Here is a 144,179-nt window from a genome sequence, read left to right on the forward strand (position 1 = left end):
ATCCTCGAGTGTCAGAATATTTTCTACCAGAACTTTCAAAGTGTAGGTTTTCATTTTTTAAATCATAGAAAATTTTAGTTATTAAATTAAGACCTATACAACACTATATTGCAGTAGGCTAAAGAGAAAAGAATAGAGACAATTAATATGTAAATAAAGCATTCATTTAAAAAACATCAGGGTATGTGTACTGATGAATGTTTTACAATAGGTATAAAAGTGGAACGTGGTAGGAGGTTTGTGTCATAAAACACACAGTGGTTTAGCAACACCTATCTCAAAACCACCTGCCTTCAGTCCCCGAGCAGAGCATTGTGCCATATTCGTGTTCATGTTTCAAATGGCAATTTAGTTTCAACAAAACACAGTCATTCACCTTCTTAAATTAATTGGGGTTAATTTGAGTTTTATTAGATTTGTATTCCTGTTTATGTAAGATTTGTAGATTTCTGGGTTTTTTTCAGTCAAGAACTGTCAATGTATGAAATTCATATTTAGTTTTGCATTTATTCTTATACACAATTAACTAGCATAATAATGCAAAAAATTTGTTAATAGCTGAAGACTTTTAGACATGTTTTACTTTAAGGAAGTAGAGATGTTCCAAAGAAATATTGGGAAATCTTCCTCTACTTGCCAAGAAGTCATTCAATGGGCTGATACGTTTTGGCAGCTATCAGTCATCGTAGCATAGTTTCTTACTAATATAATTTTTGTAAACAAGTCATGATTTTTCAGGCATCCTGGTTTTGTATGTGCTGCTTCCTTTTTCTAGAATTTCCGTCTTTCCACTAATTTCTCTATCCCTCCATTCACTTACAGACTTCTACTTAAACTTTAAAACAACTAGGTAGTTGCTTCCTGTAGCAACTCTTTCGATGAAGATGTTTGGGAGAATCAACTTATACAGGCCTTGGACACAGAATTAATTCAGGTTACATTTTCCAATGTGGTCCTCAACTGTCCTAAACCAAAACTACCATTAAACAAATCGGTCCTAAGCGCTGAAAATATGATACACCACTTGTATTAGTTAGGGTTCTCTAGAGAAACAGAACCAATAGGATATAGATAGATCTTACATGGAACTGACACATAAAATTAAATATTGCATTCCTTTGTATATAATTCAGAATAAAAATATTATGAACATAAAACATATTTGTGAGAAGATTCAATAATTATCTTATTGTCCTCATAATCAATTTGATCCTTAATTTTTTAAAAGACTTTTTTCATTTGAAAGAGAGAGAGAGAGAGAGAGCATGAGTAGGGGATGGGGAGGAGAGGGAGAAACAGACCCCCCACTGAGCAGGGAGCCTGGTGCAGGGCTCCATCCCAGGACCTGGAGATCATGACCTGAGCCGAAGGCAGACGCTTATCCATCTGAGCCACCCAGGCCCCCCTAATTTGATCCTTTAAAAATATCAAATAAAAAACCACTTTAAAACCTTTTCTTCATTTTTATACCCTTGTTTTACTGTGTTCTTAACATACACATAGTATAATTACTGGGAGTTCCAGCATTGAATATACATTCTCACCTTCAACTGACCTCCCAAAGGTGGATTCAGTAAGCTCTCAAGTACTTAATATTAAGTTGTGAACTGCATGTCAAATTTAGTTATTATTTCTTGAGATCTCTGAAATGAAACAGTAATGAGCACTGAACAGGCATAATTTCCTGAGAAAACCCTAAGCCAACTGAAATGGGATAAAGAAAAACAACAATGAAAATCTAATGTTCAATGAGATATAGTATATGGGCTTTCTAGTAAATGACTCTTATGTTATGACAGCATTCAGTAGAGTCTATCCATGGATATTTAAAAATGCAACAACATGCCGGGCCTCTTTTCGCTAGCTGAAGTGTGGGAGCTCTGATTTTACTTTGTGACATAACCCTCTATTCCCCTCCCCCAGGGTTCAGTAATGTTTTTCTGTTGGCAGAGATGAGAGCATTGTACGAATGAAAGGGGAATATTTCCAGGAACATTCGTTTTCTCAAGTGGTCATTTTAAAAAATTTTTAACCTTAGGAGCGGACTTGCAGGCACATATACATTGAGACATTTTTTAAAGGATAATTTGATCTTAAAAGAAATTAAAAGGACTATTTTTACTGAGTAGAAGTATTATTAAAACATGTGTATCTCTTAAACCTAAAGTATGTTTTATATTTTCAGAAGATTGTATTTTATACTGGATAGACTTATAAAATACAATCTAAAGTGCATGGTTATGTTATGTGTTATGTCTGGATTAAAGAATCTTTCATTAACTTTTCATTTTTATTTAAAGTGAGTCACATGTAAATTGCTCCAATGTGGGCTATTACCAAGATTTCTTCTTGTGGAATCCTAAAAGTTCAGGTGTGCTAAAAATACAAGAAATTTCTCACGGGAATTTTGCTCTTTCTGGATGAGAGTATAAGAGTATTTTACTTCCCTTCGAAAAACACAATGGAACAGGTATTAAGTTTCAGGATTTGGGGGAAATCAGAAATTAAATTGCTTTTTCCAGGTTAAATACTGTTATTTTTTAAAATAATGCTGACTTTGCCTATGAAAATTTAACTTAATCCTATGCCATTGTTTTATATAGGCATTTAAAGCTGTTTTCATGAGCTTTGAGAGAAAAGGAAACTAAGCACTTGCAATTCTTTTGCCTTGAATTTTCCCTCCCTTAGCATTATTTCTATTTATTTAAAAATAATTTTCTTCACCTCTGAGAAAAATTATGCGAAGCTCTTTCTCTGGAGTTATTTTTTTTAATAAAAAATAAAAGACGATTCCTTTTTCTTCTATTGTCTCTTAAGTGTTTTTACCCTTCCCCCTTTTCAATTCGAAGCAAGTCTTTCCAAGTTCTCACATTTGTCACCTCATTCATTTGTGATCCCCTTGTCATTTCCTGGCGTTCGGTTTCATGGGTTGCATATGTTGCACAAAGCTGAAATCGTGTATAATCAAGTGCTTAACATAGTGCTTTCACTGGAACACAGCTATAAATGATTTTGAGCATAATCTGAGAAAAGGTCAATTCATTATTTTAAGTCAGAAATAGTTGCGGTAGTGATCCATGTTTTTCTGAAATTTCAATAAAACAACATTCTTGTCTGCCTGTTGATTTGACTAAAAAAAAAAAAAACTCCATAGTTTTAACACCCATCTGAATTACATAACAAGACTCAATTATACCAGGTGGTATTGACGGATGTATTTAATAATGTAATAAAGATGCCAACCATGACAGAATTGGTTAGTTTGATATTAGGGCAAAATGCCACTTCCTCCCCAAAGTTGGCTAATAAAAAATATTGCTTACAATGTGATGAGACCTGTCAAGTAAATTTATGGTATGCAAAATTCATAAGCTCTCAAGTATTTCTTTGGAGTTTGGCAGTCTGGGCAGCCTGCGGTGTGCTCTCTGTTTGTGTAAGAAACAAACAAATTGAATGGGGGGTGAGCTGGCTAGTAAGCAGACCACATTACAATTGATTAATTGGAAATATTTCATGTTCTGTATCCATCTTTTATCTAGAATGTTCTTCTTTGGAGAGTTCTATATTTCACATTCAATTTTTATGTTCACTTGCAAGTTTCTCTGGTCCCACAATTCAAAGAGAGTCTGTTGAAGGGGGAAATTAGAGGCTGTGATTCAGAATTCAGTGAGTCTAGTCTCTGCAGAAACTTGGCAGAGGCTAGAATCAGTTCTTGGGATGCCAAATTTAGTGGCCCTGGGCCAGACGCTAATTTTGAATGCATGGCACACATCACTTTGTGTCTCGATTAAGCCATGTCTGTGAATCCCATGCAAGCCCGGCAACAGATTTTATGCAACGCATGTGTTAGCGTTCAGCGCATCATAGATTTCATTCTAGCTCTAAACATGTGACAGAAATTACTTCTCTTACATTATAAATTCCACCTCTTTGAAAAAAAAAGTAAGGAACGTTAATTGACTTTTTTTTTGGTCCATGATTGTTTAAAATTGAACAGTATCAAATTTGGTCATTTCTTAGAACGGTGGATTCGAAAGAACTCATCTTACATAAATGTAAAAATATGGTAATAATAACAGAAGATTATTTTCCCCCTCTACTTACTTGCTTCTTTACTATATATTAGATCATGAATTTGGATTTGTTCATTAAGCTAATGCAGAAGTCTTAGAGAAGACGAATAAAAATTACGGAGCAAAGAAAACTAAATGTCAAGGTATAAAACTGGATTAAAAGGTTTTATTTTATTGTAATATTTTCACCTTATTTGAATCACACTGCTATTTTATCACCTGGCTACCTTACCGGAATGTTTCCTTTTGTTTTCTGCACCAGGAAGTGAAAACTTTCAGTGTATGTGAACCTGCAGAAACAGCACCCTTTGCATAGGACCACGTCTGGCATTGTTCCCATTTGAATCATTTGTAAATATATATACAAATGTTTTTTTACATGTAAACATTTTTTTAAAGCTATAACGTAGATTTTTTTAATGGGGGTTGGAGCCACTGAAAGATAAGATGGATGTGCTGTCTTAATGTGCTGACCTTGAACTGTGCCAACTTGCTCTGTTTTCAGCCCAGATTAAAAAGACCAGGATGAATCAGATACAGCTGGCTCTGTGAGTGACAATGAAACATAAGATTCTTGTAAATCTATTGTGCGAGAGCCATGCACAAGAGTCTTCTATCTATACTAGTAATTGTTTTTTTTTTTTTAAATCACCCAATGTATGAGAAGTCCTGACCTTTTGTTCAGGGGAAAAAGTCCACTAGTTAAGTGATTGATTCTGTGCTTAATTTTTTTTCTCCTCAGAATTTTATTTTGTTTCCATGTCTCTTTTTAGTGTGTTTTATGCAACTCTGAGTCTTTAGTCACCATTGGATACTTAAAAGAGAAAGGAGAGGAAAAGGCAGGGACTAAATTAGAAACTCCTTTTGAATGGTTGGTTTTTATTCTAGCCATCTTCTTCCGAGTCAGAAATAAATGTTACTTTTTTTTTTTTTTTTTTGGAATTAAGAGGAAAAAGAGATTCCAATGTAAATTATATCGTTATTTTACAACATGCTTGCATTGGCCTAAGGGAAGCACAAATTGAAACAGAAGAAACTTTTGAAGCACAGTATGAAAATATCTTATTTTCATCCAACACTGGTTTGACTTTGAGTGGATCTGGTCTAAATTGTGGGTACCATGGTCATATATAATGGAGATGAGATTGGGGAGGCCTGACATCTCTTAATTTATTTATTCTACCAGTGTAATGCTAGCCACCTCCTGTTTTTATTATACCAATTTAATGCCAGCCATTTCCTGTTTTCATTAGACCATTGTAATGCTAGCCTCCCACTGTTCTCATTAGTGCAGGACTGTGTAATGGCAGCCACCTCATGTTTTCATTATAACAGAGCTGTATGGTGCCAGCTGCCACTTGTTTAACTTTACTGAGAAGCATTTGACCATGGACTACATACTTCTAAAAGCTAGTAGCAAACACGGTAAAGGAGTCCAGGGTTCTGGTGAAATAGTTGTAAGTGACTTATTTGCTATTAATGTGCAAGAAGTACAGTTGCCGGGAAACTACAATAAACTGAGTAAACCCTTGAACTGTCTTGTTAGTATTGCAGTTTTGTTGTGTTTTGTTTTATAATTTGACAAAGACCATCACCAAGATTTTCAGACTCTGTATTGTGGTTACGTGTGGATAGATTTACATTACCCAGAAGAGTCAGTTGCAAGAATGGATGGAATTCATTGAGAGTTTACTACGTGTCCAAAGTGCTTCTAAACTTTCTACGTAACATCTCATTTATTTCTTACAATTTCTTTACAATTACCTCATTTATTCCCATTTTACAGATGGAGAGATGAAATATACAAGACTTATATAATTCAGGGGCTGGCAAATTTCCTCTTTAAGAGCAGATAGTAAGGATTTTTCTGCTCTGTGGGGCATACAGTTTTGTCCTAACTACCCAACTCTGCTGTTGTGCTGGAAAACAGCAACAGACAATACAGAAGTGAGTTAGTATGCCTGGCTTTCAGTAAATCTTTATTTATGAAAATAAGCTGGAATGATGGACTTGGCCCAAAGGTTATGGTTTGCCCACTCCTGATATAAGGTCACATAGCTAGAGTGGTAGAAGACAGAGCTCGAATTGAGGCAGTTCAGCTGCTCACCCTATGACTTTAAACTACCATCCTCTATTCCTCTCCTTAACTTTGTAACTGGAAATACTTCCAATTCCATTCATGCGGGAACCTTTATTATGCAATGATTAAAGTTTTCAAACAGAAAAATGACTTTGCTCAATTACGTGCTTTAAAATATTTTTTTGTTTTATTCTTTATATGTTCATTGTTTTCTCCCTAATGCTTTTATTTACTAAGCACTTAAGAATTCTTTTGAATAATAACCTACATATGAAATGTATTATGGAAAATAAAAGTAGTCTTTTCCTACAGATTAAAAAAATAAGCTATCAAATGTATTTTGACCTACATTTTCTTTTCTTTATGTAAAAATGTTATGGAATAATTTCTTTTTTAAATCCAGCACTTTGTCACCCTCAGATTGCCCTATTATTAACATTACCAAATAGGGTAATTGACAGATGTGTATAGTTTATTGAAATGATTAAAAGCTGTGGAGAATTGTAACCTGTCAGTGTTCCCTGGGAAACAAAGTCCTATCCATCTGTTGGGGGACTCTCCAAATGACTGTAATGAGTCACCTTTAAAATGGCAGCTGTCACCCTAGGACATGAACCTTGAAGCATGAAAAAAAAAAAAAAAAGAATGTATTTATATATATAAAGATGCATGCGCTTTAACAAAAAAGGAAAATATATTCCCAAATTTCTTGCTCTTGATCACAGAAGGAGGTCAGCAAGCAGTGCTTTGTGATATTAGGCTGTGATGTGCAGTTTGCATCCCCCGTCTGTCTGAGGCCAATAAAAGTCAGGCAAGAAGGAGCGATGTCGAAGTTTGGTAAGACATTCGACGTCTGCTTGTAACTCCTCACATGTCTTTAACATTTCTCAAAATGAATATACCCTCACAATGAACTCTGTGTGGCTCAGCGTCACCTGTGGAAATTACCTTTATTGAACTGCAACAGCAAAGAAACAGAGAGAAGATTGAAACAGAAAGCCAGTACACTAGTTATGAGGGTGGAAAATACCAGGATTCGTCATGTCCTCTCCCGGCTGCTGGGTCCAGTGTTGCCACGTCAGGATGGAGGAGTGAGACCCTTCTTATATTCATTCTCTTCTTTAACTGTTCGGATTTTCTCTCTTAGTTTTGGTGTTTTATCTAAAATAGGGCAGGTGGAGTTGTAACATTTGCTGTGAAATAAAATGCAAATTCCACTATGCAAATAGACCATTAGGAAGTAAATTAGCTTGAACAGTAGTGGTATTTCAGCAATTATATTGCTTTTTAATATGGAGAGATTCCAGCGTAAATAAAACCCAGCAAGTTTGTATATGAGCTGGGTCGGTGACTGAGTCTCCACCGGAAGGAGGCCCCCTGAGGCGGGAGGCTGTGGTTTTCTCTTCTGCCTCTCCAGTGGTTTTCAACATCTTCCTGGGCCGTTGGTAACACCAGCACTCACTACAATGTATAGTAACTTTATTTTTTAACATGCTTAATGCATATCTAGCCAAGTTATACCAAATAAAATCTCAAATGTGGATTGGCTATGGTAATTACTATTTATATTAATTGGCCTGTCAATGTGCAGACTTTCAACTTTGCCACTGGAGTTCCTGTCACCCTTTTAACACATTATCATTATTATTTTTAAACCAGAGTCATTTCAAGTTCAAATTCATAAAATGTGCATTGGAACCGCCCACCTTGCATTACAGATGGGTAAAACAGAATGTGTCAAGAGAAATAAAACTTTTAAGGAACCATTTGCACTAACCTTCCCCTCACCTCATTTAGAAAGTCAATCTGACATTTTTTGGCATTCCACATATTACTTTGAAAGAATTAAAATCAGTATTTATGGTAGGAAGATGCCTAAGAGATCAACAGAGGCAGTCATTCTACAGCATCCGGGCATATTTATGGTCACCTAGTTTCTGCTTGAACATTGCCATTCCTTGACCCACCTCCCACCATCATCACCTTTTCTAGTATCTGGCTCCCCCAAACTCCCAGTGTCATGGTAGAGACAGATTCTATATACACGTTAAGGACAGATGACTTGAGGTTGGAGTCCGAGTTGATCATGCCAATTGACCTATAAGGCACCAGTAGACTAGACCTCCAAGATGGTCCCAGAAGCAGATTCTTTTCCCTCCCTTTACAGCTGGGGGATTTTGTTTTATCTGCCTTTCTTACGAAATTGGTTTCAGACTGCTTCAGGAGGAGTAAAGCACACGGCCATTGCAAGCAACACCTTTTCTTTTCATTCCATGGAGATTCCTCCAATTAACTGTGTTGTTGGTATTGGTCAGAGTCTGATATTTGCAGCTGCAGGAAGACACTGGCCCTGCCCACCTCCCGACCAGACTGTACTTGCAAGAAGTTGAACATAAGCCCTATGCTAAGTAACTTAGAAGACTTTCCAGGATTTTTTGCAAAACTATGGAAGAAGACATGTCAATCCACTTAGTATTCAATGCCCATTATTCGAAGCCCAGTTTTGTTTACTCTTCTTTTCTTAACTCCAACCTTTCTCTCCAAGGCAGGATTTCTCAACCCGGGCATTTTGGACATTTTTGATGGGGCAAATCTTTGTTGCAGAGGTCCGTACTGTGAATTACAAGACTTTTAGTAGCTTGGTAGGTGCCAGTAGCAAACCAACTCCCTTACCTCTTAACAATCAAAACTGTCTCTAGATACTGCCAAGTAACTCTGGGAGGCAAAACTGCCCCCCCCAGGTGGAAATCACTAATCTAAGTCATTATTCTCTATTTCAGTGTCTAAATAATCAATAACTATAAGCTCCTTTACTGATATACATGGGACATTATGGAAACAATAAGACAGGATCCCTCTATCAGTCTGGGGGTTCCTGAGACAGCAGTCATAGGCAAAAATTCTTAGGAACAGAATTATTCTGCCTAGAAGAATTCACACCGCAGATAACCAGGAGATGCTTGGAGAATCTGGAAATGTTAAAAAACCACTTTTCCAGGGATGAAATTATCCATGCTCTTGAACTTTGTCTTTCTCTGCTGTCTCTCTTAGTCTCCCAAATCTTCCAACATGATTACAGATTTCAAAGGAAGAATTATTTCTGGGAAGTTGGAAATATACACAAATACTCTGCTGAGGGCTTGAAGCTGAGAATTGCAAGATTCAGCAAAGTTGGCATTGCCTCCAGATAGTTGGATCTGCCCCAAGAACAAGGTGCTATTAGGCAGCATCTTATAAAGAATGGATCACCAGGCAGCAGCAAGCTGTCCCAGTGTTATTTTCCTAAATTCGCCTTCCACTTGGCAAACCTTTCACAGAGCTCTCCCAGCTTGTGAACCTAATTCAGGTGTCCTCGAGGCTCCCCTTCCTTGGACTGGGCATTCAAGTGATATCTCCTAACCTCAACGTTCACTACAGTTCCCAGCTTGACCTAACCCACCTTTCTAACCCTTTCTAACTTTCTAATCAGAAAATATTCTGACTTCATTTAAATGTTTTTCTGTCTTCCTCCAGAATGCATTTCCTGTACATCCCCACTGCCAAAATCCTGTCCCACATGCTCCATCCAAATGCTGCCTTCTCCTAGAAGCTGCAACACTTCCCTCCCCCCTCTCTCTTTTCCTCAGCTGAAAGTACTTGTTCTCTCTCTCCCTCTCTCTCTTTTTTTGTCCACTGCAACTTGCACTTCTCTCATAGTACCAACTACAATCTGTATTTGGGTAAATATCTTCATTTCCCAGTATATTTTAAATTCTACGGAGACAGAGGCTGTACTTTATTAATATCTGTATGCTCCATTGTATTCGAAAACACGATACATGCTCCACAAATTAGTGTTGAATTGAACTGGGATGTCACATTCTAAGGAGGAAAATCACCAGAGAAGCCACATTTGACCCATTCATTTATTTCCTTTCCTCCTCTGGACTATGAACAGAAAGTAAATTTTAGTAGTTATCCAAAATGAAAGAAATAATGAAATATGTATAGTAGTTGAATTTCAGAGGTGTTTGGGGAATAAATGCAGATTGAGAAATCATAAGCACATAATCTCAGAGGTAAGGGTCTTTTCTTATCTTCAATCAAAGCCAACCATTTCACATGAGATATTAAAATGAGGACTTCTTAGCATATAGGAATTAGTAATAATAGAGCGGGATGATTCACTTTCTATCTCTTTTTCAACCTTTCAATGAAATAGATAGTCAGTCTCACATGAAGATTTTTAGCTAAAATCCTGCATCCTAACCTATTTACTACTTTACATATTTCTGCTATATTTTACTATGCATTTTGTCCATTTTAACACTCCATGTAAGTTATATCTTTAAAAATATTATCAGTTTTCTCATAGATTAATAAAAGCAGCTTGGACATTTTCCACATTGATGTAATTATTAGGAAACACATCACTATCTCCATAATTGATCCATAACCATAAAGACATATATATATGAACATTTTAATGGGAAAATGGATGATAAAGACTAAATAATAGATGATTTTGAGAGAAAATTATGAAATAAGGATGAAAATAAGAGAATAGCCATATATAAGACAGCTATTTGATACTAAAATGTTTGATACTACAAATATAAACAAAAATCAAATTTTAAAAAGGAAAGGATAACAGTTTAAAAATCTTATCTCAAAGCAAATTACTATATTGAAGACAGTCTTTCAACTGCAATGTAAGCAAGAATAATTTCAAAATATGACTTAATATTGAGATATTCAGCAGATCAATAAAACGAATGACTATTACATCCCACCTATCTGAATTTAGATTTTCAAAATATAAAATAGCTTATTCATGTTAAAGGGTTATTAAAATTTATTTCTGGACCTCTTGAAAATAAAGTTGGTTTTCTGTAAATAGTAGAGAAATATTAAACATTATAGTAAGTTAAATCCAGGCAGAATCAGAATAACTTCATTTGTGATTTACCAGCCGAAAATGACTCTGATAGCAACTGCAATCTTTTTCATCTGATCATTGAAGAAGCCAATGATAGAACATTTTATCCAATGTGGATGTGAGGATGTGGCAAGTCACAGATTAAAAAAAAATGTGTTGTTCATCACTTAGCCACATTGCTACTGCTCAAATTCCCACTCACCTTTATTTTGTGATACTGACTTTTGAAAGCAGTCAACTCTCATGCCTTTACATGTGTATATTAATCCATATATATAGGTGTAGTATTTTAAATGTCTCCTTAGTATTACCAGAGTTTATTAAAAGAACCAATTATTTATCTTATTAGTTTAGTATGTGCCAAATTCATGATTAAAGGGATTCAATATCGTCTGTATCATTGTTTCTGTATTCCAAGTTCACAGAAAACTAATATCCCACAATATTCATTTAGAATATTTTGGAGAACATACCACCAATGTGGTGAAACATTTTTATAGATAGCAACAAAAACTTGAGAGTAATCTTAAGAGAGTATGATTCTTATGATGTCTTTTCATTTTCTTGGAGACTACAATCCCTATTCTCTGCTTCTCAAATCACTTAATACTGTTATGAACTATTAACATTGAGACTATCTAAATTATATGCCTGCCAACTTACAGGGGAAGGTATATTACTGGAATAGTTTAGTTTTTTTCAGATAATAAATTGAAGATACTAAAGAGGAAAGATATTAAATAGGGCAAGACTGCAGAATTCACAAAATCTGGAACAAGCAGAAACACTGAACTTTTAGTTCAAGTGTGGGTTTAAAGCTTCCTAGCTAATTGCCCTTGGGTAAGTCCTTTTACCATCTGAGTTTCAGAACCCTTAATATTTTAACGTCTTGTAAATTTGTGAAAGTGCTCTGTGAGTTGGAAAGTTCTCTACAAACAGAACTTACCAGTATTAATTTAGGTTTGTGTAATTGTTCTTTTATTTGGTTGGCCTGATCTTGTAAACCCTGAGGGAAGAAAGCACAATTTTCATATAATTAGTGCTGAATACCAATATTTTAAAAAATATAATGATAATTTGTATAAGATAAACAAAGACTTCCAAATTTGGTTTTGTTTGTTATTAGTGATCTTTGAAAATATTATGAGATAATTTGACTGAGTAATGTAACTTCAGGACAGTAGATTTTAAAATATAACTCATAATCAAAATTTAGTTTATAAAAATGCTACAGATAATGTGATATGTATAAGGACAAATAAGTGGTCCTCTCGAAGTGAAATGTTTCACTTGTAAGACAAACCAGAATACCTATCTTGACCTAATGGGTGATAAGTCAACCACTGCGATACAAAATTTGTAGAAGCTCACCGAAATCTTCCCTCTCTCAGGCAGTCCTTGCAAGATACCCATTACCGTTTAAAGTAGTTTGAAAAAATAAAGGTATTTTTTGGTAACTCTTTCTGAAATATTTGATAACTCTTTCTGAAACAGTAACAGAACTGCACCCTCTTTCTAGAATACTGAGAATGTAATCCCTAGTGTACAGTGGGTTGTTCACTACTATTAGTGTCTAAAATGAACAGAAAATGATATATTTCCTTGGTGAACCATGTGCAACCATCTCCAAAAGCACGCAACGAAGAGTTTGAGGATGGTCCATTAACTTGCTGATCAATTTCTGTGTGCTGTATTGATGCTACAGTGACCTTTAAGGATTCATTCTCTTCATATCCTACAAAGAATTGTTCTGTACAGTTGTCAAATAATTGTATTTTGTGGGCATATCTACTTTAAAAAGTGTAATTTGAGGGAGTTAATAGCTTATTGACGTGGTTTAAGCCTGTAATATATGTTCCATTCATGACTTCCTTCTAATTGCAGCATTACCGGATAGGGTTCCTCATTTGAATGACTCAGTGTTCCCTCAACCCTGGTCAGGTGGTTCAGGCGAGCCAATTAACAGCTTGCTCTACCCTCACCCTTGAAAGCGATGAATGGCATGGTAGGCATATGGTTTTTGCTATTCGTAAAAGAGAAATTATTTTGTTATGAAAAGGTAATAATGTCAAGGCAAAATAAAATCCATTCCTATGTTAGTGTATATCACCTGGACACAAACTACAGGTACTCCGAGGGCAACATAATTATAATCGGCTTAGTTCTTTGTAACTTAGGATCCTTGTATAGCACTTAAGTGGTGTTCAATAAAAACGAAACAGAGAATTCAACAAATGAGCAAAAGAATGAATATATAAGCCATTTAGTCTATCCCAATAAGCCTAAACTGTGAAGATCTTCTGAAATGTGGAAAAGCCATGCACACTTCTTGATATTATGCTGTCAGAAGAAAATTAAAATAAAAATCCAAACTCCAACTGGGCAGATTGTTGTTTTTTTTTTTTTTTTTAATTAAGGAGATGTCATTCACTGAAAATGAGATAGTAGAAGTAAGGGATATATGGAGAAACTAAGGAAAGATGCAAACACCCCAATCCAATTTATATGTATAAAGAGCAAGGTGTAGTGGAACTTACCTATTTGTTTCTCCCACAAGACTGTGACCTGGGGACCACTTCTTTGTTTACTGTCTACCTCCGGGGCATAGTAGTCAAGGGCAAACACACACTAGTAATTCAGTAGAATTTGAATGAGTAGAAAGAGAGGCTTATTATTTTAAGATGCCATGATAAATATATATTTACTTTAAAATGTTATGCATAAATACGTGTTTTCATCAATCATGTATGAGAAAGCTTTAAAAAAGGATTTTCTGAAGTCTTTTCGATTCTTATACCAAATTATTTTCCAACCAACTGTAGCTATTAAAAGTCTCAAGTGTCTAGGTCATGACTCCATGGTAATTATTTGACTAGCCGACTTATTGAAGCTATCTGAAAGATTGTTAACCCATTCTTGTTGAGAATGTCTAGTGACATTACTGTTAAATAAATTTTTAATCTTATTTTACTGGTAAACAACTAGCAAAACGGTCGGGATGCCACAGTTGCTTTCCAAAATAATTATGATGAGGGTCCCTGTGGTACACAGTGTATAACACACCACTTCTGTGTTAATGAATTCAAGGGAAGGCAACGCCACTATTAGTAATAGCTTTTTATTCGGAGTCCTCATTTTCCAGATAGGTCACATTAAACACAGCCATTAAACAATAGCGTTGAGATAAATCCATACAATGTATGCTGCTTTTGTTGTTGTTGTCCTTGTTCACCAATTGCTTGGTGCAGCTAAGAACCTTATGGAGTGATGGGGCTGATACATGGGAATAGCCAACCTGCAAAACACTGGGGCCAGGAAAGTCAGACTTTAATCAGGTCTCATTCAATTATGTTTCAAATCAACACATCTTGATAGCCAAAACTCTCATTTGAATTAATGCTGTGATAAATTCTGTCTGTTGTCAAAAGAATATAATTAGACAATAATGAGTGGGCATATATTATGCCAGACCTCAGTCTACTTGTTGACCTCAGCAACTTCTACTCCATTAGGCAAGAAACAGCTTTTAACCTAGTTCTAATAAAGCATACTGCTCTATTACTACATGACTTTTTTTTTTTATGGTGTCATTCTTTAAATTGAGCACTGCCTAGATCCTTTAAAGGGAAGTCATGTTTTACAAGATCTCAGGAAAATGAAACAAAGTCAATTTCCCAACCAGGAATTCAATTAATTCATGGAGTAGTGAGCCAATCCTTGTGTATTGCCTGCAATAAGGGTAAGTATGTAAGGTTAAGAAATAGTATGAAAGCATTCTTTAAAATCGCATGATATGTCTCTTTAATGTTTACTTTGGTATAGGTATAACTAACACTGATTCTCACTACTTTTAACTTCCATGAAAAGATCTTTCAATAACATTTAATGAAAAGATTGTTATGTTTCTGATTATTTTTAGTTCACCAGTAAACAATTTTTAGAACTTTTTGACTTTCTTACAAAAATTTCTATAAATTCTTATTCTGTGCTTGACTTCAGTTATTGAAGGACCTAAAAGACAAAGTATTATCAAATTATTCTTTTTTGAATGTGTGGGATTTTTTTAGGGGTTAGTATTTGGAGGATGCGAATTAAGACAATTTTTCCACATTCTGAATTATGCTGAAACCCCTTGAAATATCACTGTTTGATCATGCATCACCCCCCAGAGCAAGTTGCTCCTCAGAGGGGAGATTTTGGCATCTCATAGACTTCCTCGGAAGCCAAGCACCAGAGGTCTGTGATAAAGGCAGTCGCCAGCCAAATGATTAAAGGCGAGATTCCCTCAACTCAACTATAAAAGCTCAGAGTCCTGACTGCTGAATTACCACCAACTTGTAAATAAATAATTACTACTAAATACAGATAATGTGTTAAACAGCTAACACTAGTAAATCACCGGTGACAGAGAGCCTAAAGGTAAATCCCTCGCACATTGGCACAATCAATTCTTAAAATCTTAGAGTGTTTTAATGTCTTCAGACACGTATAATAAATTGAACAACTGGTTACTCAGCGTTAAGAATGTTTTAAAAATAAAGCCTGCTCTCTTTGTTGATTTCATTTACATACTGCCTTAGATTGTACTATGTGGGTATCTGTCTAGTCAGAGAGAGGCAACACTTGCTAAGACTAAGTGGAAATTAGTTTTCCATCAAATTTCAGCTATCAAGCTAAATCAACCTGTAGTCTCCTGGCAAAAAAATAACATCATATAACAGAGACAACACATTTCAGATACATAAATTGTCCAAAATATAGAGAGTCAGTTAGGTTTCACGTGTACAAGATCCCTTCTTTTCTCATTTAAACATTTATGAGTAATAAAAACCAAGAGTAGAGCTTTGGAAAGGCTGTTACTAGGAACCAAATAGAGTTCTCGAGAGAATAAGGCTGATGGGAGTTGTCCACTCTTCCCTTTCAAAGCAGTTTGCAAACGAGGTACAGTCTAAAATCTTGACGGCATTTGACAGAAATATTGTTAGCTGAATTTTTTGAGGTTTAAAATTACAAAACTTAATTCAGTTCAATGTTTGTTTTGCTTTTGCTTTTGTTTTTAATATAATGATTTTATGACATTTATGCTGTTTCTACACTGGCTTGGTGGCCAGAAAAGAAGGCACAGAATTCTCCACCAGTTTGCAAATAACGCATTTTTCCGCTCCAATGCACAAACAGCCTTTATTTAACTCAGCACCACATTTTCTAAGGTATGGGCTGGAAACTGTTTGTCATGAAGCTGTAAAATGCCAAAAATTTTAAACACTGAAGGAAAATGTCAATCAAGGCATTTTCCCATCTGCTGCTACTTCTGCAAGTGCTAATTTTGTTTTTCCCAATTCCTGAAATTTGAGGTTTCCTAGCTTCATGTGGAAGTAAGTTTGAAACTTGCTAAATGTCACAAGAAAAGGTGTAACCAAATGAAAGAAGCGAAGATGTATTGTTCTCAAAGGACACCAATAAAAAGAGGCAGAAGAGTATTGAGAAAAAGAAAAAACATTTTGTTAAGACCCAGACCTCTTGAAACACACTACACAATGCAAGGAACCAGTGCTGGTACCACACATGCATTAAAGCATTTCTCATGGTTTTGAAATACAATGGGAACACACATCTTGAACCACCTAAGGTACTTTTGAGAAAGCAATCAATGGTATGATATCTACATAGGCAGAAGTTGGATGTTACCGAAAAAACGTAAACAAGTTTCACGTATCAGTACAAATGTAACTCTTGTGATTTAGCGTGACTTTAATAAAAGCTTCTACAAGGACTTGCACAGAACCATGACTGACGGATGTCTTTTTTGACCTTTTCAGTTAGCTCCATCAGCTCACTCAAACACATTTTGAACAGATTATGTACTGTAGTACTTGGTAGACTATACATTAAACAAGAGACTCTGCTCTGAGGCACTGCTTCCCACACTCCATGGGGAAAAGGAAGCAGGAAAAAACAAAACTCATAGAGTTCGACAGCTACCGAGGCAACACTTGCCATTTACAATATAAGCCCAAATATTTTTGCAACACAACTATATATTAATTTAATAAAATACACAATATAGCTCTTATACACTCAACAATTTGGCTCATATGCACTGAATCTGCAATAAATCAATAAAAATATGTCATTTGATGTAAACACATTGAATCTTCTTACATTTGCACATTTAAATGGTCACGTGATTGGAGTATGTCTAAGACATTTTCACTTTCCTGAGCTATTTTAGTGTCCACAAATGAATAAAACATATTAATCACGTTAATTTCCTCCGCATATTATCATTCAATGGTAACTATTTCTCAGGTCAAATTTAAAACATATCCATCATTATTTATATGTTTGCTGGACACTAAAACGCTGAAGAGGCATTTTAAACTTTCTAAAATTTCTTCTCCTTTAATGAAGTGAATTAGTCTATGTGTGTGCAGGACAAAATGGACTATATCTTTTTACACTTAACTTTTATACGACATGAAGTGTCTTACAAATGACCAAGTTTTTTTTTTTTTTCACTTTTTTTTCGACTAATGATATGGAATGTTCTTTATGTTTATATGTGTGGCAGGTAACTTTATACAGAAATGTTTACCACAAATATGTGTTAATGTTTGGTGTGGCTTGGACTACTGCAAGGTCTTTTCGGGACTTTAAGTAGAAGCCTGTGATGACTGCTAGAAATCCACCACAGATCACAAATTATGACCCTGCTTTGTATGGGGTTTATAGGTAAACAGTTAAGTCAGCATAAATCACGGAGGACAGTCTTAGAGTGATCAGAAATACTTCAATTCTCACACTGCATACCTTCCTAACAGATTGTCAAAAGGTAACTCGCCTCCTCATTCTCCTTTTTCTTCTTTCTTTTCTCTTCTCTCTTTTTCTTTTCTCTTTCAGCATCGTTAATTCTGTCCTAATATAAGTTTGGTCAAAACAAAACCATTGTTATCTCTGAAAAAGAAACAGCAGTGAAAAGAACATACTTGTGGGCACTTCAGATGTTCACTAAAAGCCTTAAAGCAGCATTGGTCTTTCTTCATCCCTGCAAAATGGGTTGTCACCAGGAGGGATCAGTTTTAAATCAACAGAAGAGACAAGAAAATGCCAATGCTTTCTTTCTTTCTTTTTTCTTTTTTTCTTTTTTTTTTTTTTCACTTTCTCACAGCCACAGGGTCATTTCCCCGGCAGTCCTGCAAAAGCTTATCAATTTCTCTCACGACTTCCTCTGCATCCACCGATTCTCGGCCCAGATCCCTGGTGGGGTGGTCAAGCTGCTCAAGAACTGCACCCATCTCGCTGGAATCCCGGCGGGCTCTAGAATGCACATCTGCAAAGACCCTTGCCATCTGATCGGAAGCCATGAATGGAGGGTCTCTTGGTTGCTTACTGGGTGACAGATACTGACTGTCAGTGGGCAAGTATTGGCTGCTTGCTTCGGCCAGGGCTCCTGGTTTTGCTTCACAACCATCCAGAGAGCCTTTTGTTGAGGTGCAAGGCTCGATGCATGCCTTGGTTGGGCTGCTTGATGCTGAGGGAACCTCTTGGAGGAGAGGGCTCAGGGCACGTTTGGCTTTTAAATAAGGTTTAACATTGGCAATGAGAATAGTGTGCTCTCGCTTGTCTTTTCCAAATGTACAAAAAGTCTTTTTCCCAGTGGGATTCACAGTTTCGTAAGTCTCAGTCTCAACATTAGCTTCAACTGTGGGTACAAAGAGATTTGTGCGGTAATCTGCATTTTCAGCCTGATTGGCTGCAGGGAACTGTGGCATCCAACACCTATCAGAATGACCAAGCACTCGGCATTCATCTGTGCAATTAACGCACTCTTCTGGTTCTGCAAAACAAAAAAGAAAACAGCAAATCCAATCATTAGGGTTGCTTTTAAATTTCTACTGAGGCTGTGATCAGCTCTCAGTGGGCTTGTTTGACCTCTGGTCTCTTAATTAAAAAGGAAAAGAAAACAATAATTAAAACATTTCAGGATGGTTGCATAAACCTGCTGGTTGAGACAATGGTTTTATTTAAGTCTATTCTCTAGATATTAATGAATTCCCATAGCCTGGGAAGAAGTAAAAAGTGGCCATTGGAGAATCATTCTCAGTAGAATAGACCATCACTGTAAACTAATCTCCTGGGGGTATCAGTTAGTCTTTGTTCTGTATAACTGATCCTGGAAACAGTGAACTTCAAAAAGGATTACCAGGATTAATTTTTCAAATCAAATAACGGGTTAAAAACTAGATCGCATACTTCCATAACAAGTCCTAAGCTGTTGCTTTTTTTTTCTTTCATGTTTTATCCCTATTTTGCTTGTAATTGCTATTTTGGTGACAGTCATGAAATAGAAGGTTTCCTTTGAAAGCCTACTTTTCCTACTGAGAGGAGCAAATGGAATTTTCTATCAGAATGTGTTATGAATAAACTTGTCAAAAAGTGCACATTCTTATTTTATTAGATATGGGTATGGATCATGTAATCAGTTTTCTTCACTCCAGCTTTTTGTTTTTGGTGTAAGTAGGTGAAAATGGATTTAGTCAACAGATACAGTTCAGATGAATGACAACTCATGATTTCCTATTTTAAATGATAATGTTTTCTGTGAGAATGTTTGCTTCTCTCTTTTGTCAATGGGCATACAGAGAATCTAAATAAAGCATTCTTTAATGATCCCTATTTCAAAGATGCTGAACAGAAAATATGAAAGAAAATTCCTTCATTATGACAACAGCTGCATAATTCCACCATCCCAATATTTTAAACTATAACTTTGAACTACATCTTCCCACTTGTCCCTTTCATCTACATATGATTGTTTCCCTTTATGTTTAATGGTTCTTTTTAAATCAGGGACTTTTTTTTTTTTTTTCCAGGAGAGGATATTTACAATTTACCTCTGTGTGATGGGAACAGAATTCCCTACACATTCAGGAACCCTTGGGATAGCCATTTAATTGATGTGAGAGGATCCCTGCAAATTCATAGTGTCCTGTGCGAACCCCCCCCCAAAAAAATACACGAGAGATCTTTAAAATAGAAAGCACCAAATTTAACAGCACTGGTAAATTTATACAGTTACTTTGTAAAGTCGTATATAAAATCTGAGTTCATATTTGAAACACATAAATAATTCCTTATCCAAAAAAGGAAAAAAAATAAACCACAACTTGATTTATCTCAAAAGGTTTTAGGATAAAAGAATTTCTTATGAGATTAAATATTTTTTTAGAAAGAAATCAGAATAGTGTCTTGACAGAACAAAAATACTGTGGTATTTCATACCATGTGTCATTCATATTTGTGAAATGTTAAAAATATATTGAGGTAGCTTGCCTCTATTTTAATTTTGTCATGTTTTCAAAAAATATATTTACAGACGAATGAATGAAATACGTTAAGTTTATTATGTAATACAGGTAATGGTGAAAGGCTGTCTCAAACTGAACTCAAATACTCGCACCCAGAGATTCAAATACTACCTGTGCCTTGGAAGATCATTAGGCAGATGGACATAAAAAGCAGCAGAAAAATCTAGACATAGAAATTTTCTAGGAAGTATTAAAGTCAACCAGATGTTTAAAAAACAAACGGATATCAGAAAAACTTAATATCAGGTATTGTTTTCTCTACCTATTCTGAATGGGAATCATAAATATAACCTCTACATCTGTGTCAGTGTTAGAAAAGAAATATGCATCATTTCATTCAACCAATTTTATCCTCCAAAACTACAGTAAAAAAACTTTACTATTTCATTTGATAATACTTCTGTGTTTTTTAGAGTCACAACTTTTAAAATTTTTATTTATAACCCGTACACTCTCTTTGAAATATGCTAACATAGTTTTATATTCCAATATTGACTGGCCTTCAATTTCAGCAATTTGGGTAGCCTGGCACTGCGTGAGTTCAACAGGAATTTAAGGAGAGTAAAAGAGATAGAATAATGCAGATGTATGAGAGTATAAATCGACCTTGAATTTGAAACCGTCAACATGAAATGATTGTTTGCATTTCATAGCTGAAAATCTACAGCTTTTTACTTGACTCCTTTATGTCACAACCTAGGGAGCAAATTCTAGGTATTGATTATGATACATTATAAGCTGTTCACCTTCTGATTAGACTGTAATTTCGACGGTAGCAGTTCCCAGACAGTGAAGACAATCCAATGGATACTCTGTACAAGTAGCAGAAACTATGAGCAAAAAGCGAACTATTACTGTCAAGGGTCAAATAAGAATTTATGAGAAAGTGAAATTATTTCTGAAGGAACATAAATAAATAGATGAATAGGTAGGTACAAAAAAGGGACATAAGTAGTATATAATGAATGACTATCCAGACATAAAAATAGACAAAATGAAAAACATAGAAGTAAAAAGAGGGAAAAAGAAAAGCGAAGTGAAGGAAGGGACGGAGAAGGGAGGGGCAGTTGTGCAGGAGGATTTCTGTCATGTGTACCTTCTATTTTATATTTTTAAGATCCCCTCAATAAACTAAGTATGTATCATAAAAATAATAGTGTGGAGTATTTTCTCAAGACCTAGAGCTACAAGCTAAATTATCAAACTTCTTCCTGTACCTTAGCGACAATGGATCTCAGAATAGATATGTTGAATTATATGCCACAGAAATGAAAAAGAAGAAAATTATATAGACAGCCACTATTAGCATAGATTAGATATTTGTATCAGAAAACAAGTTCAGAAGACCCTGGATAGAAGAAATCAAGGTAAACATAATTGATTCAAGATTCACTTTTTTCTTCAGAACCAATCTGCGATTACAAAGAAATTACTTATGCTCATTTTCACCCTTTCCTCAATATAACATGATTACCCTTTCACAGAACGGACCCTTTGTCAAAAAAGATGGCATAATCCAAATGGTATGCAGATGAGAAACTGAGGGATAAGCATGCTTATACTTCAAAGAGAAAACCATTCTGAAGGTCAACAGCTGGGACTCTGGACAGTTCTGCCTATAGGGAAAGTTTACGGTGTCTCGTTTTTAAAATGTATGATTCCTTGAAGGATCATGTGACAATCTGATAAATTTAAATACTTGTTTAGTTTTAAGAATTTTCTATATTCCTATAGCCACATCTTACTATTACACAAGCTCTCGAAGAGAGGGATCTAAACACAGTCATCTTAATTATTTTAATTTGTCATCTTAATTTATATGATATTTTTGCAAAAGATATAAAGTCACTCAAACGACTATAATAGTTGCAATTCAGCTGTACAGTAAGCCACAAACACACAGACATACATGTATAGATCTTTGTGTGTGTGTGTGTGTGTGTGTGTGTGTGTGTGTGTGTGTGTGTGTGTGTATAATGGAGCTTTCGGGCGCCTGGTTGGCTCAGTAGGTTAAGCGTTTCCCTTCAGCTCAGGTCATGATCCAGGGTCCTGAGATGGAGCCCTGCATCCCGCTCCTTGCTCAGCAGGGAGCCTGCTACTCCCTCTGCCTGCAGCTCCCCCTACTTGTGCTCTCTTTCTCTCTTTGTCAAATAAATAAAATCTTAAAAAAAAAAAATTAAGCTTTCTCCAGGATATAGTCCAAACAAAATTTTAAAACTCAAATGTATAACCAATGCATTCCTGAAAATTTTCTATCAGTAATTGTCATAAGAAATGCAGATGAATCAGTAAAATGCACAGGAAAGTTCTATAGTCACAGTTTAGGAGATAACATAAATACATATAAAACACACATATATATATAGATTTTATACATAAAACATTATATATATAATGTACATATATAGGTATAAATCTTTTTTTTTCAAATCTCCAATGACATTTTAATCTTTCCTTTTGCCTACTGTAGGTATGAAATTCATGACTGAATCAACAACTTGACTACTCCTGATTTTAGAATTTTATGTAATTCAAATTGATTTAGACATAAAAATGTCTGAAATCTGCATATTCATATTTGCTGACATATCTGAAAGCTCTCTCTTTTTAACCTAGACTAAGCAGTTTAATAACTTAATCTTAGCGATATTAGGAAAGCAATCGTTTGGTGCCAAAATACACCTTCAAAGGAACTGTCATTGTGGAAGTTACATCTCTGTGAGGAAAGAAAATATTTAGGTAAAAAATCAAACTACCTGCCCTTACAATATTGGGTTTTAGCAATCTTCCACAGAGGCGTCCATAACTTAATGTTTACGATGTGATTTTCACATAATATCACTGTATCATTAGGGGTGCATCCCATCTCAACAATGGGTAAAGGATGCCAAAGATTACTATGTATAAGGTTAAAATTTGAAGCCAAAGCACTATTTAAACCAGCAAGGACTAACAGAGATTAAGGGAGCCTTAGCTCAACATGATTATTTGGGGAAAAGTTAGGGGAAACAATCCTTTGTGTGTTAAGACTTAGTGGTGTTCACTGCAAAGGGAACATGTCAAGGAGCCAGTCCCCATAAAATTTCTTAGTCTGGAGGAAGTCTCTCTATTTATTCTAGTCTCTTTCACTCTTGGGCAGGAATTTATCACAAATCAGAAATTAAGCTTATTTTCCCTGTCTTCAAAGCACTCTACCAACCTACCCAAAGAGAGATACTTGGCAACTAATTTGTTACTACTTAGGGAGCTATTAGAAAACATAAAAGGATTTCCTCCCCTTAGTTTCAACTTGCTTGCTGCCTCCAGAGCCCACATATTTGTACAAAAACATGCACATAGTTTCTAGCTTTGGAGTTTCACATATGCATCTGATTTAATTTTTTATAATGAAGAAATAAATGTCTATGTCATAGAAATCCGAAAACCAAAATCTACAAGTCAGGGCATCAAGGAGGAGGTTCTAAAAGGCTGTGGCCGTGGGGGAAGGGCATTTGAGAGAGAGAGTTTGCTCTGCTTTGTGACTGTCAACAAAGTGGTTTTATTTCTGCTTTGTAAACAGCTTTAAATAGGAATAGTTTTATTCTCTTAGTGTGGTGGTTGCTACTGTTTCTAACAGCATCTTAAAATTAGAGTTGTTTCCAAGTAGAAAACTCTATAAATGGAAGTCCATTTTTTATTTGTTCTCATTTTTCTTTTTTATTTCTAATTTACCTTCTTTCACCGACGTAAGCTTTCATAACACCTAATTAGCTGTCTGGAAAAGCAAAGAGCAGGCACCCATCTCTATTTATGGCTGGCACTGGTGTTTTGGAGATTAACTCTACAGAATCTAAACTAGCCACCTATCACAGACTATCTACCAGCAAACAGTGACAAGCCAAGACCTTCGACTGGCAGTTTCTGGGTACCAGTTTTCTACTGAAAGCTTTCACTGGTATAAGAACGGCTCGTTTTTGCTGTCTTTTTCTGTTCTTCAGCACACACACTCAGTTTCACACATGTACACACACTCCCTTACGATTGCAACAAATTGCAATTTCATCCAAATATATTCTAACATATCAGATAAAAAGTATCAATGCTAAAATAGCAATCTCATCAGAATACAGACCAACAGATCTCTAATAAAATTTTCCTTGCTGCGAGTTGACATAATTCGCAAGATCCTGTGAACTGACACTTTTCTAGCATAAACAGTTCTTTCTTTTTAGGCAGTTGATTATTATTCACTTACCTTCCTTTACCATCCTATAAACTCCTTACACTTGCTATGATGATAGGATGAATCATTCCATATAAATGGCACCTTAATCTATATTCATTCAAATTATTTCCATTTATGATTTCGATGTCCTATTTACTAGCCCATTAGTTAAAAATAAACTTTCTGATTTCGCTCTATCTGACTATGAGAGGGGTAAAAATTTCACTTTCAATATTATTTCTAGAGGCAGTGTTGGAAAGTTGTATCAAAACTTTTTTTCCCTGTGTCAGAATAAGAAAAGAAAGGAATATATTACAATTTTATCACATGCTTTTTTTTTTTTTCCTGCTAGTGTTCACATGACTGCCAGGCTTAATTTTAGCACAATTTTTAATAAGCTTGGTACATCCCTTGTGCAGGGAAGAAAAAGGAAAGGGCTAGGGAAAATGTGGCATCAGAGAACCAACCACTTTAGCCAAGTGATCTTTCGTCTATTGCATTGTATTTCCAGTGCTTCTTGTGCACAGGAACCTGTTCTTTTACTAATCTAGTAACTGACAAATACACACAAGTAGGATGTGTTTTTGCTTCTTTTATTTTTTTAACTAAGTAAGGGGGACCATGCACCTTGTTATAATATGCTGATGTGCTCATCTTATGAGGGTGCCTGTTTACATGGTGCAGCGATACAATGATTAAACACTAGGTATACAACTCCAGAAACCTAAAATTATTTCGTAATAATTGGCCGTAAGGAATCAGAATTTGGAAACTTAGTTCCCATAATATAAAACTCTGAAGCATATATATTTTTAGGTTGACCCACTGCCAATCAGGCTTCCAGATTTTACCTCAGTTGTGAAATACCATTCTGTCTGCTTTTGATAGGTGGAAAGCACATTTTGAAGAGGACGTTATTATAATACCATCAAATAGTCCAACCATGGCAGCTTCAAAGTAGCAATCCTCTAGCGTGCACCTGCATTGCACAATGCTTCCCAATGTACCGCCACGGCTGCATTCAGACACAGAAACCACTGGCCTATATCATATTCAACTGCATCCAAATGCAGCTGGGTATTTGGAGCACTTGGAGTGTTTGCACTTACTATTCAGTGCACCTGCACGCCTTCAGGGGATGGTTTGAAGTGTGTTTGACCCTTTGGACATAATAACATGTCTACCAGAGTGAATTTTCTGGCATATATATTGACAACACATAGATAAAGCTCCGAGATGAAGAAAACTTAAATTAAATGGAAACCTATGTCAAGGAATGAAAGCAAAAGGATATAAGGAGATTTGATATGCACGCATCAAGAATATTTTAAAAAATGAGAATCCAAACCACGCATTGGGAATCTATAGCACAAATATAATTGTGTCCCCTGGTATACTGCTCTGGAATTAACATTCAATTTTTAGCTGCCCCCTTCTCCCAGTCCCATACTGTAGGTGCAGCCATCACCTGGGGCAGCAGCAGATGCTTGGAAGTGAAGGCACAGTTAAACCAGGCCATCTCTTTCTTAACTGGTATGCTGAGGAGAACTGGCTCTGAAGCGCGATACTATACTAATGAAACAAACGTGGAATTTTTTTTTTTTTTTTTTTTTTTAGAAAAAGACTCCGACAGAACCTCTCAAGGAAAAACAATACAACTCAAATGTGCCACCAGAGGAAACACAGCTCAAATTCAGTGACAATATTAGATGTATACAGTCCAGTAATTAGTTTAAAGAAGTTATACTCAGGCATTCACAAGGTAAGAATGAATAAAACACCAACTTTGTGCTTCAGGTATTGGAAGTTTTCAAGCAAAGGCATCTTGAGTAGAATGTTATCATTGACTTATAATAATAAGTTTGTGCCAAGGAAAGTTTTGTAGTAAATAAACCTATGTCTATCCACTTCCAGAATTCTCCAGCCTGTAAGATTTTATCTCTTCACTAAGGCATTTACACTTTGACCAGAAATTAGAAAGTAGGTTTAAAACCATCGAGGGGAAATAATTCATGATCAATTACATTTCGAACTATGTCATATGAGTGTCAAACAAAATAAATACAAAGAAAAGTGTAGTGATAATATTGTGAAAAGCTCTGTATAAGAAGTAGTGCTTGATCTGCAACTCAAAGGATGAGCAGAGTTTCAATAAATAGTGGAGAGCAGGAAAAGGGTGATCCAGGTGAAGGGATTAGAAAGTGAAATAATAACCACACAGGATTGTGCATTTCACAGGGTAGTAAAAGACCAGCTTTATAAGTCAAAGGACATATGTTGCAATGCCAAATAATAAAATAATAATGTACAGAAAATTCACTAGGATTTAAAAGAAAATGGAAAAGCTCTGGGAAAAAATGTAATGAAGCAGGTCATGGAGCACTATTATAGGTATTTGAGCAGTGTATTGTTTGTCTCAGAGGATTCTTGAAATATTTAGGTGCTTGATTGAAAAGATATTAGATAACATTTATTAACATACAAAACTGAGATGAGCCACAGGGCAAGCAGCACTCAAATCAGCATTATTTCTGGAAACAGATATCTAGAGTTTTGGCCCCAGCCAGGATATCTCCAGTGGAGCACAATAGGACATGGCATGATTCACTGGCATAGTCATTCTGACCTCACTGTGACCCCCTTCTGTTCACATCTCATCCTACTCCTAAACTAAAGAAAGTCTTAATATATTCAACTGGTATTTTATATTAACTGTAAAAATCCTGTATTTTATAATTCTGCATTAGAAAAATATTTCTTCTTCCTACATCTATTTATCTGTCTTCACTCTAATTTGCTATTATTATTAACTAACCATAAAATTGCATGTGATCACATATTGGAAAGATTAAATGATTCTTTGAGAAGGCCAGAAGAGGAAAGGTATGAAAGAAAGAAGATCCTTTGGGTAACTAGGAGAGAGGTAATAAATACTCCTACAAGGCAAGGAGAAGAGCGGGAAATAAGGTAGATGTTGAATCTCAGAAACTTTTCAAGGTTGATTCCGGATTTCAGGAAGAATAAATTACTACAATTAATTCCTGAAAACGTTGTCCAAAATAAGCATTTCTATTTTGGAGGAAGATAATGCCACCATTTTCCCACTGAATTATGTATTCTAGCATTAGTTTCCTAACTCGTATTCTTTTTTAATCTGTCTGCCTCAATGAGCTCCTTATACCCTTAAGGACCAAGATACTGACCATGGTATATTCTTTTATGCTCCCTTCCTTGAGCACACGGAATACACTCATCATTCACACCTGAATGCTGTCATTGATGGAAAGGAAGACTACATTAAAAAGATATCAAATACTATTGATAATCTATAATAAGCAAGACCACTCCTTACAAATTACTTATTTCAAAACCACTGAAATTAGAATTTAAAGGAAAACTTTAAACCAAACGCCAAAACCAAACCAAACAATAGAAAGCCCTTTCATTTATGAAGCTGTGATGTCAGCTTTCAGAATGATCCCAGGACCTAAACAAAGGTAGGCACAGTGGCTCTCTTTCACTATGAGATATCACCACTCTGAGGCACATGGCTGGCTCAACTGCTAGAGCATGTGACTCTTGATCCTAGGGTCATGAGTTCAAGTCCCACATTGGGCCTCGAGCTTGCTTAAAAAAAAATAAAGTCACATCTCATCTGTCAAGTACCATGTTCACATAAAAATTCAAAGTTCTCTAGTTATTACTGAGAACTTATAAAGTTCTATATGTATTATTTATTTATTATAATTTTAATAAGATAAACATCTGCCTGGAATACATCCACTGAAGCACAGAGGTCAGAATATTTTCCCCTTGGGGACTTTTTAAAATCAGTGACACCTTTACTGAAATTAAAGTCTGTATTTAAATAATCGCCTCTTTATACTTTCAAATTACAGAAAACAGTGAATGTCCTAAAAACCTACACCTCAGCACCGATAGGGTTCTTTCTTCACTTCTGATTTTCTCCTTTTGTCCTTTTCTGATTCTACTGCGTTGTGTCAAATGTGCCAGTTTCTATCTTTTAGTTTAGGTTAGCTGCGTCTGTCTCTCATACTTTATCTGATAGCTATCATCGCATAGGAATTAATTAATAAGTCCTTGTAATTTCAGAGTCTTGAAAGGGTTAATACAGCTTCCAAAGGAACCTGATTTATATGCAGCGATAAACTTATGCTCTGGCATGCAAGACTTAGTAAGAGCTGTTTGGTTTACAAGGACAAATTAAAAATTATAGCAACTTAAAAAAATACTCTGAATTTCAGACCCAAGACTATTTAAATACACTACTATCCTTCATCTTTAAAGAGGATGTTTTCTTATGATTTTATTGCCTGTGTTCGCTAACCCCATCTCAGATAATGACACCATTTTTGATGACACGGATGAATACATCTAAAATTCAAGTCATCCTCCCAGCAAAGTGGTAATCCTGGAAGGAAGGTCAATGAAAACATGCCTATTAAGCCAAACTCTTTACAAGAAGCAAGCAAGATAGTCTTATTAGCGTTTTTCTCTCAGGCTTGCTATCTGATTCCTATTGGGATGTATAACTATTTACCAGTTTAAATCCCATTGTTCATCTTATTTCTAGCACTTGTTTGTTTTCAATTGCTAGAGACAAGTACACAGAATCGGGTGTCATTTTTAACATTCTCAGAAAATAGAGTTAATTCAGATGCAACTAATCCTCTCTTGCTTATTATTTAGTAATCAACACCTGCCAATAGGATTTGGGAGTCCCAAAAGATAGATTTTTCAGAAAGATTTTTATATTTTTACATTTTCAGTGACATTCTAATCTCCAAAAGCTTTTCATTAAATTCATAGAACTCCACTCTAGAGATAGATCTAAAGTTTCAATTCAGTTACCTTAAATTAGATAGACAAGGTTCCGAAAGAACAGAGGGGTACCTTGCTCAGATCAGTATTTTTAAAAACATAACGTTTTTAAAGAAAGAAGCAATACAAAATACATTTATGGAAGTGCATTATATGAGTGGGAAATATATATGAAACTATACTTCTCCATAAGTGATTCCCACAAAAATTACTTATATTACGATTTAAAAATTAACTAAAGCTCCATGTCCTTGATGTGCATACATATATACACAGAGATGACAATAAATATGTATTTTCACTAAAAATGCCTCTGTGAAATGAAGTTTGTCTGAAAGAACTATTAAAATTGATAGTGTCCCAAAGGTGACTTTAGAATGAAATACAGATAGTTTGAACCTAAACAATTTGGCCTTGATCTTACTAAGACACCTCCGACCATCAAGCTGATAATACAGCCACAATTATTGCTACTATTATTATGGATAGTTTTAAAATACATAAAGAGTAGGAAAGGAAAGATAACTGACATTTTAAATAAAGCCTGTTCTTGGAATTACTTCACTAAAACCATTCTGTTCTTATTACCTTTAGTGTAAGTTTGTTGGAAGCTGATGTTTTTTATTCCTTATGATTAGGTCATCCTAAGAATGAAAATTTAAGCAAAATCAATACACTCATACTATGTTCTAGAGTAAATATACAGAAGTGTTTCTTGTAATGGGTTTTACCGGCAGTGACAAGCCATTTTTTATGTAACAGTCTTAATATTTTTTAATCATTAAAGCGCACTGAAGCAATGGAGAAATTGGGAAAAGAGGTCAGGAAATTCATATATAGAAAGATAGGAGATGTGTCCCTCTGTATCACCCTGCTATGTAATCAAATTGAGAGTGAAAAAGCTATTGGAGAATGCAACCCTTGAATCAGAGCAAAGATAAAAATGTGTTTCTAAAGGATATTATGCTTATCCATACATAATGCAGTATAAACATCAAAAGGTGTCTACAGCAATGTTTTAAATACTTTCTTATCTTGGAGAGTACTTTCTGTGATTTAATTGATAATCACCCATACCTGGAGCAAAGAACAGATAATAAAAGTGAAGTGTATTCCCATGAGTAATATTAGCAGGGAAATAAATATATGAAAACTTATTTCATTTTCAGACTTGTAGTCTAAATCCAGTCTAAGAGGAAATTCATATTGACATCACAAGGAGAATACGTTGAGACAGTCTTTTTTAATTTCAGGCATGCTATATTTGAATTTTTCCCCCTAAAAATATGTATGCTCAATCTTAGAAGAAGTGATCCTTTGTACTGCCAACGCTATTTTTGAGTAGCTGCCTAACAGTTTCCATGGTCATTACTGAAAAAGATTCTACAGTTGTCCTCCCTTTTCTACAGGGAAACGTTCCAAGACCCCCAGTGGATGCCTGAAACCGCGGACAGCACCGAACCCTATATACTATACTCTGTGTTTTTTCCTATACATACATACCTACGATAAAGTTTATTTTAAAAAAAAAAAGCTTTTTTTTGTAAATTAGGTACACCAAGAGATTAACAACAATATCTGATAATAATATAATGCAATTATAACAATATACTGTAATAAAAATTATATGAAATGTGGTCTCTCTCTCAAAATATTTTATTGTATTGTACACACCCTACTTGCAATAATGTGAGACAATAAAACACCTATGTGATGAGATGAAGTGGGGCGAGGGACGTAGGCACTATGATGTAATGTAGGGCTACTACTGACCACCCGATGATATGTCAGAGGAGAATCATCTGCTTCCAGACCGTGTGGTTGACTTTAGGTAACCGAAACCGTGGAAAATCAAACTGTGGGTAAGGGGCACTGCTATAATCAGAACTACTCAGTTTGGTGTTCAAAACCCTCCATAATCTTACCCAAATAAATTATTTAGGCAGTTCTGGCATATAAAAAATAATAAATTTGAACAAGTAAAATTTGTACACTTTCTTTCCAAGTAAATCTCTTTGCAGTCTTTACGAAAATGGCAGCAACCTTCTAACTGAACCCTAAAATTCCTTTAGAATGATATTAATTACTTGAGTCCATTGGAGAATATGGAACCTGCTAGTTGGGATCACAACACGTCTGCCCAAAAGAGAGAACAACTTGAATCTGAGAGAGTGTCATCCTAACCTTAAATTTTTAGGTGACTTATTTTAATTTTACTGGCTCAGATGAGTATGTTCCTTCATCTAAAATTAACTAGCATTAAAGCCCAAGGTCCAATAAAAAATGGAATAAAATTTAGCTATTTGATTTAGCAAATTTCTAATAAAAGAGGTATTTTAGTGTTTATTCACTGAATTGATAGAAATGTACATGATCATAAAAGAAAATTACCTAGTTAATTATCATTGTAAATATAGTCATTGTAATAAGTATTATAGCAAAATAGAAAAATTATTAAGTTAAAAGTACTTGGCAAATAAAAACTTCTTATCTATTGGGAATGATGCTTTTACGATTAAAAACATATATATCTGCACATAATTTTACATAAAATTCCAAACATAAATTATCCATTGTAAGATTAATCATTTATTTTAAAATTTCATAGTCTAACATATAATAACTCATTGATCTACTGATTATCCATAAACATAAAGGTGGTATCTATGTGAACCGTGTATTTGAGAGATAACTGTGATTTAAACAAAAAATATAGTTAGTATTATTATTTTAAAACACACACATAAAATGATTATATTACCTATAATCATTCTCTTATGTTAAAAAGCAAAGAAATATATATGTGCAAAAATAGGAAAAGATTATATTCAGTGAACTCCAGAAACTGAGTTTTAAACTGAAGAGTTTTATTGTAGCATATATGTGGATGGAAAATACTCACAAGCTTCACTATCTTAATAATAAAAATATGAATCTTGAAATGATGAGATAATTCGTAATAGTCAGGTAACTATCAACAAAGAACTACAACTAAAAAGGCCAGCATATATATGCACCCTCTGTACCCATGATGAAAAAACACATTCCCATACCAAATGGAAATGAATGGAAGGAGGCTTACCTAAGGACCAAAATCTTCTGGAACTATTTAGTGGATGTAAAAATAAAGGCCTAATCCACCTTACAACAGCTTTTGGGTTTCCTGACACTCAGTCCTAGCTCCCAGATGACTCTGTTTCACGTTAGTAGACAGTCATGAAGTACAGGTGTGTGCACAGGTGTGTACATGCATGTGCACATGAGCAGAGAGTCCACGTCAGATTAAGAGAGAGAGATTTTTAAGAACACATAAAATAATGTGCAGAAATTTACATTCTAAAAGCCAAAATGTTTCTTTGATATAAATGTTATCCTTAAATTTAATTTTAATTTTCACAGAATTGAAAAATAAAACTTTTTCCCAATTGTTTTTAATTTAATGAATGTGAAATCACAACTATTTAAGGATAACAGGGATGATTTTATATACGTATTTTATATACGCATATGTACATGCACTCACTTTGTCAAACTTTCCCCCACCCTCCCCCAAATCAGAAATAAGTAAAACTCCCCTCACTGTGACATTATCTGTTTAAGGACTTTACTTGTATTTTCTCTCCAATTTCCATTCATTTCCATACAGAAATAATGCAACCTTTTCTCTTTTTCTGGCATGAGTAAAGCAACACAAATAAATATAACAGTAATTGTTAGATTGCTATAACATACATGTATATTTTTCAAGCACCACAAAAACCTGATATAACAATTTTCTCTACTGGCTTGTTTCCCTTGTGTAGAAATGAAACTGCTCAGAAACCAATCAAATATCTCAAAAGCATTCAAATGACTCGGGCTTGGACTATATACAACCCAGACATAGAAACATAAAACATGATGAACTAAAATTTCACCTGAGATAGATACTCCTTTCTGTCTTTCACTTAATCCATCCAGTTATTTCAAATTTCAATGTGTTTTCCCAGATTATCTGAGTCACATCCAGAGCATACTTCAAAATTAAAAGATATTGACAAAATTTATCAAGTTCAGGGGATTTTAATTTTGAGCTTCACTAGCTGTTACAATGGACAGGAACTGGGTTCTGCCCTGCCTTTAGAAATCTGTATTAGGGTGATGTGTACAGATTTTACAAAGTCATGTGTAAAGAACTCTTTGATATATTTCCATAAAACAACACTTCTAATATGGAGAGTAATTGCTGTCCAAAGTGAAAGAAGAATTTGTGGGCCCAGTTTCTCAGGTGAAACACAGTTTCCTCTTTGGGCTGCAACAGTCATATAGCTTGCTCTGTACCCACAACCAACATCCAAGGAAAATAATCAATCCCCTTTCTTATACCAGCTTTCTCTCCAGTCCACCAATTTCTTCCCTCGCATTTCCTACACTCATGCCAAAGTGAAATTTGTATAAGCTGTGATTCTTTTTTACGTTAAATAATTAAGAATTGGACCACTTAAACTCATGGAAGAACAATAAATGTGAAAAACCTCGATATAAATGAATATTTAGATTCTCTCTTCAACCCTTAATGTTACACAGCTCTTCCTGAAATACTAATAGTACTGACGTACAGGTAATAGAATAAATTCCTTATTTGCTATGCTACTTTCCTTTAAAGAAATAAAGTCTACAAGTTCTGCATTTATGTGTGTCTAGTCTTACGAGTGCCATCATCTAACAAGTAAAATTCGGATCACAGAGAAGAAAGCTAGCAGATGAAGAAATTGCTCACCTGGAGGAAGCAGATCAACAGACTGAAGTCTGGTTGTGATGGTGTGTAGGGTGAGGATAGCAAAGGAAAGCAAAGTCGGGAATGCTTGAAAAATAAAATATTTTTAGTTAACAAATAGAAAAACCAAGTGGGAAAAAAGGGCCAATTGAATCACGAATCCTTCTCTATTGATTGCAATTTTTATAATAAAATCCGTTAGATTGATCAATCCCTAAAAGAAACAGTCATTGGTATTTCCCCAGATATGTAAAACTTAGTGTTATTGGAAGAAAATCACTTTGGGGGAGTATTTCAGTTTAGACAAGAGAGAAACAATGCAAAGTAACTATATAAATGCGTACGTCAATGGGAGAGATACTCTTGTGATGATGGATTTATTTATCCCACATAAAATAAAAACTCTTCTGTAATAGTGGGTAGAAGATGTAAATAAGCAGGCCACCCAATCAGTTGCAGACTGTCTGTTCTTTAATATCTCTAGAGAACAAGGCTTTAATAAAAATGTTCACTGGTAGTGAAATTTCAACGTGTACTGTCTGGAACTTGAAACGACAGACTATTTGAAATTTAGCTCTTCAGTCAGTCACTGAGAAACCCTCAATTTTTAAAAGCGTATTGACTTTAGTAATGAGAAATATATATATTTCTGTAACAATTTCAACTCTTTTTTTACCCAACGTATGTTATTTTTATAAAATTAAAAGAAATGCTGCATTTTGTTTTTGTTTTGCTTTTTAAGCACCTTTAACTTAGGCAGATATGGATGTATAATTGATCGGTTTCTTAGACAAAAAAAGAGAACACTTTGTTTGCATCTAAATGCAAAGTGAATATATGAAATCGATTGCTATCTAAAAGTCCTACCAAAAAAAAAAAAAAAAGGATGTTGGTGAGCAAAGTAGCTTTATTTTTTAAATAGTCTCATTTTCTTATTTTCAACCTTAATTCAACATCTGTTGTTTGCCCCTCCCCTGGAATGTAATTATGCAGGATTCCAATGTAAAACAGGTTGAGCAGTTAATAACAGGCAGCTCAAACATTTTTCCACACTGTTGCCTTGCAGATGTTTTCTTTCATTTTTTTCTTTTCTCCCCTGGCTTTGTGTTTAATTTGTGTATGTTTCTCTCCTATTCTTAAAGTATATTCCCACAACAGATGGAAACACCTGAAAATAAGTCTGCCTCATGCACATGTTTAAATGATGCCTATTGTGATATTTAACACAGAAAAGAGAATACAGAATATATAGAATATTGGTTTACAGAAAAAAATAATTAATCTGTAAGTCACCTTGTTACTATATTCAATTTAAAATTCTTTTTTTTTTTTTTAAGATTTTATTTATTTAACAGAGAGAGAGAGACAGCCAGCAAGAGAGGGAACACAGGCAGGGGCAGTGGGAGAGGAAGAAGCAGGCTCCCAGCGGAGGAGCCTGATGTGGGGCTCGATCCCAGGACTCCGGGACCATGCCCTGAGCCGAAGGCAGATGCTTAACAACTAAGCCACCCAGGTGCCCCCAATTTAAAATTCTGAAGAAACAATCTAGTTTTTGCCAAAGACATATAAGGAAAATTTATAGTCTACAACCTTCATTTATTCTTATTTTGTTACCATTTGTCTTTTTAGCGTTTGACATGATTCTCTCAAGTTTTCAGTCCTACCAGAAATTGGACTTTTTTTCTATCCACTGACTATTTTACTATGCAAAAGGCACTTTACATTCACTTGATAATAATCCAAACTCCGTAATCAATATCTAACATATTTTAGATATGTTCAAAGCATAGAATATATTTTTAAAATAATATAACAAGAACCATATAAGGTATAGAACTCTTTTGTTCAGAAAAATACATTTCATTGAAATTAAAGGGGGGAAAAACAGATATAGGCTGTGTACTGGGTTGGATATTGTCCCCCAGTAGTCATGTCCACCCGGAACATTAGAATATGACCTTATTTGGAAAGAGGGTCCTTGCAAATGTAATTACTTAAGATGAAGTCATACAGAATTAGAGTGGGCCCTAATCCAAAGTATGATGTTCTTAAAAGAAAACTGAGACACAGAGACAGCTATATAAAGAAAATGCCTTGTGAGGATAGAAGTAGAGATTGGAGTATTATGTCTAGCATTGCTGCAACCACCAGAAGTAGCTGGAGGCAAGGAAGGATCCTCCTTGAGAGCCATTAGAGAGCCTGGACCTGATGATACCTTGATTTTGGGCTTCTGGCCTCCAGAACTGGGAGAGAATAAATTTCTGTTATTTTAAGCCACCCAGTATATTATGTTGTCATGGCAGCTCTCCAATACTGATTTTGGGATCCGGAAGTGATGCACTGTTGGAACAAATACCTAAAAATGTGGAAGTGACTTTGGAACTGGGTAATGGTAACATGCTGGAAGACTTTTGAGATGCATGAGTTTTAAAAGGCTAGACTGCCTTGAGGAGACTATTGGAAGAAATACAGACATCAAAAAGCTTAACGATTCTGCTCAGAGCTCAGTAAGAAGTGAGATGAGCTAGAGAGAAAGTATCTATCATCTCTGAGGATATACTTGTGGCTTTATCATCAAGAACAGAAAGTACATAGAAATATGAATGTTAAAGGTGTTTCTCATAAGGTCTCAGATGGAAATGTTATTGGACAGTGGAAAGAGATCCTGGTTATAAAGGGGCAGGAAACTTGGCCAAATTGTTGGGTGAAAAGGAGAAATTGTAATTTGGATATTCAGCTAAAGAGCTTTCTGAGCAAAGTGTAGTAGATGCGGCTTGATTCCTCCTTTCTGGCTATAGTAAAACGTGAGAGCAAAGAGATCAATTAAGGAATGAACTTTCAAGCAAAAAGAAACTAAACCTGATTTGGAAAATTTTCTGCCTATCCAGATAAGAAGCTCTGGAAACAAGGACAAGGGTGTGGCTAGACAGCCGTTTTCTATAGAGATGAAGGTGTGATTTATGGATCTGATCAACCACCATAAGAGAAGTCAGGATTAGAGATGAGCTTACTGAGGAAAGATCTGTGGAGAACACGCTTTTCTAATGATGTGGATCCCCTCAACCTCCACAGAAGGCAAACGGTCATTGACAGTTTTATGTAACACTGCTAATGTGGACTGAAAAGGACAGAGATGAGACAAAATGAAGGAAAAGTAACTCTAAAGTACAGCCACAGCTACGGGGACCAGGAGGGGTGGGTTACTGCCCCAGAGGGTCATGAGGGCTTAGAGCACAGAGCATCAGGACACAGAGGAATTACTCTCGGGCCTTGAAACCTAATGGAATTTGTCCTGCTGTATTGCCAACTTCCTTTAGATTAGTAACCCCTTTATTCCTTCCATTTTCTCCCATTTAGAATGAGAATGTCTACCCTTTGCTTGTTCCACCGTTGTATTTTGGAAACAGGTCATTTCTTTTCCAGTTTGATAGGTCTGTGAAAGCAGAGGAATGTTGCCCAGAGGAATGTTGCCCAGAGTCTCACCTACACCTGATTTAGGTACTGAGATGTGAGACTTTTTTAGTTGCTATTTAGATGAGCTATGGGACTTAGAGTTATGCTAGAAAGAGTTAAGACATTTGGATGATATTGGGAGGGGGTAGATGGATTCTGTAAATGGGACAGCTGTGAATTTGGGGGTCCAGAGGGTAGACTGGGTTGAATACTGCTCCTGCAAAATTCATGTACACCTAGAAAATCAGAATGTGACCTTATTTAGAAATAGGGTCTTTGCAGAGAGAATTACTTAAGATGAAGTCAGTTAAGTTATTATTAGTGTGGGCCTAAATCCTACGACTGCCCTCCTTATAAGAAGAGAAACAAGAGACAGTCATATAAGAAGAACACCATATGACCATGGAAGTAGAAATGGGAGTGATTTGTCTACAATTGCTGGCAACCACAAAAAAGCTAGGGACAGGCAAAGTATCCTTGTCTAGAGCTGTGAGAGAGTTATAGCCCTGCTAATACTTTAATCTTGGACTTCTAGCCTGCAGGACTGCAAGAGAATAAATTTCTGTATGTTTTTTTTTTTAATCATTGAATTAGTAGTATTTTGTTACAGCAGCCCTAGGAAACTAATACGGATAGTCAAAAAAGAAAAAAGAAGAAAGAACAAACAACCTTCAAAATATAAAATACCCAGATGGCAAAAAATCACTGTGGAGAATGACAATGGGGCAAATTAAAAAGTACATTCCTCAAAAGTAAAACAAGATTGATATGAATGAATTAAAATGTTGTCTTCTATATTATGGTTCATAAATAAACTAAATTTGACATAAGCGATGGGTCCATATACCAGTAAAATTGATGCCACCGAGTATAGGCTTAACTGAAATCACCCAGGAAAAATATATCTGTGTGTGTGTGTGTGTAAGATTATCCATATCTTATGAAGTACTTCGAAATAGAGTATTTTCTTTAAAAAAAGAAAAATATTTTATTTATTTGAGAGAGAGGCATAGAGAGTGAGAGAGCAAGGGCAGCAGGGAGAGGGGGAAGCAGGCTCCCTGGGGAGCAGGGAGCCAGAGGCAGAGCAGGGAGCCCGAGGCAGGGCTTGATTCCAGGGCTCAGGGATCATGATCCGAGCCAAAGGCAGACACTCAACCGACTGAGCCACCCAGGGTCCCCGAAATAGAGTATTTTCTTAAAATGCCTGCAAATTAATAGCTCCCCGTGCTTATTTCCTAAGATTGCTAAGACTTCTCTCCTTAGTTTCTATTTCTTTTGATTTTTATGTATACTAATCACATTTTCAGTACCATGTGTATGGCAACTTTGCTTAAAATTTCCATGCATACTAGTGGGCTCCTAGACAAAAAGTGACTGTAGGCATGTGCACGTACGTGCATGAGTATTGGATTAACAAATAAGAAAAAGTCTCTTGTAAGGAGAAAACTTATTTCCATATATGTAAATATGGCTAAAATACATGTATGTTTTTAGTCAGAAACTTAGCATTATCCGAAGGCATATATCAATAAATTTTTCCACTTTTTTGGGAAAATGAATGCATAAACATTAAAATAGTCAATTTCTACACTTGCATGGGCAGTATTTGCCTTGATTTTTCATTTAAGTGGGAAAAAATAAGGCAGAAATATATTTCCCATAAGAAATAGGATACTAGGGGCCCTTGGGTGGCGCAGTCAGTTAAGTGTCCGCCTTTGGCTCGGGTCATGATCTTGGAGTCCTGGGATAGAGCCCCACATCAGGCTCCCTGCTCGATAGGGAGTCTGCTTCTCCCTCTGCCTCTCCCTGATGCTTATACTCTCTGCCAAATAAATAAATAAAATCTTAAAAAAAAAGAAATATGATACTAAATTTCACCAAAATATACTGCACATTAGAAAAGTTATATGCATTATTAGCAAAAGCATTTCTTTTTAAGTTAATTTAGTACATACACACACAAATATTATCTTTCTTTGGGGCTTTATGTCCCAGGATATTAACATTAAATCATCTTTTTTCTGTAAATACTTACTTTAGTCCTTTTGGGCTATTCTAACAAACTACCATAGACTGGGTGATTATAAACAACAGAAATTTATTTTTCACAGTCCTGGAGGCTAAGAAAAAGTCCAAAATCCAGCCACTTGCAGACTCAGTGTTTTTGGAGAGGACCCACTTCTCAGTTCACAGAAGGCTGTCTTTTCTCACATGGTGGAGGGGGCTCTTTTATAAGGCCATGAATCCCATTCTCAACGGCTCCACCCTCATGACCTAATTTTCTCCCCAAAGCGTCATACTGAAGATTAGGTTTCAGCATATGAACTTCGGAAGGACAGAAACATTCAGTCTGTAGCAGCACTCTACTTCATGAAAGGAAACAAATGCTGTAGGAGGGGAAAACACTAAATATCAAATAGCTCTACAAAGAAATGGAGCCAAATCTCATAACTGATCTGTTTTGGAACTACCTAAAAATGAAAAAATGTTTTATATATATACTACATATATACACACACACACACATATATATATAGTGTCCAGTATGTATATATATATATATATAGTATCCAGTATATATATATTATATCTCAGTGTATGTTAGTTACTGAGTATTCGTGTGCCCTTTGCAAGTGCAAAGACTAAGAATCGATCCAAGTTATGTATCTCTCAAAGTGATTGAATCTAATGGTGTGTAAAAACTGACATTAGTATCTTACACATAAATGCAAGAAATTTATCTCTTATTGTTTTGTTATACTGTTCACATTGAATATTTCTGCCATGTTATTTTAGTTTCTTTAAATGAAAAATCAATGCATGCTTTATTGCAGCATTGCAAATTACCCCCTGCCACTTTTTTTCAAATAATGTCTTCTAAGTACCACGCTTACATCTTAGGTTTCAGTGGGTTCTTGGTAGGGATTTGAGTCACTGAGCTGGGCTTTACAATAGCAAAGAGCTATTAAATTAATTTTTCCTTGCTATTTGGCTCTCAATCATTATGCTGACCCAGAAAAAGAATGCAAAATTAAATTTTAAAAACTGATTTATATTATCAGAACTATAATCAAAGGGAAACAATACTTGATACACTTTGGGTTTTCTACAAAAGTTCAGCTGACTATTAGATTGCTTTAGTGAGCAGATTTTATAATCTGTAATGCTTACCAAAAAGCCACGAAGGCATAATAGGCCATGTAATCATCATTATCTTTGACGATGGCTACAGAGAAGAGGAAAATCATTTAATCCATGTTACTTTGATGTCAAAACAAAATGGTATAGTGAGAGGTACAGGCCGGGTTATGATTAAATTTCAGAGATTACAAACCTATGTAGCTGAATTCTCAGTCATTTTAGTCTTGAAATCAGAGGACAGGTATCTAAGAATATTAAAACATCCAACTAAGTCAGAAGAAAATCTTATCTGAAAATTCTCTGTGAATTTCCTTACTTTAACAATAATAACAATGAGAGTAAAAAGAAAAAGGTAAGTCAACATTCTTATTACGACAGAAAGCAAACATCAGTAGAGCACTGTGCAAGCTGAATTACTGAGCTTATATGTACGCACAAGTACAAATGAGTTATATTCTGAGAGTTTATTCCTTTTTCTGACTTTGGAATTCAAAATGCATTTTATTACCTTAAAAAGCCGTAGTAAAATAGATTCTGAGTTTAGTTTACAAAAAACTGCTTAACTCGTAGGGTGGCTGACTATAGCACTAAGAATACTAATTCTAGCTTTAATTTGAAGTCCTAGCAACAAGGAACAATAAAACATACCAGGAAGTGGAGGAGGAACAGAGCTGCTTCCCTCCATCCCAGATGCTGAGAGTGATTCTATGAGGATGCATGAGGAAGAGTTCGTTTTCTTCCCATCTCCTTTGTTCTCTCTTCTGTATTTTCCTTCCATTTAACACACTTTCTCCACCCTTCAATTTATTAGACTTCACTTACTTTCCCAATCGAGAAATATCACGTGAGTTTATTTACTCCCTCAGTTTGCTATGCTCCCAAATTACCTAAAGATTTCTCCTCCCTCAAGAAAACTCTCTTTCCTGCCACATAGTTCATATCTGGTACAGGTTGTACATACAAATTTGAAAGCAACCTGATTAAATTTATCCAGATTCATGTGACTTAATACACCCCTAATTCTCCCAAAATTTACAGAAAAATAAGGCACCTTTTATGACCTTTTTAATGAATTTTTTGGCCAAAGAGTCCATGCCTTTACAAAAATAGTAACATTTACAAAACTAGTTAATGGTCTCGTCTGTGAAAATTGATCACAGTAAACTGGAGACACAGAAACACGACCACGGCGGAACACAGCAATACCCACGTGCACCTGCATTCACGCAGATGCATACACACTTTTACAGAGAGACAGAAAGGCCAGTGTCACCTGGGAGCCTGCCAGCATCCCTGGCTGTGCCTGCTTCTAATAGCTATTTCCTTTCCCCACTTTTTGAAGGCACAGTCAGCAGCAGGGGTTCAGAATGTGGCAAAGACAATGAGGAAGGGAGAGTGTTCTTCTGTGTATGTGGGTCATTTATAAATCAGGCACTGCCTGTCTTGCTACACGCAGCTGCATGTGACGCTGCTGAGTTCTTTCACTACCAGAGAGCACAATGCAGGCAATGAGACAGCCCTACCAGCTCCGACTCTAGCTATCTGCTCTGGGTGGGGAGTTGAAAATTTCAGTCTTTAAAACTGCATTCTCACAAATATAAATAATTTTTGGCAGTTAGAATAATGAGGAAGGGCAGAGATCGAATTTGGCAAACCCCATAGCTGGATGTAACGTCTTATGGTATTTGTTCTGGATCAAATCGCTGCACTTCTATGTTCTTTCCCTTCCTTGTCTGCAAAATGGGGATATCCTCATTGGGCCGTGGGGAAGGTGATAGGAGCACATGCACGCAACACACTTAGAACAGTTCACAGAAACCACTCGGAGAATGCTGCCGTTAAGTTGTAATGCCAGGGCAGTGCCGGCAAGTCAAAGAAAGTACAATACAATTTGTACACAAACTCAGTGTGAATGTGGAGCCTGCTGGAAGTGAAAGCCACTCATCTTGGGACTCGATGTTTGAGCATTACAGAGCAAAACATACCATTACTTTTGTCGCTTTTATTTTTAATATGTTCAATATAATACTTCTCACCCCAAATTCAAGCATCTAATGAATAAGACACATAATCTTTTGGGGTGGTATTAATTTACACAGTTGTGGTGAAAAGGCCATAAATATTTGATTCTTTCCCTCTAGGGCATTTTTGGAATGAATGGAGTCAGAATTTCAGAAACACTGATGTTCTGTCTCTACGCTTCTCTAAGAGGGAAATGTATTCAAGATACACAAAAATAGATAAGATACATTTTCCTGAAGAAGAAGATGACTAGATGGAAAACAATTTAAATCATGAATTTTCTGTTAAAACAAACATTATAAAACAGAAAACAAAATTATGGGTGTTTTAAAATTAGAACTTGAGAATCCAATACGTCTGGCAGTTGTGAGAGGTACGTATGCATTTCCTGTCCTCTGCTTTTTGGGATTCTTTAGTGGAAAAATCTAAGAAATACCAGAGAGGTAAAGGATTTGACCTGGGCCACACACAAACTAGAAGCAGAGTGACAGTTAGAACGATGTCCCATGTCTACCATACAGGTTTTTTTCCACTCTCTACTTCTATATTTATGTAAAAAAAATCAGGGATTCAAAGTACTACTGTCACAAGGCAATTTGATAAACTAGGAAAAGTGATGCTAGTTTTTGTTTCTCTTTGACTTTTTAATCAAGTTCCATTTTTAACAATTCTTTCCACCGTATTTTAATGCTGGGAGAAAATAATGAAGAAAGTTTATTTTTCATTTGACCTTTTTTTTAAAGAGGTTATTTAAGTAATCTCTATACCCTCTGTGGGGTTCCAACTCACGACCCCAACCGAGATCAAGAGTTGCCTATTCTAGGGGCGCCTGGGTGGCACAGCGGTTAAGCGTTTGCCTTCGGCTCAGGGCGTGATCCCGGCGTTATGGGATCGAGCCCCACGTCAGGCTCCTCCGCTATGAGCCTGCTTCTTCCTCTCCCACTCCCCCTGCTTGTGTTCCCTCTCTCGCTGGCTGTCTCTATCTCTATCAGATAAATAAATAAAATCTTTAAAAAAAAAAAAAGAGTTGCCTATTCTACCAACTGAACCGGCCAGACGTCCCGGTTTGGGCTTCCATTCATTATTCACATATGGTTTATTAACATTCAAAGAAAGGATGACTCAAAAAAATACATCTTATTTAACTCTTTTTTTTAAAATTTTTTATTTATTTATTCGACAGAGACAGAGACAGCCAGCGAGAGAGGGAACACAAGCAGGGGGACTGGGAGAGGAAGAAGCAGGCTCACAGCGAAGGAGCCTGATGTGGGGCTCGATCCCATAATGCCGGCACCACGCCCTGAGCCAAAGGCAGGCGCCTAACCGCTGTGCCACCCAGGCGCCCCACATCTTATTTAACTCTTAGTTGAACATTGTGGAAAGAGCCTCATTTTCAGATTGTTTGCCTGAACTTTTCTTAGAGTCTACTTCAGGTCTCTGTGTATATGACCTACTGCTCACATACAGAATAATAGTTATGCTGACACACTGAGTTTATATTTTTCCAAAGATATGTGGACAATATCAATATAACTCCAAAAACAGAAAGCAAGTATTCCCTCCCACAATCGGGCCATCTCTTAAATCAAGCATCTAAATTTCTTTCCTTGCAACCATTGTTTATATACATACACAGTCTTTGTGTAGTTTGAATCTCAAGGGAAATATAATTACATGTGTTAATTTATATTTCAAGGGTGAGAGGTTTAGAGATCATGCAATAAAATGTCTTTATTTTCCAGGTAAGAAAATTGAAATTCAGAATAGTTAGTAGCAAAATAAAAATTACTCTCCTGATCCCAAGTATAGTTCTTTTCCTTCACTCTATATATCTCTATATTTTTCTTTTTGTGTTGTTTTTTTGTAGTAGTCACTCATAAATAATAGGTGACCACATAACATATTGCCTAAGCAAGGATATTTTTGAAAGTGATAGAGACCACTATTAATGATTATGTCTGGACAACAGGTGTAGACAGAGATTTTTCTGGGTAAATCTTGACAAATGATAATCTATCCAGAAAGTAAAGAAAGACCAAGGTTAACATCCTGTGAAATGTTTCTGAAAAAGTCATTTAAAAAATAAAACAGATAAAAATCTTATTTGGGATCAATAATCTTAGCATTTTTTTCTAGAAACTAATATGAATTTTTATTCTTTAAAATTGTAAATCATGTATTTATTGACTGAATTAAAAGATGTTTCAACTACATACATAGAAAAATGCAATAGAAAATCTTTACTGCTTGGGGCACCTGGGTGAGTCAGTTGGTTGGGTGTCCAACTCTTGATTTGAGCTCAGGTCATGATCTCAGGGTCATGAGATGGAGCCCCGTATCAGGCTCCATGCTGGGTATGGAGCCTGCTTAAGATTCTCCCTCTCTCCCTGTCCTTCTGCCCTACCCCTCTCTCTTTCAAAAAAGAAGAAGAAGAAGAAGAAGAAGAAGAAGAAGAAGAAGAAGAAGAAGAAGAAGAAGAAGAAGAAAGGAAAAATAAAAAAAGAAAACCTTTACTGCTTTTGTGAGAAAAAGCCACAGTGCCACAAACAAAAATAAGGGAATGTTAGGAGAATCCATACAAAATACTAAGCAAACCAAAAACCTTTAAACCAAATTAAGAGTTATAAAAAAGTAGTGATAAAAACATGTCTTGTAAAAAAAAAATCTAATAAATAAAACAGCTAGTAAAAAACAACATATAAAAATAAAAGAAGGATAAAAAGGCATTAGATCCAGAATGAAAATGCAAGTATGCAAAGAGACTGTATGAATTAATCATACAAAACAGAAGGGAGAAATATAATGTGCAAACTTGATGAAGCGATTCTGGTGGTGCTCACTTGAGTAATCAAAGAATGACAGATCAATAATTAAAATTAGAAAGATAACGGAAAGAATCATTTCTTTAAAATCCAGGAAATTAATAGAAAGGAAACCTTACTTTTTTTTTTTTATTTGGGGAAGAAATAAACCAGAGATAGGAATTATTTCACACACACACACACAAACTTTAAAAACACAAATCAATGAAACATAACTAAATACAGACTCTCTAATATCTCTTTTGACACAACATCAATGCCTACAAGGGAATGCACACATTACAATAACACACGCCGAAACCATTCAAATATACCATGGCTAGTAATTATCTAGGACCTGAAAAGATCCTGGCAAAAGTTAATCTAATAAATCTGCCATTATCTTTAATACTTCAGATCTGCGCCTTGAGCTAAACAGTTGTCAAAACGGAGCTCTGTTTACATAGAACTCAATCAGAGTAGGGAAATAAAGATGTCAAGGCTTTCCTTTTTTTTTCCTTTCAATTGTTGACATGAAATGATTAGCTGGTACATTTTATTCTGACTTTCCACACGGTGCCAAAGATCACTTTTTCTCCCCTCATAAATATATGCTACCTAGCGTGAAGGTGATTGCTCAGCTCTTCAGCTCTGAAAGCTGGCTTTGGCAGTGTTCAAGGCCATTTTACAAGGCAACGTCTCTGATTATTACAGCTCTATGACCTGAATGAATCAGCTTCAGAGTGAGAGACGATATGTTAGAATAGTTTTTAAGGGGGTCACATTATTTAATGATTTCTGTAAAACAGGTGAATTCATTTCACTAGATAGTACTCAAAATTAGTATTGTAAATTGTTCAAAACACAATATGGTGCTCTTGGGTGTTTTCAGTAACATAAGCAGAAATAATTGCCTGTTGTTTCCCTGGAAGAGTAAGAGAAAGCAGTATGATCTTTATAAAACACAAAAGACCAATGTTGGAACCCTGATTTTCCTTCACCACACGCCTCTGCGTAGGTAAATGCTCTGTAACCTCAATTTCTCTATCAGGTCAACAAGAAAAGTTGGTTCCCATGAGTATCTCCCAGTACTGGTACTTAAAATAAACATATGAAAAATCCATGTTATTAAAAAAATAAGCAAAATAAACAAAACAAAACAAAAAACCCTCTCCTCTTATATGTATCTTTTTCTGTACTTTTCCATATTTATACATATATATAGAAATGTAACCAATTCAATCAACTCAGAACATTGTATAGGTTAATGATACCACAAAATACACCAGGTTAAAGTAAAAATCCACTTGATGAAATTTCTGTGTACACTGTTAACACCAAAATATACATTTTACTGCTTTACTGAACTGGATGTTCACTGTCCTAGAATTTAGATGCCTCACTGTTATGACTTGATTATTCATGAAGGAAACTGAAGAATATCTGGAATCCTAACGTATATTTTAATATATTTGAAAGAATGATGGCAAGATACGCAGGATTATGATCTATTTGATTCCATATAACGAAGATAACTTAAATTCATTTAGTGTGAAGTACGGCAGACTTGTAGCCTTGGTTCCGTTTTGTTTCTGACCCCCTTTCCAACTTTCTTGGCAGCCTTAAAAAAGTTCACTTTTGTTTTGAGCTGTAGGATGAGGATGCTGAACATATAGACTGTGTTTTATTTCATTATTAGTATCCTATAATATTAAAAAAAACATTCTAGGATATATGACTTTTGATTCTGCATAGAGAACATATAAAGGTGGTTATTTTTACCCAAGCAGTGCGATTTGGTAACAAGTGGTTCATAGTTCACTTTTGGTAGAAATGTGTTTATAATAAACCTGAATAGCAGATAACATGGTAACAGAGCTATTCATGTTGAATATAAAAGATGGTTGGCTTCTTAACAACATTTTCTCTATTCTGCTTATTTGGCAAAATCTCTGCATTTTTTTCTCTGTATGAGTTGTATATAGTACATGTTACATTAACATAAATCTGTAAAGATAGCGTATAAAACTAATATCCTATCAGGAATAAAGAAAGTCATCTTAGATTTCTAGCACGAAACACTCATGCAAAAATTTGCTAAATTGCTGTTCTGCAAGATGGCTAATATGCATAAAAATAATTTTATTTTATGAATAAATAAGAACTACTCTGCATGGCCATGAAGGTCTAGAAAGACTGGAAAACCAACCTGAATTCATGGGTTTTCAACTTAATGAAAACAAGTGCATGCAGCTCAAGGGAGAGGGGCATCTGAAAATGTGAGCAGGTGCCTAAATGAATGGAAGATTGTCTCCAGAAAAAAATGGATCCTCAACCGTAAAAAAAAGCAAATGATTGCTCTAAAAAAGTAAAGTTTTAATAATGAATAAATAAATAAAGGATGAAAGACAAAAGCCACGCAAATGATTCCGCCTGATGCAAGTATTTCCTAATGATTTAAGTCTACTTAAAAATCCAAAAAAAATTGAGAATTATTTAAAACAAATCAAGTGGGCAATTATCAGTTTGTAGAGAGTGTCAATCAACCGTGGACGTGGGAGGAATTTAAGTAGATGAAAGCACTGCCAACCTTCATATTTGACTCCTTTCTTCTACTAACATAGATAAAAACTTCATCAGTTTCACTGCCATTTAGAAGGAAAACGTTTCTTTCTCATTGTGAATTTCAATTTATAATTCTTTTCTAATCTTTATTGTTAATACTCAAAATGCGTAAAATCTTATACCTTGCTTAAAAAAGAGAACCACTTTCTTCATCCAATGTAAATGATAACAATAAATTTAAATCTCATTATTAGTGCTTTGAAATATGTAATATATTTTGCTCGATACTGTTTAAGACTGAGTGCAAGAATTAATTCTAAGACATTTAAACACAGTCAAATTATTTCCCTTATTTTTTTGTTTGCAAAAAAGTATGTATCTGTATTTTCTTCTATTCAAATAATCTATTTGAAGTAACACTGACATTTTTCTAATGATATTCTATTTTAATATGTTTTTCTATTCAATTAATATGATTTTCTTTCTTAAAATGTTAAGGCTAAATAAATTAGGTCATATGAAATTATAAACCCACTCTTGAAAATTTACAAAATAAGAAGAATTTGGCCCTCAAAAAACTGAGGATTTGAATAATTTTATACTATCTGTAGTTTACTTTTTGTGTTCTAGAGCAAAATAGTATTTTCATAAAATGTTGTCTGTTGAAAGTTAAAAGTAACTGGTTTAGAAAACCAAGGTAATAGTTATAAATAAAATATAAAGATCAACCATCTATTCTTATTTCTTGGTAAGAACAACTGTTATAATATCACATATGTATAGAGTTTACAAGCTGTGTTCACATTTATCAATATACTTGAACTTCACCTCTGAAGAAGATGGGGCATTGCTCTTCCTTCAACAGGATCGTGAAATCCGGCGTTGAAGGAAGAAGTGGCAAAAATGAACCAGAATCCAGGTTTTCTTCCTCACTGTTTGCTTCTACATGAACCAAGATACCCTGAGCAGACTTCAAGTACAAGAATAATTGCAAAGTCATCATCCCTTTTTTGGTAATGTGGGAATAGCATCTAAATTACAGAGGCTTTATCTGTGGAGACAGTGATGATATATGTAAAGAGTTTAATACAAAGTAGAGACGTGATAAATGACAAAGAGGTATCTACTGCATTGGTCCATAATTCTTAAATTTGGCCCAATTTTCCCATCCAAAATTAACTTAACTTCAGAAAAGCTTAGTTGGGGAAGGGGACTGATAATCAGCAGACTATAACTTAAAAATGGGTTGATTTTTACTGAAATGATTGGAATAAATACAATTTCCCCTAAAGACATAACTTATCTTTAGAAACCAGTCTTTTCTCTTCCTTCCTTCCTCCCTTCCCTCTTTCTTTCTCCCTTCCTCCCTCCCTCCCTTCCTTCCTTCTTTCCTTCCTTCCTTCTTTCTCATTAACAATCTTACTTTTATCTTGTATGTTTTTATATGACAGACTTGTTTCTGGCAGGATCTCAAAACCAAGAAGCTAAGCTAGTATTGATATTAAGAGGTGAAAATTTACAAACTAAATATGATCTTGCCCCTCCTTTTAAAGAATCACTTAATTTTTAAGGTGTAAATTATCAACATATTTGGAGGCATTGTTGTTGTTTTTCTAAAATTTATTTATTTATTTTGAGAGAGAGAGCTCCCACAAGCATGAGAGTGAGGAAAGGAGCAGAGGGAAAGAGAGTCTTAAGCAGACTCTGGGCTGAGCGCAGAGCCTGATTTAGGGCTCAGTCTCAGGACCCTGAGTTCATGACCTGAGCTGAAACCAAAAGTCCACTGCTTAACCGGCTTTGCCACCTAGGCGCCCCTGGAGCCATTGTTTTATACCAGATACCTCACAACAAAGAAAAGGCATTTCAAATTTCCCTCCTGCATACACTCAATTTTAACTTATTTGGAAAAGAAAAACATAGTTGATTTCATTTCTCGCAGGCAGTAAGAAACTCTTCTAAAAATTATATTCAATTGGATAATAGAGGCTTTCACTTACTAGAACAAAAGTGTGTCCTACTTAGCAGGTATGCTGAGCAGCAATCAACTGGTTAATAACATACAAAATACTAAAGTCTGTATGGCACAAAAGCCAATATCTTTCTACTCCTCATCAGGGAATTATAGAAACATCCTGACCCAGCTCTCTGGACACACAGGAGTTGCCATCCTGATTCAGATCCTTGATTAATATACTCTAGAATGATACATCTGGCAATGGCCTACATAGGATTCCTCTGAGGACTAGGGAAAAAATAGACTCGATTAAAATGGAACAATTATACTACCATATACTGTGACTGTATTTCAGTTTGCAGCAAAACAAAATGAAAAAAAAAAGGTTAAAAAACCTTAAAATAATCACATACAGATCTTGGGAGACTTCAGGATAATATAAAACAAAATAAAATTTACCTTTATATTGTTTATTATAGAGAATAAAACTACTACTAGGTGTGTTTATTCAACAATAAATAAATTCACACAGACTTAATTTTGAAGGTTATAAATTTGCTTCTAACTTCTGAATTAGCTGATGCTTCATGACACTTTTTTAAATAATACAGAACATTCAGTTCAACAGGGAATCCCTGCCTGGAAGAGGAAGACTGACACCAGGATAGTCCTTCATTCTCATTGAAACTTTTTCATATTCATTACTTTTTGAATTCTAACAATTGTTTTCTGTGATGGTAAGTCTACAGGCATTGCTGAACATAATTTTACACATAAAAAAGTAACTATTATAATGTAGGAATTACATTGTGCTCAAAAAATAGTGCAGAAAGAACCCTTCTCCAACAGGCATTTTTAGCAATAAACATCTTTGGCTGAGAAAACATAGCATGAAGAGTCGTATACTTGGATTGGTTTACCTACTTCTAGCTTTTACATCTCAATAACTGAGTCAAGATACAACTTTCGAAGCATCAAAGTAGGATTGATTTCATTTGCATCTAACTTGGCCTAGAAAAATATAGAAAACTTGCCAATGAAATATCCAGGATGTGTTGCCATCAATTATCTGCACCTTCCTGATATGCCATTCTTTAAGTAGATAGACTAGAAAATATACTTCACTGAGTGCTGCAATATACTCTCTAAAATTAATGTATCTACAGTTTATAAACTGGAAGTATTCTTAGAAACTCTTTTGACTTTAATTGGTCTCTGAAGACATGGCTTAAATTATTATAGAAGAATATAGACTATTAAACTGTAAAAACATAATAGGTTTTTAGATTTTCTTCTTAAATCAGGGATTTATAAAACTGCGTCCTTCTTTTTTTTTTGCAATATGTATATTCTCCAAAGACAATAAAAGATCATAAAATGTGAGAAAGTAGCATAAAAAGACTTACATAATTAAGAAAACGATTATCTGACTGAAGTGAAGGTCTGTGCAATAATTTAATCCTTCTTATAAAAGAAATTTCTGAGTAGTTGAAAATTTAAAAAAATAAAGCAATCATCAGTGTTAAATTATTGCATTGCCACAATAATAGTTGAAATAATAAGATACAGATGATTTTAAGCAATTTAATTCATCATTACCATATAAAGTATATAGGATCCATCTCTACTCTGATCAACCTGTAATTCCTCTAATGATATGCTCAAACTTTAAAAAGATAAAATATGAAAAAATAAAAATAAAAAGATAAAATATGAAAGAGCAATGCAAAATTTTTTAGTATACCTGAATTTGAAAATTTGAGTATTATTTTAAAAATAAATTGTGTCCTAACTCCTTGATATACTTCTAAAAGTAAGTGAACATATCAGTTTCCTTTAAAAAAAATTTTTTTTCCTCAAATACTATTTTAATTCATAATGAGTTTATCACACTGCAACAGAAAAAAATGTTGATCTGTATTCAAGTGCTCCCTTTCCTTATAACAGCAATAGTTTGCTTGGGATTTGAAAATTGTGGAACATATCTTAAAGTGGAAGTACTGACAATAGTTGTATCTCTTGAATGAGGAGTCAGGAACTATACCCTCCAATTCAAGCTGTGTCACGGATTTCTTTTGGCTATGGGAAAGCTGGGAAATTCCACTGTCTCTATTTCTTTAGTTGAAGAAATCCTTAAGCTCCTTAAGAGTTTATTTATTAGAGAAATGGACATGAAATGCTTTGATTATAAAACAAGTTCAAATAAATATAAAATCAGATATTGTATCATATAGGTTATCTTCTCGCTGAATATATATGTTATATGTATATATATATATATAATGTTTGTTTGGCATGGTAATTGGGAAATGAGATTTGCTTTTATAAAATGAGTTGGAAAAATTTAATAAGCATTTTTTTCCTCCCCTTTGAAAGGAACAGCATGAACAAGAGATTAAAAAAAAAAGAAAAAGAAAAGAGAAAGGAGACACAAAGCAAGAAAAGTACTAACCTAGAATAAGTGAATGTGAAAATACAAATTAATTTGTGTTCTTCCCTTCTGTTGTAGATTATATCAATTCATCGAGCATTGTCACTTTTAGAAATGCATTCCAATAACAGATACGAAATACATACAGTACTGTAGAATTCCCAAATGTAACTGTTTTACATTAAATAAAATATTTAAGTTATTATGGAAGAAACTAGCTGAACTAGTTTACGCACATCTTAACTCATTTTAATAAAAAGCTTTGAAAGTTTTATTTCATTGTAAATAAGATTGCTAAATATCAGCCTAGTTAACTTCAAAACATATTAATAATATTACAAAAGTAAAAAGTAAAAGTAAACTAATACAGATAAAATTAACTATTGATAAATGAAGAGAGCACCTAGTTAAAGTAACATTCAGTCCTTGTATAGAGATGCAAGCTGGCAATATGCTTTCTGGGCTTGGCTGAGAAATGGAGAATTTCTCATTTATTTATCCATAAAATTGCAGACAATTTAATAATAAGCATAGAACTGTTATTCAAAGCATGAAAATGCTAAATATCAATGTCTGGATACCAGAAAATAGAGGATGAAAAGAAATAGTAACAGAAATTTTTATCAGTCTGCACCATGAAATATTATCAAGTTGAAATTATCTTCCTGAATTTTATAAGCCTTTTAACTTCCTGTTCTCACTGGCATTTATTAAACCATAAGTCACCTTAAATTGGTTTACTTGTATTAAAATTTAATAAGCTCCAGTATACATTCAAAATAGAAAGTCATGGTCTGATATGCATTCAAATATAGCTTTGCCTTTAATTTAAAAATAAATACCTTTGTTAGCTGGCATAATATTAACATGTTTATTAACTTAGGAAAAAGTAAAATGTATAAGGATGATACATTTCACTTTGGAGAAACTAAAATTATTCTAGATTGGCTGTCTTATCTATGAATTAAATTTCAAATCATTTTCCTTCTCATGGATTCTCTTTCAAACTAAACATTTCCACTTCAAATTCACAAGGGAGATGAGTAAAGCTATTTGTAAAGCAATTAAACTTTTAATTGATGTGTACACACTCCATCTATGAGTAACAAAAATAGCTTGTATTCTTTTTAAAAATTAAAATGCAAATGTTAAAAGCTTTAACATTAAAAAATAATCACAGAGGAGCCAACTAGAACAATATTAATTTTTATGTTTTGCCTTTTTTTGTTTCACTCTTTAGCTCTCCATTGTTCTCATATTTCAGTTTTCCTGCACAATCACTGTTTATTTTATTATATTAAAAACCCCTTTATAGTAAGCTTTGATTTGCCCTGAAAAATCAGTCTCAGAGAAAGTACTAAAGGTACCACTTTTACCCTAAAAAATGAGCCACTTTGGATAATAAATCATATGGTCATCCCACTAAATTCTGTCACTAAGTGATATTAAGATGGTTCCGAGTTAATGAGTGAATTTATTTTTTTTGAATGAAGTTAATTTAGAATGAACAAAAAATTGTTGCATTACTCTCTCTCTATTTTTTTATCTAATAGAATTTTGGCTAAAATAATTAAATGTCTATAATTTCTTCATACCCAATTTTGGGAAACACTTTTGACTAATGAATTGGTAAATGGTCACCAAAGAATTAATAACTTATACTTCCAGTGAGCAAGAGCAGTTGAAGAAAAGTATACTGCAGACATTTTTCAGAAGATATAATATTTTTAAAAGATTTTATTTATTCATTTGACAGAGAGAGACAGCCAGCAAGAGAGGGAACACAAGCAGGGGGAGTGGGAGAGGAAGAAGCAGGCTCCCAGGGGAAGAGCCTGACGTGGGGCTCGATCCCAGAACTCCAGGATCACGCCCTGAGCCGAAGGCAGATGCTTAACGACTGAGCCACCCAGGCGCCCCAGAAGATATAATTTTTAACTCAAATGCTTGTAACTTAAATGCCTGCAAAATGATTCTGCCAAAATGTTGATGCTGCATTTAAAAATCACAAGGGATACCATGTTCAAAGGTTATGTAGTTATACTGTCAAATGAAGGGCATACAATATAGCTAGTTAGAGTAATGCAATTAGTGAACATGCTGTGGTTAGATTATTTTGAAAATTGTACCTGGCACAAAGTAAAGACTACACAATTTACACATCACACATCATCCAACATAAATGATACTATAAAGGATTTGTAATATGGCTCATGTATTGAATCAATTTTTTTTTACCCATGACACTTTTCAGTTTTATTCAGAAGTCATATTCTCTGATCATAGCTAGACACTAAATATATTATTTCACCTACTAAAAATTCATGATTTTGCTCATTTTTGTCTTTTCCATTCAGTTTCAGTTGCATAATTTGATAAAACAAGGTATATTCCTGTGTGAATATTATGGTAATAATTTTAGGTTTTCTAAACTGCTGTATCTAAAACCTAAAATCTCTTAACTTCATTAAACGATCTCTTTACATTCTAACTGGATAAAGAACCTTTGAGGACAATCCCCTAAACTCTTTATTACATTAAACTGACAACACAGTAATTCTTAAAACTATTTGTGAAAATATTTTTGCCCAAATAAAGCTAATAATATAATAAAAACCTAGTATGAATATGGTTAGGGTGTTGGTCTAAAAATTAAAATAATTATTTTTTCATATTGAAACCTAAGTATGAAATATTAAAAGCCAATTATATTTCCTTCCTAAGAATATCCTCTTTATGGATACTGGGCTAGTTATTCATGTAAAAATTTTGAGTAATCTATAGTCTGTTAATTTTTTTTAAAATTCCTATGGAGATTTGTATGTCTTCTTTGGAAAAATGTCTATTTGCAACGATGTGGATGAAGCTAGAGAGTATCTGCTAAGCAAAATAAGTCAGTCACAGAAAGACAAATACCATATGATTTCACTCATGTGGGGAATTTAAGAAATAACATAAATGAGGGGCGCCTGGGCGGCTCAGTCCTTAAGCGTCTGCCTTCGGCCCAGGGTGTGATCCCGGTGTTCTGGGATGGAGCCCCACATCAGGCTCCTCCTCTGGGAGCCTGCTTCTTCCTCTCCCACTGCCCCTGCTTGTTCTCCCTATCTCGCTGGCTGTCTCTCTCTCTGTCAAATAAATAAATAAAATCTTAAAAAAAAAAAAGAAATAATATAAATGAGCAAAAGGAAAAGAGAGAGAGAGATAAACCAAGAAACAGACTTTTAACTATAGAGAACAAACTGATGGTTACCCAAGGGGAGGTAGGTCAGAGAATGGGTTAAATAGGTGATGGAGATTAGAGGGCACTTGTGAGGAGCACTGAGTGTTTATGAAATGTTGAATCACTATATTGTACACCTGAAACTAATAATACACTGTATGTTAACTAACTGGAATTTAAATAAAAACATAAAAAAATTCCTATGGAGTTTTAGTTTTTATTAGGTACCTTAAAAAACATTCATGTTCTTTGAAACATTAGTAATTTGCTTCTAGGATCAATCCTTAAAGAAATAATAAGATGTATTATTGTAAATTCAACAGTACCTTATTTGTAAGAGTAAAGTAGAATAGCCCATTATTTATAAAAGTAATTATAATGTATATGTATATGTGTGTGACATATAATTTTCCCCAAATAGAGGCATGCATCAATAAAGACTTGTTCAACCACCATTTTGAATACTGAGTTTGAATACTAAGTTGAATACAACTAATGCTTTTGAAGATTTATGGATTGGGGATTTGCTTAATATGATATAATGCTAAGTGTCAAGGGAAATGCACACATTATATATTTGGGATGAATCCAATTGCAATATATATATATGTGTGTGTGTGTGTGTGTGTGTGTGTGTGTGTGTGTGTATTGGATGTGTGTGTGAGTGTATACACACACACTCACACATCCAATACACACACACACACACACACACACACACAAAATACATTCAAAGGCACTAAAAAAATACAAACATGTTTACAAAGGTTGTCTCCAGGGAAGTTTGATTATAATTTAGAACTCCCACAAAGTTGGATATGTTAATGTAAGAGAACACAATTTAGGTGATTCTTTCAATAAACAGACCACAAAGCATCATCAGTAAGATAACTAACCAGAAATTGTGTCCTTTCCATTTTCTAGGGCTATATGGTGCTAAACTATCTATCTACTCCTTTTCTCTTCCCTAATGCCTCCTTCTACCTCAAACTCATCTCCTCTGCCCCAGCCATGCTGGACTTTGTAGCTTTTCATTCAATATGCCAGATAAGCAGGGAGCACTGGTCTTCACTGCTTGGAACTCTCTTCCCCTGAGAGCAATCTGGCTGTACTTCCTCACTACCTTCATGGCTCTCCCTCCTCATGACTTGCGTGTTGAGTAGTATGCATATTCTCCATGAGGACTCCTGCCTCCCCTTTTTACAATATATCGGCTTAGTGCAGATAGTCAGTGAAAAAGTACTAAGTGAATGAACGTTATTGCCCAGAAATATTTTTAATTATTAATATATCATCATCCATCCTTATTGTGAGTAACAACAGGACTGCTGAAAATTTGGGACAGCACAAATGAATTCCCTCCCAATGAATTTTTAGTTATTGATATTACATGTGTAGAATTAATCATATCTCTATACTGAGGAAATAATTGGTAGAATTTAAGTAGAGGCTGCAAAATCTATCTTACAGTGGCAAAACTTTTCAGAATCCATGTATCTGTATACATACAGTGTTATAAAGGATAAGGCATGATAGAGATAACCTAGTTTGGTCCTTTCATTTACAGGTAAGGTACTTAAGACCTAGCAAGTTAAGGTCCTAGTGAGAAACAGAAATTAGCAACTGATATTACTGAGCCAATGCCAGAAATGAATCTACTAATTCCAGATCTGACATTCATTACAATGATGTAAAAAGTTTTAAGCCTTCTTCCATGTATTTGATGATACATGAAAGCAACTTTATACTGTATAGCATTTCTACAAATATTCACACAACCACCTCTGATACTTATATGTCAGTAGGTGTTTGTGAAACAACAAAAACAAAAACAAATCTTATATTAAAGAGAGATCAGCCTATATATAAGTCACTAGCCTTGCTTTTTTTCTGACCAAAAAGTAAAACAAATAAAAAATGCATTGGTATGTGCTGATTAGTATAAAATAAGTGTTATTATACTTGCTATGCGCAAACACAATTTTTCCTAAACCGTGTTTAAATGCACTATCTAACAATCCAGAGAGAAAAGCCCATGACCTCTAATAATTTCAGAGAAAATGGATTGGAGATGGGGGATGATTGTATTAAGCTTTTTTCAGCAGAGAAAACATTTCCAAAGTTTGTACTTCATTGCAGTACAAGTAATCTCAATGAGCAGTCAACCTCCACACAGTTTATCCTGACCAAAATACTCTCACAGGATTCCAACCATCCTGAAAATATTGTACCTGATGGGAAAAAATAAATCTATCATGTTCCAGGACTTGACGCCCCTGAGGGAGCTCCCTCCTCAGTGTCAGCCTTAGGTAACAAAGACAGCGGGGTTTGAGAGAATAGTTCATCACAGGAGAGTTTGTGGTGTCTGTCCCCTTGTGTGACAAAAACGCCATTATCATTTTCTGGTACCCAGGGCAAATTGGTGGTCAAATATATACATCTTTATCTATTTTAATCACAAAATTATAAGTCACACTTTACTGAATCCAATGAGAAGCACTGTACAAATCAACAATGAATGTGAGTTCCCTCTCCTCCACCCAGAGAAATATTTCATAGCTATTCTTTGATTATGAAATGTTAGATTTTTTTTTTATGAAAAGGTGGTTTCTTTAATAAGAATGACCCTAAAGAGCTGGTCACATCTATAAAATGAAAAGTTAACTCCAATTGAGATAGTGTTTAATCTAATAATTATTTCTAATTTGAACACTTCAAATTACCTACAAAAACGTTCTTAGGAACCTCCATTGACATCAAGGGAACTGTTCCACACAATGGGAACAAATTCAGCTCTCCCTCTCTCATTACTGGTGTTTTGTGGGTCACTTTCAAATTTGATAATTTCAACCATTTACCTTTCTTTAAAAGTTTCAGAAGCAATTTATTTTGCACTTGTGAGATATGGAACATAAAATTACTTTTAATGATCAAAAGTAGAAATGTAAATGAGAATAAAATAAAAGTTAACTACCTAAAATTTCATTTTATCAAGTGAATTTGGAATTGTAGCCATGTGCCATTTTTAGACTTCTATTAAAACCATTAATTAATATTCTGAATACATATTAGAGATTACTGATTAAGTGATAGTCTGGCAGCTAGAAATTTTCCTATTTTACTCCCAATTCTTAGTTTATGCATTGACAGTATGACTCACTGTGCACTTATGGGAAAATATTAATATTTTAAATAAGAATACGATCATCATTACAAAGATTGTGAAACCGACCACAGTGACATTCTAGGTTCAAAAATTCCAAACATTCCTTGTTCAAGAGGCTTCAAATTATTTAAACACAGGACATTCCTAGAGGAAATGATTATACTTTCATTTAGCCTTGGGAACTCAAATATATTTTCTTTTACCCTACTAACAGCAACTGTAGTTTCTAAGTCTAAAATTATATGTCACTTTCCTACTCTATATCCAGTTTATTATGTTATAAATCTCTTTTTCAAATCACCCAGACTGTGTTTCTGATAGGCTTTATATAAAATAAATTGCCAAATACTGTTAATTACTTTATTTGTACTGTGTCCAACCTTTATCTTTCCATTCACACTGACCACCATCTGAATTCTGGTCTACCACTTTGTATGAAAGTTACTGAACCTGATCGATGCTTCCTTTCCCTTTCTACAGTTTGTTTGTGCAGTCACAGAGAAAGTTTCCAACGTAGCTGCATTACTTTTGTTATGCTCCCACCTTCATATTTTTAATGGCTTCCTACTGATCATTAAAAATGCCTAAATTCTTAGGTTAACATCTAATGTTCTGCACAATTTTGTCTCCTCAATTTTTTCTATCAAAGTTAAAAATGTTTTAAATAAACTTCTAAATTTCAAATACGGAGAGTTCCATGTACCTCACACCCAACTGGCCCTATTATTAACATCTTATATTCATATAGTACATTTGTCACAGTTAATGAACCAATATTGATGCATTATTGTTGACTAAAGTCCATATTATATTAAAATTTCCTTAGTTTTAACTTTATGTCCTTATTCTATTCAGGAATTCCATGCAGGATATTGTTCCTCAATATTTTTATCTACAGGAAAGGGATAAGAATTCCATCCTACAGCGTTCACAGCTGCAGATAAGATAAACTTTTACCACTCCCAATCGTTAAAGTCAACCCTCATGTATTTGTTGATTTCACATGATGGATCTAAGGTGTGTTTTTCAGACTTGTATGCTTCAATAACAAAAAGTCAAACTAGATGTTGTTCCAAGAGCTTTGAATGGCATAAACATTTACTGGGGAACTACAGAGATCAGGACTTAGATTTGTTTTGTGCATAATTTTATTCCTTAGTGCCTAATAAAGTGTCTGGCACAAAAAAAAATGTTGAATCATCTCTTGCAAACTATATTTGAGAAGATAAAAAAGAATGTATGCCATTTTGAAATATCACTAATGCTTTGTATATCAATATAATTATTACTAGGTAGATTTTTTACCTTTTCCAATATTTTTAACAGATATTGCATAAGAGCACAAATGTAATTGTAAAGGCATACTTATAGCACCAAGGGAACAAACTACTTTTAGTCTCCCTCAAATAAATTAGAAGCAAATTATAGATAACATGCTAATTACTATCTGTAATATCTATTCATCATGAAGATTTCAATAAAGATTTATATGGCAACATATTATTGGCTCAATTTGAATTTCAGTTGTCTTTGAATCAAAGCAAAATAGAAATCTGACTTCTTTTTAAAGTAATTTATGATGGAGATAGATCTCCCCGGATAGAATTAATGACTGTGCTGCATTATTAAAGTGAATTTGAGCAGTTTAACATTATTGAACTGATATCAGAGAAAGATTGGTTACATCTGAAGAAAATAATAGCATATCACTCAAACACTGATGGTATTAAGAAATGTATCTAGAGTGTTTAAGTGAATTGATGACATGTAAGTAATACATATACTGAAAGGAATGTACATATTTATATTCGTTTACACTGTAGTTCCAAAAAAATTAGACAAAATGTCTAACCTCTATTTATAAAACATCTTGCTCATAATCTAAAACAAATAAATTCCCTTATAGCTTTTACAATGCTGTTTCTTTCACTCTTTCCAACACTCAAAAAATTTGTAAATGATCTTTAATAAAATATTGTCATGTGAACATGAAAATTATTAGATTATTAATGGGTTTTGAATAGTCTTGTGCTAATAAATCTATGTGAAAATGCAATATTATATATTGTTTAAACATTTTGTAATTTCAAGGAACGGTGCCTCGTAACCTGGCAGAATTTCCAGGCACAATTACAATATATTTCAGAAATTAATGATATTCTGATGGATGTAGGCTAAGTGTAATTTAAAAAAACAATTTAAAAACTTTGCCATTCAAATTTTGAAGATAAATAATATATATATGTAAACTCATATATGTTTCCATATATATGTGTGGGTATAAAACAGAAAATAAGTCTAGCAATCAAACATACAGAAAATCAAAATATCTAATTAAAATACATCTAGGAGATGTATTTTCTAAACTCTGAAGTTCTACGTAACCTAGTTTTTAAAAATGTCAATATTTTATAGAAGGAAAGAGGAGCAGAAATAGTATTGGTACTCTCAGTAAAATGCAAGGAAGAAATCTGGAAAACTCTGGCCTCTAGTGGGTTGTTTCTTTAATCCTTACTATTTTAAATATATGTTCTTATTAAAGTGTAAATTCAAGAGGATTTCTTTTTTTCTTTTTTTAAGATTTTATTTATTTATTTGACAGAGGGAGACAGCGAGAGATAGAACACAAGCAGGTGAAGCAGGAGAGGGAGAAAGAGGCTCCCTGCCGAGCAGGGAGCCAAACATGGGGCTTGATCCCAGGACCCTGGGATCATGACCCTGAGCTGAAGGCAGGCGCTTAACGACTGAGCCACCCAGGCTCCCCAACTCAAGAGGATTTCATATCATGTTCTGGAGAGGTACACTTACACTTCTCTTTGGAAACTGTTCCATACAGGAGTACTTTTCTGCTCTTCCTTTTCTTAGTGTTGTCTATTATTCTTTCTGACAAATCTTTCATTTTCACCATTATTTTACCCACTCCTCTTTCACTTCAAATAGACTTATCTAATTATCGCTATATTTTAAAATCAGTACGTGGATATGGCAAACTAAATCAGCGTTTCTCACAAATAAATGAACACCATTTTCCTGGGTAATCAAATCTAATGCTTTATTGCAAATATGGCTTCTGGGTCTATTAAGAGGAAGGACCACTTCTGAGTTCTGTGGAATCTTGACCTGACTCATCTAAGATAAGTTTTCGTTTTACTAAATTGTGTCCTGTGTTTCCTAGTGACAATTCACTTTACTCTTCTGAACATGTCAGTTTAGCCTCACGCTCTAATTTTTATATGTACTTTAGAGTCCAATATTAATAACGGACACTCAAAAGATAACCCAAATTTATCCACCTTTCCCTCAATATTACAGAATAATCTGAAAGTCTGGAGTCATATATTTCAAGTGGAGCATCATATATTTCAAATAGACTGTACTTTCTTTTTGCATCAGCCCATTGTTCTTGTACTCATTCCTATTGCACTATTTGCTTTCTCTCTGCACATCGCTTTAGACAGTCAATACTATTCAACAACCCAATATCATTATGATCTGGTGGAAGTTTTTAATTTTGAAAACTTGATGGCCCTCTCTTACTCCCTACCAAGATGTTGACGGCTTTAGTCTCCAAATATTGGTACCCCCATGACTCCCTCTTATTTTCAATATCACCTAGACTAGTGAGAACTTCATTATTTCTCACATGGGCAATTGCCACTGTGGGATAATGAACAGACCCATGAAATTGTAATCAGAGAGCCTAGGTTAAGATTTTGGTTCAGCCACATAAAAGCTTGATGACCTTAGGCTGGTTATTTCCTCTATTCGAAATGGAAAAGGCAATTATAGATTATAAAATTATCTTATAACTATCTTATAAAATTATTCAAAATTGTGTATTGTAAATGAGATAATTTAAGTAAATGTGCATAATTCAGTTATTTGAAGTCATTAAATGTTTTTTGGATCTGTTTCTAATTGCAACAGAACTGGCTTCCCTAAAGATTAATTCAGTATCATGTCATTTACCAGATCAAGATCTTTATTATTTACCCTGTGACTTCAACTTCTTTAAAATCTTCTCCTTGATCTTGTTTTAATCCTCAATAAACCTTTTTTTTTTTCCTGGTAGATAAACATCGGGGATCTATTGAGAATACATGAAGAAAGAAGTATCTCCTTCGCAAGGCAAAGCTTGCAGACTCCTGAGGGAGACAAATTAGAGTAAAAAAGGTCTCATCACCAGAAGCCTCTTTATTGAGAAATGAAAGAAGAAACTGAAAGAAGACCTCGCTTGGCTGGTGTACAGTAAGCTAGCAGGAGAGTGACACAAGGGCAAGGTTTATAGGCCAAGGTTAAAAGTGTAGTGGGGTTTTTTTGTTTTGTTTTTCCTAGTGCTCTATGGAAATTACTGCAGGGTTGTAATAGGAGGAGGAGTGCAAAGATCAAATTTACATCTCAAGATCACTGTCTTGCTAATGGATGGTAGTTAACTACAGGACTACAAAAGAAGCAAGTGAGCACCTGCCTGGGAGGGTGTTTCCAGAAAGGGAGGCAGCCTGAGCAGGGGAAAATACACTGGAAGTGGGGGAATTAGGGGAACTAAAGACATTTCAAGTAGAATTGGGAGGTGAAACAACAGGACTTAGTGACACCTACTGGGACTCTGGAGAGAAAGAAAAGGAGTCCCTTTACCCGGTTCTGACTAGGGTGAGTAGGTAGATGGTGATAGCCCTTACTGGGATTAGAAGGGGGCTGGTTGGAGAGAGATTATGAAAGTAGAGAGAAAATATTGGCAGGTTTGGGATGGAGGAAAACAATGAGGTAAATGGAATTTATTCAAGCTTTTTTGCTCTGTTTTAATTGTGCAAAACCTTTGATCAAATACCTAGCGAACTGTGAAATGTCTTACTACATAGGGACTACAGTGTCTTACAAATTGTAGATCATTAATAAAGTGGAATTAAATTTGTGTATGTAACTTCGGTATCTCCGAGTCTGTCAGAGTTCTAAAAGTAACACGGACGCTAGAGCTTAATACATGCTGCATAACTGCCTTGGGGATTCTTCTTTGCACATGATTATTGAAGACTAAATAAGCAGAAGGGACCAGAGTGGAAAGAGCACAGACGTGATGTCAGACGGACAACTGCAACACTGCTAAGGGCCTCAACTGTGAGCAAGTTCCTTCAGTTCTCTGATGCATAGACCTTTCATTTATTACAGGAGATAAGAGCATCTCATCAGCTTGCCATTAGGACAAATCTCTTTAATAAAAAGTGCTGGGTGCAGGAGTACCAGGGTGGCTCAGTTGGTTAAGCATCAGACTTTTGATTTTAGCTCAGGTCATCATCTCAGGGTTGTGAGATCTAGCCCGTGTGGGGCTCCGTGCTGGGCTGTGGAGTCTGCTTAAGACCCTTTCTTTCCCTCTCCCCCTGACCCTCCTCCTCCTCTCTCTCTCTCTCTCTCTTAAAAAAAGTGCTTGGTGCAGTGCTTGCCATGTGTAGGTGTTCAATAAATGTTTTTTCTTTTTAATTCCTTATTACTAATAGCTGAGCTTTTGTTTTCTGAGTAAGTTCACAGACTAGGTCAAATATCTATAGTCTTATAATGGTTTTGTTAGGATTTATATTTAAGATCGGGTTGCCAGCTCTGTTGTCAAATAAAAGGGAAAGGGAAAAAATCAACTTTGCTTATTATCAACAAATATAAATATAGATAGTACTTTGACTTGAGTAATCTTCCCTTTGAAATGTATTGATTTCAGTGATTTCAATGAAATTTTGTGGGCACAGCAATTAAATTGCATGGCATAATATATAAAAACTAGAAAGTATTAAACATGCCCCTGCCTTTTTGAAACTTGATGATTGATCAGTTTGGCCATTGGGCTCCTTTCATTTCCAACTCTTCTCTGGTCTATTGTTAACTGATCACTCTAAAACAAAAATGTGATCAGTTAACTCCACTCAAAGTTTTCAATTGCCTGTAGAACATGATTCAAACTTTTTTGAATGGCATTCAAGGTCTTTCAAAATCTGACCCTATTGCATTCATCTGATCCAATTTCTTTCCATTGTAACTCTACACCCCATATTCCAATAAGAATATTTCAATTTTTTTTTTTTTTGCCATGCCTGGAGTTTGCTATAACTTGCCACATCTCTAAATCTTTGATCATGTTATTATCCCAGCTTCAAATATTTAATTCACCCTGCATCCTGTAATCCTACTCCACTTTCAAGACCCTACTAAAAGCACATCTAATATGTGAAGAAGTTATTACCTACTCATTTCTCAGCAGAATTAATTTTATTTATACATATCATTGTTTTTAACTAATGGAATTATAGCTAGATGGATGGAGGGTCGACATCTTCAAAGATTAAACACCTTGAAGGCAGAGTGTCATATGCGTGCGTGCTAAAATAATATTTATTGAATTAATGTATTCATGTTTTAATTAATGGTTATGAAATCTGCTTCTGAGCAACAGGCACAATACAACTCCATGAGTTAAAAAAAAATTATCAGATAGATTTACTTAAGATTCAATCTATTGTCTACTGTTTTCCAAGTGTGGAGCAATGCTTATGTCTATCACAAGGTCATTCTGCATGTATTAAAATTTTCTAAAGTTTTCTTGCCAACATTCTACTAAATACTTAAAAAACATTACTTTGTAGGGGCAAAAGATCATATGTCTATATAAGGGAAATTACGTAATAAACACAGTAATTAATATTAGGAAGGAAATGACTCAGGACAAAAACAGAACAAAATAATTTCATCTCTCAATATGAATTTTCAAAACCACAAAGAAAATAAAATCCAAGGCAGACAAATCAATCTCCATGAAATATGTATTTTGTTTCAAAAATATACCCTGTATCAGAAGTGTGGGTACATCTGCTATCAGTCTGCAAATTCTGAAAGTACTACTCAAAAGGAGTTTATGAAGTGGTTAAACATTTTCATGTTCTCAGATTACTTTTTAGCTTCCCAAAGTAAATATTTATCATATTAAAACTATTACATGGGTGATAGACTATTTTTTTTCTACATTTTGTCTGAAGCAAGACCCCAACTGCACATTTCTATTATGATTTAATAGGAAACTGGATTAAATAATTTCTCTGGGTGGTAGATAATTTTTTCATTATGTTACTACTTGAATCATTATCAGTATAACTGGTTGTAAGGCTGTAAAGAAGCAAAAGCCTCAACATGCAAATTAAGTACAAGTCTACAATTCCTTGTCCATAATCTAGAAATCCAAAAATATTTCAGATCTAGAAATGGTGGTTACTCATATGGTGGTAAAAACTGACTTTTGTCCCTTCTCTGGACATATTATATACACTTTCCATATCTGATGATTGTATTTATGTATTTGTTGTGTTTCTTCTACCTCTGAAAGTAAAAACCTTCATCTCTTAAGTCTTAGCTCAAATTTCATCTGTTGTATGAAGTCTTCATTGAATAATTATCAGTGTTCTACTCCTCCTTTTGAAACTCTCAGACCCCTTTTTATGTACCTAATCAATAGCACATAATTTTCTACATTTTATTATATTTTTGGTATATGTTTTACTTCCATTACTAGACTATCAGTTCTGTGAAAATGGGTTTTGTGAGTTTCAGAAGGGTTCACTTGAGAATTTCATCATTGGAATATAAGCTCAACGTGAACAGGAATATTCGTTTTGCTTACCATTCAATCCTCAACACCTAAGGGAGTGCTTGGCATATACCAAAAATCCAACGAATATTTGTTGAATATATAACATAGCACTTAAAATATATGATATATATATGCGTATATGATATATAATGATATATACAAAGTATTACTGAATTACATTAAAAATTCAGAACATTTGATTCCAAGTTAATGTTCCTTCCCTCAAAGCGAGGGCGCTCTGGAAGTTATATATTTATGCCCATGATGCCACACATATATGGGACATATATAGGACTTTACTCCAAACTAGTTTGTTGAATCATAAAATAGAACTATCTCAGTATTACCCTGTTTTTAACAAAAACAGTATTATCCGACTTTACTTAATGTATTGTTTTAATTTGGCTCTCAATTATATGTGACTGGAGATGAAATCTAAAAACTCGAGGTTTTAGTCACATAACTCATCTACAAGGTCTCTGGATTTTGGATTGTCACAGAATATACTGAACATGTTTCTTGGTAGGTTGAACAATTATTGAACTTTCTCCCTTCCCAACTTCTAAATTCTGCAGGATTTCGTCCTGGATCCTCTCCTTACAGTAATCCCAGATTCCAGTCTCCTGGATTCTTTTTTCCCAATGACTTTTCTCATTGATTCACATACTTTAATCATCCTGTGTCAATGGCTTCCAAATTTATACCTCCTAACTTCTACTTTGACTGCCAAACTATAATTTCTAGTTGCCTCTTCTGATATTCATTTTACTTTCCAAATATTTGCCCTGTGGTGACCTCACCCTGTCTGCCACTTTAGTAAATTGAACTCAGTCACCCAAGTCATGATGCTAAGATTCATTATGACACCATGCCCTATACTACATCACTGTTTTCTAAAGTTTCTCTCAAAGATCTGGTTAACTGAAGTTTTTTTGTTTTTGTTTTTTCCTATCATCTTTGAATGGTGAAGTTTCTTTAGCAAGTCAATTCCAGCATACAAATAAGCATTGTTTATATAGAGAAAATGCTGAAAGTTTCAAATATTTATGTGTTAATTTAATATGTGGTATAAATTACACAGAAACGTACTTAAATAATTCAAGTTATACTCCATTTATTTGGGCATCAAATGATTTTTTTTTCCTTTACAAACCTTTATCCCAAAATCAATTTCAAATGAATGCTAAGCAATTTATCATAATCATAAAAGTAGTGTCATATACTAAAAGGAGTTTTTAATCTTTCACTTAGTTCCATTCCTGCTACTTCTTTACTATTCTGGGCCTCATTTTGCCTTGCCTTGGATTGCTTCCCCAGTTTCCTAAGTGTATCCTTGTCTCCCCAGGCATTGACATAAAATAATCTCTTTAAAATGAGACTTCGAACTGTTACCTCCTGAAACTCCAGTGGCTCTGGGTCAGCTGTCCCGTCACTGGGCTTCTCAAAACCTCTCGGTCTCATATGCCCCATTCTTAGTCTCACACCTTCCTACTCATATGCATCCAACACATTGCTTCACTTCATCCATGTTTCTGAGAGTGCCCTGTCATCCTGCCTCCCCAAACGTCACTAGGCCAGATGAGATAAACATTTTCTGAAGGAACATTCAGCTCAAATGGCTCCTTCTCCAAGAATTTTCTTTGATCCCCCCAAATCTTGCCTGGGTTTTCTTTCTCATGACTCCATGAATACTCAGGAAGTATCTCTCCCTGCACCAACCTCATGGTTTGTATGTCAAGGTCTCTTACTACAGTGTGAGCTCCTTGAGACCCCAGCCTGTGTATTACCTCAACTTCGTATCCTTGGCACAGTTGTTCATCAAAAGAAAACAATGAGTGATTAAATAAATGACTGAATGAAAATCTCTCCCAGAGCCATCATTCCTTAGTGTGCTCAGAAAATATTAGAGACCCACAGTTAGGAGAAGTGTAGATCTTGTGCTCAAACAAGAAAATACGCACCTTTGTGCTTGGTGACAAATAACACAGTAGTGTCAATGCCTACATTTGGTATGATTGATGTTTTTTGCCTTTTGGAGCTTCTATTCAATATATTTATTCAATATATAGAATATATAAGCATATTAAATATTTATTCAATATATATGAAAGAATTAAGAATTAAGCTCTCAAGCATAACTGCTTACATCTTTAGATTAATAAGGCAACGAAGTGTGATGACGAATCTGAAGTATCTGCTTGGAGACACAGAGGTCTCTCTATCACGTGTTATAGGAATGGCATGAAAAGATGCAAAGAGCTCCAGACCAACAAATTATAAGCCTGGAATGAGTACTACCTCTGCCTCTAACTGAAGACTTTATTGAAGTCATTGAATCTGTCTGTTTTCTTATAAAACAGGGGAATTACACTTCAGGAATCTTTCTACGCTAATGTTTTGTATATGGCTTTCAAAAGAACAGAGAACCTGCAATAGTAGAACATGCGTTTCAAGAGAAATAATGGAAAATATTTGGAAGAAGCTTAAGACCTATTAACATTATTTTCTCACAGTTCTTAATTAACAGATGAACTGATTCTAGATTGTCATAGGTTACGGGCATACTCCAATTTTCATAGAAGTGTTCATAATATTAATATAGAACTTTACTTGTAAAAATGAAAAAAATATTGTCTTTCTAAAAAATCATTAAAGGAAAATCCTCTGGTTGTACTGGAGTGTTTGAAAGAGACAGTAATTCAAAGGCTGGGAAGGGTGCCCCTGTACCAAGGCAAAATGAGTTTTTAAATTTTGGGAAATACTATCCCAACATTCCCAAATTGGAGTGTTTTAGCAAAAGTCATTGCTGTGCTTACTAAAAGCAAGAGAATCTCAAAATCACGTTGAGTCTATAGTAAATCATGAAGCACTTGTTAGGGAGGCTTTACGATGAGAACAAATGTGAGGGTGATAAAATCTCTCTATTTTCATGATACCAGCTGCTGGATTCTAGAAGCAGATGTTTGCACATGAGAAAAAGAGATGTCATTGAAACTTTTAAAGTTAGGTGAACTATGGGACATTTGCAAAGTTTGGTAACCAAAAATAAACTGAAGTTGCTCACAGTTTGGGGAATATTTTATCCAGTAAAATGTAAAGCCAGATGAATTTTGCAAGTCCTAAAAGACAACACAAGAGGGTGAAAAAGTTGATATTAACGTTCTCTTAAGTAAATGCAATCCAATAAAAACTTATAGGGCTTGAAAATAATAATTCTTGGCAAATAATATAATTTCTTAAATGCCAAACATTTGAATCATAAAGCAGCAGTGCCTTTAAAAATTTGTAAATGATTTCTTCCTAGCATTAAATATTCGACAGTTCCTTCTCGCTGCCCCACTCCTCCGTATATGGCAGTAATTTTCCAATTCCTTCCTAAGACAAGTTGACTATTAGTAAGTTTACAGCAGCATTTCTTTTAAAAATTATTTTCAGAGATTGCGAGATGGCTTATGAGAGGATGGACGTCACCATCACTTCCGTGTCCTTACTTATGTAGAAGAAATTTGCTGTTGCCTGTTATGGGAAGGTCTGGGAAAAGACACTGATGGATTGGAAGGGTCAGAGCTGCAGTAACCATATTGCAGCATAGAAAACAGAATGGAAGCTTGAGACTGAATATAAAATACTATCCTGGTACTTTCCTATTTCGGGTCAGTTCTAGAGGGAATTGCAAAGTAGGTTGAGATTGTGTTCAGTGTCCTAATCCTGTCTCAATACCCCCCTCCCAAATCCTGCATGCATGGTTCCACCTGTGTTTTGGTGGACACGAGCTTCACCTTCTATTCTCCCATTTCCCTACTACTTCTTTTTAAAATCATTCCTTCACGTCAAAGTATAGGTTGTGGAAACTTTAAACTGTTTCCTTTCTAGACATTATTAGAAATATGGTGAAATTACAGTCATTATGCAGTAAATTAGGGAGGGAGATTTGAAGGAATGGGGCTCAGAGCCTCGCCAAACTCTGAAATCACATAACAAATACTGCAGTCCTTTAAACTATCCTAATCCTGTTTTGAATATGGGGCCCACAAGCAAATTTAAGCACTGACTTGGAAAAAAAAAAAAAAAGGAACAACAACAACAACAAAAATCCATTAGCTTTAGTTTTTGTAGTTTTCCAGAATGTCCTCTGGGAAGAGGGAAGGTAACCCTTAAGAGTGTAATTTAGTTTTAAAACTGAATTCACTGGAGCAAACCTGGCTTATTTGGTATTGCTATTATTCTCAACTTTCTATTGATTTTATTTTTATTAGATTTTAATCAGGGATTCCATTGTGAAATGTTTTGAACCCAGAATGTAATTTAAGAAGTCAGATTTTCTGGCAGAAGAGAAAGGACTGGGGAGGCACAGAATTGAATAGAAAACAAACAAACAAAAAAAGAAATTATAGGGCAATTAAATAAAAGGAGAAATGAGAAAGAATTTGAAAGAAGCAACTCCTGAGGATCAGAAGAATCCTGAAATCCAGTTACAGAGGAAGGGGCCAACAGCTGGCCACCTAACAGGAGCATTAGATTCCCTGTCGGTGATGTTTCTACTGCCATCGCTAGCAAAGGCTGTGGACACTTACAATGGGTGATGCTATTCCACTAGCTTCTGGCTTCAATTCAAGAACTTGGGTTCAGTCAACTATAAAGACAGCAGAAAACTGATTATCCTTGAAAAATTGAGAACAGTCCTAAGCTATCAATAGGGACCTCAGAGAAATCATCAGACAGCATTTTGAACACTGCACATTTATTATTTGGGAATCAGTACAGATAATTTAATTTTAGGGAAGGCTTACTAATCTTTTTAAAGAAGAAAAAGTTATTGCTAACAAGCAAAATACTTTACCAGACTTCTGTAGTGGACAGAAATTCAGAGCTACAGGTACTTCTTTAAAGAAGTCAAAGTGGATTGCTTTACCTACCTATCTACCTACCTACCTATAATTAATATTTGACAAAGGGAGTATGGAGAAAATCTAATTGACAAATAGAGAAGCAGGGCACAAAAATGCAATCAAATAGAAAGAAACTAAGTACATTCTTTGAGAATTATTTAAATCCCACTAAGAGAAACTAAAATAACCTATCTGTTAGAGGATTTATTAATATAAAATCCTTAAAGCTATCCCCAACTGTAGTGCCATATATCACCCCTTCAATTAGCTACTGAACGCTTTCAAATATTTTTGCTAAAATAATGAGTAAAATATACTAGTGCTGTATACTTGGGATGATTAAGCTGATGGAAGAAAAAACACAGTAATCAGGAATAGAACAAATGGGAAAAATCTGCACAAAAGAGAAGAAAAAGGTAATATTTGAACCAATAATATGAAATCTCAAAGGTCTAAGTCATTTGCAAAGGAAAGCCATTATTAGCATAGGAAGTTCCATTGAAAATACGAAGATTATTTTTGGAATTGATTCTAATTTCTAAGTTTAAGAAATATTTTGTTTTAGAAATAGAATATTATTTTTCTTAATAGAAAAAAAATTTAAACAAGGAAAGAAGCCAACTCAATTAATATAAAAATGTAAAATATAATATGCTATTGATTTCTTTAATTGAAATGTGTTAAGGCACTACTACAAATTTTTAGGAGGAGAAAAAGACTCATGAGCGGGTTTCTTTTTGTTTAGTTTTTGGTTTCTTTCTCCTAAGAGGAAATTTACTTTTGTTTCTTAGGAGATTTTTAAAGGTGTTAAAAGTTGGGTTTAATATTTGAAATCTGACATGAGATAATTGCTTAAATACGGCTGTCATCATCTTTCATCTGTAAAGAAAATTATTTTTTATAGGTGTGCATTGAATTAATTTGGCATTGCTTCTCATGATGCTTTTCAAATAAATTAACAGAGGACATTGACCAAGACAATGGCTGATTGCTTCTTCAAACATTTTAAAATTATTTCTGAGTAAACTGTTCATTACGGGAATAGTTTAAAGCACTAGGTAAGAGGAGAGGCTCTGAAGGCATGCCATTTTATTTCTAACGCTGACTTCACTACTTACAGCTATAGAATATTGACAAAATTTCTCAATATCTACTAAATGTGAGAGTAACAGTACTTACCTATTTATAAATGCAATGAAAACTAAATAGGATAATTAGTTTTAAGTACTGAATATTTCATTCAATGCATATGAGTTATTTTGATATTCTCCTCTAAGGTTTGCATACATGAACTAAGGTTTTAACTCACTCTTCAATGTTTATTTCATATCTAGTCATAGAAGTGAATCAGATTGTCTATTTGAGCAAATTCTCCCTTTTGGAAACAAAGTTGTGTAGAAAAGACACAAGTTTTGGCTATATCTAGACCTAGGATAAAACTCCAACCTGCTGAGCAGGTTAATAAATTTCCCATAAGCTCAGTTCTCTCACATGTAAGATAAAAATGATAAGTATTTTAGAGTTTGCAGGTTAAATAAGCTAACATTGAAATGCAGCCAGTACTGTTTATAGTAAATAATAAAAGTTCAGTAAATGCTAGTCTCCTCTTCCAATCTAGATGGGTAGATAGATAAGTATAAACATAGATACAGGAAAGAAAGAAAGAAAGAAGAAAGAAAGAAAGAAAGAAAGAAAGAAAGAAAGAAAGAAAGAAAGAAAGAAAGAAAGAAAGAAAGAAAGAAAGAAAGAAAGAAAGAAAGAAAGAAAGAAAAAGAATAAGGAAATAAGGAAATAAGGAAAGGAAAAGAGGGAGGGAGGGAGGGAGGGAGGGAGGGAGGAAGGAAGGAAGGAAGGAAGGAAGGAAGGAAGGAAGGAAGGAAGGAAAAAAAGATGATATGGATGATGGAGGTAGAGATAGATAAGATGACAGATGGAGGTAAATGAGAGAGATGAGAAGTGAGAGAGGGGGAGGGGGAAGAGACAGAGAGAGAGAGAGAGAGAAAGAGGAGGAGGAGAGAGAGATGTCCCATCTCTACTAGTTAACATACAATTTCTTGAAGGCAGGCTCCAAATCAAATTTATTTTTGATGTTCCTAAAGAATTTAACTATCTTCACGTATTGAAAGGATTTATAGATATTTATTAAATAAATGAATTAATAAACAATGAATCAATGAAATACTCCTTTAGCTAATCTTCCAAAATCGTGTTTTAAAGTAGAGGTCAGTATCTCTCCTATAATTCATAGATTATCTAAGTGTGGCTTTCAGATTCCTAATAATTTTCCCATATTTATTAATAAGGATGTGTGGAAACTACTTGTTTTAGAGGAGACATTTGCATTAGCATTCACACTCTTAGACTAGCTATTGTTTTATGTGTAGCACTAATTAAAATATATGCCAAATATATGTTCTTCTAAGAACAATAGCCACCTTCCTAAGGTATTATTTTCCAATAATAAAATTGAAAAAACAGATTTTCAATATAAATTACACCTTCAGACATGAATAAAACCCCTTCCTTTTTCTATAAGGCTCCTTACCCTTCCCATCAAATACATTGCTCACTTGATTGATGAAAAAAATTTAGAGTTAATGTGAACAACATATAAACTTTTTTTGATTAACAAAGTTTCTCATGAAGATATAATAAACGCAAACTCTTCACTTACTCTATGCGGCTTTACAAAAAGTAGCCAATGCATTATCTGTCAATCACTTTATTATACACATAGATGAGTCTATGTTAGGTTCTGTATTCACATATCAAGATCCAACAATCCATTATTTAAAATTTGTCTAAAAAATTAACATATTAAAATGACATAATCAAAACCCATCAAGATCATTTAAGTCACTTCAAGTAAACATTCAAATTTGTAGGAATTATGAGTATTCCATAAGCGTTCAAATACCTTTTATTGAAAATAATTTCAAACGCAATATTGCATTGTTAGACAAAAAGTTGCGATGGTATATTTGGCAGTTATAACTTATCAAAAGAAGGCTCTTTGGGAGGCCAACTTTAAAATAAATGCAACATAATTATATTCAGTGCAGAAATTTAAATATATATTATACTGAACATATGTATTTATCTCTGTATTGAATTTATCTATGTGTGAATGTGTGTATTAAAATTTCAACACGATTTGAGAAATTAATAAACATGATATATGTTGAAGTATGTGTGATATGACAGACTGCCCTACAGGCAAAAATTTATTTTCTACAAATTGTCAATCAATAAATGACTTAGAAGAATAAATGGCTATGTCACATAGTTTAAATGTAGTTTCTCATTAAAAACTGAAATAATAAATATTAGCTATATTTAAATACTATTAGTATTTTGAAAGCTAATATTAACAAATATAACATGCATTTGTAATTCTGAAATCTGATTTATACAATTGTTGTTTTCATCTTTTATAATGAGACATAAAAACCTATTCACAGTGTCTAAGTCTTACACGCAAGAGTTGCTTACTTTTCTTTGGATGAATCTTTAGCAAATATTTTATTATGTTTGAAACAATAAAAACATCAAAACTAATAAAAAGGCATATCAAACAAATAAATTGAAGATAGATTTTTAGAAAAAATATATGTATTCATTAAGAAGTGTTTTGTTTTGTTTTGTTTTGTTTGTATCTCTATCAGGGTCAACAAGTACATGTTTATTTGACATCCATGCAGATTTAGATATAAATCCAAAAAAGGAGCCAAAACTCTGGCTTCACTGTAATTTGACTCTTGAAAAACTACTCTGAAGCTAAAATTCATACTAAAAATAAACAAACATGGCTAAGAGCTATAAAATTCCAATCAGGTTTTCATTTTACCTAAAAGTGGTGAATTTATTAAATTTAATCTTGTAAATTTGTATATTAAGATGTACATATCTAGCTAATATAGGCCTTATTTTCCTTGTTCATAAAACACAAAATGGGAAAGGTTAGGAAGTGTCCATAAAGATAAGAACAATCTAGTGACTTTGGTCAAGTTCTCATTTTAAGAAGATTACAGACTAATATCCATGGCCTTCCTTTTTCTGTTGTCACTGAGGTATTGAATAGCTGCTTTCTGTCTGGGACAAGCTCGGGATTTGCTGTTTCTTTTGATATATTATCAATGGTCCATTCCACCGTGATAAACAGCAACTCTAGTACTAATAGGTTTATAACGATTGCTTAAGCTTTACACTTTGTAAGCATTGGAAGGCTTCACTCACCTTGTTCAAGTGGTTGGCTTTTAGTTGAAGTAGTTTTCATCTTGAGTGCCTCCCTAACAGACATGTCACAGCAGGAGCCTTTGTTAGTGTCTTGGTCACTGTCAGCCTGATCACTGTCCCCGTGCCCACTGTCTCTCAGGCTGGCTCTTTCTGGGTCCTTAAACGTGGAGCTACTGAAATACATATAAAGAAAAAGAAGAGAAAGGGTTGTCTCTACGAGTTTGAATCCGAAGTGTAGTCTCTTGCAAAGCAATTTTGACACGAATGCAAATGGGGAAGCCGAGAAAGTTATTTAATAGGCCTTACCTTTGAACAAACTGCTGCCTGCTGCCCATGTAATTGGGCTCTGCGGGAAAATTGTCTGTCTGCGAAAGAGAAGGAAAAAAATACGTATAGTTGTACACTGGACAAATCTCCTGCAGAGCAACAAGATTTCCTAGTGGAAAAATGATTAATAATTCAAAAATTCCCTTAATCTTCAGATTTGTACATTTTAATTAAATTGGAAATTGCTGACATGTAATTATGTACTCAGAACAATTAAATGATTCCGGTCCACAAATTACCTGTTAAAGTAAACAATGAGCCTGTCATAACTGGCATTCTCTGTTACTACCAGGATGGATTACACTGTCTTGTGTTGTTTCATTACTTAGATATTAAGATTGAACATTTGTGGGAGGAGTGGAAAAATGACCTAATTTCTCCATATTAAAAGTGTGAATTATTTAATAATGCTCATTTTTAAACATAATTACATCATCTGCTGGGATTCTATGCCCTCCTTGTAATATCACTTAAAGTCATCCACTTCTCAATTAAGAGATACAGGGCCTTTACTTCAAATTTTGCCAATAGCAATTACAAACATGGCACATATGGCTGAACTCATCTCTATAATTCATCCTCATCTCCATTCCCACTATGGCATTGAAGTCAAACTAGGCTGTGGAAAAGGGTATTACTTCTGGTTATTAAAAACAAAGTAAGATAAAAACAAGAACTAAAATGTTACTTAAAATATTGAGAGTAAAGACATTGAGAAACCAGGCTTGTTTTTGCGGTTGTTTTTACTGCTTCCAAACTGATGTGGAGGTCTGCCAAAAAGAACTGAATTCTCCTTGTATCATGGAACAGAGTCTTTTGGGAGAAAGATACTAGATCTTTCATAGATCTCCCTATACTGTACATTCATACACATCACTTCTTCTTGCAGCTGACTCAGCGACAAAGCTTCTCCTGTTTTCTGCATCACTTCATATCACACCATTGTGCTCTGAAGCAGCTACGGATTCATACAAGATCACCCGGCATGCAAGTATCAGTGACACGGGAGCATGCAATTCATGAAGAAGAGGGGCCAAGGTAAGGCTTAATGTAGTACAATATATGTTTTCCTTATAAGTAAAGCTAATTTAAACTAACAATACCCTTTTTACTTCCCATGTAATAATTTAATTTTGTGGCTTTCTTGAACTACTACTGGAAAGAAAAAAAAAAGATAAGTTAAGAGTAATGGCTTAAAGTTCTAAGTTTCACTGTCTAAGTTCGAGGACAGGAAATACCCCCAAAAATGTGTTAATCTATAATCTGTTTTTTGTTGTTGTTCAAATGACCTTTATCAAAGTGCAAAGATGAAGGTAAACAAGGTCAGTACATTTCTCACTTCTAATCCACTTTAACTAGTAGTTGGTAGCAGACATTTTTCATTAACATGTTTTACTAATTTTTAGATTCTGTGAAGCACCTTAATTCTTCTTTTCATAATGGCAAACTATCAATTCTTAAGGATAACAATCTTCTCATAAAAATAATAGTGGCGGCGGGGTGGGGGGAAGGACACCTGGGTGGCTTAGTTGGTTAAGCGTTGGACTCTAGATATCAGCTCAGGTGTTGATCTCAGGGTTGTGAGTTCAAGCCCCACGTTGGGCCCCACGCTGGGTGTGGAGCCTACTTAAAAAAATTAAATTAAATTAAATTAAATTAAATTAAATAATAGTGGAAAACAACACTGGGGCAAAATATTTGCAAAAGAATTTTCCCAATTTTTAAAACTACAATTACTTAAAAACTCCACATTTTAACTTAATAAAATCTGTTGAGTTGGTCAAAAACATGTATGCAACCCATTACTGCTGTCAGTTAAAGACTAAGCCATGAATGTCTTAGAACACTTCAGAAAAACAGAGTCCTGGGTATTAAAGAGAGAGTAAAATTAAAGTGAAAGTGGAAACTCTGGTTTTTATAAGTGCTATTATAAGTAACCTTGTGACTTTAATGGCTTTAATTAGGTGGAGCGTCACAGGCTATGGATCCCTATCCAGTTAGACACAGGGAGACAGACTGGGAAACTTTCCTCCTTCTGTTCTAATAGGGACAGTATCTGACAGTGCTTGCCTATTGCTAAAGTTCTAAACAGCTCTGATAAAATACAGGACTTAAACTAAGAAGTAGAATACATTTCCCCATTGAATGAAGAGCTATTTTTAAATCGTGTGTGTGTGCATGTGCACGCGTGTATGCATGTTTGCATGTGTGCATCAGAGTGTTCGATGAACACTGAGCAAAAGTATTGCTACCAAATGTTATTTTGATGAAAATAGAAACACGAGAGGAAGTCATTAAAAAAAGGGATTTTAGATGAAAAGAAAAATGAGAAAAATAAAAGTAGTGAGAAAGGCAAGAGAAAAATAGGAGAAAGAGAAAAAACAGAAAGAGAAAAAATACTGTGGAGGAATGAGGGTGGAGAGAGGTGAAAAGGAATGTAAAAAAAAAAAGAAAGAAAGTTTGGTTTATTATTGTAGAATTTCGCAAAGTACAACTTTTAAAAATTTGCAACTTAATCAGTAGCAGAATATCAAAAGTTTACTAATAATGCCTGCATTTATCCATTAAAATAGGTAGGAACGTGAGAGACTGTGTGTGTGTGTGTGTGTGTTTATAATTACCATAATGAAATAACCATTTGGCCTTTAACAAACATATAACTAACTCACTATAAAAACCACACTGGTTTTTAATTTAGAAAATAACATTTTCAATATCCAGGCTCCAAGGGTGTCAGAAAACTCATTTAAAATAATCTGAATATAAAATAACTGTATTTGCATAGAAAAATGAAAATAGACCCAAAACAAAAGCCATATGTACCACAGCATCATTTAATTTAGAAATAGAAGGGCTTTAAGATATTTTCCAATAATGTACTCTAAAAATTTAGTTCTACCTTGCACATCTCTAAATCTTAACTTTTAACTCCATGAAGAAAGTAAAATTTGAGGTCAGATACTTGCAGCTTTTTAGATCTCAGCAGAGTAATTAAATATGAATATTTGTAACTCTTGAAAACTTTTATCCTCTTTCACACAAACTAATCATACAAACTAATGTTTCCCTTCAAACTCAACTTGAATGCAGTACTTTTACTTTTAAAACATATAATTTGCTTATTATTTTTTTAAAGTACCTGGAATTGGTAGGTCGTTATAGATAAGTTCCAAAATAAATACCTTAAAAACTTTAGAATATGATGATCTTTTTAATCTATTTCAGTTAAGATACAAAGACAAAAGTTGGGGAATTTTTTTTGGTGATTATTTCTGAACTAACTTATCAAACTGAGCCCACCCTCCTAGTTTGACTTTTTTGTTTTATTGTTTTTTTGTTTGCTGAACATGAAAACTTGACTTAGATATTCTTTACTTTCCTTTGTACTGAAAACACAAAGAAATAAGTGATCAATTAAACAGACACACAAAGTGGATAAGTAAGTCTGCACGATATGAAGGGTTTCTTTGATTATTTGCCTCTGTGTATTTCTCCAAAAGTACTCAGCAGATTGTAGTCAATTTATAAATGATATTTGATATCAGAATTTTTGCCAGCAGAATAATAAACTATTCTTAAAGTGTATTATAATATTTATATATTTTACAATTTGCTCATCTTATTATGACTCCTGAAAACAAACCATGATTTAAAAAATAAACGTCCATGAGGAAGATCAAAAGGAAGCACCTACTGAAACTGAACCAAGTTGGCTGAAATTGGGTAAGTTCTTTATTTGCGGAAGTAGATTAATTTGATATGACCTCTTACAAGTGCCTAAGAAAGTTGAGTTGACAATGGATACTAAAAGAAATCAAAATAGATTTTTTTACTATTAAAATGGTAAAAATAGAAATTTTTAAAATATATAAAGCATTTGACAAATTCAACATCTATTAATGATAAAATTCTCAGCAAAATCAGGATAGAAGGAAACTTCCTCAACTGTATGAAGAGCATCTACAAAAAAAAAAGTATAACTAACATCATACTTACTAGTGAAAGACTGAAAGTTTTCACCTTTGCTTTCACCACTTTTATTTACCATTGTACTAAAAGACCCAGCAAGTTCAATAAGGCAAGAAAAAGAAATAAAGGATAAATTAAAAAGGAAGGGCAAAAATTTCAGTTATTGTATTCACAGATAATATTACTGTTTAGACAGAAAATAAGAAGGAATCAAAACAAATAAATCACCAACAAAACTTCTTAGAACCAATAAATAAGCTAAGGTTGCCATATTCAAGGTTGTTACACAAAAATCAATCATATTTCTATATTCTAGCAATGAACTATAGAAAACCGAAATTTCAAAAGCAATACATTTATCATAGTTCCCTAAGAATCAAATACTTAGCGAATGAATATTTTCAAATAACGAGTACAGAATCTGTACCCTGAGCATGGCAAAAAATGATGAAATAAATCAAAGAAGACCTAAAAAGATGAAGAGATATATTGTGTTAATGGGGTGGAAGACTCAACATGGTAAGGATGTTAATGTTCCTCAAATAATCTAGACACATAACATAATAACATTGACACGTACAGCATGATTATGTGTCAATATAGACAAGATTCTAAAATTTATAACAAGAAGCAAAGTGACTATAATGGGCAAAATAATTTTGAAAAAGAATAAAGTTGAAGGAATCACACTATTATGAGACTTACTAGGAAGCTACACTAATCCAGACAGTGTAGTATTGTAGACAGAAAAGACACACAGATCAATAGAACAGAAGAGACTGCTCATAAGTAGCCCACAGAAATATGGCCAATTGATTTTTGACAAAGTTGCAAAGGCAATTCAATAGATAATTCAGTAGAAATGAACCTTAACCTATACCTCACATTTATATATATACAATATGTGTGTGTGTGTATGTGTGTGTGTGTGTGCTTAAGATGGATCACATGTCTTAATGTAAATGTAAAACTAAAGAACTTTAGAAGAAAACTTAACAGAAAATCTTTGTGACCTGACATTTGGCAGAGTTCTTAGACATCATACCAAAAAAGCATAATCCATAGGGGAAAAAAAAGACCCAAACTGACACAGCAATTTGGTATTTACCTTAAAGAAATGTTAACAAGGCTCACATGAAAGATTTGTACATAAATATTTCCAGGAGCTCTCTTTGTCAAAACCGGAGTCAGCCCCGATAGCTTTCAATGGGTGAACAGATAAACAGACTGTGGTACACACATGCACTGGAAAACTATTTAGCAATAAAAAAACAAACCAGTGATGTAATAACATGGATGAATCTCAAAAGCATTTTGGTGAGTGAAAGAAGCCAGTTTCAAAAAATCGCATAACAGATGATTCCATTTATAAAATTTCTCAAAAAAGAAAATAGTAAAAACTATTATGACAAAGAAAAGATCAGTGGATGCCAGGTTTAAAGGTGACTATAGTTACAGCATAAAGAACTTTTTTAGGGTGATAGAACTGTTTAGTATCCTGATTATGGTGGTGGTTTCATGAAGCTTTTATACGTACATGATTAAAATAACATAGAACTCCACACTCCAAAAAAGGTTCATTACAATATGCTAATAAAAGGTAATGACAAATTAAATCTAAAGTGATATCTGCATGTCATATATACTGAAGATACTTCCATCTCAAAGAAGATTATAAAAATACAAGCTCTTTTATTAAATATCTCCAATTAATAGTGTTTCTGAACTTTGTCTTTTAAAATTATATAGAGCCAACTTTTAAAACCTATGTAGAAATTCCATATTCATTGGGACAGACTACAAATGGATTCAGGATATAAGGATCTATTTAGTCACACTAGCAAACCCAAGCAACAGTTCTATAAGACAGCCACCTTAATATGAATTATTTAGCTAAATTTTCATTTATTTCAAAGATGTTTTTCTTGTGTGCAGTTCCCGTTTTCCCAGCCATAACATAAATACTTCAAAGGAAGTTTGCAGACTGCATTTATTGCAAAGGAACAGCTTTTTTTTCCCCTTCTTTTAAGTAGGCCCCATGCCCAATGTGCAGCTTGAACTTGTGACCCTGAAATCAAGAGTTGCATGCTCTACAGAGAGCCAGCCAAGCACCCCAACAAAGGAATAGTTTTTTTGTTTCAATGCAGGAAACAAACATGGCAACATTGTGAAGAGTGGGGATCCATTCTCAGAAACGGTGAGTTTTTAAATTTAGAAAATGCTTTGTAAATTGATTCTACATTTGGAAGTGAATAAAATATCTTTGCAAAGACTCTAAAGACATTTAATATGAAATGATTAGTATCTCAGATGTACCGAAGTGTATGCAAAATATCTTCAAAATAATTTTGCAACTTTGGTGGTAAAATTAGGATATGCTATTTAAAATGTGTGGTTTTATATTTTATATGAGATAATACCTGAAAATTTCTTAGTTATTGAATCCAATTCTTGTCATAACTTTTACATTTTTTTAAAAAAATCCTACATGCAGCACTGTAATAATCATGAAATAATGATAAGTGGGTGTAAGTCTGAGCAATTTTAAAACAATATTTGGATTTCTAGAAAATGAGACAACTGTGGGATGAGAAAAATAAAGACCTCATCACTTTGAGTCTCATTTCTAATTAATTTCTAAGACAAAAAAAAAATCTGAATACTATTATTTTCCAAAAGTATTCCTGCAAAAGGAAAACAGAAAAATAATTTGAGCATTAGGAAAATGAATTGTATGGTTAGTTTTCACCATCATAGATGCTATTTCAGTAAATGCTAGAATTCAATCTGTGATTAGTACAATCATTATGTGATAAATATATACACAATACCTTGGGGCTAATTTGCCAATATTATCTTATATTTCCCATTACAGAGTCATTGGGGCAGTCAGGAAATTTCCAATGGAGAAAACAATTTTTGACAAACCAAACAGCCCTGGCATTTCCAGAATCATTGGTGTGGAAACATTAGGTAGCAGTGGTTCCTAAGCTGCTGGTATTCTTGATATTCTTTTGCCTTTCTATGTCTGTTTCTTTATCAAAGAGGAGACCTTTGAGACAGAGGCTCAGTGGGTAAAATTCATTCCACAAACATACATTTAGCTTGGACCCTAAGCAGTATTTAAAAAATCCAGCTTTCAACAATGTAAAATTCACAATACCTGAGATCTGATCAGGAATTACAAGGTATGCAATAAACTAGGAAAATATAATTCACGACTAGGAGAAAATCAATAAAAACAGATCCAGGCACAAAAAAATATGATGGAATTAACCAACAAGAAATCTGTTAGAATTTAAAAAATATGGTCAAGAACATGAAAGCCTGAACCTGAGAGTGTGTGTCTCCTTAAATTTTGAGCCCTCAGGACCTCTTTTGTATCATCTTCATCTTGGGCCTAAAGGAGAGAAATAGATACAAAAAAGACCCAAATGGAACTTCTAAAAGTGAAAACTACAATATTTGAGATTAACAATACATTAAATAGGACTGACAGCAGATTAGACACTGAAGAAGAAAAGATGCAGCATTTTGTACCAGGTTCTAAAAGCATTTGCCTTAATAACTGTATATATATAATATTAAATTTATACTTTGTGTTTGTCTGTACAAGTTTTACATATTTGTGTCAACACTGTCTTTTTAAATTTGTAATATACTAGAAAGTAGAGACAGTATGTCAAATACAAGAAGGATCTCCCAAAGGTTGCAATACAAATATGAAGAAAGTTTTAATTCTAGAGGTATTGATTTAGAATAGGAATTGTTAAAGAAAAATGAAAGCATGTTCTTAACTCTTTGAAGTCATCATTAAGAGAGAACTTCTCACAAGAGAATTTGGGGTTGGATGTGTAGTTATGGTGTTAAATCATATCATTATAGCTTCAGCTGTACTGAGATGATTAGTGTTTTCCTGCTTCAGAGGCACAAGGGAGTGGAATTTTGAAAATTCTTTTGAATTAGGGACATAAGGTTGACTGCATATATTGATGCCATTGGGTTGAAAACAAAGCCAAGCACGTTGAACTTTTCCCTTAATTCAAAGGCACTGCTTTTCACATTGATAGCAAGCATTCTCTTTGCAGCAGACTGAACACAAGGGAGAGTTAAGAGGTGAATAATTCACTTTAAGCCTTTTCATACCGACATTGCTTCTGATAGCTTTGCCTTCAACAGAATATATGGTGTGGTTCTTTCTACATTGCTGAAGTAGGCAACAGCATTTTAAGCCACCACTTATAAAGTTATCTGACAGCACCTATGGCTTTGGAATTTTCAAAGTGCATGAGGTATGGCAATAACTGTATTTATCAATGATTTTCAAAATAATACATTTTATACAAGTATAGTGTGGTCGACATTTGTGTTTTGCAACTAAAGGCATAATAAAAACATGAGAAATTCTTACCACATTTAGCAAAAACTAGCATTACTTTAAATTAAAAATGAGAGGACAAGAACAGCCACATCCTGTAAGCGAGCATTTTAAGTCTACTGCTCAATTAGGATGACTGAGATGATTTTTTTGAAGTAATGTGGCTGTATATTAAAAGCTCTTGCAAGTGTTAACTCTTTTGTAAACGACACTGATAACTTTAAGAATAACTTGTGTGTCAGAATTTAATTACGTAATTTATGAATCTTAAAGAAAATCATTTTTGACAAGAAAGAAGAAAATTGAGATAATCAGGTAAGAGGAGTGCTATTTGTTATCTATAAAAGCACACAAAATAGAGAATAGTGCACATTCTTTTTTTATATTTGCTGAAGCTTGGAGGCCATAGGCCACCAAGGTGCCACTGAATGTGACATGCGTTTTCTCACTGGCAATGGCATAGAGTTATGCCATGAGTTGATATCTTAGGGGGAAAAAATCCAAAATTCGAGTTGCTAACTTCAACATCTCCAGTTAACCCGTTCTCTTCAGTACAGCCAACCTCTCCATGTCAACCCCAGCTAACACCCAGTCTTTTCTTTTTCTTCCAGTGGTGGTAGTGGTCATGGTGGTGGTGATGGAGGAGTTCTATTCCTTTCTGTTTTTTATTTGTTTGTTTGGTTGGTTTTTGCTATCTCTCAGCCAGATATGTTGTCTTAGAAGACTCACCTCTGCTTTCCTCATATTGTGCTCTTTTTCTGTCTCTGTTAAGAATATGGAAGGATTATCCCACTGGAGGGAACACCTAAAACTGGATTCTCTGCAATTGGGCCTCCAAACTAAGCCGTCAAAGATATATGCAGCCAATGAACATTCCTTAGAAGTCTGAACTTCTAGAATTCTGACATATGTAGAGAATGAGAGAAAAGGGAGGGAGACGAATTGGTGACTCATGATTTTACTTATTATCCCCATGAATGCCGAGTCTTCTGCAAGATACATTTCCTTAAAATCTTATTTTATTAGGCTTACAGAACGTGCTAACAAGTAAAAGGAAATTTTTATAAATTGATGTATTTAGATTCAAACCAGTTTACAGTCTAATTCATTTAGCTAATATGGACCTGCTTTGAAACCATACTGCACTGAATCTAAATTTATGTAAAACGTGTCATGGTGCACTTTCTGGGGTAGGAGGCTTGGAGTATGCTGTCCTGTATTAGGATTTATAAAACAGTATTAATGATGTTTATTATTCATTCTTCCCAATTGTCCTAGAAGACACAGCAGTGTTACTGTCTATGTGGTTTCTTTAACAGAGAAACTATAGCTAACTAACTTTCATAAAGTTACCCATCATATAGCCAATTCATTGTAGAACAATAACCTTGACCGTGACTGCCAGGACCGGTCAGTTGCTGCACTGCCTCTCTGAGAAACAGAGAGAGATAAGCCTCCATCCCAATATTTTCAGAAGCAAGTTAATGAGAAATTAATGCAGCTTGCCTTGAAGAGCTTTTAAAAATTACTCTTACACACTAAGAAATAGGAGTGCTACTATCACCCCTAATAATAAGACAACTCATTGAAAAAGTCTGCACTTTTACCTTTCTATATTTGCATGTTAAATTATTTGAATATGCTGAACATTATATATAACTCCAATAACTAGATTTCTTTTCCTTTGGCCAATAATATAAAAAGGTCTAATGGCCATTTATTACCACATATTCTAAAGCATGCAGGAGGCCTAACTGTAAGATTACTTACCATCATGATAGTCATATAAATTGTCAAAATAAGCACTTCTGAACACTTACCTTTAAAGTACAAAAGAAATTGAGGGTATTGCATTTAGTCAATCATTATGTAAAAGTCCCAAAAAACAAATAACTAATTTAAAAGGTGAACTGAACTGTATGTCTGTTATCCAAAAAACAAATAACTAATTTAAAAGGTGAACTGCACTATATGTCTATTATCCATTTCATCAGTTTATTTTTTCAAAATACACTCAAATTAAAAACATTATGAATGCAATGATTTTGATACACACAGTTCACCAGTCTTGCTCCCCCAAACATTAAATTTTTAATCATAAGATAAAGTCAATTATTATATAATTATTATTATTCAGATAATCCACTGGGTAAATGAAAAAAATTATCAGTAAGATCAGGTTCCTGTCTGATTTTGCATCTGCCTTTCAAATCATCACCTGTAGAGGCGTATTCCAGTTCCTAATAGGATTAAAAAAATAGAAGGAATTCAAGGTGAAATTGAATGATGCAACGCCTTTCTCATTTTTTTCCTTCCTCCAACTCTTGATGGAGAATATTTAACTGTTTAGAAGCAATAATGCAGGCAACCAGCTAACCAACCAATGTATTTTACAATAATTAGTAAATACTTCAGGGGAATTTTGAAGCCCCTAGTCTTTTGCATGGGTTTCAAAGATAATTTACTATGCTTTCCAAAATAACAAAAATCATATACAAATTTAAATTTTCAAAAAAATTAGCCATTGTATTTGAATTTCTGGTTTGAAAAACAAAAGAGTAATGTGAGAATACAATTATGAAAATTTAGGAGATAATATACAAGGAATTTGGAAGACCTGTCCTCAGAAATGACTATTACAAAGTAAAGGCATTCCTAAATTTGAAGAAAAAAATTAATTATTAATCAAATTTATGAATATTAGATTACTAGAATATTTATCATTTTCCCTCTGAAATACAGGAATAAGTATCACACTCAAAATGTATGATTCAATGGAAAGAGTCTATTTTAGGTTGGCATTCATACCTGAAATTAAAATAAAACTAAGTGTCTTTACTAATGTTAACAGATTTTTAATTAAACATTAGCATGAAATGAAATGAACTATCTCTACTCTTTATCAGACTGACACTTAATACCTAATTCAAGTATCCCCAGTTTTCTTTGCTTGGAGACTTCAATTCTAAGATTTTTTTCTCCTGTAGTAAAAGCAGCAGTCTTACCTACACAGTCATTTCATGAGATAATAGGCCTGCATTCTTCCATATCTAATTTTGAAATAATGGACAAATGCCTTGATCTTGTTACAGACTATTTATAATTTACATGGTACAGGTTTTTTTAATACACAAATGGAAAGAAATTAAGAAATGTTAACAGTTAGTAATGCCTTATAAAAATAGTTGGTGAAACCTGGCCTGTGGCCTACTATCTATTTTCGAAAATCAAGTTCTATTGGAATTCAGCCATGCCCTTTCATTTGTATGTTGTCTATGGCCACTTTCATGCTTCAATGGCAGAGTTGAGTAGTTGTGACAGAGACCATATGGCCCATAAACCCTAAAATATTTACTATCTGACCCTTAACAGAAAAAGTTGCAGGCTCCTGGCTTAGAAAAACAGTCTCAGTTCTTAACCTTATAATGAAAATTTTCACTCTATTCACTCCTATAGATAAAATACTAATGAGGCATTTTCACATATACACTCTGTTTAATTAGGTCATAGTTAGGAAAAAACAAACAAACAAACAAAAAACAACAACAACAAAAAAACCAACCACAAGTCATTTTCATCCTCTACGGGACAGACTTCTCTCACAGAGTTTGCATTTTGGAAGGTGCCTGATTGAAAAACTGTTCATATTTTTTTTAAGTGGATTTCAGTGTTAGGTGATTTGTAGCATGTTTATATTCAATTCCAAACTACTTAAAACTGTGGAAACTACCATCATGGGAACACCTGAAAACAAAATGCACTTCGACACATTAAGTTTCCTGAAGTGCATTACACGTTCCTCTAGAGTGTACTTAGAATAAGAGTAAGTAACCTGTTCTTTCCCAGAGAAAAGAACTCTTCTGTTCTTGGTCCTTTGCCCCCTGTGCTTCCTTATGTATTTTACAGGGAGGTTTTTGTCATTGTTTCTCAACCTCTCCAAATCTATTCCTTCCTTTCAACCTCACCAGCTGGAACCATTATAATTTCTATTTTATGGATGGAGAAACTGAGGCCTGTGGAATTCATGAAAGGCTCGCTGGAGATCCCAATATGAGTAAGTAAGAGGAACAAGTTTCTTTTGACTCAAAATCTTGCGCTCTTTCAAATAAAAACCTGCAAGTACTATAATGATCCATCTTCCTTTTGTGTGTATCATGCTTTGCTTTCTAGTCTATTTATCATTGTCTGATGTATTTTACAATTTTATTACTTTCATTCTAATAATGCTTGTTAATCAATGTTCCCTACTGAGTTCTGATATCAGGTCACACCCCTTTGAATGGCTTTGTTCCTGTAATTGTTCAGCTCTGAATCATTTTAAACACAGATAAAAGCAATGAGGTCTACTGGACAACTTTGATTCAAATAAAAGAATCAAAGCCAGTCCTATGATCAAATCTGATGATCCTGGGCTGCTTCTGGAGTCTCTAAAATTTGGAAATATTTTCACTATATAGGACCGACTTACAGACCTTCTTGAAGCTACTGCTGGTTGTCAGTTTGAAAGACCCTGCGGCAATGTGTCATATCTACATAGGTCCCAGCAGAATTTCTGAAGCTTAGTATACAGGGGCCTTAAAGAATTCTTTTCCAAATTGACCTGCATTCTAGGAACTAAGTTGCAGTAACTCATAGTAGCAATTATTCATGCTATACAATATTTTCACACTCCATAGATACCTCAATAGAAATGCATGTTAAACATGATATCTCAACTGGTAGGGGAACAAAAACCCTAAACTCTGAGTCAGATGACATTAATTCTCTATTCCTAGCTAGCTGTATATATGTGAGTAATTTCTGTGCTTCAGTTTTCTCACATGAAAAGAAGTGTAAATGAAATCAGATGTTATCATATGTCTCTAACTTTCTGGTATTCATTGCCCTACAACAGTGCTTTTGTGGAAACTTTTCTTCAGTTTCTACCTGGTGTGAGCTTTTCTTCCCACAAGGTCTCCCTGCATAAAAAGCACAGTTCTTAAGGAAGACTTAATAACATCTTTCCACTTCAGAATTTACTTTGGTAGTGCAAGAAGTTTAAAATATCTGAAAATAATTTTTTCGAAAGACAGTCTATCAAAAACCGGTCACTTTTAAAAATGTCTACTTAACATTAAAGCAAAAGTGACCAATCCTGGTTTAGAGAGGTCAAAATGGAAATTTGTGATAAAATAAATTAGCATTACCAAAAATTACTTTTTTATAATCATAAGTATTCTGGAATAAAATTGTACTGTTATACAGTTGCTAACATTTGGTCCAACTAAAATATTGTTTTTATGGAAAATATGCCTGCATATCAGTACCCTAATTGCTTCAGTGTTTTATGTTATTTGCTGCTAACAACAACAACCATATGTGTTAATGTTTATTCAACATTTACTATTGATTATATCCTTTATATGCATAATCATATTTCGTCTTGAATTCTTACGACAGCTTTATGAGTAGCAAATATTATTACGCCTAATAAGAAAACAGAAAAAAAGTTAAGCGACTTGCTCTGGACTGAAAAGCTATATATATATTTTTTTAACCAAGAACCTTGGGAATTGAATCTCAGTGTAAAGAATCAAACTGTCAATCAGGGAGTAACTGATTAAATGAATTATCCATTAATTGGTCCAGAATTCCAGCATTGTTAAGATAATATGAAACTACATCATTGACATGGAATGATGTCTATGATATATTTATATAATTTTAGGCAAAAAGCAGCTTAAGATATTATGCTTAGTATATACCTGTAAAAAGTCTCATCATGTGTCATGCATGCGTGTGCACTTAACGGCGTGGGAAGACAGACAGGTTTATGATCCCTTATTCAAAACCCTTGCACTCAGACATGGTTTGTAATCCCTAACTCTTTCATATTTCAGAATGACGTTTTGTTGTACATGTCATGTATTACCCATCCTAGCAGAGAATGGTACAAAACCTCAAATTTAAACATTTTAATATTTCTTCAATAAAAAATGTTCATATTAACACTAAGTGGAACAAGTAAAGGTTAAAAATAGTCTTAAATCAGTTTAGGTCCAAGTCTTTTGGATTTGTATTTAGAGAAGGGATTGTGGATCTGAACAACAGGTTAGCAATAGCTACCTCTGTGTACTAAATTATAAGCAATTATAACGTTTTAAATGCAACTTTCTCTATTTTCAGTCCACAAACATGAAATGAGTTCTTACAATACACCAGGTGCTGTTTAAGTATGATTTTTTAGCAGCAGTTTTGCAGTAAAAATCCTTCTTAAAATACAAAATGACTATAAATATAATAAATGACTATAGTGACTATAAGTAAATAAAAATATTATCATTTAATTTTGGAAAAAAACAAAAAAAGAAAGAAACTCAAAGATGCATATACTGGACCAAAAAAAATCTGAAGTTATTTTAATTTAAAACTTGGATTTTTTGCATATAAAAGTTTCATAATAGTTGCTGGTTTTCCCGAGAGTAAAATCTCTCCTAGAGAAACTATTGACTTGGTGAAAATCAAATAGGAAAGAAGTAACTGCCCTGCAGTCAAATGTAGCCAATTCATCCCTGGAGGCTGACTACAAATTCCCAGCTCAATGTTAGAGTAGTTGAAATCCAAAAGGCAATAGACTAGCAGTGCCTGCATCTCAACTACACAGGTCTGGAAGCACAGTCTCAGTGGAGTAGCTTCATCTTTAGAATATCTGTCATGGAGCACAAAAACCAAGGGTCCAAAAATCTCATATATTCACCTTGCAATTGTCCTTGAAAAACTCTTCTTTATAGATTAATGCTATGTTAAAAAAAAAACTATTATGAGCCCTGTTTATATGTATATTAGACACATTTTTGTATTATGAATATAAATCACAAAGTAGATATTTTTTCCCAAAAAGAAGTGAAAAAAAACGGAAGAATTTTTCTCTCTTCTGATAGCCTGCTTTCTCCTTCCTTCTTTTTAAAGCAGAATCAGGTTGTCATATACGGTTTGAAAAATAGGTTTTTCCTGTCTCTGAAGGAGCATGAGTTTATTTAAGCAGAGTTAGGTAGTTTATAAAAGCTATACACTTAATAGAAAAAAGACAACGTATAAAACTCTTCCTGTAGTCTAATTTGATATAAGGTTCCCGATACCCTTTTTCCGAAGAGGACAGAACATCACAATATGAAATGGTGCACCTAGTAGCACAGTACATAAATAGCTCAGGCTGAAAGCATAACAATAAGCTCTCCGTCTATTATTGCAGAACCAATAAATAAGCATAATGAAAATCATGACACATTATTACATTACTCTGTATTGCCTCTATTCATTAAAGAAAAGATGAGTGCATTTAAAATAATTTCACATGTCAAATGACAGTAAGCCTTCCAACTGAGATGATATTGAAAGGAATATTTGTAAAGGGCAGATGCATGGTCTTATATGGCTTATATCAAGATTATAATAGAAGCACGAAGAGTCTGAGATACAACTACTTCATTCCAGACTGATGGTAGCATAGTATCCCAAACAGTTACATCATTCACCTGCGCTATGTGTGTTCTGATATTATGAAGTCAATAAAAAACACATTAAAAAGCTTTAGAAAAGACTTCCCTGTCAATTAGCCCTTGGATGGAGTCTACTTTTTCAGTTTCCCTGTTGATTTAATATACTAGATTATATTAGCAGCACTGGCTTGTAAACAAGGAAGATCTGAATCCTATTAATGGAGATAGGCTGCCAAAATAATCAGCTTCCTACTTAACAAGTTTCCAAGTATTTGGAAAAGCTGTGAAATGGGATTATAAGGTTAAGCTGTGTACATCTGGCTCATCACTATATAAATATTTCCGAAATTTGATCTCACAGGCTGAAGAAACACCTGTCTAATCATGACTCTTTTCCAAGTTACATGAACTTCAGTGAGCAGAGCACTACACAAATGCTGACAAGAAATGATGATCAATTTACATAATGTATTTCTTGTGTTAGGCATATAATTTTATCATATATCACTCTTCTGAGTGAAGACATAAGAAATATTTGGGGAAGGTTCTGTGGCATCATATTTACGTTGGTAGGATTGAGGGAGGTGCAAAAATTTTTTAAATTCAGGATAACCCCCTGAAGTACTAAATATTGCTTTTTTTCTTGTGCTGTGGTATATAATTTTAGAGTAATTGGATGTCGTAAGTATAAAGTAGTATAATATGGACCCGGAGAATAATTAATGAGAGGCAGGAGTTCGTACATAAAATAACAGTAAAAAGTTCAGCCGTCCCTCTAGTTAATCGAAACCTTAATGAATTTGAACATCAGTTGCTTTAACCAGATCCAGGATTCAATAACTACACTGACTCTTTGTCAAATACACACCAGCCCATTAGGCCTGATTTTATGTTTTCAAATTTTGTTCAAAAAGATAATTGGGTTAAAAATGTACCGAATATGGCTCTTATCATATTAACTTCAAATGTCCAACTTGAAAACATAGATTTTGAAACTGTGGTCCAAAATGGCAGCTAAAGGTCAATGAATCAAATTTCCAATTATATTTCCTGGGAGCAGATGGGTGCAATGAAACCTAATGATTGAATTTTAAATGCTTTCATGCACCTTTTATCTGTTTCCCAACATGTTGATTCTACCTTAATGCTCTAACAAGATAATAGGTTTATTACAATTAACCAACTGAAATGATATCTCCATTTTCCAATTATTTATATCATATTACCTGGGGATATTGAATCAGAGCTCCTTTCCTCTCCCACCCCTAGTGCCTTTCCGTCACCATCCTACACTTACACCAAACAAAACCCAAACTCTAATATCATTAAATAACAGATGAGTCCTTGGAGATCTGACTTTCTCTAGTTAAATGATGAGTACTTAAAATGAAGCCCAAGTTCACTGTGGCTCACTGGGAAATTTGTAATGAAAATATTTCGAAGGTATTTGTTGAATAAGTTTAACTATAAATTTCATTTCCTTATGTTATAAACTGATATGTTAGTCTATTTCTCTGACCTGCATAAGTTTAATATATCAAGAAGGTTTATCAAGTGGTTAAAAAATTGCATGTTCTAGGGGCACCTGGCTGGCTCAGTTGGTAGAGCATGAAACTCTTGATCTCAGGGTTGTGAGTTCAAGCCCCAAATTGGGCATAGAGTTTACTTAAAAAAAAAAAAAATTAAATGTTCTATTTTCAGGAAGGGCAGATGGAGGATTTTACCTCTACTGTATCTCAGTAGAGCAAATTCTTGCCCAAAGTACAAAAGGAAGGAATTATGGAAAGATTTATTCTATTGCTTTTATATAAAAGAAATCAATACGTTATCTCTTAAAATCTAGATGAAAGGAAGTCCAAAAAGCTTTTTATTTTAACTAATACATTTCTCCTCTATTAAAGGCATTTTAATAATGTTAAACATAATATTATTTAATCCAACCCATCTCAAATTCAACCCACCCCTCCATAGCTCTGCTACGAATCAACTATAGGCATCTAAGGTCTGAATGTACATATAGTTAAACACAGCTTGACGTGATACACAGCACCATGGTCTCATCGATATGTATATATCTGAGTTCTTTAAAAATATTTACATTAGATGTAAATGTACAATGTTCTTAAGGTATCCCTGTAAAAATATATTTTCTGAATGGATATTACAGAAAAGAAACCAGATGAAAAGAATAAGATGAAAACAATTAGAACAAGTCAGCATAAGACACAAATAATAATTCTTTTTCTTCTGCTTCAAACTATGTATTTGGATGATAATTTTCAAATATCTAAACAGCTTTTTGAAATTTCTAAACAATTGATATGTTTTCAAATTATATGGTTTTATGTGAAGACTAATAGAAGTGCACGAAACCTGGTATATTTGTAGGACATTCACATTTTTTCCAACATTGTTTAGAAGTCACATTTCTGATAGACTTCTAAGCTGTATTCTTTAAAAGAAAGCATGTATGATAGTTCCAGAAAAGCACATTCAAAGAAATGAGCAAAATTCAGACAGATTATGGACGATGACAGGCCCAGTTTCTGATCTACTGAGAGAGTATCTGCTCCAAGTACTCCGGCTCCTCATAGTGACAGGAAAGACAGAGCCTGGCATCTCATCTGGAGAGAACAGCACCCATTATTGCTACACCTTCTTTCACCAAAATGCCAAATACTCCAGAGTAAATTTACAGGTGGGCTCAAACTATAATGTTTGGATAATTGTGGATAAATGTCCGCTCTGAGAACTTGCTATTTGTTGGTTTATTTTATATAATATTTAACACTATAATCTTTCAGAAAATCTTTCTCTTGTTTTTGAATGTTAACTGACAATGAATCCTAAACTCCTTGAATTTTCATTTCTATGCTCCTTTCTATTATTTTTTCTTTAACTTTGTATCCCAACTATCTGGCAAGTGGAGATAATTAAATTTTTAATACAGTTTGAAAGTTCATTCTGCTTGAAAACTTCATCAAACCTCCTTATTGTTTGATATGGATTTTGCAGCTAAAGTTTAAAATTCAGATAAATAGTAATTAAGTCCTAGAATAGCTTAAAAGTAGTAAATTATTTCAATTAAGAGTTTTTAAAATTATTTTGTTATTTATTGATGAGTATGGATTGAACAACTCTGCAAGTTGTAGATGTATTTTAAATAACAATACTGAAATGGGCAACATAGTGTTTATAGAAATGCATAGCTTATGTTTCCTTAATATATACATAAAAATTTCAAGCCACCTACATGAAATAGATTCTGAAATTTTGAGAAAAATTTTGTAGGCTGGATTATTATTATTATACACATTGATAATTGCCCATGGTGTTATTCTTTTCCCATTATCAATGGCAAAGTAATTAAATCATGAAATTATATATTAACAAATACAAATAAATATAATCCCAAAATTACTATTTATGGTTTATCTGTAATTGCATATCGTTAAAAAAGTCCCATAGATAAAATAATCACATTATTTTCTTATAATTTACTAGAGCTGTATGATTCTTAAAGCCTTAACAAAGAGACATGACATTTGAATTGTGTAGTTTTAATACTTTATAAAGCATATCAAAGAATAGGACAAAAGACAAAAGATATACTCTTACCAACAAATATTTGCTCTTGATATACTATATATATATATATATATACATATATATAAATATATACACATATTTATGTGTGTGTATATATATAAACAAATTCACCAAAAGTTTGATGCGCATAATCATGAACTTTGATCATTTTTTTCCCATGACCGTGTAATACTGTCAATAGAATTGTATAGCAATTTTCATTGTAGTTATTAAGAAGGTAACAATTATGAATAAAAATTATTGAAATATGCCACCTTCAAATAAGTTGTTTACCAGCATGTTTCCATAAATAATATCTTAGACTTTGGACTCTGTAATTTCTAGGTTTGAAGCTAAACTCCAGTTAATATCTGATCAGTGATCATAGGATTACAAAGAATCCATATTTTTAAGTGCTTACTATGTATTAGAAATCATGCTAGGTTCTCCCAACTACAGAGACAAGCAAGATGAATATGGTCCCTGTCCTCTGATATTCAGCTATTTAAGCTGATTTGTAACAAATTAGCTTTGCTAATAGTTATAACATTGATCCAGAGTTTTAAAACTGTTGATATTTAATAATATTCATTATTTTGTGTGTAGATCAATTAGATCTTTACAGGAACAAAGTCTACATACCACAAGCAAAGAAGGAATGAATGGAAATAGGTAGAGTGTTAAATCTCCTGATAGTCATCCAGTCTCAATATCTTTATTATGGCTCTTTAAAATTCTTATGCATTAAGTAGCTTTAGGTCAAGCATAGAAGAAAAAATACTTGCACTGACTTCTGCTGATTAAATATTATTTTATAGTTCAAAAGACTGTACTTTTCTTTTTACCTCCCAGTCTGTCCTGCTTTCTCCAGCACTGCCAAATGGTCCTACTACTATGTACTTCAAAGTTAACCAGGCAACAGAGGAGCGTGATGGAAAATATTATCTACCCCTTTGCTAAAACGTTACATGTCAACTTTTCACCTAAGGCAAAATTTAATGGCTGACTTGTGGATCTTTATTTCTAGAGATTTACTATGGAAACACTGACACAACCTTTAACCAGAGTAAACAGAGCCACTCTAATAAGCAGGCAACACCAAACCTAAAAATGCACGAGGAACAGAAAGATCCTGGCAGGAATTAATCTGCCATTTTCACACATCTGCCCGAGGGAGGTATTGTAATTGCAAAAATTTACTCTAAGACTGCTGAGACTCATAGTAATTATGTTTCTTTTTTTTTTTAATAGAAATAGCCACAGGTGGTAACAAATTGGGTTTTGAGATGGGGAACTGGGCATGCATTCTAACCCAAATTACTATGTAATTGTCTTGATTATAAAAAAAAATCGTAGAAAGTCTATTGCTCAAAATCAGAAAAAAGAAATTCTCCTTAATGTATTCCTTGTCTTTTAGTTCTTTTAGTTTCTCTCCACTTAGGATTATAGCTTCATTTGTTGGTATTGGCACATCTGATATCAGGGCCACACTATAGAATAGGCTTTTGCCAATAACCCTTAGAAATTTCTCTGAGTGTTATTTGTGTATTAGGATAGTTCACTTATTTCCTGCCTTATTATCATCTAGAGATAAATAGTGGTTTCCTAGAAGGTCAGGGTCTACACTGAAATGTAGCTAATAATTACTATTACCCGTGCATCTGCCCATGCTAAAAGTGCAAGGTTATAGACTTTTTATTTCAATCTATGTGTTGTTTTAAAATGTTTCTTATTTTTCACACACACACACACACACACACTCTTAATAATCCTCTATCTTATCCTATACCTAGCTTCATGCATTAGCACCAACATATTATCATTGTTTTTTTAAAACTGCAAACATATTCTAGGCATACAATGCCAAGTAAGATTCAATTGTCAAGTGTACCTCCAAACTTTCTTAATCAGGAAATTTGGATTTAATCAACTAAGATTAAAATAAGAGATTAGGCATTGGCTTAAAGCAAAACAAAACAAAATTCATTAATGTAATACGAGGTCACATAAAGCTTAAAATGATAATAAAAATAAAGCAATCAAGTGTCTTGCCTTGAAATTATATGAAGGTAAGTTTGTATGTAATCTTTAATTCCATCTTAATGATAATGATAATAAAGATAAATGATTGATTTCTCTTTTATTTTTCATGACTTATAACTCCCCTTATTCACATTCTTAATGCATTAAGTTGATTTGGGATAAACTTTCTAAAATGGATGTAAAACTGCAAAAGCAAACAGAAAGCAAGACTTTTGTGTCCCAAGAAGACACCACAATAGAATTCACCGTTACTTAGACAATATTATGTTTTTTGCCGAAAGAACCTTGGAAATCAAAGCAAATTATTTTTAAGGTTGTCTGGAAAATTTTTGTGACAAATGTTTTTACAGAGATGTATCATTAAACAATTATCAGGTTTGAGATGGAAAATAACCCCTTTTGGAACTAACTCCCTTTTTGTCCCCAAAATACTAAATGATAATATTTTTTTCTTAATGAACTTTGCTGAGATTTTAAGTGTATTATGTCTCAAACATTCTAATTTCTTATTGTCATATCATCTACTGAAATGGAGATATTGGCAAAAAAGCACATATTGGCCACTTTACACTCTGATAACAAAATGCTTCTCACGGTAATCGTAGGTAAATTTCTTTTATAGATACAAGTTCTGCATATTGGAATTGCTCTGGTGAAATAGCAAAGAATCTATTGAATATCCAGTCATAAAACCATCTCAGTTTACTCTCATAAATTATGCTGTGTGAAAAATATAATAAACAGCTTTAAGCAAAGGCATTTATACTGGGGTCTGTGAATTGAAAAGAAATATATCTTGAGGGTAAAAACTATCATTTTAAGTTTCAAAACTGATGCAAGTGTTCATCCTGTGAATAAATATTTAGGAATTTATCTAAGACACTGATAGTGTAAAATTGGATTATAGAAAGAAGAAAGATATTTAAGCCACTGTGACCATTTCTGCCTATAATAAAATACCTGTTGTATTTCTGCTTTATAAAAGTAAGCTACTGGAATTTTAGGAAATATGTGTATATTTAAACTTGAGTTTTATTGAATTGGAGGGCATAAAAATTCTAGGTGTAATTGTAATCCAATCACTGTTCAGCAGTGATTATTAATGATTCAAGCAGAAATACTGTAAAGAGGTATGTCAATTATTGACTTATGCCTAAATTACATTTTTTAAAGTTTTCATCAAAAGAAACTGAAAAAATATATCTAAAGAACCATACTTGTTAGAAAGAAATTATTTAGTCACATTGTAAGTTAAATCTGTTATTTAAAAAAATATATATGCCACCAAAATAGCATTGGAATTTTTCTGAATATAAAGTCGTTATCTACATTATGTATTAATATAATTTACAAACATGTAATCAGTGTCTCTTAAAAACAATATATATCTACGAAAACAATTACAAAGATATAACTTTGAAAACTTGAAATAGAGTTTTAATGCTCTCACTTTCAAATTCTACAAAGGCTGCTTTTAGCTGATAAAGAGAGTAAACAAGAAATTGTCCTTTATATGGTCCCTTTAATGTGTTCCACTAATTAAAAATCAATCAAAAACATTTTAAGTTTAAAAAATAATAAATATTGTTCAGACAGGGTGTATTCCAGAGCCAAACAAGCTCACATGATTATACTTATCTGTACCTTGCCCATTTTGCAGCCAATATAAATATGGTTCTTGAATATATTATTGAGTAGAAACATAAAGAAAATAACATGTCTTTAAATACTTCAAAATGACTAAAACAAAATGCATTTCTAATACCACTAAATTATTTTAATATATTCTATTCCTCTAATCAAACCAAAGTCTATTTATGTAGATTAGTTACATCTAAAGTCTCATTTATCCAACCTGTATTTATCCTTTGATCACAAAGCTTGTTAACTTAAATGGTCTTTTATTGTTATGATTCATTTTCCCATAATTATACTGTTTAACTGCCTTATTTTTTGAATAAATATATGCAAACGCGCCAATCATATTCAGCACAGTTATGCTAGATGCTCAATGAACTGTAAGAGCCATTTCACTACAATAAAACTGCCTGCAATAGATCCAGGGCAAGGCCTACAAATATCAGTAATCAGAATGTCACTAAGGCCAGAACGGATAGAAGCGTGTCACGTGTATATCAATAGGTTCTCTCAAACACTGTCTGAAACCAATTTTACAGTCTATCACTGGAAGAACTTTGTGCAGACAAGTGAAAGATGCCACCCACACAGCCACAATTTTGCATCTGTATTTTCGTCTTTTTTTTTTTCTTTTTCTGCTTTACTTAAAAAACATTGAACTTTAACTTCTACAGTAGCAAGGAAGCACAAGCAAACTTCTGCTTAGTCACAGCAGAGAAGGTTGATGTCATTAAGGACTTCTTTATTATAGATAATTTATTTCAGGAGACCAAAGGATAGCAATATATCACTGTCAAAGCTGGTGGTGAAAGCTATGACTAACGGTAAAATACCGTGTGCTGCTGAAGGAAACTCTTGTCAACGTCTCCTTTACTAAAATAGGTCGACAATAGATTAGTGTAGGTCTGATGAACTTTAAAAGTGTTTTGTAGGTGGGTGGCAGAAGTCACAGTATCTTCAAATTGATGGGCAGAATGAACTTTATGCCATTCTCTAACAAATATATAGTCCTATTGGTTAAAGGAATTCAGTACAGGAAAAAAAAAAAAAAAACCGTTCCCTAATGACTTTACTAAAATATGACTTTAAGATAATGCCCTGTGGGATTTATTAAACAGAAGTATCACTGAGGGGAATACATTCTGGAGCAATGACTAATATCATAATTAGCAGGTGCATTTGTAAGAATTTACCCACTATTGAGTGTATTGCAAGGCTTCTCAGCATAAGGGAGTTAAGTTTTACTTCCTAACTGGCATGAGCACGGTTCTAGCGGCTTCATCTTCCCCCTGTGGTTGTTTCATCATCATGATCAAGGCATATACTCTCAACAATGCCTCCAGCCATCCCACCACCCTCCCAAAAGAATCAGAAACTTGGATGAAAATTTTTTTCTTTTCATCTACATAAACTCCAACCTATTGTCCACTGAAGGCCTGTCGTTCCTCAACTTCTTCTCTGCTCTAGAATAACTGGCTCTGCTTTAAGGAACTTGAAAATGTGTGCAGTTTGAAAACAGTGAAATCATCAAGTTTTAACACATTTTCAAAGAAAAAAATGAAGGTTTGAGTTCATCCTTAAAAAGTGGAGCTGCCTTGGGACTAAACAAGTATAAAATGGGCTAATACTCGTGCTTGAGTATTTATATACATCATATGGGAAATAGATATATATATACATGAATACACATACTTTAATTTTGCCAAGAAGTTTTATGGTTCACATTTTCATAAATATAGGCAGAGCCAATCTTTACTGCAATAAGTGCATATAACCCTTTATTAATCTTAACATAAAATATTTTCTTAATTTACCCCTTTTACTTTTATAGATATATTTCTATTGCATTGTATTACATAAGCAGCACTAACAGTAAAAAATTTGAAACCTGGTAGTGGTAGTGAAACATAAGAAAATATAAATACTATATTTGTAAATATTATTAAATACTTATCTGGAGATTTTTGGTTTTTTTATTTTAAAATATGTATATTTCTTAATCCTTTAATAAAGGTATTTGAGATTATTTGAAGAGTAACCAATTTATTTTAACCTCATATATAAATCTATGTGCACTGTAAAAAAGTGACTAATATATAATTTCAACTTTATTAAGAAAAGTTTCTGGAAATTATGTTTGTTTTTATTTTTAAAATTTTTTTCATGTGTTTTGAACAATATGGTCACAGGTGATCGATGTTGTAGAAGATAGAAATTTTTTTCTTGACTAAAAAATATTTCAAGCAATTGAGACTGGAATTTTAGGACATACTTTTCTATAATCTGATGATGTTCATGATCACACACAGCCTTAAATAACATGAAGATGCCAAGAATAAAATTCCAAAATTCTCCATGTAAACTTGGATATGATAATATTTATTGAAATTATAATATTTAGTCATAGAACTTAAGTAAACTACAAAGTCACTCATACACTAAGAAAAATTTAAAATTTTCCTACTCTTACATTTTTAAAAGAATGATGAATTATCATCTCAGTGAAAAGAAGATGAAGTATTTTACCTGGCTGGTATTTTGGAAATTTTGTTGAAACCTAAAAACTAATGAATGAAGAGGTTTTTACCTATAAGTAGATATAGCAACTAATTATAAAAATAAGATTCTCAGGTTTCTAGTTCATATAATTAAAGAAATTATACTTTTGTGTTTTCATTTATTGCAAAGTAAACAAATGCACCCAAATTTACATTGGAGCTAAGATTTTCATGGGTGCACACAAAACTAAGGAAAAAAGTAACAATGTATTAAAAATGATGATAATAATTTGAATTTTAAACTCTTCTCCGAAGAAACTCAAAACACCTTGATGGCTGATTATCTTTTAGTTAAGCTTTTTTGTACCTTATTTATACTATTTTTAATATATGGTAAAAGAGAAAAAAATGCTTTATGGTTATGTACTCAGGTTAACTTAAAGTAGGAACTAATCCTTCCATCTTTCAAAAATTAAAAAAAATAAAAAGACAAATGGAAAAGACACTCTTGGAAGTCTGCTATAGGAAAGAGGTATCCCCTTCTTATTTAGCCCATCATTACCCTTATAAGTAGAGATGTATATAATGTTTATGAAAATGAGTGCATGTAACTCATCAAACTGCCATCTTAGAACAACATTGCAGAAAAATAGCCTCAAAATTATATATGAAGAAAGACATAGTTCACACGTTTTACGTTTGTTATTGAAATCACTAACATACTAGAATATGAAGTTTTAAAGATCACGATCTTGGGAGCTCATCAGAGTCCCTATAGTCAGGAACCTCTTGTGTTAGAGAAATGGGACTAAAGGCAGACAACAGATAATGTTGCTAGTAAAGATACACTTTTTCTTTCACCTTTTCATTCTAAAATACTGAGTTTATTGTCTATGCTATGCTACTTTAGTCCTCTATGCTGCAGTCTCATTTTTATATATTTGGATTGACTGTATTTACCATGTGTTTAATTCTTTTTTATTGAAAAGGCCGTGCACATATATCAAAAGGATTTTCTCCTCCTAGCATAAAAAGTCTAAAGTCAATCCTAATGTGAATCTTTTGAAATTGAACTATAAAACACCACATGAGAATGTATTCTTTTTTAAAATTTATTTTAGTAGATCTTATTCTGCTGGCTCAATATATTTTCTTCTATGAGTTCATATTGAAATGACTTGCAGTAGCGCTACAAAGAAATCTGAAAACACAGATGTTCAAACAAAACTGGAAATTCTCCCAACAGTGAAGAAGTCCCTAGCCTCTTCTCAGCCAGGCCTTCATTGAAAACACCTGTTGAGAAGTTACCCTGAGACTGAACAAATAATTCTTGATAAGCTTCAATATGCAGTAACTTGTGACAATTAGTGATGATCTCTACTTGATTTTAGATTCTCATATTAACATACGAAATAATTCACATGAAAATTATTCCTATGAAAAGTGCTTTTATAAATTTGTGTAACAATCTATTTGCCTTACCTACCACAAAATCTGTGCTCCTATTTTTCAAAATCAGTGTTATAGCTTTAAAATGAATGAAATATTTCATTATAACAATGTTGTATTATGACTCACATTATTGAGGATATTTTAATCACTAGTCTATTATATAAACACTTCACAGACTGACTTGACTTCATCTGAGAAACTTGAAGAAACCCTGATATAAAATCTCTTCTCACAAACCACTGTTTCTACATAGTGGTTACATGTGTAACCAGCTTACACGATTGTTTTGCATCCATTTTCAATAAAAATACTCTTATGACCAAGAACCTACAGATCTTAACCTTAAAATTTAGACCGTGTGACTCACACAATATCATTCGATACTTTTTAAAAAATCTTAATTTAAACTGCAATATGAGTCTTCTGCATCCTGAAATTCTTAAATTTCATATCACCCCTCTATACCAGTGTATCTCAAAACAATTATGAAATACGTTTCATTTCATTAATAGAAATACACCATGTGCCTTCTAAAGAGCACAAACATACTGGAAAATAAAGCTGGAGCAGACCTAGTAGCTGCTAGTCCAAGTGCACTCTGTGGATTAAAAGACTACCGTCAGAAATACATGTGAGATTAGTAGTGTGTTTCCTCAGCAGGCTGTGTTAAATATACACACTAATAACTGCACTTTAAAACAAGGTTCTGGATACCTGAGCCCTTGAATTTAAGCATGTCACTTCAGCACAAAGTGTTTGAAGCATGCTAGTTTAAAGAAAAAGAAAAAAGGAGGGTCACTATAGTTAATAGTAGGTACTGAGAAAAACCTGACGTATTTAAGAGGAAATTAACCTATTAGGAATTTACAAAGTATTCTTTATAAGACTGCAAAAACTCAGTAGAAAAAGAAAGAGAAAGACAGAGTGCCTGTTTTAACAGTTTATATTGAGGATATTTCTAAGGCAGGAGTGATACGCAATATTGAGTCACCTTGGAAAAAAATTCAAGAACTTAAAACTGAAACTTTTTCCATGTTTTTATGGCATGGATTAAGATTCTAGAAGAAAGGGAATGGCAAGGAAGTTTGTCATTTGTTTTCTTTTTAAATTATCTGTCTCTTTCACTGCATGTGTGAAATTTGCTTTGGCTTAAGTTTTACTGCTGAGAAGAATCATCATCATCATCATAATCATCACCATCACCATCATCATCATCACCATCATCCACTCCTCAAGCAATGAACAACTTAAAGAACAGCATGGTGTAAATACAATATAGGCACCCCTGTCCCTTGAAACCTTCTGGATACTTCCATCCAAATTTATTCCTCACTAATCTGACCAAGGAATCAGGCTTGCTGATATTCTACTGCACCAACTCCATTTTTACTGAAACCCAAATAAGAATTCATCTAACAGCACTTGAAATGGAAGAGTAAACATTAACCCTCTGTGATATCTTTGAAATTGTCAATGGTAAAAATAGAAGAAAGGTATTTAACATACATGTATATGCAAAATGACTGCAAAAGATCTATAAATACATATTTTAACCTATCTCCCTAAAGAGATTATTATAAATACCAGTTTTACACAGTCACAGAAAGACTTTCGTGGAAACCACAATATTTTTTAAGGGAGATATTTCTTGTTCACTCTTTTATAGACATCAAAAAATCATGATTACTGGTATACAGCAGACACCATAAAAAGTGGGATTTAATACTACAATTGATACTTCAGTATTCAGTAGCATCAAGTACAAGAGTTTGTTTTACAAGGACATTATACTATTAAAAGAAAATATGCTTTGCTAACTTTTAGAATTTGTTATATTTATGTAGAAAGGATAAGGTTATGAAATTTTATTATTCATTTTAATAATAAAAACATTACTGAGTCAAGTGTCATTAAAAGGTATTTGCTTTTCAAAGCATAAAATTATGAACAAATTAACTTCATTTGCCCCAAACTAATCTTCCTCCCAAAGTGTCACTTTTAGTTAAACTCAAATTTGAATTTCAAGTAGTGCTCATCCAGAGTAATTTGTAGCAACATGCATTTATAATAAGCAAGAATTAAGTTTTTCTGTGACACAACTTAATAGTGGATAAAAGAAGCTAGGCAGTGGCTAGACAAAGTACAGTCACCTGCTATTGTTAGAATCTATGTTCATGATGGGTCAGTCATTAAGGTTTTTTAAAAAATATACCAATAACTTTGGATTATACTATCTAAAAATATTAAATATCACTTAGACATACTGAAAATATATAGTATGCCAACTAAATGCATCCTGAAATTCTTTTTGGTGCATCAAGTGCCTTTAATGTCAACTTTGCCTCCTGTTTTCAACCATATAAAGTCGGTCTGTGACCCTCTGGTGCACCCTATTCCTTCCTCAATGACTCCAAGAAACAGATCAGGACAAAATAAATGTAAACTTTTCATAAAGAGTTAATGGTCATTACCCAGAGCCTACATTTATTCAAACTCTTGCAAGAGCTTCAGAGCATAATTCACGTATTAAAAGTTTAAACTACACTAAGACATCATGAGGCAGACTCTGCTGTAAAGGATAAATTAGGTTCATATTCTTTAAAACACTTTTTAAAATATAAAACTGACTTTTGCCTAGTTGCTGTTTTGTATTTGAAAAAGTTAACTTCTGAGTATTTGAGTATACGTTTCTTTCCTTTTTGGCATCAGATTTTTTAAACAGAATTAAAAAAGCAAATTTAACTAAAACATTTTTTTCTACTCTAGGAATCCTTTGTTATGGAGAGAAATGTAGACCAACGAATAAAAATTAAATGAACTCTAAATGCTGAACACTGCTTACATTTTTAAGCCTACAAAAATAAACTTTAAAATACAACAAAAGTAAGACATTCACATCTTTTAGACTTTAGACTATTTACATGGGAGGGAGTAGGTATAGAATATGTCGTACAAGTAGTGGCAAAAGTGTAAACCATTTTCACTTAAAAATCTTTCCCTCTGGCAGTGCGGCTTTGTCCTGTTCCAAAGGTTTCAGGACAGCTCCAAACACCAGCAATAAAGTCAAGTCCCAGTTAGGCTAAAAGTCTCTTACCTGAATTATGGACATCCGAGTGGCAGGGGTCTCGCTCGCATTAGTCCCTTGTCCGGTGAAGCTGGTGTGGCAGCCCGCGTGCCCCTGAGGAACAGTCAGGTTGTTGGAGGCCGGTTTGAGATACATCACCTCCGACCGGGGCGAGCTGAGGGGCAGGCGGGTCTGGTAGTCGAAGTACATAGGGGAGGTGGCCAGGGAGGGGCTGCTCACCACGTTCATGACGTTCATGGCGTTCCTCTCTTCCACCTCGCTCTGCACCAGCATAATATCATTTTTGTTGATCTTTTTCTTCTTGCCCTTGCCGCCGCCCAGCTGCGGGTGGCTGTACTCGGCGATGCGGCAGTTGTAAGTGCGAATCTCCTTGTTCTCGCGCTTGCACTTGACGGCAATGGTGATCATGGCCGCTAGGAGAATGATGGAGATAGTGCTAAGAGTCACGATGAGCGGCAGCGACATGTCCCAGTGGTGCTGCTCGCCGTTTACCCGCGGAACCCCTTCGGGCAGGGAGCCGCTCACCGAGCGGATGATGAGCTTGGCCACCGCGGACAGGGTGGGCTTCCCGTGGTCAGTCACCTTCACTACCAGCTCCACCACTGGCGTCACGTCCTCCCAGAAGGGGTGCAGCGTGCGGATCTCGCCGCTGGAGGGATCGATTTCAAACAGGTGGTCGTCGTTTCCATCTACGATCTCGTAGGTGAGGCGCCCACTCTCGCCGAAGTCACTGTCAAGGGCGCGAACGGTGCTCACCAGGTAGCCCAGGCCAGCGTTGCGCGGCACCTGCAGCTCAGCGGTGTCGTTCTGCAGCGTGGGCAGCACGATCACCGGCGCGTTGTCATTCACGTCTAGCACTGTTACCCTCACAGTTGCGTTGCTCTCCAAGTGCGCGGGCGCCCCGGAGTCCTTAGCAAGCACCTTGAACTCAAAAGCCTTGGTCTGCTCGTAGTTAAAGGAGCGCAGGGCGTAGATGGCCCCGTTGGTGGGGTTCACAGACACATAGGTATAGATGGACACGTCGCCGATGTGCGAGGGCAGGATAGAGTAGGACACTGTGCCATTTTGGCCTAGGTCAGGATCCTGGGCGAGCACGGAGCCCAGGTACTCTCCTGGGATGTTATTTTCGTGCACCTGCAGCACATAGAGTCCCTTGGTGAAACGAGGAGGGTTGTCGTTCTCGTCCAGAATCTTGACAGCGAACGACTTGGTGGAGTTGAGAGGAGGCGAGCCCCCGTCCCGCGCCACGATTGTCACGTTGTACTCGTCTTGTGTCTCGCGGTCCAGCGGGCGGTCAGTCACCACCGTGTAGAAGTTGTCGTAGTTCTCCTCAAGCTTGAAGGGCACGGAACCTCCGGGCCCGCCCAGGCCGCCGCCGCCGCCCGTTCCCCCTCCGCCCAGTACCCTGCACTGCAGCTGCCCGTTCTTGCCAGAGTCCCGGTCAGTGACCCGCACTAGGGCTATGACGGTGCCGGGCGGGGCGGCCTCGCTCAGCGCCCCCTGGCGCACGGAGACGAAACCGATGGACGGCGCGTTGTCATTGCGGTCGATGAGCTTGACAGTGACCTTGCAGTGGGCCGGGATGGGGTTGGGCCCCAAGTCTCGGGCCTGTACGTCGATCTCCAGCATCCCATTCTCCTCATAGTCCAGGTTGCCCTTGACACGGATCAGGCCGGTCTTAGGGTCGATGGAGAAGAGCTCTCTTACGCGGTCAGGCACATAGCTGCTGAAGGAGTAGAGTACTTCACCATTGGGACCCTCGTCGGCGTCGGTGGCATTCAGATCAATGACCACGGTGCCCAGTGGGGCATTCTCTGGCAGCTCTACCAAGTAGGAGGGCGCCTCGAAGACCGGGCTGTTGTCGTTAGAGTCTATCACCTTCACGTTGATTTGCACAGTGGCCGATCGCGGCGGCTCGCCGCCGTCCAGGGCGGTCAGCACAAGAGTGTGGTGGTTCTGCTGCTCGCGGTCCAGCGCCTTCTGGATAACCAGCTCTGGGAACTTGGTGCCGTCGCCGCGGGACTTGACGTCCAGCGCGAAGAGCCCGTGGTCGTCGCGCGTGAGCAGATAGGTGCGGAGCCCGTTCTCGCCGGCGTCCGGGTCATGTGCGCTGGTGAGAGGGAAGCGGGTGCCCGGCGCTGCGTTCTCCGAGATGTCCATCTCAATCTGGTCCGAGGGGAAGGAGGGGGCATTGTCATTGATGTCCTGGATCTCCACCTTGATCATGCAGATTTCCTTGTCGTTGGCGAACACCTCGAGGGACAGCTGGCACTTGGCGTTGTGGCGGCACAGGGACTCACGGTCGATGCGCTGCTTGGTGTAGAGGAGCCCGCTGTCCGCGTCCACGTCCAGCAGGTGCGGCGCTGAGTTCTCCAGCACCCGGTAGCTACCCGACTTGCTTCGCCCGCCGCCGCCACCGCCACCGCGCTCTGCCGGCGGAAGCCCCGGCTGCAGTCGAGCATCCTTGCCGATGTTGCCGATCACGGTGCCGGCCCCTTGCTCCTCCGGCACCGAGTAATTGAGGTTTTTGAGCGTCAGGGCAGGGGCCCAAAGGAGGAAACAGCAACAGATGGAAAGGTACATCCCAGACCGGTGGGGTGGGGGCAGGAGCAGCCGGACTGGAGGGGCGAGCGAGTGGGTGCGCGCCAGCCTGGGGCTCGGGCGCAGCGTGCGCGCACGACACGAGCCACAAGTCTGTGGGTCCTTCCTTCCCTCTGCTCCTGGGCTGCGGCACTGGCAGTCTCCTTATTCCGCTCAAGTTCCCCGAACCTGTTGATCTACAGCATCCGCACTGGGAGAGAAGCGGCGGCGCAGCGAAGCTGCAGGGGCACGGAGCAAGGCGGTGGCTCCCTGCGGCTGGGGGCGAGCCCGGGGCTTTGTCTCTTCCGCCGGGACTTGGGGCGACTCAAAGTTGAGCGATGAGGCCAGCGATAAGATGGAAATCGCGTCTAGAAGGGGTGGTAAAGAATCCGTAGATTTTCCTGGCTCCCGCTAGGGCGCTGCAAATCCACTCCCGCGGTAGCCGCCGGAATACTCTTCACATCGGGTGGGGGAGGGAGCGGGGAGGTGTGTCTTCAGGCAGATGGGAAAGTGAAATCCTTACTTGTTCCTCGTCTCCTATGATGAAATTGATGGGGATGAGGAGAAACGGAGAGAGAGTCAGATATATTTTGAAGCTTCGCCGGAGCCCGGTGAAATGTCTGCTGGCTTCGCGGACTGTTCGGTTTTCAGGCAGTGTTTTGCTGCATTTAGAGATCTAATCTTGCATTGCTGGCTGAGGCAGAGGCGGCGGCGGACTGCATCTCCCAGCCAAGCGTATTTTTTTCCTCTCTCTCCTTTCCGAGCAGCCAAAGGGAGGGGAGGAAATGCAGCGCAAAGAACTAGTGTCCCGATTTGTAGTTTCCTCCCTCCACCAGGCTCCTCCCTCTCTTCCTCGGAAAAGGCTCTCCCCTGAAGTCAGGAAAGCCACAGCCAGATCAGCGTTTGCGGTGTGAGTCTATTGGGAGGGGGGAAATATATAGCTCTATCTCCGCCTCTGTTCGTAGAACACACACTCTGTGATTTCTCTATGCCAAGCCAGTAGCCGCCGCTACCATCCCATTCTCTCCCCGAGAGCAAGGACTTCTCTCGATGCAGTTTAATTCCAGTTTGCTTTTCTTCCCAGGCGAAAGGAAATCAACAGGCAACTCATGGTTGGATGTGCAGATTTGAAGGGGGAGGGGGAGGCGGAATAAAAAGGAAGGGGGAGCCACCCTCCCAGTCCTCGCACACACACTCTCCCTGTCTCTCGCTAGAAGGGAAACAGTCTCTGCATTCACAGGGCTGGGCTGTCAAGTGCCTCTCTTTTCTTTCTATTCAGCATCTCCTTCCAATGGCCCTGCCTCCCAGTCCTCTTCATCTAGAAAGGAAAACCTTGGCGAGGAATAAAAGTGGTGAATATTTGAAGCGAATAAAGTGCGGGTTTTTTTCCCGTCAATTTTTTTTTTTTAATAGTAGGAGTGGGCTGGATGAAAGAAACACATCAAGATTTGGCGTGATGCATTCTGCAGTCTCGCTCTCACACAGTCTCTCTGGGCGACTCGAGGAGGGCAGGGGGTGAGGAGCTGCGGCCGCGGCGGTCCAGCCAGGGGCGCCCACCCCCGAGAGCTACCTCTGAGGGGATGTTAGGCGCAGGTCTGTCTACACATTATTTCGGGTTCTCGAGGCGCCTCGACATACGGGAATGACACATCCAGAAATGCAGGTGTTCCGATCTGCCCGATGAGTCAGAAGCAGTGGAACGAATCGTATTCACTCTCGCCTCATGGTCCTCCCTTCACAGACGTTAGTTGCGGCTTCTTCCTAACGCTTTCTCTGACTCACTCTATAGAAAGAAAAGCCAGATTCATGTTTTGGAGAAAAAGAAAAAGCGAGAGAAAAGGGAGGGAGGGAAGGAGGAAGGTGTAGCTGAATCCAGCAGCACTTTTACTCTACCTCTTTCTGCCGGGGTCCGAGAGTCTGGAAAACAAGGCGTCTGTTTTGCTAGGTGTATTTATTTATTTATTTATTAAAAAAAAAAAAACACACACAAAAAAAAACCCTTTCCTTTTAGTTAGGCGTGAGGAACCCCCAAATCTTTCAGAGTCTTGGAAAAAAAGAGAAAAAAAAATCAGGATTCCAGTGATTGTTCACAGCTTAGACCCGCATCATAGTTCACGATTTTCCTCTCAATGTTCTCTATTCACAAAGTCCAGCACCGGTGTGCATAGTTAATTGTGCAGTCCGTTGTGGAGGGCTTTTTTTTTTTTCCTCTTTTTCTGTCACGGGTGGTCTCTTTTAATCTGGTGCCTGTCAGGATCAGCTCATAGCCTGCGAAAGACGTGCGGATTTCAAAGCAAATAAATCCATCTCCGCAAGCAAAGCATCAGAGGAAATGAAAGGTGAAAATTCAACAGTTGGAGTAGCGTCTCCCCAGCCGCCCTCCGCCGCTGCCGCATCCGCCGGGCTCGCAGTCCCAGCTCTCTCCCCAGCGCCTCTTGCTGACTGACTCTATTCACCTCACGCCGCTGCTTAAACATTGATACTGATTCTCTGCCAGCCAATCCGCGTGAGGAACAAGGCCCTGCCTCCTCGGCCCACGCCCAATAGAAGGCGGAAAAGAGACTGGCGGGGGCGGAGCCAGGAACCCCAGCTCTTCAGAGTCATTGATTAGATCAGTTAGATGGGAGACCAGCCGGGCTACACAAGCCCCGCGCTCCGCTTTGGCAGCGGCGCCCAGGGCCTCGTCGCCGGGTCTCCTGAGTCTTTAACTACTGGGAGAAGCTTCTCCACCCTCTTCCTCCAGAAAAAGGAGAATTAAAAGAAAAAAAAAGTTTGACAGCGATTTAATTTTTTTTTATTCCATGTACACAGGAACCGGAATCGCAGCGTGCTTGCAGAATAAGGTAGCTGCGGTCTTCCCGATGGGTTTCTGTACACACACACACACACACACACACACACACACACACACACATCCCGGCACCAAACACACACCTATCCCAAGAGAGGCGCAGATATTCTGGCTGTGGATCCGTCTGAATGTGGTGCAGAGCGATGTGTGTGTGTGTGTACCCGCGCGCGTGGAGTGTGTGTGTGTGTGTGTGTGTGTGTTTCTGGCGGGTGTAATGTGTATTTCAGCGAGTGTGTGTGAATGCGAGGGCGCTCGCGCGCCCGCTTCTGCCGGAGCTGGTGCAAACATACCCGGAGCAACAGCAATCAATATGTAACTTTCTTTATCCTCAGAGAAAAATCAGCTGTCCCCAGGCACCCATGCAAGGAAAGTCTCTTGATTATGAAAGTGTTTCAGAAGAAAAGCAGAAGCCCAGTGAAAGAGAGGCCGTATTTCCCCAGAGGAAAAACTCCTCTCCTTCTCCAGGAGAAAGGCTCACTGTCGATTCAATCTTTGTAGTTTGTTAAAGCTCAAATCTAGCTAAATACTACATAGGACTCTACCCTTTTCAGTCGCCCTCAGCTCAGTCCAGATTTAAAGTAAAGCGGACACCCCACCCAGTACACACACACACACACACACACACACACACACCTAGTTTTCGGGTTTTGTTACTTGATCTTGTTATTGAAGTTCTATATGACAATCTCAGTTGTATCTCAACCAAGTAAGTGTTGATAATCACATTTGCCAAAGCTCCTATGCATAAAAGCTGAGCGGAAAGCAGAAGGCAGATCAGTGGGGGATCTGTTAAGATTCATGTTTTGTAAGTAAAACCACCACCACCACCACCACCACCACCACCACTACTACTACCACCTCTCTCTGTCTCTGTCACACACACACACACACACACACACACACACACACACACAGGCTCTGATTCATTTACTTTGTCAACTTAAGTTTCTAATCTCAGAGATTCCTTCTTCCCAAACTATTATCACAAACATCCACAAGTGAAGACTGGTTTGCTCCTGATCCTTCGGTTCTGGGAAAGAGTTAAGAAGGAGAAAGAAAACTGAAGTATTGAAATAGAAAAGGTGAGTGTTTTGATTGCTAGAGTATTGATCGCAATTCATAAATACTAAAGTTAAGTTGCCATTTATAAATTGTGAATGACTAACGTACAAGTCTGTTACATGAATCATTCAAGATTCAAAGAAAATCAAATCCAGACCAATTACAGAAAGTTCTGATGATTGTTGTTGGGATAATTGCTTAAAGATTCAAGTAAAGGAGCTATTTATTTCCTGGAGGACTCAATGAGATAACTTATAGTCTGAATTTACAGTCTGATCTGGATCCAAAATTAAGAGGTTCTTTTTAACAATTTAAAAATTCAAAGAGGAGCTCTTTATAGCCATACCTTCAAGTCCTAAAATGTCTTTGTATTTTCTAAATAGGCAGTTTGTGCATATACCTTCGCTAAACAGAGCTTTATAGAAATCTGGGTTGTTTGCTGAGTGAGTGCCTAGACATGCTACTTTGTGAAACCCGACCTTCATATCTCCTTAGGCTTGGTACCTGTGCCCCAATACATGTACCTTGAAAGCTGAGGCTTTGATAGCAGCTAACTTAAATAAAGAGTAGTAATTATACACTCATTTATTAATCATTACTTTTTTAAAATAAGACAAACCTATGGCTTTTTTTTTTTTTGCATTATATGCTAATTCAAGGAAAGTCATAAAATATCCCTTGAGGTTTACAATAAGGCAAAAACAAGAGAATGAAAAAATTTCAAGGAAAGAGGTATATGGCTTATTGATTAGCCCTGATTAAATGTGCTGTTACACAAATGAGGGGAGAAACACAGTGTCTGGGAAGAGACCCATGATAGGAAACACATTCTCATAGACAATTTGCCCACTACCCTTTCCAGAGTAATTATGTTACACTTCCCCCTAGTGTATAGAAAGAGAATACCATGCCACAGGGCATCTGCCAAAGGGAGCAAAATGGAACTATATCTGATATCTACTTATATTTTATTTAAGTTGTAGTATTGAGTTCTGTTATTAAAGACTGACATGTACCCAAACTAACTAATTTTTATCCTCATGTCTCATTCCTATTTTATTTTTAAAGGAAATGGAATCAACTGATATTTGCAATTCTTTTGCTTTCCCTTAACCAGACACAACTTTTTAAGCTATAATCATTACTAATTTTTTAGCATCTCATAAGTTCTATTTTTTCTCCCCAAATATTTTTGTTTGATATATAATTATTAAGTAACTTCTTTTTAAGTGTGCTTAAAATACTAAGTTCATTTAAAAAATTGATATACATATGGTTAAATAGTTTAAAGATTTTATTATATTCTATACCTTAGTAGGCTATGGACATATGAGATCTGGTTGAGGAATTTAGAAAAATGCGTAACTAACAGTTATGCGTAACTAACAGTACCTACAATCTCGCATTTCTCAAGAGACTGGTTGATAATCATGATTTACAGTTACAGAGGGTAGTCTCAACCTTAAACCAAAATTATTACTTTTTTATTAAACATATTGAACATCCAAAGATTTCATTGATTTAATCAAAATACATTATGTATGCACACTTATTGAGAAAAGGTACTTGGAAAGACTTATAAAATTAATATAATTAGGTAATATAAATATAAAACTAATTAATAAACATAACATATTTAATTAATATAAATACAATATAAAATTATTTAATTAATAAGATATGATAGTCCAAATAAGTTTTAAAATAAATTACTTGTTTTGTTAGAATAGCTACCAACAGAAGCATTATGGTCTATTTTATAGACTAAAAAAGACTGACTAATGCTTCTACATTAAATCAATAACTTAATTAACATTTTTAATACATAATCTTAAAGGTGCTTTTTAATGAAATCTCATGTTATTTAGGTTATTTAATCTTGTCTTTGAGACACTCTTTGTATTTCATTATGTACTGGTTGTAGCTGTAGTTCTGAGAATTTATGCTTGCAGCCATAACGGCAGCACTTAAACATTCTTCAAAAATTTGTTCTGTTTGCTGTATTCTTGAGTTCAATACAGTACCTAAAAGGAATTTTTATGCTGGTATTTTCAATATAACCACTGCTTATATGAATGAAAAATTCCCTCTCTACTCTTTCCTTTTCTGTCCTTCTTACCATTATTTCACTACCTGGTTTCATATAATTTGATTTGTTAATAGAGAATCTTCAAAAATAATTTTAACAGCTAAACTATTTTAGATATAATAAGTATCAAAAGTTTCCATATCACATTTGAATCCATAAACAGGTAATAGTATTTCATTCACAGCTAGTTCTATTAGTTTCCATTGTCTTCAGAGATATTTGTGGCTCCCCTCTAACACACAGCTATTGGCCATTTGCTGACTTTTAACCAAAGCTTTCTAACAAATGACATATCTATGCTACTAATAAGACACTCACTAAAACATCTCTTTCTCTGTTATGATAAATATGAATTATAATAAAGATGCAAATTAACTATAATTTTTAAGCCTCAGGAGAAATGTTTTGTAATTTAAAAAGTTTTTGAGAACTCAGTTTCTCCTATACAACAAAATAAGAAACAGATATAAAATATCTTCATAAATATGCTGTATTTTAAATTGAATATTAATTTTTTCTAACTTTTATTAAACTATAAAATCTTGCTATTAGAAAAATATTTGTAAGGAAATAAAATATTTTACTTTTCTTCTTTATTATATGTATATGTTGTTATGAAATGATAACGTACACATATACATGTGACTTCCTCTCACACATATGAAGTGAGTTTCTAGAGAAAGTCAAAAATAAAGTTAAAGGATTAACCCTACAAAAACATACAAGTTCTATTCATTTGAAACTCACACAAGAAATGAACTAAATTTCCAACTGGTGTTCATGTATTTTACATATATTTCTAAGTATGTTAGTCAAAAGGACATATTCATAAATTAGTCACAAATGATCAATTTTTGAACAGTGACACAAATTTCAGGACATTTATTTTTAAGTCCCGAGACAAATTTAAAAGTGAATTTAACATTTTTATATTTAAATTTGACAATTTAAGGTTATTTGGTGGGGTGTAAATAAATTGTGTATGAAGTTGTGTGTAGAATACTTAAGAGAGACCACACAAAAACAAGAATTGTCAGATAAAAGAATAGGTTACATCTAATGTATTAGTTAACATATAATTAAAATGTGGAGTTGGATTACATTGTGCAAAATGTAATTCTGAGAAAGCTTATCCTGAGCCTCATAAATTCCAAATGTCATATTCATGTCTTCTCCTGACTTAGCCGGAAATAAAAAGGTTCAATTAATTATGAAACCTCAACTCTCTTGCCCCATGAGAAGTTACATGCTGGCTCCCCCTTGTGGTCACTTCAACCATAAAGAGAGACATTCAGGCATTTGTTTTGAAAATTTCCTTCATTAAGAAAGTTAGGCTTGTTCAATCTTTGTATACAACTTCTTGAAAGAAATGAAAAGTTTATGAATGAAATAGTTAATTCATATATGTGACTGCTGGATGGTTAAAATACAATGGCTTAAGCAAGAAGCAAAGATAATAAATATTTCTTGTATGGTGCAGCAATTCCATTGTTTCTTACAGGGAAGCGAGTTAGGACAATTCTGAAGCTGCAAGGCCAGCCCTTGGAGGGAACCCGGGCAACTTGATTCAGTAGGTGGCACTCTTTCCTCAGAGTCAGTTTTGCTGTGATGACCTGAAATGTTTCAAAAAGCTTTGTCACTGGAGGTCCTGCCTTTCAGGTGAGGCAAAACCCAAAAGCTTATAATCACTTATTGGTATAACAGATCACACATTTCTGTCTATTATTCTGAGATATTTAAATGTCCTGTTATATAGCGATCACATAGAGAAGTATGAGAAGAATATACGGGAAGTACACTGAGCTCTTCAGAAAGCAAATAAGTGCTCTACAAATCCTCTGCATTTTAATTATCATCATAATCATTAACCCTCCCAAGTCTCAGCGACAAGGTCTTACTTGGATAATTATGTTCTACTTATGTAAATTCCTCTTTTCAGTGAGCTAAGCATATTATTTCCTCTTATCTTTGAAAATTTGGAGCAGTTCAATTGAAAACCAAGCGCTATTAAACAGCTATCGTCCCTTGTCCTGGAAGTCGCAGGCTTTTGTTTTAGGTAAAGCCCCTTTGTTTAGTCTCCCCTACCCTACAACATGCAAAACAAGCGCATACCCCATAAAAGTATTTCTGTTCTTGCTCAAGTGATGTTGTAAAAGTCATGTTAAATATTAAATAAAAGGAATCACTGGATTGAATCATCCTTAAAATTACCGTGGCTGGATTGATTCGTGGAGCTATGAAACCTCATTTCTAACTTCCGATCCTTACAGGGCCCACGGGTTTCTGAGTCAGTGTCATCTGTTTCTCAAAAGAGGAAAGCAAAATATGCAGAAAAAAGGCCATGGTCATTTACAAGTTGCCAATACTAAAAGAAATATAATGATATATAATATTTTAAATTAAACATTGAAGAATGTAAGTCCAACCTTGGTGGTAAATAAGTGAGATACCTTTACTGATCAACAAAACTAGTTATTATAGTATAAGCTTGTTATGTGACAACAACAAATATACCATGAAAACAAAAAGAATTTAGATACTTGAGTACTCACTGAAATGTTGGCCAGCTCTGGGGCGCCTGGGTGGCACAGTTAAGCATCCAGCTCTTGGTTTTGGCTCAGGTCATGATCTCAGGGTCCTGGGGTGGAGCCCAGCTCAGCGCCAAGTCTACTTGAGAGTCTCTCTCCCTCTGCCCCTCCTGCTCCTGTTCTCTCTCTCTCTCTCGCAAATAAACAAATAAATCTTAAAAGTAAATAAATAAATATCAGCCAGCTCATCTTAGAAAAACACAAATAAATCCTGAAATATATTGGCTGTAATAATTAGATGAGTTGGGATGATCTATTTCCCCCTTCTTTACGATTTGATTGGGGGCATGGGGATCAGAGAAAAGCCTAAAAAAGAAAGCCTTTAAAATTTAGTGTACTGCTCAGCCATTTCTATAGATGTAAATTAATAATATTCTGAAGGTATATAGTGGCAATTAAAATCTTTTCTGACAAGGATCCTTTCAAGAATTTGCTGAATGCACCAGAACGCCTTTCCAATAAATTTGATGGTGATCTACAAATTCAGCCTGTGTAAATATTTTCATGAACTCTTGTAGGAATTGTCTATTCTTGATTAGCATACTCAGGGACAAACACTGAAGTAACCGTTTTGGAAAATTATCAAAAGTAGCTTTGCTCTGCTGATACTAAATTTTTAAGAGAGGTGAGATGAGTTTGTGTGATGCACTGCACTGTAGTAGATATATTTCAATAATTAAAAAATCCATTTTTTAAAAGTAAAATCTTCCCTTATATGATCAGAAGCTTCATTTGCAGTGGAAGCTTAACTGACTGTAAGTACTGTGATACAAGCGACTCTCTCAGCCAGCAGGGAAGGCAAAGATTGCTCAGGGGGCAGCCCTTTCACTTCACCCTTCGGGTTTCGTAGCAACAGATCTTTGGAGATTAGAGATTTTTCTCACTCTGACTAATGAACAATGGACATATAATTCTGCCTAGTTAGAGGTAAAGGGCACTGCTGATATGAGCAGTCAAGAGCAATCAGAGAGGGGCATAAAAATGGTGAGGATTTAAAATTTTATTTTATGACTTACCCATTTCAACAAGTATAAATGAACAATATTCTAGAAGTCGTAGCTAGACTCTTTTTTTTATTTTATTTATAGACTCTTTTTTTTTTATCTTTATTTTAGAGAGAGAGAGGGGGAGAGAGTAAGGGCAGGGGCTGAAGGAGAGAGAATCTCAAGCAGAGTCTCTGGTGAGCTAGGAGCTTGACGCTGGGCTCTAACCCATGACCTGAGCTGAAACCAAGAGCTGGACACTCAACGAACTGAGCTACCCAGGTGCCCCGTGGTAGCTAGATTCTTGAGTCATGGACCCTTCCAAGAATCTGCTGAATGCTTTGGAACTTATTCTCAGAATATTTGCATTTATAAACATAGATTTAAAACATTACATATTTTTAAGGGAGCACTTGTGAAGAAGAAACCCATGGAATTCCTTATGCCTCATGGTTTCTCGAGCACTGTGGGTAACTTAGGGTATCATTCCAGGTAGTTTATGTTAAGAATTAAAAATTTTAAGGAAAGGAAACCAAAATACTTGGTTTTAAATATGCACATGCATTAGAAGAAGGAAATATTTATGATTAATCAAAGTCTAAAATCCTGTCCTAGTTTCAAAGTGAATTGGTGATATGTAGATGTCACTAATTTCTCTCTTGCTTCAAACCTTGCTAAATTGCCATCAAAAATATCATTAGAAAAATAAAGGAAAAATATAGAAAATCGTTCATCATTGTGGAAAGGGCAATAATGACATATTTGAATAACTGAAGTGTTTTATACATACAGTTGAAATTGGACTACATTGAAGGAAACTTCTCAAGTTTTAACTTCCCAGAGCCCCTTTTCTGGGAAAAAGAGGAAAAGACCTGGAAAAATATAAATATCATGTACCCTGGAGAGAAGAAGCCAAAAGCATAGGCTGCGGAAAATTACATGAAAAACTTTAGCTATTTTCTTATAACTCAGAGGAAGAGGTCAATGAGGAGATAAACAAAATCAGAGAAAAATAAACACAATGACAGGTGTAGGACATCCATTAACAGAACACAATAATAAATAACAGAACTTAGAAAAGAGAAAATAAAAGAGAATGGAGAAAATAAGGGAAATCTATTACCATAAAAATATGAAAGGAGTTTTGGGGTGAAAAAGGCCCAGATTGGTTAATAAAAATAGTTCATTGACTACCAGGCAAGATGTAAAAACCAGCACAGAAATTGTCCCTTGATTTCTGAGCTGCAAGGATGATGAAAAAAAATATATTGTTAATTATTAATTCTAAGTTCTGCTCTCCAGTGTTGCTTTTCCTGGACTCCACCCTGTGGGCAGAAAGAGCAGGACGAGCAGCAGCCTGACGCATTTGTTCATGCCCCAAACCCACAGGTCACCACAGAGTGCAGCTTCTACCATTTCCAGGACAAGGGACATTTTCAGGGAACAAGCTGATGGGAATATGAACTAGACAGTTTGCCTTGCAGTCACTCCATTGCAGCTAAACCGTGGAAGAAACTACAGTGTTACAGCACACCAGAAGCTCCTTAACATTTGGGCTCAACTTAAGATTTTTATAAATAATATACATTTTCCCCTTCATGACTTCATTTATTGCACAAACTCATTCTACACTCCTACCGGGAACCAGGAGTGGTGCTGCAGTCTTTTATAAAACCTTGACTCCATATACTCAAAGTCCTTCTGCCTTTTTCATTTTTTCCACTCCTATACCAGAGTAAATAAGCAATTTCCATAGTTCTGCATGGTTCTCCTTATTTTGTTTCTCTAAGATAGCTGAACAGTATAGTATTTCCTGATTTTCTTGAATTATTTCTATTTTATTGAATTATTTCTACCCAATAACTCACTTCGGTGCGTTTCTTTCCTCTTATAAAATAGATTCCTCTTCCAACTTTCTCATCCTAACAATACTACAAATGTAATGCAGAACTTCTAACTCCTACAAAGCAAGAAAAATAGAATCATCTCTCAAGTCACACACACACACATAACCTGTTCAAGTGATATTAGCAATCTACAAAAATCAGAAATATAATTCATTCATTCTGCATTTAGCATATGAGATGTACATTTTAGGTTCTGGAATTATAATGAACAAGGCAGACAAGGAAAGTCCTTTGTCCATGACCCAGGATTGTTGGCCAAATTCAGTTGTGTGTGATTACAGGAATGAGGTCCCAGTTACTTTGCTGGTTGTCAGTCAGGAGATTTTCTCAGCTCCACAAGCCTGTTTGCATTCCTTGTCACATTGCCCTCTCCACTTTCAAACTAGCAAAGTCGACTTCTTTTCAAACTTTGAATCTCTTTGACTTCTCCTTCTGCTGCATCTATTTTGACTCCAGCTGGAGAAAATTCCCTGGCTTTAAGAGCTCATGCTATTAGATTGGGTCCATTAAGATAGCTCTGACAATCTCTCTAAATTAAAGTCTGTAACCTTATTTATATCTGTGAAGTCCCTTTTTTCCATGTTCTGTAACATATTTGCAGATTAGGATGTGGACATCTTTGGAGGGAGTATTTTGCCTATCACAGAGGATGTGGATAAATACATTATACAACAGCTATCTGTTAGTATTCTATCCAAATGTTAATATAAGAAAACTTAATAAAATGGAACAACACTTAAAATTTTACATCAAACAGCATTTAATAAAAGCAGATTATACACTATTAGAATTTTCTTAAAACTTACGTATACACATTTGTACATAAAAAATAAGTGGGGACATAAGCATCAAGCATTTATAAGGCTATATTATAAGCATTTTTATCTGGGTGGTAGAGCAGTGGGTGTCTTCTTATCCTCAATTTTATAAATTTTCTATTATGAACACATAGTAATCTATGTTAAAAATATATAAATAAACTAATAGTACTCTCACTAACACTTTAATTTCAATCACTTCACTATCTCTCATATAAGCAATATTAATTTCCATGTTTGCTTTTGTCCTTCTTCCCACCAGGCAAGCCCTTTTATCATAGAGATCACTCAGTTTTCTAAAATGCTAGAGTCCCACAAGAAACAATTGATTGTTTATAACTACTTTCTCTTGTTTTTCATTGTTACATTTACTGTAAATAATTTATTCCCCAAGTAGAATAACAGCATCCTTGGTGTACATCCATGACTAACATTCTTTTTTATTTTAGTGCATTGCTGGGAAACCAAACAATGCTGAAGAGAGGAATTAATTTATAGAAATATGAAATAAGAACCAGTCAGACTTGGTACACATTAACATAATGATTCAAAGGGAAAAGATTATTAGTACTTCCCACTTTTATTAATGTGACTTTACTCTTTAGATAAAGCATACAAAATTGTTATGTTTCAAAGGTCCAATATCTGATAGGTTTCTTTAGTGATTCAATTGATTAGCTCCATATTAATAAAATACTATTTTTCCTATAAAAGTGTGGATTAATTCTTTGAAACTTACAATTGTCTTCATTTCTGTCCAGTTGAATACCTTGATCATTCATCCTGATGGGTTTAAGATATTTATGACACAAGAACAAAGCTAACTGGTTTATATGGACTTAGTATGTTCAACGAAAGCATTAATAAATAAGTTTATTCAACAAAGCATCTATAAATATAATCTTTGTACAAAATACAGTACATAGGATCATTAGTAGTGCTAATTATACCTAAAATTTTCTGTCAGCCATGATATGGGGCAGGAGTGGGCTGTTCAGGGTAGGATGTCTCATTAATGATGTTGAAAATGTTATTGAAAGACTTTGGTTTCATCTGGTCCAGTAGGCAAGTAGGTTAACCTCCCAGAGACTAAATTTTATCATTTCAAAAACACTAATAAAATATTTGATGTTCTTCTCTCCCAAATTTGTAGGGACTAGAGGACATTTGGGAAAGATTTTGCTGACTCTAATAATAGTTGTTACTATTATTATAGTACTAGTCCATTTTATAGCTAAATTATGATAAAAATGAATATAACAAAAGTTTAAGAATTATAAGTTTGTTTAAAAAAATACAGAACTGGGTGGGGGAATGGGATAGGTTGGTGATGGGTATTAAGGAGGGCACGTATTGCATGGCGCACTAGGTGTTATACGCAAGTAATGAATCATGGAACATTACATCAAAAACTAGGGACGTACTGTATGGTGACTAACATAATATAATAAAAAAAAATGCGGAACTGCATTTATTTATAATTACTAATCTCTTGACCATCCTATATGGTATTTGCTCTCAAATGTTCCAAATGTTTAGAGATGTGCTTTCTAGGTTGATATTTTATTTGATTAATCTGTTAAGTATTTTATGTATTTGAAATTAACTTGCTTTTGATTTATATGTTTATCTGAAAATACCTAACTAGGTCATATTTTTACTTTTGTTTACTTTTTCATTTGTTTGCTCCCGAATGTGTGGCAGCATAAACACAACTCTAAAGAGCACAGATAAGCTCTCAAAATGTTACATGGCATTTTACCCAAACATCTGTCAAGTAAAAGGTTAGAATTTTCACTTCCAGAAGAAAAACATATACCAATTAGCAGCAATATTCTGCTGTGTATTGCATGGTCGGGGGGGGGGGCGGGATCGACATGCTTGTTGATTATATGGAGGGCATTTCTACATGGGGCTTTTTCTGCTGAATGTCTGTAAGCTGATTCAAAAGGTAACTTCTGCACATTATTTAGATAGTTATTTGATACATATACATTCAGCTTCAATGTGTATTTGATTTTATATAGTTATATTCTCAAAAATCATCAAAGTAATAATAATCTTAAATATTCCATAACACTAGTAGATAATGCTTTTCTGAATATATAAAGGGAATTTGCTATTGAAAGTCCCATACTGAATAAAATATTTGAGGTTATAATAATATTTATAAAATTAGGTGTCATTAAAATTCTTATAGATACCTAATGTCAGAAACCTGCTGAAAAGTAAGACTTCTAAATTTTTTTAGTAGAAGAGATTTTAATTATTTGGATTAATACTAAAATATAACTTGGATATTCTAAATTTGTGTTTGATATGAAATAATATTGTGTACAAAGTAATATTAATATAATGTTTTCAAAATGTAGTTCATAGTATTTATAAAAGCACCAATACCTACATGCCACATAAGTAGGGTATGTATGATGATATTACTAATCACATCTTAATGTAATTTTTTTTTTCTCAGGAACGATAAATCAAGCACATCTTTTTATACCAGAACATTATGTTTTTTAATAAATATGTAGAATATTGTTGTGTAGACACATAATCATGTATGTAACTAATTTCCTCTCAATAGGTATATAGATTACTTCTGATGTTTTATTTATAAAATATTGAAATTGACACAACTATTAGCATATTATATATGTATGTGGAAATATCTTTCACATGAAATTAACTTATAAGAAAGTAATTAGCTATGTCAAAAGAAATACATATTTTAATAACAAATATAGATATAGTCTACTAAAAAGTTAGAGGAACTATATTCTTCATAAAGGTCAATGTCGCAAGGAAAGGCTTTGGAAATATTTCAGATTAAAGGAGACTAACAAGACATGACAATTAGTTGTAATACCTGATCCTAGACAGAATTCTGTACTGTATTTTAAAAATGTTATAAAGGACATTGTTGAATAAAGTGACAAAATTGAAATACACATAGTTGATTAGACAAAAAAAAAAACATTAGCGTTACATTTAATGCCAATAGCCCTACTGGGGTTATGCAAGACAATACTCTTAATTTTAAGAAAATATACATAACAATATTTAGTAGCAAGTGGCCACGGCATATGAAACTCATTTTCAAATGATTCTGGAAAAAAATGTGTGTATACACAGATCCAATGTATATGCATATGTGCTTACGTAGATGCATATGTACACGGACACATACCATGTAGAGGACAGAGAGAAGAAGAGCGATTGAGAAAGCAAATGTGATAAAGTGTTTGTAAAGGTAAAACTAGTAAAGGATTTATACGTGTTCTTTGTACTACTGTTATAGTTGCAACTTTTTGGTAAGTATGAAATTATTTCTAAGTAAAAAGTTATAAAAATCAATAGATATTCACAAATTGCTCTCACAGAAACAGGACTGTTTTTCTTCCTTTCTTTTCCTTTTCCCTTTTCTTTCAACAGTATTTACAGCTTTCCTCCCTCTATTGTCTGCTCTCCTTTTTACTCCCTTCCACTGTCAAAAATCCATCTGGCAAACTCAAATGAGGGAGGCAGCCCTGGGGTAAGCAGGCTTAAGTCAGTCTAGGGGCCCCTGTGGGGGTGTCACAGACTAGCAGCAATGGGAGATTGGCTACATTCAAGAGGCTTGAGGTAATATTAGCAGTATTTCATACTCCATCAAGGGGGGCACAAATTTGGAAGTGGGTAGAAGTAGTGTGAACTCTAATTTAGCAGTGGAATGGGAAATACTGGTATATATTCATGGTTACCAACATACATGCATAGATGCAGAAGTACATGGAGATGTGTGTGTGCATGTACATACATAAATAAATTTTCTGGCTGTTTCCTCTGAAAGAGCCTGGGACAAGTGACACTCTAGTAGTAATGAACTTATCTAGTCCCCACGTGCTTTTCATATATTACTCTCCAATTAAGGAACCGGGTATCCTTGAAGAAATTGTTGCTTTTATGGCTGAGGTAGAGAAAAGGGTAAAATGAGCCTGAAAAAGCTTGTTTTGTAAGAAAGTAAAAAGATGATCAAGAAGTGATAGGAATGTTGTAAAAAAGACAGCCTGAAAATGTTTCCACAGGCCAAACTGACACATTAGAGTATCAAAATAATGAGAGTGGTAGATTATAACCCGTTGAATAAAATAAGAAACTGCAAGTACTGAATGATACAAATATATAAGTAAGGAGAAGAGAAAGTGCTACTTAGCAAGCCAAATAATAAGAATGGAGGAAATGATGGTGTTGAAGATCATCATTTGCAATTATCCGAATGATCATTGATTCAGGCAAGGAATATAAATGGATCCTAAAAGTAGTGAATTAAAAGTGGGATGAGGATAGAATATTTACATTATTTCAGGAATCTCACCACAAAAATAGTTACTAATTGCAAAATGGTAATAAGTAACATTACAGTGGAAAAACCTGGCTGATCTATTATCATTAAATGATTAATGTTACCACTAATAAAGGGACAAATAGACATTGTATGCTACCCATTGGTATGCAAGAAAAAGAAGCAGCATCTGTGATATTCCTGCTAAAAATAATTGAGGAAACATTGGAAAAACCCAAAATGAGAGGCTGTGGTAATCAGAATAATGGCCTCCCCAAAGACATCCATATCCTAATCCCAGAATCTGTTGGTATGCTTGATGACATGGCAAAGGAGAATTAAGTTTACAAATGGAATTAAGTCTGTTTATCCACTGACCTTGAGATGGAGAGTTTACCTTGGATTATTTCAGTGGTACCTATGTAATCATATGTGTCCTTATAAGTGAAAAAAAAAAAAACAAGTCAGAAGAAGAACCAGAGAAGTGGCATTGTAAGATTTAGTGCAAGGTTGCTGAATTCAAAGATGGAGGAATGGGAATAGCTCAAAAAGAAAAGGGAACAGATTTTCTCTTTGGGTCTCTAGGAAGAAACAGTCAGATTGGCACTTTGGCTTTAGCCCAGTGAGACCCATTTGGTTCTGACCTCCAGAACTATAAACTTTGTATTTTAAGCCACTAAGCCTGTGGTAATTTGCAACAGCAGCAAGGAACTGATAGAAGGGCAATCTAAAAAATGACTGACATATAATACACAAACATGCCGAATTTGGAAAAATCAAAGAGAAACTGACAGACTGTTCCCAATTGAATGACAACAACACATAACAGGGTGCAATGGTAATTCTGGATTGGATCTTTGACTACAAAGAACTTTACTGAGAAACCTGGGCTTACTCAGTGAAGGTACATGGTAGTTCTTTGCATTCTTCTTGTAATTATTCTTTACATTTGGAACTGTCAAAATAAAATTGATAGAAATTATAACCTTGTCAGGTATTGACTGTCTATTTCTGCATATTTTCCCATTAGTAGATATTATAAAATATTTTTCTTCATTGCCAAATGGACAATTGAAAAATTATAATTTGATTATTGGCAATTTATATCTTTACATATAAACGCATGTGTTTCTAAAAATTAATTATATACTTGATTTTTAGGGAGCTTGTTTTAGTTTAGTAAAAAGTTTGTCTATGTATGACAGGATAACTTGCTAAAGCAGAAAAGCATAGCCCAACTCAAATGCTTTGCTTATACACCAATAAATTTATTGAACTAAATAAATAAATTTATTGAGTTTAAAGACATGAAATAGGAAAACGTTAAAGAGTTCAAGAGTAGATTGTTTAATTTAACTTAAATATATGTTTAAATGCACTTATTTACTTTTCAAAGCCAAAATTAAGTATTTTTGGCCGGTAGAAATTTGGGGTTGGGGCACCTGGCTGGCTCACTAGGAAGACCATACAACTCTTGATCCTGGGGTCATGAGTTTGAGCCCCACGTGGGGTGTAGAGATGACCAAAAATAAATAAACTTAAGAAAAAAAGAAATTTGGAGTTAAGTTGCAATTGTCTGTGTCTAATGGCCTAGTTTTTATTTTTATTTATATATTTATATTTAGAGGGGAAGAAAATCACAACTACAGTCCTCACTAGAATGTACATCCTATCTGGCAGTTTATAAAACACTTTCATATGTATTTTATTCTAATTGCATAATACCCTTCTGAAATAGATATAATGAAAATTATTTTTCTCATTTCTCAAAGAGGAAACTGACTTTCTCAGGGCTTTAAGGCTGTTAAATGGCAGAGTTAAAACTGTATTCAGTAAGTATGACTAAGTTAATATCACCGAAGGATCCATGGTCCTTTGAATCTATTATATTTATCTTTACTGTGTATTAATAATGTAAAACCATTTGAATATTTGAATATTTGACAAGACAGCTGAGCTGTGCATTTCAGAGCGAAGGTTCCAAAGTCAGATTTCCTCAGTTCAAATCCTGGTTCCACCATCTACTGGCTGTGTTACTCTATGCCATTTTAAAAAATTCTGTCTGTGCCTGTGTGTTATTTATGCAGTTAATGAGCTAATAGATGTAAAAGACTTGATTTAAGTCTTGACAAGTAATAAGTGCCAAATAAATGGTTTTATTATTACTATTGCTATGATTTAAAATAAAAGTAAATGGCATTGATCTAATGAAATAAGTCAAATAACACCATTGGGAAGAAAAAGTAGCTTGTGTGATATGTCAGTGTTAAATCAGCTATTGAATGTAAATCATCTAGCTCAGGGCCCAGGGGTGGTTTGGTCAATGTAATTTAACTGCATTTGCAAATTGTCCCTTCTGGAAGTTAGGCTCAGTTTTCTTCATCATCATCATCATCATCATCATCTGTTGGGATTAATGTAGAGCATGAAATCAGCCATAATACCTGGTTTGCTAAAATGTAACACAGAAGCCACTGAGGGCAGGGCAAGTTTCCGAGAGGGATAGGCCTTTGGAATGCCAAGTCCTGCGTGACCACTCTGCCATTGGAATGCCACGGGGAGTTGCCTTCCTGAAACTTGCCTAGTCCAAACAGCCGCCCTGTTATCTAAGAGGTATATGCATTGTCCCTTAGGCTCTGTAGAACATGCAAATTAGCGTATCGGATCTTTCTCGTAAACAGATCCTCTCAGTTTCAGTAAGACCCCTGGTCACACATCATGTGCTTGGGGAACAGTGATAAGGATTTGTGATTATCCTGAAGGAGCAATAAAAGCGGGAGCAAAGAAGAGCAAAGGGTCTTTGTCTCTGAGCACTGACCCACTTGCCTTCTCTCTTTCACAGCAAAGTTTGGAGTAATCTTTCATCTGTGGGTACAGGGATTGCTGGCCATTCCCAGCACTCATCATCTGTTATCATCTTGTAAGGAAAAGGTACATAAGATGGCCTAATGCGAAATGTCAAATCAATACAAAGGAAAAATGTACACATACAGCGTGCTGTTTAGATCTCTTTTCTGTTTTCTATTTTCAAGAAAAAAATACACACACAAAAAATACAAAAAAACACAAAGCCCCAATTCTTTTCATAGTTGATGCTAATTTTATCATTTGAATGATGCTTTTACTATTAAGCCCAGAAATGTACTTGTTTTTTGTGTGCTACCTGGGTTTGTACCTCGGTTTATGCCAATGCTAGATGTTTGACTTTGCGCAAGTTACTTAAACGTTTCTGTTTTTCCATTTCCTCGCTATAAAATGGAGATAATAGATATATCTACTCCAAAGTGGTGCTATAAAGAATCAACAAATCTCTGTCAGGTGATTATAACACCTACTACTTCGGTTCTGGTGTCATAAGAATCACAACTGGAAAAAATCTAATATTTAAAAAATTCTGGCATTCAAGATGTATTAACAATTAAGAGACTCAAATTGGAATCCAAAGTGAACAGTAGAAAAATTGACAAACTGTTATTAGTATCATGCCCCACCTCTTCACAAAAAGTTCATTTTAAGTAAAGTTGAAACAGATCATCTGACCAAGATGGCCTCATGCTTCCGGCAGCTTGACTGAACTTCAACAGGCTTCTTTCTGACTCCAGGCACCTGACCTCTTTTTTCTTAGAACATTTACTTTAGAAAGCGTGGGATTGCAATTTCTTTCTTTGTCCCTTTGAGATGTTTATTTTCTATATCCAAAGAATATCTTTCTCAAGGATTTGGGAACCATCTCTTTAAAATGTAATCATCTAGAAAGATGAGGGCCCCCACCATCCAGTTTCTGTGAGTGTAGAGTCTAACTTCCACAAAGGACAATTAGCAAATGCAGAGAAATCATGTTGACCAAACCACCCCAGGAATGTCTTCTAGTCATTTTGCACTAGCTCACATTGGCCTTTAAAAACTCTGCTGCCTTTTGTTTCAGTGAAGTTGAGTTCAATCTTTCTCTCCTATTGCAATAATCTTTAATAAAGTCTTCATAGCCTATTTAACTAGTCTGATAGAATTTTTCTTTTATACATCTGATCACAGAAATTGTCTCCAGAATTAGAGAATTTATTACCTTATTGTGTATAAAATAATTATAGCAGTCTGTTCAATTTTCAGAGAGGAGACTCATAAAAATTCAGTAAGAATTTATATTTATATTTTCATTTTAGGTAGATAGTTATCAGTTTTGACATCATATGCTAAGTACTTGACAGGATTAATTTTGGAATCATTTTATGATATGTCTTTTAACTTGCTTTATTGTTTCAATTATCCTTATGAAGTTAATTTCACTTTTTACTGAAGTGTCAGATCCACAAATTTTAGCAAACTGCTTTACTCATATAAGTCATACATATAAATGACTCGATATTATAGTTTAAGATGTGTTATGATAATTAATCAAGGACTTAATTCTACTTTAAGATGAAGACTTGAGAAAGCATTTCTATTTCTTTAGTTATTAGCTTGATCTTAGAATCAAAAATAATTTATGAGACACCAAATTGTCATAAACACAACAGCTTGCTCTTGAAGTTTCAGTTACATTTTATATGGTTTTAATTAATATAATGAGAAATACATACATATTCCACTCTTCTGTATATTCTATGTGATAAATATACAAAATGAGTTTTTTATTTAAAGTATGGTAAATGATTTAGTTGGTAGGTTAAATGAAATGAGGTACATTAAATACCACATATAGGGCAATAGTAGACACAGAATGAATGCCTTTGATCTTCCTCTCCTCAACTCTTCTTAAATCCTTCCCTTATTTATTCATTTAGAACAATAGAAATGATTGGGATGATGCAGGTTAGGTTAGAATGGTACATGAAATGAGCATAAAGTTTGTTGGATATGGATAAAAACAATGACAGTGTGGGTTGAATTATGATAATAAAACACCATATTAAAGATGAGTTTGTCAATCAATAATATTAAATCTGGAATAAGCATTGTGTTATTGGATTGTATATGGTTTAGATACTAGTCACCAAAATGGAGAAAAAACATGGCAGTTAAGTACCTCCTAGAATATGCCAACAAGCCTTTGTCTTTGTGTCCATTTAGGGTTATGCCTATTTTAATGACCTAATTAGAATCACCATTATCTATATCCAAATCTAGGAGAACCATAGCTAAATCTAACACTAAGCTCACAAAATAAAATAAGTGTGATGGAAAGCAATATATAAAAGAAACCTGGATTTACAATCAGTGATTTCAATATGCAATAAAAGACAATATGCCTTCAAACGTGAGAAGTATAAAAAAAAGATGTGGGAATTATAAAAAATTATTTGAGGCACACTTGGGTGACTCAGTGGTTAAGTGTCTGACTCTAGATTTTGGCTCAGGTCATGATCTGAATGTTGTGAGATTGAGCCCGGCATGGGGTTCCAGGTTGGGCATGGTGCCTGCTTGAGATTCTCTCTTTCCCTCTCCCTCTGCCCTTCCCCTTCTGCTCTCTCTCGCTCTTAAAAAAAAAAATCAATTTTGAAATATTTCTGAATATAAGCACAAAATATGCCATCATGATTTGACCCAAGTTTGCATTTTTCTCAGAGCTTTTCTACTGATTTTATAAGAAGGAGGCTACTCTATTTAATTTCAACTTCAAAATATATAGTTGGTCCAAAATATCCTTATCAGCAGATTTTTATAAATCATAGGTATATTTACTTCACTTTTTCTGTTTCTTAGCAAACTGCTTTACTCATATTATTTACTCATATTATTTAATGAAAAACAAGGCTTCCAATTATAGTGACAAAAAGAGAGAAACAATATAAAAATATAACTTAGGAACAGTTTTCAACTTCTAAGCAAACCATAGTGATGTTATATAATTTGCAGGTGTCATTTTAGGTAGACAATATACTATGTACCCAATTACATTCCTTTTTGAGACAACAGTTTGCAATCAGGAGAATGTGTGATGAGGTTTAATCAAAGATTAGAACTTTTTAATTAAATAGGGCCTTTTGTGACTAGTCATTTGACATTAATTACTGTTTTAGTTGGATTCCTTTTGATTTGTAAAGGGCCCTAAGCACTGCAAAAATTATATCGCATCACAGAAATTGTTGATAATTAAAACAAAAGCTTGTCTTCATCAGCCCATCACATACCTTAAAAAGGAACGTCTTTTTAAATGTTAAATGGCTGCCTTAGATAAACAGACTAGAAGGTTTTAAAGGAAAATAACAGATGGCATGTCAAGCCAGTTGCTTTCAATGGGCAGTTTAAAAGTTGTGAATTGTAATGATTTATAAACTGTCTTAAAATGTTCAGCCACACTTTTAGAGCTAACTAATGGTAAGAAGCCTATGTGCTGTTCTAAACCCTCAGGAACCATAAGCCTGACACCCACCACCGCTATGAAGAGAGGTCATCATTTAAACTTAATGCTAAAACAGAAACTGACCTAAAAGTTCAAATAATATTTTTATTTGTGGACCTATGAAGAATGAAATGAAAGTTGAAACTATTTTTGTAAGATGATCATTCTAAATCCAGATAGAATACCCACACTAAGAACTACCATTCACCTCTTCGTGATTTGGAGTTTATATGCAAGGGCTAATCAAAATAAAAAGATTTGAAAACCAGTGAACTAATTTGTTTCAAAAGAATCTGAGAAAAAAAAGTAAGAATTTATACATGAAAAGGTAATTGAAAAAATAATAATAATGTGCTTTGTTTATGTAAGACTACAGTATTTTAACTTGTACAGATACAGTCACTAAATTGTTTTTCCAGATGGAACAAAAGAATCACACATTTCCCTGTGCTGGCTGCTTTATAATGGAGGGCGTTCAATTTTTGTACGATTTGCCTTAGGTTAGGGTTATAGTCTGTGGACAGAGTAAAACTAATTGGCCCGAAAACGGATATCACCCATGCCCTTGGCTTCATTAGCAGCATGCGCTAACCAACTGAGTTAAATAGACATGGTAGTAATAAAACAGAACTTGAAAAATACACGGTTGTATGAACAAAAGATATACAGTATGGAGAATGGAACATATTGTGATTAATTTTCCCTTCGTTAGACCATGTGTAAAAGCTAGTCAGCTAAATTGTGTTTGATATAATTGTACTTAAGAATCTTAAAGATAATCTCTCAGAACAGTAAAAACTACTTAAATAATATCAATAACTGAGGCCATTTCAGTCTCCATTAAAATAAAAATTATAAATACTACTTTGTAAGAGAAGATACTCTATGTTGTCTGTGGATGCATATTTATTTAGACTTTTTATTAGCTAACATTTCAAGTTTAAATTTTATGCTCTTTTCATGTCCAATGGAGACTTACTATGAAAACATCCAAGAGTGGAAATTAATTGCTCATTATAATGAATAGCTTTGGGGTGTTGAGGAGAATTTATTGACCTCACCCCCCACTTCTCTAGCACTGGGATAAAACAAACTGGCACCACAGTAAAGGACAGCTACAATGCCAAATTGTCCAAGATAACTAGGAAAATGGGCTATGCCATTATGCTATGCCCAAAATATTATTAAAACCAACTTTATACCTTGGATTTTCCTAGCAAGCTGAAGAATTAAAGAAGTGTAAAATTAAGAAACTAGACAGAACTTTACAATTAATGATAATAAATATCAGGTATTACCGCTGACTACCAGAAGTGTACATGTGTCATGTCATTTAATCCTCCCAACAACATTTTGATGCATGATTATCCCCATTTTACAAGTGAAAAATTCAGAGAGGTTAGAAAACTTTCCAAGATGACACAGTTTGTAATGACCAGGTTAATAGTTAAATCATGGTCATATTTGGAAAACAGTTCTAAGATTAAAAACTAAGATTACAAAAAGATTAAATGCTCCATTTGGTATTTTAATAAGGAAATTCCATTTCTCTTAAATGCAGCGATATCACAGAAACTATGGAAAATTAGTTGTTTGGCAAGAAGAGAAAATGTGAGTCAAAATGGACATTGGAAATGTGTTTTTACATTAAAGTTCTGCAAGTACAGACCAAGGATACTTCTCCTCAGCATTTATCTGTGTATTTAATCACATTCTGTCCAGTGTAAACTTTGCCTCAGTACTTCCTGACCAACTTTAGCCCTTTGGCTCCATATTGGCTTTTGGTCTAGTGCTAGAATCAAGGATGTACTCTTTCAAATTTTTCTTTCTATCTCTCTCATTCATGTAAACAAAAATGCTTTTGGAAAAATCAAGCCTCCAGTTCTTCTTTAACCCTTAACAAAAGAATCCCACAACTCAATTTGGTTCAATATAGACCCCGATATGAAAGGAATTCTCTATCCTTGGGGCCTCACTTCCATCCTGCTGCCTAGACTCTCCTCCCAGGTCTCCCAAGCTCCCTTTGTAATCATTTGTGCAAGTTCCCCTTTGTTTAAACAAAACCAACAGTTTTATATTAATATCCCTTAAGGTCACATCTCCTTCAATAACTATTTTCAGGAAATTTGTCCTCTTTCTTTGTGCTAGAAACACCATTTGTAGGCCTCTGCAAGGTCCCCTTGTCCTCTAAATTAAGAAGCTAGGAGAGAAGAGAAGTAAACTCAACAAAAATGTCTATGCAAAAATACCAGTTCTCTGAATGCTATTGTCTATAGAAAATCTGTAGTTTGATATTTAGTCTTAGTCTTTCTCATTTCTGTTCTAAGAAAAGGGAATGAATGATCCCAGAGTTGCTCTATGACAGAAACGATCTTTGGCATGGCATTAGTCAGACCAAGTTTGGAGCCTTAGAAAACTTCATCTTGGTGTCATAGTTTACTACTACTAATTCTCTTTTTTTCCCAATGAAACTAGAACAATGCTAATGACCTTAAAGGTTTTCTTACTTTACTCCCCAACAAATAAACAAAAGCTAAAAGGTAAGAATTATGGAAGTTTCTTTTTTTTTAAAATCTGATTCATACTCCTAAGAAGACATTGATGTTTTAAATTTGCAATTGCAGTTAATTCTGTTCCTTATACCCATAAAAGACGGGTTTAAACTTAAACCATGAGATTTAGCACATCAAACATGAAGGAGTTAAAATTACAATTCATGGTTGCACTGAATTTAAAAGAAGAAAGAAAGAAGGCATTTTTTTCATTCAATGTTTTTTAAACTCAAAAATACATCTTGTTAGAACAATTAAATATAAAATCAATAATTATCATAAGAAACTTATTTACAATTAAAGTAATAAAATTATTTTTCCCCTAGAAAATGTATTTGGGAAGACTATAAAATTAAAACTATGTTTGGTATTCTTTGCATTGCTTATTTTCCCATAGAAAGCCTATCAGTTAAAATGATGAATTTTAACCTTTTCCATTTCTCCCAGAGAACATTTAATTCATATTCTCCAGGCTTTTGAAACTGGTTCCCCATACTGATGAAGAAGTTATTGTTTTTATAATATTTACTAAGGCCCAGTTATTGAACCTTAGTCAAGGACACTTCATTTGCTTTTAATGTGTAAATCTCTGAGAATCATTTTGGGAAAAAAGGCAGGCAAAAAAATATTAATATATACAGCTAATTGTATGGTTTAATGAATTCAAATTAAGTCATAATATATTATATTAGATACAATGCATGTGGTGAATAGGAAATAAAAAGGTCATGACATCTAAGAATAGTAGGAACAAGAACTAGAATACTAATGGATCAAAAATGTCTTGTATAAAATATTCTTTTACTCCAAGTCTCAGTTTTTTTTTTCTTTTCAAACTAACTGTTCTCAAAAAAAGTCAGCAATATGATTTTTCAGTGTTCTATGACTTCAAGTAAGTGCAGGATTATGTTATACATTAAAATATGCTATTTTCAGAAATAATTCATTAAATCACCAAGTTCTGAACATTAATTATCTGAAAATGTGCACAATAAGTTATAATTTAAGAACAGCGTCTTGACTTTCTTTACAATGACAGACATCCAAACACGTTGCTCAGAAGGTGTTGACTCATCTAATAGAAAGAACCACTACTCAAATGGTTGTCCCAGAATAGTTACCTTGAAAGGTGTATGTAGAACCCTGCTAGCTGTAGTTGGTCCACATGACTTATTCTAGTTCCTTCCAATCTAAGGAGGTTGTCACTGAAGAACAGAGAAAAACATCTTCAAAATCTTTGCCTCATGAACCTTCAGTTGTATGATTTCATAGTTTCCATTGTGTCTTTGATACAGCACCATGCTATATATATTAATCTTTTCTTCAAAATCACTTCCATAACCTTATTATGATATTAACAGACTAATTCAAGTTTACTGCCCTATTCATAAATAGTTTGGTGATGTAAATTTTAAGCTCTGAAAGTGAGTTTAGAAATTTAATATTCCAACTTACTGTCTGCTGTGATGATGCTCCTTCCCAGTTTCCTTTGTGGACCTCTCCTCTTGGCATAGGGGTATGAACATGGACTCTGGGAGATACTACCTCAGTCAAAATGTGGTTTTACTGCTTATTAGCTATTTGATCTTAGATAAGTTACTTAACCTCTCTGTGGCTTGGATTCCTCATCTGTGAGGTGTGGATGTTAACAATATGTAAATAGCAATTTTTGTTACCGAGTATATAAAGAAAGAAGCCAAATCTCAAACAGTTGATATCAAATTCACAGGTTAGCTGAAATCAAATGACTGGTATAAAATTATAAATGTCTGTTTAGTAATTAGTAAGTGGCAAAGCCAAGATTTGAAAACAGAAATGATTTTTCCTCCTTGTTATTGGCGAATTATATTTATTAATTTTACAAACGAGTATAAATTCTTCAATGGAGCTCTTCCTCCATGTAATATAAACATTAGTTTAGCAAGGGATTAGCTCATATTCAAGTAACATTTAATTTTGATTCAAATACATTTGTCTCAGCTTTCAGAGCAAGTAACTCAAATCAAGACCCTTTGAAAATTCAGTGGTCTTCCAGAAGTGAACAGTGAACAAATGCAATCATTAGTAAATAGCAAGAAAAGCTTTCTCCCTTCACCCACCAAGCTTGCCATTGTCCTTCCTGGATATGACTGCATGCCAGGAGCAAATACAGGGGCCACTTGAAACCTCTTTGATGTGATCAAATTTTTAGAACCTGCAGAAACAGCAGAGCCTCAGGATTTGAATACCTTAATGAACTCTGAATAACCCTGCACTTAGATTTTCCACTATTTTATCAGGGTTGGGAATCATAGTAGGGTTCTAAATCTCCTTCCTTAACTATCATACAAGGTCCTTTCCTGAGTAGGGTGATAAGAGTGGTATAGGTAAGGATTGTTCCGCTCCCGTTAATCATGTCCCTCATTCACTGTATCTAGCAGATACTGACGGGAGCTTCTAGAAAGTACAATTGACCCTTGAGTGACAAGGGAGTTATGGATGCCATATATATTGAGATATATATATTGAGATATATATATAGATAGATATATATCATACAGTATTCTTACAATAAAGCCAGAGTAAAAATGTTATTAAGAAAATCATTGGGAAGTGAAAATGCTTTTATAGTATTTACTGTAATGTTATATTTATATTAAAAAATCTGCATATAAATGGACCCATGCAATTCCAACCCATGCTGTTCAAGAGTCAACTATTATGGACAACTAGTTGCTACTCCTCCATTTATATACTTTATTATTTTTTGGAGAATTTGTGAGAAGTGTGGATAAATGGCAATTATCACGTTACTATTGAGCATGAAAGCCTGCTAGAATACTGAGTATTCATTTAGTTACTCAGGGATGTGGATCTTCACTTTAGGGTTGGCATCATTAAAGAGGTTTTTCCTTACACACACGCGCGCACACACACACACACACAAGCCCTAGAGGACTGTAGTCATAGAACTGAGGAAGGATTATATATCTGGCCCATCTTCTGCAGGTTTTGCTTCTCAGATGGAATTTTGCTTCTCTCAAGATAATAAAGAATCAAATGGTGAAATAAAACAGTGATCAGATAGTACATATTGTGCTTACATGCATTTCTGACTCTGAACTATGTGCTATTCCTTAAATAAGCCTCCTGTTTTCCTATTTTCCTTTTAATTAGAATGCCTTTAGCACCTCGCCTCTACCTGTTGAAATCATATTAATTCTTTATATTTATATCCCATCAAGTCATCCCTTAATATCCTTTAAGGCCCACTTAAAAAGCCCACATTTGTGTAAATTCTTTTTTTGAGTCCTTGCAATTAGATGTGATTTCTCCTTTTTTAGACTGTTACAGCAATTTATTTATAATTTCTTATGACACACACTTTATTTCGTTCTGTATTGTCATTTCTGTTTAATTGCTGTATCATTCTTCTCCTTTTGAAAATTATAAAGACCTAGAGGAGAAAAATGGTTTACCCATCTCTGTGTAGCTCACAGTGTCTAGTAAAGCATTTTGCAAATAGCATCCCCTCAATAAAAATTGAAATAAATTATCCTTTTCTTTTCTGATAGTGCTTATAACTGTGTTTTGTTCCCTCTAACAGAATATTCTGTTGAACATTTAAAATTTTAGGAATATGGAACTTCAGTTATCTTAGCACACAATAAATACGAGAGAAGAGCTATGCGATTACTGCCTCTCAACTGGCTTCAGCTTGTCCAGATACCAGGTCTGAACATCACTTCCTACTGCTGAGTTAACAACAGACTGATGAGGAAATGTTGAATAATTGTGTGTAACATGTGAGCCTATAAAGCAAGAAAGAAAAAAGTATGCAAAGCTTATCATTTGTAAATCATCATAAATAAATGACATCAAATAAATATAAATACATCCAAGAGACATACATTTGTTTATTTATATAAATATTTTATTTGTTTATATATTTATGTATATATAATCTCCAGGATACATAAACAAATGATCAGTGATCAGTAAAAGCCATTTTCTAAAATCATGGCTCACATAACCCCTATTTGGCAAGTGGGATGTCCTAGTATATTACTTTATTGTCCTAAAATTATTGCTTAATTTTCAGGGACTTCATTTAAGCTTCTTTAAATATGACATGGTAATCATTAGCATAATTTGTATGAATAACAAATAACAATGATGATACTGCAGTTCTTTTAATGAAATAATTCGTTATTTAAGCTGTCTAGGCATTATGCATGACAGCTACCCTATCAACAGAGGAGTTAATTCAATGCACATGGAAGAACAGTTTAAATATTAAGCAATCAATCAATCATTCTCTCATCCTAGTTAATGAATAAGACTATTACTTCAGTTGTTTCTTCTCTGCTGAAAGGATGAACATAATCAAATTGGAATTTTGTAGAAAATGAGGCAAATTAACATTTATACTCCACATTCACATATGAATATCATAGGTTAGACTTACTTAGAAATAATATTAAGTAAATTAATGAAGATTCAAACTTGTAAAAATTATTTAAGCTTTAGTCAGTCTTTGGTAATAATCACTGAAACTGTTAACATATTTTATTAACACGGCAGGTTTCTTTCATGACTAACAAGTGAGTTACTGATTTTTACAAATATTGTAAGTAGCAGAGAAATTTTATTGTGTTTCACACCATAAAAGAACAATCTTTGTTACCACTTGATTATGAGCTTATAGTAAGGAAAGACCCTGGATAAAATATAGAACAAATTTGTCTGTGTAAGAGTAAGTTATGAAAACAGAGTAGCTAAGTCAAGATTCTTACCACACTCTTGCAAATATGTAAGCAGAGAATACCTGTTGATAGGGACAAGATGGACTTTAATCAAGTAAAAGCTAAAAAGATTTTGACAAAAAAAGATGGAAATGTCCAAGAAATTGGCAAATCGAAAGTAACAGACTAATAAAGTATTGGACCTTTTGTGAATTGTTGGTGGGCAAGACTTAGAAAGTCTTTTGGAAAGGAGATTTTGCAAAGAAAGCGGCAATCATTCAGGCATTATCTTATCAAAAAGAGCTTATGAAAGGGGTGCTTGGGTAGGCAGTTAATCGTCTGACTCCTGGTTTCAGCTAAGGTAGTGATCTCAGGGTTGTGAGATTGAGCCCTGTGATGGGCTCCATGCTCAGCACCGAGTCTGCGTAAGACTCTCTTTCCCTCTCCTTCTGCCCTTCCCACTCATGCTCTCTTTCCCTCTCTGAAGTAAGTAAGTAAATAAATAAGTAAATAAATAAATAAATTCAGAGAGAGAGAGGGGGGGGGGGAAGCTCGAGCTTGGGCACGAGCAGGGGGGAGGGGCAGAGGAAGAAGGAGAAGCAGACTCCCTGCTGAGCAGGAAGCCTATGCTGGGCTGGATCCCAGGACCCTGAGATCAAGACCTGAGCTGAAATCAAGAGGCTGCTTGACCAACTGAGCCACACAGGTGCTCCAATAAATAAATCTTCAAAACAAAGAGAGAGCTTATGAGAGGAAATATTGGGGAACTCTTTTCAATAAAACAACATCTTAGTGTGTGTCTTCCTGCAAGTGAGAGCACTTTAAATTAGGTGTGCATTAAAGAATATGTGTGTGTATATATATATATATATATATATATATATATATATATATGACACATACAGAAATGGTAAATAGTGAACATTGATGATTAACGAATGCATTAAAATTTGGAACCACTGTTAAGAGTTTATCTCTGAATTCTTATACTGAAAATTTATTTGTTTAATTTGAAATAGCATTGTAAAAAGGATTGTAAGAAAAATATTGAACAAGAATTAAATAATTAACTACTTAACTATCTGAGATCATTGATTTTTATGGAACACAGAAAAGAGTTTGTGATCTAGGAAAGACGAAAATGTCACCTAAAATTTCAAAACTAAAAATAAAGTGTACAAAAAATGTTCAAAAGCTCTTTCATTCTATTGAATTGATGAAATACATATACAGGCGTTCTTTTCAGAGTCTTCACTGGGGGAGTCCCCGTGAGGCTGCATTTGGAACCAAAATTGTCCTAACCAAAAAACTGCTTGGGGTATATGACTCCAAATATTTCTTCCCATTTAATATCTGCTGTTCTTTGGTTTATTGCATCAGAATTTTGTCAGCTCTTCTCGCCTCCACAATCCTGTATTTCGAACATTTCACAATACAATGCAAACCAAGCTGTATATTTTTAATGACAAAAATTTAAATTCTGAATAAATATTCAAGATTAATGAAAGCAATGGAAGCTAGAGAACCGCAACTGCTGGAATCAAAAGCAAAGTCATACAAAGTATGTCGGTATTAAAATAATGAATTACTGACGAAGAAAGTTCTACAAAGGATCTTGACAAGACTTATTTTTTAACTTTTAAGTTAATCTCTCGCACCTTATTTTGTCTTTTCTTCATATAAAATTTTGGTCTTTGCTTTAAGTGGATTTATTTTGAGTGACTTTTTTTTTCTAGAACTGATTATCCTTAGATAATGAGGTTTATATTAAAAGAAAATACAGTGCAACCATAACATGCTCAAAAAAAAAAGGCATATGGCAGTTGATCGCATAGTTCCTTGAATATATAAAAAAAATAAATTGGATTTGGATTTAGAAAAATGAAACAGAAGCAAACAGCACCTGCAAATACCAGAGATAAAGTTTCCTTCCCAAGCAACCTCGGACAAGCTCTAAGTTCAGGGTCAATAAATCCAAAGAGCAGGAGATGAGAAGAAGAAATTGTCTAGGTAATTTATTACAGAACTTTAATTAAAACATCTGAGCCAGCCTGAGATTTCCTCCTCCTATCCTCTTGTCCTACATAGAAAGCACAGGCAGCAACTGTTGTGGCCTGATTTAAAACTGAGATCCACTCTTTAAATTAAGTGACAGTTATGCCACAGGAAGTTCCAAATGTTAGTGTCAGGGCCTGAGGAAAAGAAATAACTTCTGAAGGGAAAAATTTTAAAACATTGCAAAACCATCTTTGCCTATTTTTATTAAATTTACTGAACTATTGCAGTCAAAGAGTAAAGTCTTCCCTACTTTGTGAGTGGTGCTATGTTTAGGCATTTTGCAGGCAAGCATCCTGCCCCACAGGTATCCCCTTGTGCAAAGCCCCTCATCAGCCTTCCTTACTAAGGAGGTCATCTCCTGCGGAAAGAGACCTATAGAACTGTAAAAGAAGGCTGTATCAACTGCTTATATTAAACAACATGGTCTTTAGATGAAACAAAAAGGGGCACCTAGGTGGCTCAGTCCACTAAGCATCTGACTCTTGATTTCAGCTCAGGTCATGATCTCAGGGTTCTGGGATCAAGGCCTGCCTGGGGCTCCGCATTCAGTGGGGAGTCTGCTTCTCCCTCTCCCTCTGCCCCTCTCCCTGTGTGCATGTGCACGCTCTCTCTCTTTCTCTAAAATAAGCAAATAAATCTTTAAAAAAATGAAATAAAAAACAAAGATTACCAGACATATAGAAAATAACACAGACATGAAAATACCCGCACTGATACCACATTATTCAGGAAGAAAACTTGGAAATAACAATCATAACACTACTTTTTAATAAATTTATGGAGAGATTGTATAGGCTAAAACATACATTGAAAAATAGACTTAGCTGTAACAAAGTACAGAGCAAAGAGAACACATAAACTTTACTTGACTTCTGAAATAGGAAAAAATTAATCAATAAACTGAATAATATATTACCAGGGCTAAAAACCAACTCTTTGATCAAATCAAAAGATAAGGTTTACTTAGTGGTTATAATAGGTATTATTCCATAAACTTGATATATTCTTAACTCACACAATCTAACAAAAAAATCTATGAATTTGAGACTCTTACCATCTCCAGTTCACAAATGAGGAAACTGAGGCAGAGAGAGACTAACTAGTATTAGACAATACAGTTAGTAATGAGCAGTCACACTTTGTTTTTTTATTTTATTTTATGTTATGTTATTTATTTTTACAGTGCTGTATTAGTTTCAAGTATGCAATATAGTGATTCAACAATTCTATACGTGACCCAGGAGCAGCCACACTTTGAATCCAGGTGGTCTTGTAACAAAACCACACACCTACCAATTGGGTTTCAATATCATGAAGACAAAATTAAGAGAATATCTAAATGTTTAGAACCAAATTATAGACTATAAAAACACAAAAGAAAGAAAAATATGGAGTTAAAAATACTATATATATTTGACTTGGGTATGTTTAAGAGTGAGTTTTCGAAATTTGTCTTCTGCTTTTACTCAGTGGTAACTTTCAATATAAATATATATATAAAGAGAGAGAGAGAGAGCAAGAGAGAGAGAGAGAGAGAGAGAAATTGAGAAGACACCGAGGTCCATTATTAATTCAGTCAGAACAATAGTAAAAAAAAAAAGCTCTAAGTGGAAAAATATATATGGATCTTTATATTGAAAGTTTCCACTGAATAAAAGCAGAAGAAAAATTTTGAACACTCATTCTTAAACATACCCAAACCAAATTTCAGAACACTAGGGAGACAGTCTAAGGATCCAGAGACACGAGTGAGGTTACCTATGATACAATAAAAATAAGAATGGCATCAGATTTCACATCAGCAGCAGTTGTGTTTGAGGGCAAAATAAAATATCTCAGGACATGAAAAATTTATAAAATGTATTGATATGTTTAGCAACAAATAGATATAATATTTTATGTTCGTGTCATAAAAGGATCTGTTAGAAAGATCAAAAATCATATCAAGGTTTGGTAATATTCAGAAAAAATTCATGTAAAAATATCTGTGTTCAAACCTTGCCTGCCAAATGGGCAGAGACAAGTCTCTTAAAATGACTCCTCAGGAAGAAGAGGAAAAGCGTAATTTAGTAACATCTTAAACACAACAATAACAGCAACAACATCAAATGCCATTTAACAATAATGCAATATTAAAAGTTTTATTAAGGCATATAAATGCTAACACTTATGAAAGTAACGAACAATGGATTTAGAATGGAAAGGGGACAAAAGATCCAATGGATATTCTGTGTGTTCTAAAGGAGGTAAAATAAATTACACAAAAATTAAAAGAGAATAATATGAGGTATTTTCTGTAGCATGAGCAGTTTATCACTTTGGCCAAATAAATTCTTTTTGGGGGGGACCAATCATACCATCAGGCTCTGAAGTAACTCATAAAAATGCAATGCTGCAAATTCTATGTATGTATCTTATAATTGAAAATTGACCTGTAAAACATTAATAACATAGCTATAGCTACAGAGTTGAATGCAGTATTTATAGGTAATATAAAAATAACAAAATCACTTTATATCCTTCTGTACAAACACAATTTTCTACTATTATCTCAATTAAAGCTGGTATTAATTAAGAGTTGTATGCCTCCTCCCCCTCCTTCCCTCCCCCTCCTCCTTCTTCCTCTCTTTTTTTTTTTTTTTAAAGAGAGAGAGAGTGCACGTGGGCAGGAGGGGCAGAGGAAAGGGAAAGAGAATCTTAAGCAGGCTTCATGCCTAGAATGGAGACCCATGCAGGGCTCGATCTAATGACCCTGAGATCATGATCTGAGCTGAAATCAAGAGTCAGATGCTTAGCCGACTGAGTCACCCAGGTGCCCCAAGTTGTATGTCTTCTAAATGTTAATATTTAGACCCCCTGAATTTTACTAGTGCTTTTCCCCTATATTCAGACACAATATCATGTAGTAAATATTTATTTTCTTTGTCAAATATTCTTTTTTTTGAAGATTTTATTTATTTGTTTATTTGAGAGAGGGCACACACACGAGGAGGTAGGGACAGAGGGAGAAGCCGGCTCCCCCCTGAGCAGGGAGCCCCCATGCAGGGCTTGATCCCAGGACTCCAGGATCATGACCCCAGCAGAAGGCAGACACTGACTAAGCCACC

General features: G+C 34.8%; 1 protein-coding gene across 3 annotated transcripts; it reads right to left on the reverse strand.

Annotated features, from left to right (window-relative positions):
* Window positions 1-14,173: 14,173 nt before the first annotated feature.
* On the reverse strand, window positions 14,174-111,204 carry PCDH17 (protocadherin 17). Of its 3 annotated transcripts, XM_087865109.1 has the most exons (5): window positions 106,206-111,204; window positions 76,047-76,105; window positions 75,741-75,913; window positions 69,680-69,734; window positions 18,755-18,908 (listed from the first exon to the last, which is right to left on the reverse strand). In XM_087865109.1, exons 1-5 carry the CDS (start codon window positions 108,777-108,779, stop codon window positions 18,890-18,892), a joined length of 2,880 nt encoding a protein of 959 aa, XP_087721235.1. In that variant the 5' UTR covers window positions 108,780-111,204; the 3' UTR covers window positions 18,755-18,889. The 3 variants fall into 3 exon arrangements, with proteins under 3 accessions (XP_045666960.1, XP_045666959.1, XP_087721235.1); XM_045811004.2 differs by lacking the exon at window positions 69,680-69,734 and having other exon boundaries at window positions 14,174-18,908; window positions 75,741-75,910; XM_045811003.2 differs by lacking the exon at window positions 69,680-69,734 and having other exon boundaries at window positions 14,174-18,908.
* Window positions 111,205-144,179: the final 32,975 nt, after the last annotated feature.

Source organism: Ursus americanus, chromosome 10 (assembly GCF_024610735.1).
Source record: "Ursus americanus isolate L20-20 chromosome 10, mUrsAme1.1.p, whole genome shotgun sequence".
In the NCBI taxonomy this organism is placed as follows: domain Eukaryota; kingdom Metazoa; phylum Chordata; class Mammalia; order Carnivora; family Ursidae; genus Ursus; species Ursus americanus.

Bases quoted from the DNA above. Each gene is read 5' to 3' on its own strand.
- PCDH17 (XM_045811003.2), bottom strand. From the start codon at position 108,779: ATGTACCTTTCCATCTGTTGCTGTTTCCTCCTTTGGGCCCCTGCCCTG. The intron at 76,106-106,205 runs GTAAGAGACTTT...TCTCTTTCGCAG, and splicing joins CTCGGATGTCCATAATTCAG to ACAGACAATTTTCCCGCAGA. The intron at 75,914-76,046 runs GTAAGGCCTATT...TATGTATTTCAG, and splicing joins AGGCAGCAGTTTGTTCAAAG to TAGCTCCACGTTTAAGGACC.